Source organism: Chlamydotis macqueenii, chromosome 14, assembly GCF_036417535.1.
Source record: "Chlamydotis macqueenii isolate bChlMac1 chromosome 14, bChlMac1.mat, whole genome shotgun sequence".
NCBI lineage: Eukaryota > Metazoa > Chordata > Aves > Otidiformes > Otididae > Chlamydotis > Chlamydotis macqueenii.
In genome coordinates this window covers 8,430,316-8,552,825 of record NC_141569.1, presented here as the reverse complement: position 1 = coordinate 8,552,825, position 122,510 = coordinate 8,430,316, and the positions used below count along the sequence as shown (strand labels likewise).

Sequence of the window (122,510 nt, the reverse complement as noted above, 5' to 3'; positions counted from 1 at the left end):
ATGAAGAGATTATGGAGCCCAGGATTCAGCACTTAATTCTCGCTGCCTCTCTTGCAATACAGTTTTGAAACTGTTCAAATGGGAGGGGTGTGGCATAAATCAATGTATCCAAGTTTTTCAAGCCTTTCCCCCTCGCTTAAAAAAGCCAAATGAAAGTACTGAAAGCTGTAGCATACTGCTCAGCTGTGCCATCCAGTTAAGTTCTCGGTTAAAAAAAACCAAACCAAAACAAAACAAAAAAACAACCTAAAACACACCCCCCAGAAAAACCCCAGCTGGTGTTGAGATTTGTAGTTCTCATATGAGGAGGGGGAAAAAAGCCCCTCTGAGCTGGAATCTTCCCATACCATTTAATCACACTCTTATAAAGATATTCAGGGTAATATCCATTTCTTATATAATTCCACTGACTTTTTAATCCAGTTGCACTGAGGATGAATTTGTCCCTCATAGTGTCTGCAAGCACACACACAAGAAAACACTAACAACAGTTGGAGAGGTCATGGCCCATTTGTGTATGCTAATGTCTGTGCCTGATCTGCACATTTAATCTCTTTATTAGATCCTCTGTCCTCTGACTAAAATTAGAATTAAAACTTGCAGTTAAAAATTTTCAGTGCCAGACTTCTTTTTCCTGGAATTTTTTTTTTTAACATTTTGCTAGAGGATTGGTTCTCATTCCTCCTTTGTCTATCTGTTTCTCTTTTCTTTCTGTATTGACACAGAGTTCCCTTTTATCCACCCTCTTACTTCCTCAGGCTTCATCTGACGTGCATGGTTTACCAAGTCAAGAAATGCTATCATCTCAGACAAGTATTTTCAGCTCTTTTGCTCTTGAAAATGTACCTCAGATGGTATGGACAGTATGTGTCCCTGTCTACTCTGTGTATTTTTGCATTCTTGATAAAACTAACGAATGGTCCCTAGTGTTTAATAAAAATGGCAAGTTTAGTATTAATTTTAAAATATCTCAGGTATTGAGGAGGAATATATCAGGAAATAAGCTACAGAGATTGCTCTTGGTTGGCTTTTTGGGGAAGAAGGGGGAAGGGAAGAGTTGTTGTGTCCCTGTGTCCCCACTTTCTTTGGAAGACAATACAAATGTTCAGCTTTTCAAATTATGGTCCTTCTCCCCATTTCACCTTCTGCCCCAGAATGACTATCTGAGAATGTTGTTACCTTGTCAGTAGCCATGGGGCGTGCATGTAGCATTCAGCAGCTGAAGCTGAGTGCTGTCATCTCACCTAACCTTTAACAGTTAAATTAATCTTGCAAAGTCTCTTCATTTCTCTGCCATATGCTGAACAGTTTTTCATTTGGATCAAGAAATGTGTGGTACTTGGCGTTTCAGCTGGGAAATACCTTACTTCACCTAGAAAAGGATAGCTGTGCTGTAACACTTTATTGTCACACACGTTAATTCCATCAGCAATTTTGTATCTGTGCCACTGTCTAATGAGGCTTGCTTAGCCTAAAGTTGTAGAGACCTTTCTTTGCTAAAACCGTATGAGTATTAAGTATGCAAGGGAGAAAAGCTGTACTGCTTTCAGGATACAAACATTCCTCTGCGCATTGACAGCAAAATATGCTTGGCATGTGGTGACTTTCAGTGTTCTCTGAAATAAGAGCACTTAAAAGACACAGTCTGGCCACAAGACTGCAGAGTTCAATCATTAACACAGTGAAAAGACAATGTGAATGTTAGGTCCTGATTACTAAGATAACTGCACTTCTGACCACTCTAATTCTTTCTAGATCTTAAACCATTTTGCTTTTTTCAATAGATCATGTTGTGCTCTCTTATAGATCTTTATTCTTTTCAGTGTCTCGTTCTGTTTTCTTGTGGACTTCAAGTTGTAGAACCTGTTGTGCTAACTGTATTTCAAAACAAGGAAAAGTGTATCACCTGTATTTTCTGCGTATCTGATATACGTGTTTTTTTTACCGTTACCTAATCAAATTCCAAATAGGATCGATCTATGGAGTATTCAGGCTCAGCCCGTCTTCCTATCAGAGCCCATCAGCAATACCCAGCATGGTCTTTGGTAATTCACTTCCTTTGATAAAGTCAACTCACATTTTAATTGCTCTTACCAGGTTATCTTGTAACTTCTAACTCTGAGAAAACACTATTTGCAGTTGGTTTGCACATCAAGAGTAAGAATCCTTCAAGCTAAGAGCTTACTCTGTTATCTTTCAAGAGTGTGCTTGATTGTCCATGGTTGGGAAATTGTGTTGCCCTCATTCAGAGACTCCCTTTAACTCAAGCCTTATAGCCATAGAAAAAACATTCCATCATTCCCAAAACAAAATAAGCTGTGATTCTGATACTGTAACCAATAAACCACTGTGGTTTGTTATGTCAGAGTAAGTGCTTGGCAGCTGGTCCACAAAACCATCTCAGAGACAATTAATATAACAGGTGTGATTACCCTGTCAATGATAAGGACACATGATGATCAGTGGAAAAATTTGCAAGATTATAAATGTTGCTTGTCCAAAAGTTTTGGGAAAGTAGAGTTGGAGTGAGGCAGTGAAAATGGAAACTCTAAGAAATCCTTTTCCTTGGTCTTGTCACAGACAAGTCCATAAAATTACAAATGCCAAGGTATAATAACAACTCTGTCATTATGCCATTCAGCCTGTGTTGAGCCGTGACTTCTGCATATCTATCTGTTGGCAACTCTAAGGGCAGAAAATGAATGTAATTAGAACTAATCCTGATAATTTGCAAAACATTGTTTGTTCCTTTTAACTGCACTTAGTAAGATAAGAGTGGCTGGATCTTGTGTTTGAGCTCCTGCATTTGTTGTTTGTCATGATTATTTCTTATGTTCTACTTGACAGTTGGAGTCAATGGAAGTTTTGCCAAAGCATAATGTGCAGAACTGGATTCTTGTTTATATTCAGAGAGGGTTGTTTTGTTAGCAGGAATCCGTGAAATTTTGACAGACTATTTTGGGACATTGAGCAGGGTTTCAGAGCATTTCAATGAAATTTGAACTGTTACATTGTAGGGGTGGGCATTACAAAGACCTAAGCAGGAAGGCTGTGTTGTCTCACAGAATCTTTTTACCCACGTCATGCAGTTGCCCAGAGCTGTGCACAGTCCATGGAGTCTGGCAGCAAGGCTGAATTCAGGACTTTGTGAACGTGCCTCTGTCAGAAAGCTGGAATGTGGTTGTTCAGATTTTTGCAATTTTTCCATTGGTCAAGTGACTTCTAAAGCTGCAAAAGCCCAATTTTTATATTCTTGAGGTTAGCAGGAATGCTTGCATTTTTGTCATGTACCAAAGTCCTGTCTTTTTCTGTCTGATTAATATCAACTCTGTGTGGAATCTACTGAGAGTGTATAGTATTTTCTACAAAGCATCTTGCAGTATCTGTAGGCCAGGAGTTTCAATGCTGTAATTAAAGCACATAACATTGTATTTTCTAGGTAAATGCTCAATGTCACCACACTCTTTTGTTTGTTTTTGTTACTGACTAACTTAAATACTAGAGAGTAAGTTGTGAAGGGAAGGGAAGGAAACTTGAATAGTGGTGCTCAGTAGGTACTGCAGATTCTTAAATGGCAGTAGAATGCATGAAAATAGTACAGAATGTTTAAATACACTGTGTTATTTCACTGCAGTGATAGCAGTAATGTCTGATCTTGAATTACGTATGAAGGATGATCCAGTATTCATATTTTCTATAACACAAATTCTTTTATTTATAGTTTTCCAACTGAAACTCTCTCCTCCCACCTCCCAGCAAATAATGAAAAATGCAAGCCTTAAACAACTGTTTCATCATCTTTGTGAGGAAATATGTTGGTGAAACTATGCTATGTTTCTCTACGGTTGTAATTCCCCATGTGGAGACAGATCATAGAATAAGGGCCAAGTCTGCGGTACCATGGATTTGCTGATGTAGCTGTATAGCACAGTTCATTTTAACAGATGGAGTTCTTTCGGTCACTGCAGCCAAGGCTGCCCTTCAGCTCCACATTCCCCACCAGCTCCTCCTTGTTGGTGAGAACAAGGTCTGGCACAGCACCTCTCCTTGGCTCCTCTATCACTTGTGGCAGGAAGTTACCATCCACATATTCCAGGAGCCTCCTGGATTGCTTATGCCTTGCTGTGTTGTCCCTCTAACAGGTATCAGGGTGGCTGGAGTTCCCCCATGATGACTGGGGCTTGTGACCATGAGGCTGCTCCTATCTGTCTATAGAGGGCCTCATCAACTTGGTCTTCCTGGTCGAGTGGCCTCTAGCAGACCCCCACTGTAATGTCACCTGTCCCTCCCCTCCCTTTAATCCTGACCCATGTAGTGTGGATTTTTTTTTTTTTTTTTTTTTACACCAGAAAGAAATAGGTTCGAGCTGTGGCTTGTACTTGAACATTCTTTTGAAGGGAAAACTAGGATAATTAACTGCATGGAAATAGGCAGTAGACTTAAAACTGAAGGCAGGTGATGAGGCTATGACACGTCTTACAGAGTGGGAACACAATTCCTTGCATTCATTAGCATTTTTGTTGCCAACTGTATTGGCCTGAGTACACATACTGCAATTAATAATTGTGCTTTCTCAGTAGTTCTGGGAAAATCTGTGCTACTGTCAAATACCACAGGGAATAGTTACTGTTTGCACAAACTGCTGGTAGCTGTGGGAAGGCTTCTCATGCAGAGACCTAGAAAACAGAACAACTTGATATAACACAGCAACACATCAAAAGTCATGTTTAAATATTCTTTATTTTTTGGTAGTAGTATTTCCTGTTCATGATCATAGGCAAAATACAGTGTGTGTGCTGAGTCAAGAATCAAGAAGAGTTTCTGTAACAGAGAGTTGACTCCATGGGTGTGGTTACAAAATTTGGTGAAAATTCCTTGTATAAATGCAGGACCTCAGTGATAATTTTAATTTACAGTCAGATATGTACCAAGACAAAATCCTTTTCTTTTAGTTCTTTTCTCCTCATTTGTAGCCTATTGCTGTTTTCTCATTACTACACTGTTCTTTGCTAGTGCAGTAAATCTGAGGACCTAATGGTGCACAAGCCCCTTTGAGGACAGCACTGACTTTTAAAATATTCATTTCTATGCGGATCAGGGATATCCCAGTCTGGCTGTAATCAGAGGAAGAAGGAAGGAGACAAATAATCACTGAACATGACTGTTTAGGGAGCAATTTCTGTCAAAAAAAACAATCAGCAGCAAAGGTGGCTATGAGCTGGCCTTGCACCCCCAAGCACAAGTAAGAGTGATGTGGGCTTGTTTGATAGCCACAATAGTATAATTGCTTCTTTCTGTTCCCTCGTCCTCTAGCCAGCTGCTTCTCCTTTACTGTGCTGAAATGCCTGTTGTTTCTCTTTGCTAACTGCTGAGTAATGTAGGGCTGGTGAAAGGTGCCAGACCGACAGCAGTGGGATCTGTGGTTCTTTGTTTATACCCAGAGTGCAGGTATATCAGAGCCCTGACAGTGCCCCTTGCGATACGGGTAAGATACAGCCCTGACCTGCAGCAACAAGTCACAAAGCAAAGGATCCTGCAGGGTGGTTCAGTTCTTGGTTATTTTGTTTGTCAAAATGGTGCCAGCTGTGGGAGCGAATTGTGTGTTCTGGAACAACAGTACATCTCTGCTTCTAGCCAGTGATCCAGACAGAGATCAGTTCATAGCCTGAGTTATTCCAAATGGGATGTAACTTTGTGTTATACAATCGATTTGCAGCAAGTCTCCAGCCACTGCGAGCTGAACTGACTACCAAATTTATCTCACCCAGGCTTAATGAACAGTCATCCTACCAATCTTGATTTAAATGTAAGTTATAGCAAGGGTTGGATTCCATATCCCTAGAGTAATTTCTTGTGCCACCCAATCCTCAAAAAAATGTCTTGGTCAAAATGATTTAAACGAACATGTACAGCATGTTAGCAAGCAGCTAAGGGAACTCAGGTATCAGTTACTGTGGCTCAGTCATAACATGTTAACTCACAGTACCTTAATCATGTGCCTCGGTCTTGTGTTTCGTTCGGACAGAGGCATAACTCTAGGCTTTTCTTTTTTTTTTTTTTTTTTTTTTTGATTGTTTAATATCAGGATAACAACACTAGCAAGAGTGTGTCCATCAATGCCACCTTCAGTGGGTAAACTCTAGATCTTTTTTTTTTTTTAAGAGAGGTATTTAAACATTCATTATGTTATGAAAACAACCAAATGTATATAAATTCATATCTCACCCTGTCTGAAAAAAAAATAATACAGAGGCCACAGCAACTCCAGAGCTGGCTCAGCCAAGCAGTGTCACATAAAGCTCTCTTTAATTTTTTATTTGGATCATGTCTGTATGTAGGTCACAGTGACTTAAAAGAGAAGGCACTGACCAGACAAAAACAAACCTTTCAAAAAAGTACCATTATTCTAAGAGAAGGATTCTTTCTTAGACAGAAGACTGAAAATTCATACTGAAAGGATTTCACTGTTCACTGCTATTTCAGTTAGTTGTGATTCCAGTTACCAGTGACTGAGCAGAGGGGGGGACCTGCAGTGGTTGTGTTCTCAGCTTGCCTGTCTCTTGTAAGCTTCTCCAGTGCACAGCAGCAAGATGCTGTGAAGCTGGTTCAAGCCATTTCTCTTCCTGATTTTTTGTGCTGTGATGACCCCATAGAAATTAATTCTAGCTTGATCATCCTTTCTCAGGAATAAAGAAGAGATGTGAAACCTCTCACTGCAGCTCCCCATACTGGTTTATGTTTCTGTTTTCCTTCACTCCCTAATTACAGGGTTTGGACAAAAACCTCTCCTGCTGCTTCCACCCTTGTGAACATCACTCGGTGGCCAATAGCCACCCTAGTGATTCTGTGCTTCTCTGCAAGATTTACTCTTGTTATGAAGGAACCTGCATAGTCCATACATCTTTTCTGAACAAACTAGTTTTCAGCTTTAAGGAGCCTGAAGAAGGGAGGGAAAGCAGATCTTCTGTCTACCCTTCTGGTCAGCCTTTGTGCAAGCACAAGAATAGCAGCATGTAACAATAATCTAATAAGCGTTTATTCTAGGAGAGGAAGCTGGAGGCAGCGATGCAGCTGTGAAGAGTTAGGGCACAGAAGGTCTAAATGCCTCTGGCCAAAGGGCTCCAAGTGACACATGGGTTACAAATAGTAATGCTGTGTGGCAACAGGGCAGATAAAAAACCCCACAAAACCAGAGTGTAAACTGGGCCTAAAAGTATAGATCACTTGGAGAAAAGCTATGCAGAAGTGCAGGCTGATGTTTTTGAAATCAACAGTGGAAACCAATAGATTCTCCTTGGCTTTAAAAGACATATTATAGGCCTAGATTTTGTATCGCAGACTGTGCATGTGTGATTAGCAATTTTTTTTTTCCCTATGCCAGTCCCTGGAGATAGCAATAACTTTAAGGCTTTGTGCAGCCATGAAGGTACATTTTTATAGTGAATCATATTTTCACAAAGATTAGGACTTTTAGACAAATATGCTCTCAGAGGAGTCGCAACCTCTCAGGGCTTCTTGTTCGAGTACTTCACCAGCCTCATGGTTTAAAGAGCTAATAGACTTTCTTATATTCCCAGTTGTGTCTGTACTTCCTCCTCCTACCACCGTGCCTCTGAGAAGTGTCTGACTCCTCCTTTTTCCTCCAGTGAGGTAGTTGTAGAATGTAAGGTCTCCTTTGACTTCATTTCTCCAAGCTGAAGAGACCCAGTTCTTTCAGCCCCTCCTCATACGTTGTACCTTTCTACACTTGGCAAGAGGAAAGCCAGGCATAAAAATGTAGGCAATCCAGAGATTTAATCCTTTATGTATAGATTTAGGTGCTGTTAATTATGAAGTGTTTTATTGCCTGTTCCAGTATTGCTCAGTGGGAGACGTGCTCCCGTTTTGTATTAGCTCTGGTTTTTACAAATGTTAGCTGCCTTTCCCATCTTTTCTTCTCTGTTTCAGTGGTTTTGTTCCTCCCCTATCCTGTCCACTAAAAGGAAAGTAATGAAATACTTAATATTGATATGTAAAGCATCACAGACTTGCATGAGCCTAACATTGAAAGGGGATGAATAGAGCAGGATAAATGATACTTATTTCTCTTCAAGCATTGATCTCAACCTGCCTGTTTTACAGGCTCCAGAATACAACAGGGTAGTGGTTTATATCTAGCATACTGTTGACGACTATCCCATAAGCACAACATATCACAACAGAAACTCAGCAATCATAAGAGAAGATGAGAGCTAATTTTCAGGTGTGGTAAGCAGTAGTGGACCCACAGACATCTCTCTTGAACCTTGAGAAAAGTACTAGCTCAATTCCTCTGGCCTTTGCAACATACTATTTGTAAAGGATATTGATAACTTCAAGAGAAAAGTGTAGTGGAACTGTAAAGAACTAGTAATTAATAATCTTCAGCTCTTCACTGAAGAAATTTATGTTTTAGTCCTCTGAGACAGACCTTGCAGTTCAAATCAATATCAGGATGTCTTAATCACATTCTCTCTTGCTTTAGCAAGTTGACAGGGATTTTTATGGTAAAGCCTGATCTTGCCATCATCCTGTCTTTGCATGCAGGAATCATTATCATGGCTTATTCTCCATGAAGAATTATGCATTCTACCAAGAAGCAAAATGAAAAAAAAAAATAAGCGCAGTGAAAGCAAAGGGCAGCCCACCTTGAACCAAGGCAACGCTGTGTTGCAAGGCAGTCCTTAGCAACCTAAAGCCAGAGCCCCTTTTTGTTAACAGAGAGTAATCTCAAGCCAAGATGATAGTGGCTTGTTTACAGAATCTCATCAGGTGCTTCTGGCAAAAAAAAAAAGAGCTTTGAAGGTGGGTGGAAGACTTGCTGTTAAACAAACACAGGGTGGCATTTTCAATCAATATATTTAATAATCTGTCTATATCTCCAATTTTGTAAATACAGCAAAAATTCCAGTATCATGCAGGAGAAGCTTAAAGTATTTTGGTTTCTTTAAATCTCCTGTCTTTTAAGACACAAGTTGCAACTAGCCTGGTAAGCCACAGATTTTGGCACAGAAGTCAGTCTGTGGCATATTTGAACGTTTGTTCAGCTAAGAAGTAGAACTAAAGCTTGATCACTAGATGGCAGCACGGCTTATGACACTGATGTCTACCTGATTTTCAGAGGCTGCTCTGGAATGCCATGCCTGCTCTGGAGAAACAGTCACAGAAATTCAGACTCGTTTTAGAGCCGCCTCTGCATGCTCACCAATGGAGTCAGAAGCATAATCCTGGGCACTAGAATCCTGCAGTTAATGGTGGGTGCAACTGGGTTTTACACTGTGCAGATTTTGTCAAAGCATTTTCCGTCTGAGGAACTAGAATATTGGGAAGTTGGCACCCTATCCAGTCACTGAACTAAACATCCAAATTTTTCAGCATCCTGAGAATGATAAGTGATCTGTATATGTTACCAAACTGAGCCATTCAAAAATGCAAGTTTAGATTAAGAATGAAGTTTTAAAAAAATAAACAAATGTCACTGTTTAGTTTTTTTGTTCCCTACTGCTTATTCATAATTTAGGAGAAAAACAGCTGTTGTTTGGTACTATGAAGTGAAGAAACTTCCAAGTGGAAGTTCAGATTTTGAAGTGTTTTCCAGATTTTCCTTCTGATTCCAGAAGGAAACTTTAAGAAAAGTATGGCTTATTCCAGAGTTTGAGATAAAATCACAGCTGTTAACCGCCTAGTCTTGTTTTCTCAGTTTTACATCAGTATTGTTTGATTATTAACAAAAAAATTTATTGCTGAGCAACTCAAGAATAAATAAAACCATTGGAAGAGGGACACTACAGGCTAAAGGTAATCAAAGCAGTTAATAGAACAAGCAGATGCAAAGATCTGCTTGTTTTGGAGATGGTGCAGAAATGGCATGTGAGATGTATTTTTTCTGCTACGAAAGTAGATTTATTTTTTTCTGTTAAATGTATCTAGGGAAATATAAACAATTTCAGATTGTTGTAAAATATAGAGTGAAATGTGACTGTATCATACACATCAAAGCATAGCTGAAGACCAAAAAAGTACTTGTATGCAAAGAAAACTGGCTTTTCTGGTATTTCAAGAAAAGAAATGCATCCTTCTCTGCATCAAATATTTTCAAACTCTTTCTATTCTTGCACAATTAACCTGCATCAGTATTTTCAGTGTGCCACATTATAAACACTGCACTAGCATGAGAAAAATTCACTCAAATACTGATTTCTCACATTTACCTTTGAGAGTCTTTGAGACAAAATCCGTGTTTGCTTGGATTACTGAGGCAGCAAATACCTTATCCCCATCACCACATAGCTGCCTGTTCCATCTGACTCTTCTCTTCCAGTGAGCTGTAGAGGAGAATAAAGGAAAAGCTTGAGAGAGTGAAGGAGATGGGAGGGAACTAATAAACATAATTTTAAAATATAAGAAAAAGTCAACTGCAAAACAGATGTGTCTTAAAAAAAAGAAGTATCTGAATTTAATGTTCCCCTTAACAGAGATTCAGGAACTGCAGTGGAAGGAATCCTTTAGAATAGCAGAATTTAGCTGTGCATGGGGTTTATGTGCACAAATAAAGCAGCAGGCTTTACAAGTGCAATAGACAGAGGTTAATACACTTCAGTAAAATCAGTGGAGATACAGGGCAATGTGCTGGTGAAACTGTTACATCTAAAAGATGGAGAGGTGTCGATTGTTTTAACAGACAGCAGTGAATGGGGATTCCTGGCTATTAACCCCATCTCATATGACCTGGGGCACACTACATAATCTGTATTTAAAATCCAGTGCTATTGCTGTAATGATGGAGGACAGGGAGCAGCAGGCTGGAAAGCAGGATGCATAATAAAGTGTGCTGTGTTTATTCCATGCATACTGAACTCTGAGTAACCCTTGCAGTGGAAGGAGTTCCCCTGGCAGGCCAATTGGAGAATTTGGCCTTTCTTTAGCTCTGCAGCTTTGTGTATTTGCTTCAGTAACCATTGTTGATCCAGATACAGAGATGTTGACGTTACAGAAGTTAAGATGCATGAAAATAAGGAAGTGGTGAAATTGCAGTATCTTAAGGGAGGGGGAAGGAAAAAAAATTTTTTTTTTAATGTCTTCCATGCTGGAAATAAGAAAACGTGTTGGCATTTTCAGTAGAAACAGTCTGTTTCAAAATCAAAAGATGTATTTCAACGTGTTGGAATGACCTAGAAAGTTTTCTTTTGTGACAAACAAAACACATATCTGTATTTCTGAATGGGGAATTGTCTTATTGAAGCTGAAAGTTAACCCCTTTGCTTAGCACCCATTGCTAGCCTGCATTTTTGGTCGTATGTATCATGGAGTAACTCTGCAATACATTAAAGAAAATGCTCTGAATATCCCAAACTGGAGGGAAAAGGTGAAGGGAGTAGGACTGCTATCCAGGTACAGTTCTTAAAAGGCACCTGTGTGTAATGCTTTAATGATTTGAAAACAAACATTTCAGATGTTTTTAAAATGTGTTTGTTTTATAGCAAATTAAAAATAAATATTTGTGGTTTTTTCCACTATTAACTGTGATTTAAAAAAAAAATTCCATAAGCTGCATGGTATGTAAAAAATTATTACAACAGAAAAATAGAAACTTTTTAATATGTAAACTATGTATAAGCCTGCATATTGAACAGGGGTAGTGCAATTCAGCATCTACACTGCCAGTTAGTAGTGTTTTCTAAGGAGGCAGCTTTAGTTACACATTTGATAAATCCAGGTTGGCTGTGGATATTTGAGCAATTTAGACTAGATATAGTGCTGGGGTTATTTGAGACCTTTACCTGTCTCTCTGGACTGCTGTCACTCTCTTGCAGCACATAAATTCTTTAAAATAAAGGAAAAACAAGGAGAATACAGAAGCTCTTAATGTCTTTGTTCTTCCTTGAAACAATACTTAAAACTAAAGAGTTTGTCTTTAAACAGTATAAGGCAGGAACAGAGAAAAGTGGGGAAAATCATATGTCCCTGTACTTCAAAATGTGGTCATTTTTTTTAAACTACTCCTTACCAATGGGAAGAAATTTTTTGTGTTAAAAACCAGAACAACAAATATGACAAAAAGTTCTGCAAAATCCTGACCATCTCTGATTCCTGTTAGAGTCTCAGTTAATGTGACAAAATACATTGTCTCACAAGACTAAATAGTAATCTTTTACTAAGTAGATAATGTCTGTTGTTAAAAGTCCATAATTTCCTTCTCTATTATCTATAGGCTACACACCAGTAGCCTGTGCTTAATAAGCTAATAGTGTGAGTAAAACTGGGAAGACAAATAATTTGTGTATGATTTCCTTTTTTTAAAAGAATTTTCCATTTACAATGTTCCTTATGTTATATCTCTGTAGATTTTGAAAACCTCTTTCTACTGTATAGCAGATAGCACTTAAAAATTGATTTATTGTTTTATAGCATGATTTGTTTAGGAGCAGCTCTTTGCAGAATTCCTACAGAAACAACAAGTTAAAACATGATGTTACGTGTTGCTCTTTATTGGCTTCAGTAAACTTAGTTAAAGGCAGCATTTCTCCAAGAAAGCCTAAATCAACATCATGTACACAAAACACAGTTGCTTAGTTTGTCTGGTGGAACAAAGCATTCTGTGATTATTACAGCGGAGTGAATGCTGCCTGCTAGAGTGCAATCGTAGGGCACTGCAGAAGAGATATGTGAGAAGCAGGCACAATGCTGTAAAATAAGCAAGTCAGTTCAGTGCAGACGAACATGCAAGCTCTAGGACTGGTTTCAGCAAGTTGTCCAGCTATCATGAGAGGCCTGCTGCCACCAGAGTCCGTGCAGAACTCCAGTTTGTACTGTAGAAGCAGGGTAAGTTCCTGAAACACTCAAGTCCTGCTTTCATCCCATGTTCATCCTGCTGCCTTCTAAGCCTAATTTGAATAAATTACTGTGCAAATTTTGTAGGGAACTGTAGCTGTAGAGAGGAGGTTTCCAGAGCACGATGCCTTCCAAGTACATTGTGGCTAAGAAATAGTTTGATTTTTTTTTTTTTTTTTCTTGGTGGTGGTGCTGGTGTGTAGTGGTGGCAGCATATTACATTCAGTTACTGTCCCTGCTGTAAGTTCCCACTAATTTTAAATGCAAATGCAATGCACATTTGTTTTATATTAGTATGTAGCTTTTTTATCGACTTTTGGTGGTGATTAAGGGTTGCTTAGAAGACCACAACCGTGTGACAGATGTCTCCAAATTAGACTAGATTACTTTGAAGAATAGCTCCCATTTGGAGCTGTGTTGTCCTGATGTGTCAGCAAGTACAATCATATAGATACAATCAAGTAATAAAATCTTTACAACACATCACATGAACTATCTAGATAAATGGGGGATGACTATTGGATTTTGGTCAGAAAAGTCTGAAAAGTAGTTGTAATGATTCCTATCTTTAGGGATGTCAGTAACTAACTTTATTAGAGCTCTCTTTACTTTCTGTTAGAAACTTCTAGTATAATTATATGGAACAAAGAAATATATAGAGGTGGCCTTGACTCAGTTGGGTTTTACCAGAAGACTCTGCAGATAAGGTTGAATTATATCTTTCATTTTAGCAACTTTAAAAAAATTGTATTAGAATAAAACCATTGGGATTCTAAATGTTCCATAGTGGTTCTTAATCCAAAGATGATATTTCAAATAAATCTTAACAGTTTTGTGTAAGCCAAATTGATAGTAGGCAAAATTAGTTTTACTGTGCATTTTCAGATTACGTGATTCAAAACTGGCATAACAAAAATCTTCAAGCCTCTTGTTATAGTCGTTACTAAAACTTAAAAATCAAGATAGCTTCCTATTTCTGCTGTCAGTCCCCGTTATCATGGAATGGGATGCAATTGATAACATTTAGTATAAGATAACTAATTAAAAGGAAGAATCCTGAGGAAAGAAAAGAACAGTTAGATTCACAGGAAGTTGCTGGTGTCAATCTTACTGCAAAACCAAAACATTTTAGTATATCTGTTAATTATCTTGGTTTAAAAGGTGGGGAGTGTACCAATGAAACTTCTTGTTGAGCTGGAAAATGTTACAGGTCCCAGTCACTTCTGTTCCAAAAAGGTTATCTGAAGTTGGAATAAGCAAAGAGGAATACTTGGATTATAAGAGGAAGAAAAAGTCTGTAATTTCAGAAGTGTCTAGCAGAGTTTGAGTTTGGCATAGCTTAGCTCAATTTATTTACCCTAGCAAAAAAAGAGGATGTAACTGCTCTCTAAAAGCACTTTGGGGTAAACTCAGAGAAAGAAGTTCTGCTTAAGAGAAGGAGCAATGCTGGCACTAGTACAGGGTTAGAATAACCATGCATTAATTTAAACTAGAAATTAAAAGAAGATTTTTACATACCAGCGAGTAAACTGGCTGCTGGAGTAACAAAGACAAGAAATTTTATAGAGTACTATCAATTCTAGAAGAGACTGAAATGATAACAGAGATTTGCCTCCCAGTTCTTTGTTTTGGTGCTTCAGAGTCCAGGAGTGCTGATTTGTTTTACTTGGCTGTTGGAGTCTGAAGAGACAATAGGAAATAATGAGTTCAGAGAATTTGTACTGAGCCTTCAGCTTGCAGAAAGTTTGTTCAGTGAACCTAAACTAGGCACACATCACTAGCTCAATTAGCATGAGCATATTTCTGCTTTTCCCCCTCCGGAACCTTGTTTACAATTATCAGTTTGGACTTCTTTATTCTTTTGATATAGATCATAAAGTATAACTCAGATCATGATTGCAGTGAGCGTTTTTCAGTGGCATAGCCACCTTGTGCTGATATTCCACCAGCTGCTTGTTCCCTTCTCCATGCCAATACTTGGTGTTATGCCAGCGCAGCTCTGTATCATAAAGCAAAGAACTGGATGAGAGCACTGATCCAGCTGAAGAATACCTTTTTGTTTTATCTTTGGTATTTTTAATTGAAATCAGACCCTTGCTCTGGTAGCTATGCTACTGCATAGGTGGTTGTGCCAGCACAGAGCAGGAGATGGCTCAAGAACAGCTAGGAATCACTTGAGCAATTTAAGCAGCACTGTCGTATGCTCAGGCTGCTCTCAGTTGCTGTGTGGTTTGCAGTCACTGCTAGGCTAATGGAAGGGCTGCATGTTATTGATGATGATGGTGCTGTTCATCTTCTGTCTTGTACGTTCAGGGCCTGACCATGCAATTGAGACAGTTTGGAGAACCAAATCAGCTGAAAACTGGTGAAACCACCTGAAAACGAAGCACTTTTTTTCTTTTTTTCTTTTCTTTTTTTTTTTCCTTAGGTTTACTTTTCTGTCTTTTTACTTGCTGAAACCAGACCTCAGCAGTCCCATTGAGGTAGCACTCAGAGATCAGGAACACCAGTCAGGGGCAGCAGAACCAAATACTTCTTACAGAAGCTATGCCAGTTTGTACAGCAGGAATGAACCAATTTGTCATCTTGCTCTCTGGAAACTACCTTTCTGGAGATCCAAGCAAACTAAACGTTTTCCTGATATAATGTTTTAACAGAAAATAATCAAATTTCCTTTTAGGAAGTCCCCAGAGTACTGGACTTCTTGAAGATCTATGCCTTCTTCCTCTGCAAATGTTTCTTTCTCTCAGATCCCTCTCAAAGGATCTCTGGTAGGATCCTTTCTTTCCTGTTTTTGTTAGGCGGTTCCTACCCATCAGAATGTCACATCTGGGGCAAGGACAGGGTCTGTACTGTGTCACCTGTAGAATTCCTGTAGAGCTGACTGGTGCATTTCTGTTAAGTATTTGGACTCTGTACAAGCATTAGCTTTCCAATAATTCAGCTACATCTTGTTGGTAATTACTTTTCTACTGCTTATGAGTGTAGAATAGTAACACCTAGTACTATACTAAATGGATACTTAATAAGGCAACATTATAATAGGACTCCCAAGGAATTACACATTACATTAACACCAAATGAGTTCATTCTGAATTCATTATGAATGATTAGTCTGAATACCAAAGGAATTAATAATCATTAGCCATTTACTATGGAGGGTTGCTGAATAATTGCCAGATAAAGCTGTATTAAGAATTTACAAGCTTTCCAGATGAAGTTTCATTCTGTAAGAATCATTAAGTGTAACTGTCTTTTCACTGGAGAGTTCCTACTTTTATTCTGAATCTGTACTCCTTGTTCAATTGCATTCCAGCTCTAAAAGCACTTCAAAGATAGTCACTCAGCCTAGTTCATTCACTAATGGAATTGCTTTCCTTATCTCCATTTTGTCTTTGAGTGTATCTCTGTTGGCTTTATACCACACATCTGAAAGGTTAATAAACTTTAAAGCATGCTAGGAGACATTCAAGGGCAGGGTGACTCCGACATGACAAAAAGAATGCAAAAGCGTTATATTTATTACTTTGTGGCAAGTAAATTCTGAAAGTAAAGATATCCAAGGCCTTTGATTTGGCTCCTGAAAGCTCCCTCTTTTCCTACTAGCATTTGAAGACTCAGCTGTTTTGCATATCAGAGGTAGCTGACTTGGGAGACAGAGGGAATTAACTGCTTGCTTTAGATGAACTTTTCCTTTGGGCATAAGCTTCCACAAAAGTTTTACTACTTTGACAGCTTACTCAAGCTAACTGTCAACAACAGCCACACAGTTGCAACTCACATCATCCTGATAAATTCAAACACAGTGTTGAGCCTTTCTGCGTAACTTCTCATTGTTACTAGGAGTTTGATTCCTGCCCATAGTCCTGACAATATACATTCAAATATTAGATTTACTATGTGCTGATGTTAGACCAGTGACTCCGGTTTCAAAGTTAGGTAAGAACAACTGTGAATGCATGGTTTTGGGTTGTTTTGATTTTTTTTTTTTTTTCCCCCCACTCAGTGAGACAAATACAGTCAAAAACCCTGTGCACCTTAGACCTTGCAGAATAAGGTTGTGCCATTTCCTTGCATTCTGTCTGCAAACAGTGCTGCTCCCTCTAAGCATGCCCACCCTTACTTGTGTTTCTCTGTGACAGCTGAATCTGCTCAGTGGGTTTCACAAATGCCAGTCTGCCACAAACAGCATTTACACATAAAGTTAGAGTCGTTACATTGTGTTGAAGTGTTAATTCTACTGTAGATGATTCTCACTGAATTCAGGAGAGCTAGTGTTTGGCCTCTGATCTATAATGTTTAATTAAATCTGTATGAAGCAGTCCTGTGTCTTGTTCATTGCCAAGACAGCGATACAAAAGTGTTAGTGTTTAAGCAAAGGCTACTACTGTGTGATATTTCAGTGATGCCATAAACCAGTGCTTAGGAAATCATCTTTGTTTAGAACTATGTCCCAAAATGAAACATGAAGATAATTGCTTATATAAATACTGATATACGATTAGATATTATACAAACGATACATTTAACACGACTCTTAGTGAGCTCATTATAACCGGCTCCGGGAGGAATTATTATTTTTTTACAGTTAGAGAATGAAGGGATCGGCGGTTCGTCCTGGAGATTCAGCTGTGGCTCGGGGCTAGTTGCATGCCCAAACTGAAGTCAGGGGCTTACATGGGTGAGGTGGCCACTCAGTGTGGCACACGCTGCCTGGCATGCGGGCCCTGACAGTTGGCCACCAGATGGCAGACACAGTCGCCTATAGAATGACGATGTTTTCTTTGACCTACATAGAGAACAGCTGTCTTTCTCCATTAAAAGTGATAGATGGTGCCAAGTACACTGAAGATAATGACCACTTTCTGAAAGCTATTTTCAGCTTTTACACCTGAAGCTGTTTATTTTTTGCCTGTCTCTGTTACGATTCTAACCTTGTGCCAGGGAAATATCTTCCATTTTTTTGCTGGTCTCAGTTATAGCTGTTAATTCAGTTGGATTTGAACTGAGTTCTGTTAAGTAGAAGTGTAACATAACCAGAGCTGTTTGCGGCAGTGTGCAGGTTCTACATTGTAGTAGCTGGAATGGATCAAATACATGTAATGTATTTAAAATACATATATACATAGACATAGGTAATTTTGGTTTAATGTATTCTTTTTTTTTGCACTGGATAATTCTGGAGTTCTCTGCACCATTTAGTTCAGTGCCCAGCCCGCGAAGGATGAAGCACTGCTTTAGAGGTTTGCAAAAGCAACATCACACATTCATAGCTCTGAAGAGGCAGGAGAATCACGAATACTGTAAATGCAAAGTGTAAAGGCATTGAGTGGATACTGGTTTAAGCTGAAACTGAAAAGACAGGGACTTGGATGACTAACAACAGTTGTGCAAGTGACCGTAACGTCAGTAAAGTCAGATGGTCTCTATTCCTTTGTTCTTGGAATAAACATTTTTCTGACTCAATATTTGGAAGTCTACTTAATGAAATTCTTAATTCTCCAATGCACTGTCAAGTTTCATTACATTTTATAACAAAAAAGGCAGGAATGAAAATAAGGATTTATTTCAGAATAAGTGAACGGAAACATGGGTGCAAATTCAGAACGCACATTAAAAGCCCCTCTGCACACACAAGTACAGTTGATGCCACATTTGCTCAAAACTTCCTCTAAACTCACTCTGATCCTAAGCAGCCAGGCATAGCAAACATATTTATTAACACTGTGTAGCCTTACCTTTATTGTTTGGATGGATGTTCGTAACCTGCTCTGGAACTCTCATGTACAGTGTAGTGTACAACTTCTTTGAGGTGAATAAACTCATACTTAGTGTGTGGCAAGAGTGATCCACCCAGTCAAATAGTTACTCATTGGTACTTTACTGTACTACATGCTGGCTTTATGCCCACCACATTCCCACTGCAGGTGAGCTCCAAGTATTGTATAGTTGTGTAGATGTCAGCACTTCTATATCGCATCACAAGAAAGCTAGCAATATAATTTGATCTTTAGAGAGAGTGAGAGAACATAAAACTCAAGTACTGTTCGTATAATCTGATAATGTTTTTCCTGTTTCACAGAACTGTGACATTTTTCTTATCTAGTTTGATCTGTCTTCCAAGGTCCATGTGGTGTTACTACACCAGTGGCATTGTCCCCCAATAAGTTTTGTGTAAACAGAAGAGTTTATGGCTTGAGTTCATTTACCTTCTTCACAGGGTTGTGCATCTCTCTGGAACACTGAGAGCCTCGTGGTAGACAGAGGCCTTCAGTGCTCAGCTAATCCAAGGACAGTCTCACCCACTCCCCAAAAGCACAACTGGGACTGGGCACTCGTTGTTTTTCAGTATACACAGAGCTACATGGAGATGGCAAGAATCTTAACTAGGGACTTGCTCAGCCAGTTGTGCAAAGCAGCTGTAAAGATTCTCCCAGTCCATCAGTGGAGCAAGAATAAAACTCCCTGGGTGTATATTTGAAAGTTATTGGTCACTCAGAGCTCTCGTTTACTGCTTAGGGCTTGTTTATTATAAGAATTCTTAAATTAACGTGCCATCCTGTGGACACTGGGTTAATGCCTGGACTTCAAATTTCTTACTGGCTGTGCCATTTATTCACTATATCATAAGTTCTGATACGTCACTTTTTCTCAGTGTTTCAGCTTTCTCATGTGTGAAGTAGGCTTGATGATACTTTCCTCTAAATGGTATTTTCATATCTCTATGTGACTGAAATTACCAGAGTTTTTGCCTCTACAATGGCATAGAGTTTACACTGTTGTAGCTTAACTGGCATTTACTTAGCTTTACCGTAGCAATAAGTACTGAGGCTTCTATGTATGTGCAACCACTTCATTGTTTTCTATGCTGATGCCTTTTTTCTTTATATAGATAGGGCCTAAGCATCTGAGTCCAGCTGATAAAGTTTGTTTTTCAGTTGTCTGCTCCTGCACAATTGGTCATTGAGTTCAGCAATCTTGGGATTCAGCTGAAGGAGATTTAATTAAAAAACTAAGTGTCAAATATGGTTTCAGAACAGTCAAAATAATTTTAGAGATGCTTATAAATCAAAAGTGCAGAGGAAACACTGACAATGAAACAAATGTCTCTGTCCGTTCCCTGAATCTTATGTATTTGTAATTAATACAGAAACCCCCAGATTCATATTTTTCTCTTGCACTCCTCTGTTTTGAATGCTATTCACAGGACACAGAGATTGTTCACAGAGGGAAGGTATATGACTGTCTTCTGTTTCAAGTATGGAGACATCCTTTTAATTGCATGCAGACAGCAGATGGTATGGCTTTTGTGGCGTCATGAACTCCAGCACAATATAGTCAGCCTCTGCACAGCATGGTACGATTTAAAGCTGAGTAAATATGGGAAGAGTGAAGGGTTAGAGGTAGAAAAGCAGTAATTTCTAGGACATTTGTTCCATTTTTATTTTGCAAATTGACCATGATTTTGTTATGCTTTGCTCTTGTTCACTTTCTGCGTCTGTTCTAGAAACTGCTTCCCTGCCAGGAACATGCACCCAAACAAATAGTTTTAAAGGGATTGTTATCAGCTTCAAAAACCAGATCTCCATTTGAAAGTTTTATGTTGTCTTTCATAAGAAGATGTAAGATTTTGAAGTTACTTTCTCTCAGACTTCAGAAGAGGAAGTAGCTAAAAATTAAAAAAAACCCTAGAAATAATATAAATTCTCAACTAATAAACATGAGGTAAGATCTTTTCTAGTCCACAGGTATAATCTCTCACAAAACTGACGTGGAATTTTCTGAAGCTTTTTCTGGTCAGAAGATTATTTTCCATTAGCAGTCCCCTTCTTGCCTGATTCAGACTCTTCACTCATCAGTCAGTGTGTTATTCTGGAATCCCTTTCATTTTTCCCCTGTAAGGAAAAGTTATGAAACTGCAAAAATTTTCCTAAAACAGGCAATGTTTTCCTGTTCAAACCTCATATGCTCTGTGTATTCTGTAATCAGGTTAAAGGCTGTGTAATTTATGGACAGCAGAGACTTCGTATAAAAGAAAGCAGCTTAATAAGTAAAATAAAAAATTAATACAAATTAGGATTATTTTTTTTATTGAATTGCAACATACCCTGGCAAGTAATATGTCATTAAATCTATATGTATATATAGCAAATGTATTTGTTTAATAAAACATTAAGCCTCTCCTGACAGATACTAATTTAAGGAGTTATTGTGCACACTGCTATGCTGTGACAAAACAGTTAGGTACAGACTGTCTTATGTCTCGCTCCTCCTGAATTTAACGTGGGTGCGACATAATCTACATCCAGTTCAGAATCTGTGAGGCTCAGTCGAGACACAGCCAGTGTGTGACTGTACAGGAGAAGGCCCATAGGAGGCAGGGTTCAGCAAGAGGCCCCATTCTGTCTCCACTCAGTAGAGCAGCTTGCACACCACACTGCACCTCCAACATGCAGAATTTGGAGCACAGGCTGAGGGAGTGCACAGCTGACTGTGAACTCAAAGACAATGTTATTGGTAATAAAGCTGTTAGATGTAGCAATGCTTCTAATTTGTATAGTTTTACAGCAGTGATATACCGTGATTTATAATATATAACATTTTACTGAAGTTTCATCTCATTATTGAAGTTTGTCTCATTCTTTGACAGAGCGGAGTACGGATGAGTCTCTTTATTAGAAATACAGAAACAGTCACATAGAATACATTAATTTGAAAGTATACTAAGAAAAGCAGTGATGAAGCTTAGTGGACCTTTGTTTTCCATGTTTTTAGTAATCCAGCCTATGTTCCTGTTCTTCTGATCAGTTTCTTGACTCTAAATATCATGTTCTTGCATTAGCATGTGGGACTAAATTAGTTGCATTTAAGAAATGGAACCCACGTTGCAGACAGCAAAACTTGCTAAACACTGTTGGAATTTTCTCCAGACTTTTATAAAACTGGGGGAAAGTAGATCTTCTGTTCCTTCCCAAATTTATTATTTTAATAAAATAAAATAAAATTCTAATCTATGACACCATTTTCACGTAAATCCTAAGAATGATTTGGTTCAGATTAAAAATTGTTAATCTGTGTCCTCAGCCAGTGGAGCTATGCCAATACACAGCGGCTGGGAATTTCCTACCCTGCTATTTGTGTGTGGCAGTGGATTCATTAGGCACAGGACGTCTCCTGTATGCATTCTAAATTACCCAGCAGACTCCCTGACTTTTAACATATGGCTATCTTACATAAATCAGAGTATATTTTTTGTACTTGGTGCAAACATTTGCTAAGCAATACAAAGTCCTATTTGTCTCTTGATGTTAAATAAGCTATGGGAACATGGTGCCATGGACTAGTGTACTTTACATCCCAGTAGTGTAAAATATCTCAGAATTCTTTTTCTGTGAGGAGATAAGGTAAGACATGTGCAGGTGTAGTAATTTACCCAGAATCTTGTCATTGCCTGTATCCTACCAGAATTACTCAGGAATCTGTGCAATCTGTTTCATATTTTCATATTTTAACTAATATAGGATATGCTTCCAAATAGAGCAAGGCTGTGATTTCAGGACGTTATTCAAGGCATTTTCTCCCTATTTCATTATAACATATTTTACCATCATTCCATCCTGAAAGCAAAATCAGTGGAATCTTGAAAGCAGAAATACATAACTTTGTTTAAATATGCACTAAAATGAAAACCGAATTTTTGTCCTTGATTTCTGCTGATCTCCAGATTATTATCCAGGATGTATAATTGAATTATAACCTTGATTTATATGCAGGTCAATGGCATCCATGCTAGTGACTCACATAGGTCATAAAAGTATATTTCCAAGGGGTGTGGGTATAGGTGGGCTGAACAGCTTGGGCTGGTTTATAAAAACGAGGGCCTCGAGCCATCTGCACTTATCCATTCTTCTTTGTTCCAGCTGCTGTTCTGCTCTACCAGCCACATCACCAGGGCAACATGGCATTTGCAGGCAAATATGAATTCGAAGGCGATGAGAACTATGATGACTTTGTGAAGAAGATTGGTAAGTATGTCTTGGGGGTGTAAATCTTAAAGGTTATAAATTAGTTTAAATCCTTTTTTTTTTTTTAAAAAAAAAAGTGGTTCTTTACTGAGATGTGCTGAGATCAATGGGGGCTAAGACTAGGAGTGCTCTGCACTGCTGCAAGGAGATTCAGTTGTCATTCTTATAGGCAGCACTGGCAGCTGCAGGAAACAGTCCTGTTCTACAGAAGTACTATTCCTTTTCAGTGACAGCAGAATGAAAAGCCAAGATGTTTGCAGTATAATGATCATGAAGGTCACTTTTTCTGTCCTTAGTGTTCATTGGTGGGAGTGTAAATTTAGTGTGAAAATGCTTGTCAGAATCTTACACAGGAACAGGTTTCTCTGAACGCTATCAGAAGACTATGCAAACCTGTTTCAGAGATTACTCTGTAAAATCTCTTAGGGACACTATGATCTGTGCATGTAAGTACAGTGCTTGTATTCATTTATTTAAAAAGCAATAGAAAAAAGTAAATAAGTATGCACATCTATATAGCAAAGGCACAAGTTCATACACGTTAAATTCCACGCATCTACATGTGTAGATTAAGTAGAAGGGAATGTTTATATATACTTTGTATCTATGCATTTATTCTGTGTATTGTTTCTCAGGGAAAAGAATGCAAGACCAAAACATATTATATTAGCAAACACATTCATATACCAGTAATTTAAACTCAGAGCTTGATACTGCTGTAAAAAAAATGTAAAAAAGACAAACCCAGATCAGATGCTTAGATATCAGGGTCTGAGAACAAACATACCATTAGCATGCTGGTAGGCTATTAGATTTTATAAACTGTATGTTTCTGTTGATTAAGGTCTCTCCAGTGACAAGATTGAAATGGGAAGGAATTGCAAAATAGTCACTGAGGTGGTGCAGAATGGAAATGACTTCACCTGGACGCAGCATTTCCCAGGAGGCCGCACCACGACCAACACATTCACAATTGACAAGGAAGCAGACATGGAGACAATGGGTGGTAAAAAGTTCAAGGTAAATTAGCTCTTAAGTTCTATGCTGTATGAATTGTTTTTTAATTGGGTGAAAATCAAATCTGTCTCAGAAACATCTTCCTTAAATTGTTTTTTTTAAATCTGTCATAGCTTAGAAACAGATAAGTTTTCCCCCCACTTATTGATGCCCGTAGCAGAATATATAAATCTGATCTTAAAGACAGCTAGAGCTTCAGAATTGTACATACTAATAAAGAATGAGGGTGGAGTGTCAAGCATCTACTTGTGTCACAGCTCAAGCAAACATAACACTCATTAGAACTCTGAAGAGCTGGTTGGCAGCTGTGTCGTCCAGCACCACACAGCAACTGCAGAATGCTCTGAGGGGAGCGCTCTGCCCATGCCTGTCACCTTTTGAACTCACCTGTGCCTGAGCCTTAAACAAAAGACTGTGTAAAGTGAAGGGAAAAAAAACACTCTGTATCCTCCTTCCTCTTGAAATACAAAGCAACTTGCAACCGAAGTAGCCTCTGGTGAGAAGGAAGATTGCACAGTATTCCATCTGCACCTGTCACAGACAAAATCTTGATACAAACCTGCTGTAAAATGATTGCTTTACTTACTTGCCTTATTCATTTCTTGTCTGTTTAAGGGGTTAAGACAGTTTGGGACAGCTAAAGTCTGCATTTGTGAGGTGTGCAGAACCCTGCAATAGATTACTGGGTAAATGCTTTATAGACAGGAAAACCAGCAATTGCATCAGGGAGCTGTGACAAACGGAGAACAGCAACAGCATTGCATTATTTCCAGAATGCTTTTTTAGTCACACCTTTCTGATTATGAGAGGGGAAAAAAAACCCCATACCTTTGGCTTTGAGAAATCTTTGTGAAACCTAACAGATAAAATAAAACACAATTGGTCTATTTATTGCAAAATGAACAATTTTGAAATATTACAAATTCCGTACTCTTCAGCCCTGGGCACTTCAGCAGTCCAAAGACTACTAAGTAGCCAAAGATGGAGGCAGAGTAAATGACTCTCAGCAGAGAAGCCTTTTACATAGTGTCACTAAATAATACATAAACTAGTAAGATGGTTTCCTTGTATCTGGTAAAAAACATCTACTCATCTCTTCACTTTGCAAATTACTTTTTCCTCCTCTAAATATGACTGGCTCATCTGTCTTTATTACTAAATGCATAGGCAAGACTGACTAGTTGTACAGACAAGACTGATTTTGTGATGGAACTACATATCTAGTTTTGACGGTGAGCTGCGCTGCTGTAGTATTTGTGATCTTCATAGTAGCATCCTGGCATACTTCTTCCACACAGAAGCAACTCTTACAGTACTAGCACATATTAAAGGTGTGACTGCAGACTGTGGAGTCGTGTTTACCTATACTTAAGTGAGCAAGATGCATTCTAGTGTAGTTAAAAGTATGAAACTCAGGCTCCAGTGTAAAGATTCACGGCACTTGTCCACGGTGAATTTTGTGCTGCTTGCGGGCAGGTTATTAGTATCTGAGAATGTTACTTCAAAATTAACTCATACAGTCATGCCTTTTACTTCACTGTCAAAACAAGAGAACAACATAAAACATTAAGGAGTGAACGAGAAGCATAGTCTCTAGTCAGATCATCTTTAGAGCTAGGAATGAATATAGCATAGACATGGAAATTGCATGTATTTATATGAACATTTTTCTATTTAAATTGTGAATGTTTAAGAACCAGAGCACAAGGATTTTAGTCTTGTTTGTGAAGCTGCATGTATAATACACAACTTCTACTTTTTTAGAAGTAAAAACTTTAAGCATCAGGTGCACAGATGTTTACAGTGTATGATAATGTAAATGCTAGTAACCTCAGGGAACGTTTAACCTTTCTGTATTACAGGCAACTGTTAAAATGGAAAATGGCAAAATAGTAGCTGAGTTTCCCAACTATCGCCATACTGCAGAGATTTGTGGAGGAAAGCTAGTAGAGGTGAGTTCTCAAATATCCAGGTTAGTTTATTAAAAAACAAACAAAACCTCTAGAGCAGCAGGCTTAACATTTTGAGTTTAGAAAAAATCTTTAGATAAACAAAGCAAAACTATTAAATGACTTTCTCCTTCATTTCTCTCTTCACAAGAGATATCTTCTACAATTTTGTGCAAGGTTAATCCAAAAATTGAATTAACAAACTTCTCATCACATATTTTTTTGTAAACTTGAAATGTAGATCTTGCATTTTAGGCACAGGCACACAGTTTTATAGCTGTAAGACTGAAACGTTCAGACTGAAATATTCCCAGACTGACATGTCTTTAACTGTATTCACTGTGCCTGTGCCTCAAGAACAGAAAATAATATATCTAACACTTTTCACCTACTACTTACATGTTTCTATAAAGTTATTAACTTTGTTTAAATCTTAAAAAACTATCTAGCTGCAACTCCTCACAGGATTTCTGTAGAACCCTATTTCCTTAGTCTTACTGAAGGAAAAAAAAAAAAAACAAAAAGAAAACACAAAAGAGGTTGGATTTCAAGTAGTATGCCATTTTATCAACAACATGGCAACATAGCTTTGGAAGATTACTGAAACTACAACACTTACACTAAAACTTGTAAAACAGATAAGATGATTGTCAAACATGATGATTTCTGATTCTCAAAAATGTTCCTAAATTGACTTATGTCTGTGCCAGTTATGTATGTTTGAGCGCTTCTTCAACAGAGACTAACCAGAAGTTAGTTAGTCTGTGAGTCAAGAAAGGACACTCATCCTCCCTGAAACTAATAGTGCCAATCACTTACTGCTTTTGGAGAACAGTTATCTCACTTGTCTGAAACACTGATGACTTGCAGTTGATGGAGTCACGCCTAACACAGGATACATTTAAGTTATCCCTAAACCCCTCTTCAGAAGTTGTGCTTTTTGTGTAAGAGTGTTTTCACACTGTATTTCAGACTTGACAAGGACATTCAGCTTATTTTCTAGATGTGTCTTCTACCAAATGGTAAATATTCCTTCAGTAAAGGACAGGTTCTGTGAGCCAGTCAGCAGGTCTTTTCACTTGTGACGCTGAAGCTCTAATTACACTGTTCAACTGAATTTTTGGTTTGTTATTTATTCCAGATTTCTACTGCTTCTGGTGTTGTCTACAAAAGGACCAGCAAAAAGATTGCTTAAGGCAGTAAAGCCAGTCTCTTCCAGTGCACTGAAAAACAAACAATACAAATAAATAAAATAGAGTGCTGATTGTCTTTCCCTTTCTCTTTCTTTATATTACAAAAATGAAGAGTTGTTTTTCAGGGTAATGTTATCCTCAACATTAATGCTTAAGACATTCCTAAAGATCTGACAAATACACAGAAAATCAACACAAAAGATGCAACAAAACATTTAATGATGCTGCTCCAGTCTAAGTATTTCAGGATATGATACATGACATATTCAAATGTTGTCTATCACCAGCGTACATCAAAATGCAAGACCTGATGAAAGCTTTTTGCCTTATTGCTGGTTGGAGGGCAGAAATCTAGGAGCTTGAAAACAAGAGAATGAGTTTTTAATGAGTTTGTCACTCATTAAAAGATATGCTTTCATACTACTGCAATGGTTTTCTCGTTGTCATTGATATCTCCTCGGAACCCAAAGTCTTAGAGGACATCTGAGTTTTTACAGACAGACTCCTGTGGGAAAACATGGAGTGTTATTTTCTCAATGCAATCCTGCATGTGAAAACCCGTTTTCTTGAACACAGTAGGAATTACATACAACACAGTTTTTAGTTTCACTGTTCCAAATCACTTCTGGCCAGTACCCAGTCCACAAAGCTTTTCCCTTTTCAGACTCCTTTTTCCAGCTGTCTGGCCTTCTGGGTCCACCTAGCTACTTGCTCTCACAAGCTAATCCGTAACTAGCTAGGACACGTGTCTTGTGTACGCAAAAGTTCATTTTCTGATGGGCCTATGTAAATGACTGATAATTCCAGTCATTTCAGGTATCTTTCATTCAAAAAAGGCTTTTAATTACTTTTTATATTTTTCCTCAATATGGATTACTAAGCTTTTCATCTGCAGCAAGGCTTTATCCAGCCTTTATCCAGGCTCCATCGGTTTACCTGAAAAGGGCTGCACATGTCTTATGACCAGGTGTTGCTCAATATATTACTTACTCTGTTTCCAAGGCAAAGCATAATGCTGAACTCTAATTAAACATGAGTCAAATCTAAAACCTGTTCAATCTTGAGACATTCTTTTGGTACTTGCAACAAACAGCTCTACCGATTTAATAAAATTTTGTTGAAATTCAGCCTCTTCAGTTATATGAGGTCATATTGAGAAGTAATGAGGGATCTCACCAGGCTTACTCAGTTCACTTCAAGTCAGCTAGTACATTCCTCTGCAAATAATCCAGCAGCTCAATGTCCTTGTACTGAGGGGCCCAAAACTGCACACAGTACGTGAGGTGCAGCCTCACCAGTGCCGCATACAGAGGCACAATCACAAAGCAGTATTAGGCCAACTCAAATTCTCATAAATCTTTTGCTTTTCAGAGTCTGCTGTCTGCCCCAACTCCACTCATGATAGAATGCCACAAACAGAACCTAGAACTCAATGGACCATTCCTGCTTAGAAGATACAGTCACCAGAAGAAAGATTGAATGTACAACGGCATTCTCCTATCTAACCTTTCAATCTTCTCAGGTAGGATAGCACCCCAAGACACACCGGCCACAGGAGATGCAATACTCCATGCTTATATTCTGTCCCTACATTTTCTGCCTGTTTCTTCAGCCATCTCCTCATCCCACTTTCTTATACACACCAACACTTTATTGAAATAGCACCTTATTTATTTTGCAATGACCAAATTCCTGACTTGCCTAATCCTTTAAAATTTATTATTTGGCAAGTCCTTTCCATCACATTTGTGCTTCCACTCTTCTGTTCTGTAAAACTGTGAGTGCTTAGGATCAAGTAATTTGAAGGTATAGACATAGATTCTTTATTAGCTCTTAAAAGCTAAGGAGAAACCACTGGAAAAAAAAAAAAAAAGGAACATACTTCAGCTTGTTTATTGGAAATCTTCATCAAGAACTTAGCAAGTATTTTCGCAATTAACCATGATGGCAGTCCAAAGTATGACACTGCACATGATGCAAATTATAAGGGTCTAAAAAAACTAAAGAAAAACCATGCAACAGTACTGCCACATATATGATGTTCATTACATGTCAAACGATAAGAAATACACTAAAGTCTTCTGAAAATAAAGTTTAGTATAAATACAAAGCCAACAGAATAAAAGATGAACGAAGTTCTCTAAACTTCTAGACTGATTTCTGAAGAGTACGGCCTCTTCATTTACAGTTTGCATTTCTTTTTTTTTTTTTAAATAAAACAAGAAGATTCCTCTATCCTGCTGAATGGAAGAAATTATTAACTTGATACCAAAAGTTGCATTCTCAGAAGACAGTTACACAAACATGCATTAGAATGCAGGCTAATTTTCCCCCTCCACTCTAAAAAACAATTATCTAAAAATATAATTTAAAACAGCACTCTGACGCATGACTTGAAAAACTTGCCCCAAGTCAGTAAGAGCATATTGCACATTACTTGTATTGCTGTCCTGAGAACCTTCAGAGAAAAGACAAACCAAGAATACTGCCTTCAAATAAATTTACAATCATGGTTGCATATATCAAAACTGAAGTTTCACATTTGCAGAAGTCTGTTTCTTGTAAACGTCTACATTAACATAAAAAAAAGCCTATACAACTTTTAAACAATCATCCCTAGTTTCAGCTGAGAAAGAAACCTTTGGATATGTGACAGTAGGCGTGTCTTATTGCAAAGGAGCAACAGGATCTTGAATTTGCCAGCTACATTTTCCAAGACAATGCTAAGATGGTGTTTAAAAAACTAAGTCAGCATTGTCCAGCACTGCAATCAAACTCCAATTTCACAGTAAAGTTAACCAGTTCCTTATCTTTGCCCCCATTAATGCCAGTTCTTCTGTCCTGAGCTTGAACTACTGCCACAAGTCATTGAGCCCAAAAGATTAAAAAAAACTGACAGCAGTGAACCTTTCAGAAGTTTTTCCAAGATGATTTTTTCAAGTAACATCAAATCCCTGATAAAGCAATTTTACTAACAATAATCTCCAGTTTCAAAAGCAGCAACATGCTGAAGATCTAAGAAATTATTTAAAGTTTTGGTTTTGTTTCTAAAATACTTGAAGGCAGAGCAATGTTCAGTTCAGCAGCACCACGTTTAGATTTAAAGAGAACTTCAAGTCAAAAATTATTTGATAGTCTTCTGGCCCATTTTTCTTCCTTTTTTTTTTTTTCTCTCCTTTTATTCAAAAGTCTTACTCCTGAACTATCACTCCTGCTCAAAGAAGGTGGATTGTGTTCTACCCATAGATTTCTGCATAAATGAAGTTCGCGTTTAACCAATACCAATTTCATTACATTTTAGTAGAAGCTTCCAGTAGTATAAGCTGCCACTGTTCAAGTGACACATCACTAAGACATAAGGAGAGCTCTCCATGTCTTCCATCATCATCCTGAAGATACATTGCTACTTGGCCAGAAATTCAACAAATGTTCCAGCCTGAAATAACTCTCCAATACAAGCTTTCAGCCAACTCTGACGAGTCACTAACTGAAGACTGGAAGGAAGTAATCTCCATGGGGTTTTGAAGCAGATGCCTCTCACAGTGACACTGAGTGGGGTATATGAAAGAATTTCTATTTCTCTCACTCATTAAGAGCCAAAAGGTACAGCCCTTGGCAGAAAGGCACCCAGGTTCCAGTGATCGGTGGATCCAGGTTAATGTTCTCTGAATGAGCGAGTCATAAGGATTTTGTTCCTTCGTGGTTTTCATTCAGATATAGATCTTGTATCACACACAAGGTCTCTACTTCAGCTTCTATTCATATCACCTTTTTCTCCCATCAGTATTTATCCATCAAAACACCCAGCTGCATATGAGTGATGACCACTGAAGTAACTACTGCCGTAAGCCACGGAAACGCAGTATCTGGGCTCTGTTCCCAGGGCCACCTGCACAGCAATGGGCGTTTGGATGGGCAGAGTCTGGGCAGATGGCCGATGGCTGGCCTGAAGAGCGGTGTAGGGGTGCAGTGAGCTGTCAGCACTCCCAGCAAGGAGACCGCTGGGCCTCTGTGCCTGTAAGGAGTCACGGTAAGCAGAGCACAAATCTTGCACTGGTGACTGGAACTCAGAAAGTGTAGCTGAATGCTGGGCTAAAGGGTGAGAACTAGATTGCTGGAAGAGAACTTGAGTAGTAGCTTGATGGCTCAGATTTCCCACTGCTTCCTGTTCTTGATGTTGAATTTTTGCTTGCTTTTTTATGTTACTGGCTTCTTTGATGTCATTCTTATAATATCTGAAAAAAAGTAAGAAAGATTTATCAAAGAGAAAAGTTCTCAGAGCTTGCATATATCCCAAAGTTTTTACCAGTCAGGCTGGTACGTCACCAGCTTTTTGGCCCTAGCTGTATAATGGTAATCCTCAGTTGCTGTCACAATTAATTTCTTATTATCCTGGTGCGATCTTCACACACTAACAACAGGTTTATGGATCATTTTGCATCACAAGTATGTTTTTACTGATGGACTGGTTATCTTGGAACCTTAAGTCCATAACACAAAGACATTTTAAAACAGTCTGTGTTGGCCCTGCTTTAAGTAGAAATTCAGAAGTTATGTCCAAGGTCCACCATCACTCCCTCTCTAAATCATTCTATTAAACTTCTTTTATTTTCTATTAAGACGGTATGTGTACACATACCAGATGAGTATGGCTGCATCACAGTCATGTCCTTTACTGGAGAAAAAACAATGAATAGTTTGAAGTGTCTCCTTACTGTATTCTTGGTGTTAGAGAGACACTGGTGTCTCTCTGCAGGAAGTACATTGCAGGTACAATGAGAAAACATCTGTAAAAGCTTCTATCCAGTCACACAGACAACCAGTACAAGAAAGCCTAATGAACACTAAATTGTGCACTCCATTCCACATTGCAAATGTTGTTAAAATGCAGTATTTAGTGAAGTGACTTTATTTTTCCCTTTTATTCCTCTCCCCAAACTGAAGAAGGAGATTATAAATGTAACACTGTACTACCTTAATGATAGCTAAACAATTACGTAAAGGAAAAAAAAAAAAGTAAAAAAGAGTATTAACATTTTCCTAAGAGCACAAGCAGGTTGCATTTTTTCTGATCTTACATGAGCATTATTTCAATGCATTGGGCAAGATGTTCCCAGGAATAACATGTTAGCAATTCAAGCTGCGTTGTCCAGGCAGGAGAAATCTGCATACAGATACGTGACGCACACACACAAGCTGCAGCAATCAGAGATGGACGAAAATGGAGGAAAGTGTGATCTACAAAAAAAAAAAAGTGAGGATTATGCTCACTGCATTGAACCTGTTATGTGGATATATGGCAAAACAAGGCAAAATTAAGTCCTCAGCTTTGTTCCACACATCTCTGAGTATTAACTCATGACCAGAAAGTGGACACTGAAAATTTTCATACAGAAACTGGATGAGGCTTTCCTAAAGATCTCTGTATTACTTGTTGGCAACTACTGTCAAGGCTTCATTATAGTTTCTTTCATTTCAGAAAAAGCCACTAAATAGACTATGCTGAAATTTGTAGGCTGGTCCAAACCGAACCAAAGTTAGGTATTGACAATCACACACAGATTTACATCAGCGTTGAACCCAGCTTATGAGGATGCTGCAGGTTCTTTGCCTCTCACATGGGCAGGCATTGGAAGAGATACTGCAAACCAAATTACTAAACGTTTCATCATTCTGAATATGTCATGTCTTGCAGCACAGGACTCTAAAAAAATAGAATTTAAAAAGATTCATACATTGAACTGCATAATGCCATGCCTGCAGCTGACAGGACTTCATACACTGTGGCAGATCAAAAATTAGACTTCATTTCTGACAGTCTCTCCAATTAGTGTTCTAAGCTGAAGAAAAAAAAAATTTATCTCGTCTAGAGATTTCTGAAAAGAGACAAGAGGCTTATGCAGAAGGAAAGGACACCATGCCATTTCCTGTCTGAAATAACTACGAAGAGAAATGATTCTGCACAGATAGTTTTGTGCAATCCATATTGTGACAAGTTTTGAAGTCCTCATCTCTTTCAGATTTTTGCCTTTTGCCAAATGGAAGATCATTCTATCATAAAACTAAGCCTCTTACCTTGCAGTGAGAAATCAAGGAAATAATATGTATATTTCTCCAGAAAAGCTTTAATTTTGGTCAGTGAGGTGATCGGCCAGCCATTGTGAAGGTCGTTCTCACCAATGGACGCGTAGAGGTAGTAGTCAATGTAGTGTGCTGGTGTTGGTAGACAGAGGTTCCAGTTGAAATTTTCCAAAAGTAGCATTTCCATTCTAAGCAAATCTTTCTTGTTCAACACCACGTTCACATTGCACATGTATGCCAGGTTATTTAAGTGCTCCAATTTTGGAACTTTATCTTCTTTTTCTTCAAATTTACCTGTCAGAAGAGACGATTTTCAGGCAAGATTTATCGTTATGATTTGGTGTCCAAAATCCAACAAAGAACACTCCCAAAACCAGAAAGTCGAATGATAAAAGGTGCTTTTTAAAGAAGGACAGAAAAGTACAGTGACACAAGTGGGAAAGAAGCCAGACTGGTCAACATATTTCTATATTCTTTTTATAGCTTTGCTTGTTTGTTTTTAATTGTTTGTATAGTATTGATGCCAAAACCAAGATTATAAACTCATTAGGATTACAGATAGTTTTTCTGACAATAACTGGAAGTGGTTTGCTGAAGGGCATTCAATCAAGTGTGAAGAAAGCAAGCTATATAAAGAAAATATGGTAAGGGAAGATCTAATATTGAGGAAAAAAATGCTCCTTTGGGTATGGAAGCTAAATGCACATGCTACAAAAAGACATTAAAAACCCTCGGGCAACACCACCTTTGCCCTTGCTGCTTCAAAATTTCTTTGTTCCTTCCTGTCTTGGAGTGCCTCATTAGCTAAGGTCACTGAAAGGCTAGGAGAAGTACACCGTAACCAGGTGATTAACATAAATAATTCCTATGGGGTTAGGAGAGAGCATATATTTTGAGAGTCAAGATAGCTGAGCAAAACCACACCTTTTTCCAAATCATATTTACCCGCCTACTGAAACAGCAGGCATCTCTAGAATGACTCCATTTTCACCAGTAGCTACAAAGTGCTGTCATTTTGTATGGAAAAACAGGATCTCGCTCTATTCACCTCTTCCTTCATAAAAAGCATCCAATATAAGGATTTGATTCCCAGGATTAGATCTATTAATAATGAAGCAATAGTGTTACTTTGCTCCAACCTAAGAAAGCAATTAAATCTTCTTAAATTCACACTGTTGGTTTACCAAGGCAAAAATGACCTCTCTACCAGCCTTGTTCAAAAGCTAGCAACAAGCAATCACCAATAATAATAATAATTTTCCAGTACAGCTTAAAGAACATCCATGCTGAAAAATCCAAACCCGTAGCTACTTAAAAGTATTCTGTAGTTCCTTTTTGCTCTCGAGGGCATATATTCCACAACTGATTCTTTCTTCAGTCATCCTTCCATTGCATCTATAAGAGTCCTCCTTTGCCAGCACAGACCAATTGACAAGATACTAGCATGTCGTATGGCTTCAGAGTATTCTTGTCAAATCTAAAACCAATTAAAACGAGTATTGCACTAGAGAATTATTTTAAAAGGAAGTAAGATCTTGCTATCCATTTAGGACAGCAGTTCCATCCAAAGTGTATTAAAAAGCTGACAATTTTCTGTACTATTACCAGCTGAAGTGTCTTTTAAAAACATTTTAAAATGGATTTTCAATCTTTGAGCCTGTTCAGGTGTCATGGATATGAAATGCATTAAAAGTGTAATATAGCAGCCACCCCACCTTAAAAGAGCGTAACAATAACAATGAAAACCAAAATTAATCCATCATATGAAGTAGAAAAGGACAGGCTTATGGCACGTTGTCAGTGAAAAGGCTCAAAGTTCAGGAGCCTATATACACACATTCATGAATCTCCTTGTCACCTGATTTAGGACTGTTTAAGAAAAATGAAGTTTGAGAGAAAATTTAACGCTTTTTTTTTTCTCCACAAGGTGATGTCACAGCCTGTACTGCAATTTAAGGAATATGCTAGTGGAAATAGGAGAAACCACTGCATGCCCAGGAAACTAAGGACAAGATCTGTCATTCTGGCTTCCGTAAGTTCCAGTTCCTTCCTTCTTCCCACTCAACCGTGGAAGTTTCAAAGGTCAGACTGTAGTCTGGAGAGCAAACTGCCATCAGCCACCGCAACAGATTGGAGACACTGATTATATATGTAGCTGGGTAAATTGAAGAAAGACTCCAAAGGCAAGTTGGGAATGGGGGGAGAGAAACGAGCTCAGAAGTTTCACTTCAAATAAACTGTGAAACTTGAACACAAGCTACTTTCCAAAGCAACATACAAGCAACTTGATCACAGTTTCTTTCCCAAATTCCACCTTGGCCTAAACACTTTGCTTCCAAGTTTACCAACCACTTCACACCTATTTTAAAATTTAAATCAGGAGAAGACAGCAAAAGGTAGTTTATTCCATCAGACCAAAGAGATCAGAGGCAAGCTGGGAAAGAATAAGTTTAAGATGTTTTTAAAATGCAGTGTGTCCTTTTCCAGTTCTCCAATTTCCCTAATTTAAAGATGTCAGAATACACTTCCTATTCTTGTTCCTTCAGTTACCCCAGAAACTGATTCTATGCACAGCATATTTATGCTGAGAGAACCAGGATCTCCAGCACAATTGCTGCAAGAATATTAAAGGCTCAGACACGACAGTTGCAAGTCTAGTATTGACCAAACAAATAACACTGACTGGTTTAATCAGCATCATGCTTTTGGAAGAAAAATAAACCTGTTTCAGCTACATTGTCACTGGGAGTCTGCAGTTTGAAGTTCATGAGAATTGTGTATCGAAGTCATTTGCATGCTTTTGAAATGCCACTGTAGACACCTAAAATTAAAATTTTGCTGTTGTATTCTGAGCTCCAGTTACTGATAAAATCATTTAGTTGTCACTGTTGCCCTCAAAAATAGTTTTATATTCAGGTAACAGAGTCATAAGCCTTTAAAGGAATTCTTAATTTAAGTAGTACCTGGATGCTGCAAATTTTTATATAAGGAGGCCTGCTGAGGTCAACAGGATGAATAAAATAAGATGAACATGTAATGTAGGTTTACATTTCTGACCAACTTTTTGTAAAATCTAAATAGATGTGGACAGCATGGGACATTTTTAAGAGCATGTAGTATTACTGTAATTAATGATGCAAAGACTTTACGTTTCAGTCGTACATTTGTCACTTTATCAAAACAGCCTATCAACGTACGCTAGCTTTTCACTAGGAAAAACTAAAGGTCTCAGAGGAACATCGCTGCTGTCAAAGGTACTCTGAAGAACTGATTCATCCACCCGAGGAGGCAACAGTCACTGTGTACACCTGGCTACGCAGTATGCGGCTCAGACTGGTTACTGGTGGCTGGGTGGATGATCTTCCTGGGGTTTTGCATGGGTAGCAAAACAAAAGCAGGACATGCAGGCAATTTGTTTTATTGTATTTCAAGAGTCCTTGAGAAGACCAAGGAACAAAAAGGACTGCCGATTTAAATGGTTATTAAAGTGTAAGTACTTTTTGTCCCATAAACCATTAAAATCAGTCCAAGAGAAGGATAAACCAGTCAAGCCCATCTAGCCCAGCATAAAGAAAAGATAACTGCTTACACAGCTGAAGGACTATTTTTCTTTATTCCTACATTGTTCCAGACAGCGGTACAACAAACTTCTGAGACTCTCCCGGTGCCACCCCCAGATACAAACACAGCTTCTAACTGGCCTCTAAGCAAGGCAAGAAAAAGACAGGGTATTTTAGAGATAGCCTGTTTAATTCCTTTTTCTGCAATGTCTTGCAAAGTAAGCAGTCAGGGATTTTTCATCCATCTGTACAATACCTAGCACATGTGCAAACCACTTCGCTCAAGTCACCGATTTTTTAATGTCTTACTATGGTAAAGTTTAATTACTAAAGAAAATATTCTGTATGTGTTACAGCAACAGAGAAATATTAAAAAATTAAGACTACAGACTAAGTTTTACACTAATCTGTATCCTGGACTGACACTCCCTGTTATCTTTTACTGGAATTAAGTAGCTCAGCTGTCTTTGTCAGAACAGTTACGTGAAAGTGGGACAATAAACAGAGAACGGATCACAAAGCAGAGTCCAACAGAGAAACTGTCTGATGTCTCACAACAGCTCCACATAGTCAATGGGGAATTAGGTGATAAAGGATTATCCATGCCCTAAACTTGGCCCATTTAGCACAGACATCTTTTCTTGCTCTAATTTCTTTTATGGTCCTGAGTTAACTCAGCTGCTGAGAATCCACTGGCAGATTAAGGAGCTGGGCAAAATAAAGCAGGGAAAACCACAAGAGGTACCCAAGTACTCTGTGAAGCAATGTAGCACTGGATGTGCTGAACAGTGAGCTAACCTTGCTTAAAAAAATACTCAAATTTAAAACCTGTTATGTCTCCATAGCAGCAGAACCCTCTTGAGAAAGAGGGGCCGTAAGAATTAGAATTGCTGGAACATTCAATGCCACTGAATGGCTGAGGCGGAGAGATGTTGCTTTTATCAGGTACTGACGCACTTGCTGCTGAAGAGGGTTGGCTCTTCAGGGAAGAAAGGAGCAGCTTTTAAGACCCAGTTAGGATTTTACAGCAACAAGCAAAAGCTGCCCTGCTTTAACTATAGTGATACACCATAACAGTTAAGCCCTGTATACTGCAGTTACAAAACTCATAGAAGAAACAGTCGCAACATTTAAAGCTTACTGCCCAGGCCCTCGCTCTCTCCCCAGAGTTTACAGCTCCTGTGGCTGGACCACCTGAGCGGATTGTGTCAGTGCATCTCCTCTGCTTTCGCAGCTGGTTTGCACACCTTTTAACAGGCAATCTGAGCCAAGTAACACTAAAGCAGATGGGATATCTTTACTCAATCCCTTTTTCTAATAGAGCACTTAGGGCTAGAGCACCTTAAAAGTATCACAATCATTCCCTAATACATTGCTCAATGAAGATGCAGTTTAGATCATTACAACTTGCTGCGGCTCAACAGTGCTCCTCTGCAAGGGGCTGCCTTCTCAGCTGCCAGGTGGGGTGAACTGAAAGTTCCTCAATTCCCTTCAGGCAAAGTGTTAGTTAAACTAGATCAATCCACTTACTGAAACCTTCAGCCAGCTGATTTTGTCTGGAGAAAAATCAGAGCTTGCTCAAAGCACTGGGGTGCTTTGGAGGAACAGGATGTAGTAGTAACATTTTCAGTTGCTTATCTGTTTGCAAAGTGAGCATCCATCCATAGTCTGGTGCAGAGACAGCAATCCTGGCTTCTGTGCAGGCACACTGGTAACTATCCTGCTCTAGATCCAGCTGGCTTGCCTGAAGACCACCAGTCCCAGCTGCCCAGTATTACTTCTCACCAAAAGCCATCTCCCTGACTTAAGCAATCACTAGTCTGCTTCAAGCAAGGGACAGATGGATTGTCTTCAGCAATTAAAAGCACTGGACTTCACTAATGATCTTGAAGTAACCTCTTGTATTAACACAGGACCTCAAAAGGAGGAGGTCCTCTGTCATCTAATCACATACCTAGCCAAAATATCTGCATGGACCAGGTCTTTCTGTATTGCAAAAACATGTTTAGTTTATGATTCTGATTTAGATCATAAAATTTCTGGTAATGCCAGTGAAAGAGACTATTCTAAATACATTCCTAAAGTAACTGTGACATCAATTTTCCCAGCAAATTTTCCATCCCTCCCCCCAATAGCTTTCAGTTCACCTCTAGATTACTGTGAGCAATTTTTACCATTCCTTTTCAGAACTGATTCAGAGGAAATAACAACCATTGATGACATTAGTGAACTTCAAAGCTTTTACAGATGTTCTGAGGAGCTAAACTATCTGTCAGGAGTTTCCAGAAGCCTTCTCCAGTTACCATGCTGCACATACATTGCAAAAGAAACACACATCTTCCCACTGGGGAACGACTGAAGGATTCAAGGAACACACACCCACCTTCCTCTCGACTGCAGCAAGTCTAGGCTGAACCTTACCTTGGCTGCTACTGCAATTTGTTTGGAACAGTATTATCTTCTCACTCCTTCATCTCTTTCACAGTTACTATGATAGTGCTTCCCACTTTGGTAATACAGTTTCCCTGTCTGGGGAAACTGATGAGCCAGTCAAAATGTATTTCTAGAGTACAGCAAGAGAAATTAGGTCCAGCTAACTAAAAGGCATCTAGAGAAATGCTATGTTCTCCATCATGAGAGCACTACTGTTGTATGCTATCAAAATTAGGTGATGCCAATGTTCGTAGGTAAAGGGAAAAAAAAAAATATATATAAAAAAGAAGATACCCAAGTTTTTGAGATCCTTTAGATTCAAGATAGAAGCAACAAACTTGAAAGCTAAACACAAGCTTATAACAATTTCTCTTAGTTTAAAAATTGTTCTCAACTTGCATTTAGCTTAGAAGTTTCTTGCTTCCATTTCAAGAGTTGTATGTCTAAGAAATTCTCTATCGTGTCCCCCCCACCTCAAAAAAAACCCCACACAGTCATTAGTAGGAATAAGTAATCTTGCCTGAAACTACACCTCATCTTGCTGTTGTCTGCACACTGCCCTTAATCTCTTGCTCTTTTCTAATGAAGCAATCAGGAAGACCACCTAGAGTTTCTCCAAATGTGTTTATAACAATTACTGAAAGACAGTCTGCATTAAATGTTCATCTTGATATGATGTAAACACCACAACTATTTTAAAAAAGTATTTGGTTTTTGCCCTGTACAGTAAAAGTATATTATTTTCCAGAAGTACAAGTGTCTTGCAACAAGCCTGAAGAGCACTTTTGCTGCAATCCTCTGCTGAAAAACTATGCAACTTCCTACAGTAATGCTTTGCAGGAAGTTCCAATTACTGCATTTGCAGTAACAGGCAAGGGACTAGTTTTCATCTTCCTTGCTACAATGAGAACTTTCAAGGTGACTTCAGGTTGGTACTTCTGACTCAGAATATTTTACTACAAAACATAAAAAATCATATTACAAATTTTCTTCCATTTCATATAATTTTGAAAGTAAGCTAAACACAAGAATTTGGACTTACTGTAAATTGGCTTTTCCTGACTTCACTTGCATCACTTTGAACTACAAATACCAAAAAATATCCTTATTGCATACTGAGATGGCCCAGACAGTAAACAACAGAGTTTACTGTGCTCCCAAGTCTCCAAACTGAGTCCTAGCATTTTAAACCTTATTTATACAAGTTAATTAAGCATTAATTTTGTGCAAAGCTGCTTTGGTTCAACTTTCAATGTTTTGTTTCTACACACTGGTAGGAAAGCTGGCTTTATGGTAATAGATATTTTCCCCTTCCTGTAAGGGAGGATTTAATTCCAGATCAGAAGGTATATATGCCACCACACTGCTCTAATCTTAACTTTAGAAATATTCTCATACGCATTAGCTCACTAGATTTAGGCTTGCTCTTTTAAGCAAATTGCCCTTTTTAAAACAAAACGAAAAAAAACCCCAAACCAAACAAAAAACAACCAAAACAGGCAGAAGTTGCAAAATATTTCCCTCTAGTGTGATTATAGGGCAGTTTGTGAACTTCCTTTTGCCTCACAGTTGCATAGAGGTGGTCTAAAGCTGCATTTTACTTGTCATTTACCTAAGGAAAATCTTGAAAGCTTTTTTACTTCTTTATAAATCCTAGAAGCTACAGAAGTCAGAAGTCAAGTTCTCCCAATCTCATTTAGTGAACCTCTACCCAAGATCTTACCAGTATACCAACTCTGACAATTCATACAAAGTTTGAGGATACCATTTTCATCCTATCCGTGTAGCAGTGGAAACATTAACTATAGCTATAAATTCCTCCTCTAAATCCAGATGTAAAGTTATTAGAAGAACTGTTGAAGCATCAGTTTTATGCCAAGGAAAAACAAGGGAGTATACTTGAAAGTGTCAGATCTACCTAAAGAAAATCCTCGTCTCTTTTCCTGGAGGTAATATTCATACATGCACTTGGGAAAATTAAAAATAATTTTAAAAACCAAACCCAAAAAACTGGCAGTGCTGCAAAGCATCTTGTAGTTATGAGGTTATAAAAAAAGAGAGAGAGAGAGATGTTCTGAAAGCTGTAGAAGTACACCTCCAAGCAGGCATCAAGTTTCCAGGCTACCTGAACCTGGTATTTCATTCAGTCTGATGTGTTTGAAATCAAGGGTACAGTTTCATAACAATTTACAAATCAGCACTAGCCCCCCTCCCCTTCGTTGCACCAGCCTGAAGCTTGTCCAACCCTTCAAAAAAATACCGCCCTGGTAAATAAAGAGAACACTTCCTCAGCTGGGGTGGTTTTCTGCCAATCTGCTGCTCTGAAGGAGCTCACCAAAGGTTCAGGTCAGCAGAACTGCAATATCTGAGAGTCACTTAGGCTGCCCTAAGACTGCACCTACAGCAACCATTTACATTCTTCTTTGTTCTGATTTTAGTATTGGATGTTTTTGCAACTTGAACCAGTAACTGCTCCACATAATTCACCATTTTCTCTGGAGTAAAACAGGCAGCAATGCTTAAATACACTAAGTGTATGGGGTTTTTTATTATTTTAACATTATCTCTGCAGACTAAGCTCTTCAGAACACAACCAGCAAGGAAAACCACCAGCAATATCATGTCCTGAGGGGTAAACATATAGTATCACCTTCTTTCCTCAATAGCTTCTGGCTCTCCATAGTGTTTTTTACCTATATGACTACTTGCATGTTTCAGCCATTAACGCTAGAGTTTGCATAACTTTTGTTGTCCACAACAGTGAATTGCTCTGCATAGCTCCCACATGGCAGGCTAATTTCTCTGTAACCTAGAAACAGAGTCCATAATTCTGCAAGGGCAGACTGCAATTCCCAGAGGCATCTTGCTTTCCTCCACTTGCACAGCCCTGGCTGCAGAAAAGATTTCAGGAAAGCACTAACAACAAATCTTCAAGATCAGTTGTTAAATGGATGCCAATACTCAAACTTCAGTATTACACAGCAATGCCTATTTGATACGAGCCCAGAACAGGCAATATGCATTCCAGCACCATCAACACATCCACTAAGTGTCTCGAGAAGCAAATTTTCCTTTGACCCCTGTATAAGAAACCTCTGATTTGCAAGGAACTGATTATGCCCAGTGATCACAACAGAGGCACAGATTGTCCAAGGACAGGTCTCCAGGAGAGGCTGCGTATTACACAGATATCATTCCCTACTACCAACTCTTCCTTGGAACTCCTTCCTCTCCCAGTCTTGCACCCCATCACCCCCTGATCTTCATTGTCCCCTTCCACTGACCCAGCTTCAAGCTGCCAAAACTTCCTCTGCATGTTGACACCACCATGTATATGTGCAGCGCAAGCTAGGCAGTTGAGCAGAGTTTATTAACAGACTGCTTTATGCCTTTGCTTGGACTTCACTGGGCCTTACCTTCAGAAGATGGAAACCATTAACACAGAGAAAATAGCACATGATATATAAGGAAAACAACCATCTGCTCAGAAAAAGCAGCCTTAATAGACAGCAGCCAACTTACTCGCTAGGAGAAGACAGGCAAATGAAGTGATGTGCAGTTGCTTGACAGTGATATCATAGCGATCCATGAAGAGGTCCAATAAATAGACAGCGAGATGCCGGGCCGTAGGGCAGAGACCGAAGCGGTTGCTGAGGACAGTCAAGAGATCAATGAAGTATCGGCGCATCCCAATCTGTGGTGAATGAGCCTTATAGACAGGCAACTTAAGTTCCTAAGGGAGGGAAGAAAAAAAAAAAAAAAAAAAAAAAAAAGAGGAAAGAGGTACTGAAACAAATACCATTTTCAGTGTCTGGAATCCCACACCAACACCCACCACCTGCCACAGCAAATGCTTTGCAGCTACAGCACTATGGTTGACACAGAATCAGGGCTGAAGTTCTGCGCGTTTTGACAGTCAGTTAACTTCTAATCCTTTGGTCATCCCCGTACTTTCCTCACAAGCATTAAACGCGTGGTCAAACACTAAGTTACAGTTTAACCCAGGAACAACTTGTGTTCCTTTCTACAGAACACCAAACTTCCCGATCATGAAAATTGTTCCTGAAGGACTCCTGTTTAATTTTGTTCACCCAAATTGGACTGTTAAGGTTTTCACAGAGTTTCACAGGCAAGAAGGGCAAAATACATTTCTCTGATATTGGTCCTTCCTCAGTTGCCCAAGTTACTACATCCTGTGCCAAAAAAGCCCGTGTAGATCTGTAGAATAAAGAACATCTAATATTAAAAAAAAATAAATCACATAGTGCATGGCTGCAGCAAGGAACAAAAGTAGACATTAACAAGAAAAACAACATTGGAGAATTATTAAACTTTTCTAATTATAGCTAATTCCAGTATTTCCTGTAGTTCCTTATTTCCACATTATAAAAGTTAACTATTGAACTGACAGACTGTATTTCACATGTAATATATATAATTCTGCCTTTAAAATGAAAAATTTTAAGTTTTTGGTCTACCTATGCTAGATCTACACCTGTGAGGGTTTTACACAAGTTTGTAGTCACTATGCAAAGAGCAGGTTAAGGGAAGGAGTGAAGTTCCTCAGGAATACTCACCAACTAATGCCACTTAAAAGCTGACACTTTATAATTTTAGACATGGTCATAGACTAATGCAGTTAGCATGGTCAGACTCAAATCAAAATGGGCTGAATACATTTGATAGGCATGGATTTAAAAAACAAACAAACAAAAGAAACAAAAAAAAAAAACCCCAAACATTTCAGCAAGGCATATCTCAGTAATTCAGATTCTGCTTATAAGTCATTTTTGTATTACGTATATTTGAAAAAAAATTAAAGTAGTACAGTGCTGCAAGATAGATGTGTTTTATAGCAGAATACAAAGTGGTACATAGAGCAGTTAATTCTACTAAATAAATCAGGACTTTAAAAAAAGTGTTCGGAGGAAGCATCTGCACTGGCTCCCCTGTTTACAGAAGCAAGAGGCACAACTTTGCACAGCCGACGCGGTGGCTGCCCACGCTCCTTTCATCCCCTGGAAGGAGATATCCCACGAGGAGGTCCAACTTATCCGGAAAAAATAGCTGCACAATCAGGGTCAGAGGGGAGTACAGGACTGGAAACCAGGGAGGCTCCAGAGCAAGAAGCGGCTTACAACAACAGCAAGATGAGCGCGGTTCCAGATGATTGCTTCCCAGGCCTTTTTAAAGAAAGTCAGTGAAAAAAAACACATTCCGACTGAACAGACACACGCTGTGGACAGGCAAACAGCCCTTTGAAACCTGGGACAGCCTTCACTGGGGGATTATAAAGAAATCACCCACCAGTAACAATTCATAAAGCAGGGAGACAATGGAACACGTTCCCCCCCATTGTTTTATACCCAGAAAACCCCCCAAAATTTGATTTTTCGATTGCCTTATGTACAGAGGTTTCAATCCATCACTACAACTGACATACCCAGGTTCAGAGCAGGAGTTCCTAGTACACCCATAGCATGAAATGTTCTGTCAGAAATGGTTTTAAGTTCAGTGCTTACATCAGTTAAAATAATTGCATTTTTTTTAAATATGTCTATACAAAGCCCAAGCTAGCCAAAGATCAGATGGCAATTCTACCTCTGAAATATTTTATTCTTCTAGGTAACTGTTAGGAGCTTCAAGTTTTATTTCTTGAAATGTCCTTCCTGTTTCAACAGCTGTGTCTCCTAGCAAAATTATACTCTCTATACACTTTGAGGTCAGCATACGTACTGAATGTGAAATTTGCTTTTTAGGCCATAAGAAATGCAAGAAATAAACAGTAACTCCAGTTACACACCTAGTCAAAAAATCCGACGTGTCCCAGTGTTACGGTTCAGTGGGTGCGCGTTAGAGGCTCAGAAGGAAAGCAGAGATCCAGATTTGTGGCTGCCCCTCAGATGCTCAGAGGCCAGAACTACCCCTACTCAGCCCACTGTGCCAGAAAATTCACAGCGCAGTCAAAGCACTGAATTTGAGCCAACAGGATGGTTCTGCTACTGGTTTAACACAGACATTTACTCCCTGTAAGATATCTGCTTTTAATTTTTTTAATTATTGTTATTTTTTGAAAATAATTTAGTACCAAAGGGTGTAAGTGGAAGGCATTCTCATTCTGTGCACCAAAAATCCCCGCATGGGCTTCTGTGTAACGAGAGTTAACAGCACAGACACGGTTCAGCTTCAGGATTAATGTCGGGGGAAGAGAGCCACGTGCTGTGCTTTCTTACACGATCCCAGGTATTAATTGATGCAGGGTAATTACCTGTGTACAGGCGGGAGCAGTGCCCTGCACCACATGGCATGAAGCAGCTAGCAAGCAGTTCAGCAGCAGTGCTTTTACGCTGGCACATCAGTCTGAAATGCTGAGATTTTCTCTTAAAGGAAAGGGAGGGATGCACAGTTTAACAATGCAAGAGCTGAGTAGCAGGCTTACAGCTCTCACCACGGCCCTGGGGATGCAAGCCTTTCCATCAACCCCCCCCCAAGGTTCTTTAGCATAAGTTAATCAAGAAAAAAAAAAAATTACTCCTTTGAATTAAAAATGTGCATTTGCTGCTTTGGGAACACTGACGCGAGATCAGCAAAAACAACTCCATGGAAAACACCGAACTTTTGAGAAGCAAGAATAAAATAAATCATTTCAATTGCTTGATTTTCTCCTCCATCTCCAGTAAAGCAACAGAGAAGAAACTGCTGGAATTGCCCTTTCATATGCTGCTTCTGCTTGTCTGTGACCTGCTCATTTCTATCGACTCCAACAACTTCGCTTTGGGCTACTGAACAACGGCCCCATCGAAATGCTAAAGGCGGCGCGGGAGAGGCTCACAGGTGTCCTGGACATTACTGAATAAGTTTTGCTCAACATTGTTCGGTGTCTCTCCACAAGCAGGCTCCAGAAAGGCTGAGCACAGCGTTTAAAAGGATCACAATCTCAAAACCTGGAAAATAAGGTTTGGACAGAGTCAGTCATAAGGGTGAAGGCAATTTTTAGGCTGCCGCCTCATACCAGCTTCAAGACCTGACCTTCTAAAAGAAAGGTATGAGCACAAACATTTTTAAGTGGTGTTAAAGGAGACAAATCTTCCTCAGCAACCACATCTGAAAGACAGGCAGGCTCCAGACATTAGCCATTCATTCACTGCAGAGACACAGCTCACCACCAATAACCTGACTGCTTCAACTGGCACCATTTGTTACCTGAGCTCTGGAGACAAGATCTCATCTTGTCGGATGTGGTTCTTATGTTTTTGTAACTGGGCTGGGCAAACGCACTTCAGAATCCATCCCTAAAGGAGACACTAGGCAAACAAGACTTAAACGAAAGCTTTTGAGCAACCACATGAAGGGGATTTCTCAAAATCAGCCAAACAAGGATTGAAATGGAGAGAGAGGAAGAAAACAGGAAGAAAACACTTCCTCCGGCTCCCTTGGAGCAGCAGCTAGTGCAGACCAGTCTGCCCAGCATTTATCTTCATGAGACTACCACATCCGATGGTTTGGTGTTCAACATGGCAAGAAATGCCACGCATGGATTTTTTCTTTTCTGTCTCATTTCTTCTCCCTATAACTGTTCTCCCATGATATAAAGCCAGTAACGAACTGACAAGCAGTCAGGAGAAAAAAAAAGTTAGCAGCAGCAAAGTTAGCAAGTGATGTGACATGGTAATTAAAGTCACACTAATAATGATCAGTTCTCAGAACAAAAGTGGAATTCATCAAGGTATTTTAGAACCACTCACAAGCTTTTTGACAAGGAAAATGGAGCGCTGTAAAAAGTATGCCTCGGCTTCTGAAATTCAGGGAGATGTTACCTGAAGCTGGCTTTCTGGCATGTGAGAGCACTTGGACTTCAGTCGGGCTCTGTTCTGTCCCACAGATCAAACGTGCAGCATCTCCTGTCTCCCTGCAACAGCTCCTGTGTTTCCTACTGCCCTCCTCCCTCTCAGCACCAGCCATCTCTGCTGCAGGATACCCAGCTGCTGCACACCAGCATCTCCAGAGCGCTGCATCCTCTGGGGAGAGCCAGGTAAATTCCCTGCTCACTGCTGGAGCAAAATGAAGCACCTAAACCAGAACTACTCAGTAACAGTAAATCCCACTCATTTAGAAACAGCTGTTACAATACTCCCCTACACAGACACAGGCTCCATTTACTACTATGAACTTCATACTTATCTCTTTTTTTTTTTTTTTGTTCTTATTATCTGCTTTTGCTTCCAGATATATAAACAGAATCCAGTGCACGGCCTCTGCTATTACAGCTCACAGATCTTAACCACCAATCCTAACCCAAAATCTGAAAAAAAAAAAAAAAAAAAAGCTTCCACATGATGAACAAATATACCTAGTGAAGGTATGTGACTAAAGTTTCCACAAGATCTCCATTATTCTTCTTAAACCAGGGGAAAAGTATATAAACTCAAAACAGTTGTGTGTTGTTGATGTAAGGTACTTCGATTAAAAAAAAAAAAAAAGAAAGAGAGAGAGAAAGAAAAGGAAAAAGACTACTAAGTATTTATTTCAGAAAACTAGTAAAAACCAGGGTAACTTTGTCAATCATTTAGCTTGCAGTATGTTGCATGTTCTGGGAAAAACAGCATGTACGTGACCTGCACCAGATTCTTTAGAATTCCTGTTGTAAGAATAACAGATACTGTAAAGTTGTTGCCATTAGAACAGGAAAAAGAAATGCCTGTAGATGGAAAATAAAGCGAAAGCTTATCTATAGCAGCCTATTAACAGTTGTTTGAAGGAGACAAACTCCTTCCTGTTTTGTGTTCTAACCAAACAGTTCCAGCTGTGGAAGAAAGGTGCCAAACGGATCTCTTAGATACAGCTACTGCACTCCACATGAGAAACCACTAAAAGCTAACTCCTCTGTAACACATTTATGCAAGCAAGAAGATTTTATACAAAGAGAAATTTAGACTGTATTATTTTTTTATAGGAGCTTGAAAATTCAGAGCATACTGCATGCTTCTTTGCAGTAGATAGGTAGCATGCTGCCAATTTAATTCTGCTGCTAATGTCATGCCATTCTCTCTGCCCCACAGAAACAACCCACCTGCCCCTGCACAGGCTGCAGCACTATGCCCTCCAGTAACAAAATCACTCATATGAAACTTGCTGGTAAGTGTTTCTATGCTTAGGCAGCAGTCTGCAGTCTAATTAATAGGACAGAAAGGTTGAGAGTTAAGTGTGTTGGTGAGCAGTCTGTAGAGTACAGCTGATGCACGTGGCTTTTACTAATCTTCAAACTGACCACGGAAACTCAAAGAAAGGGCAAAAGCTAACTTGACAGGTCAGTGCTCTTAGGGTATGGCCAGCAGCACGTGTTACGTTGCAAAGCAGAAATGCATGGTGAAAGTCTCTAAAGTAGCCACACTGGCTTCCTCCGTGCAAGCAGAAGCCACGCTGTGTTGTAACACAGAGATGATGATTGTAACTGTTAGAAGATACAGCGCTAGCGGGTAGAGACGGTCTAGGATTCACTGCGTGATCCATTATTCCTCTTTTCAGCCTTGCTGCAACCATACCTCTGAGTCCTGACACTTACAGTGTTTCCCATTATTTAAGCAACTTTCAGTTCTTTCAGACAAGTCTTAATCAGGCCCTTGGAGATGCACCAGTCTTGCACAGTGTCTGGATTCGGTATGTTATAGACAAACCTGCCAGAAACATATTTCAAAAAGAACGTCAGACAGTTCCTCTCATTATTTCCAGAAAAAAATTAAGATCCAGATACTTTCTAATAAGGAAGGGTATATGGGCAGTATATCCTTTATTTTTCCCCTCATTCAACAGTGACAATCAGATGGACAGAGCAACAGCTTAATCACACTCAGTGCGCTGCCTAGATGAGTGCTGCCAGCAGCCACCCTTACTGATTTATGATACATTTCACTGATGCGTGGATGAAACACGACAAATTAAGATTTTCTTCTGGGTTACCACTGTTCCTGCACACTCAAAAGGAGCAGCAAATTCACTCCCATAAAGGACCAGAACTCCAGCCATGTAAAACAGAATCTGAAGTCCCAACCTACTGGGAGACTTTAGCTGACACCGGGTTGTTTCACTTACTCTTTCAAAGAACAGTAGCATCTTCAATAGTTTTCCTCCCTTTACCTAGATAAAAGGCCATCTCAGACTACATCCTGTGCTCTTCATGCATCTCCCCTACCACCCACCTCTGTCTTTCAAAGTATCTACAGATAAGCACAGACTCCATCCCTTGAGATCCGAGCTTAGCGCAGACACTTAAATTAAGCTTCAGGCATACTACTGAGATGTCACTCAAAAAACCTGTGGCAGACCAAGACAGTATTTCAACTGTATGTAAAAGCTTTTGGTGCTTGAATCCACTCTGCCCTTCAGCATCCTCACAACAGTCCCAGGCATTCCGAATTTTCAGGAAAGTTGAACTAGTGTTGTGCTTGAAAATCCGTTACTTCACATGTTCCGCTGTGGTATTTATCAAGCATTTCATTAAACCTTTCTTACACACTTCAAAGTATTCAGCAGTTCAGCAGCTAATCTGAGAAGGATCAGAGAAACAAGCATGAAAATTTAAATTCCAACTTTAAGGAGAAAGGAAGAGAGATCATGAATAACCGTGTACTTTATTAGGACACCTGTTCCTTTCAGCTCCATGCACGTGCTGCCATCTATAACATCAGCAAATTGCAGCTAGCAACCAGTAATGCTATTGTTCACAGTTTTCAAAAGCTAGAGGGTTTTGTGTGTGTGGTTTTTTTTTTTGCTAAGTGAACAGATTATGCTTTCGTTGCTGGGCCTCCAGTCTTGGATTAAAAAAACCCCTGATATTAATACACCTCAATGCCTGCTACACCTACTTTCTTTTACAGCTGATTCAAAATTGAAAGGTGCATTAGAATCAAATATTAATATTTTATCCTTTCCATTAAATGAAATAGAAAACAGCCCAAAACCTTATGCATGTCTGCAGATATCTGGAACCCCTGCCATTCTTATCTCGATTTTGTTCTGAGAATAAACACCAGAAGTACCGCCTACGCAATGCCCCAACGCCTGCCCGCTGTTCAGAGCGTGTGTAACTGTCTAGTCTGCACCAACTGAATTTCAGCTGTGCCAGGCAGATCTCAACATAGCGAACTCACCATTTACTTAATTAAGCATTGCAGGGATGACCAGTTTTTAAAAACAACAAGGACAAGAGTGGATTTACAGGCTAAAAGATAAAACAGTACCTGTTACATCAAGACCTCCACGTCACCAGCAGGTTAACTAACCAGATGCTTTGGCCGAGTTACAGAAAATACAGGGACGTATGCTGTGTGCAGGGAAAAGAGGAAGAGGTTGTGTTTTTACTGAACAAAATTAATAACAGGATCCTGCACTTATTCTAACAGGATGATTTAAAACTGCAAGAAATGCATTTATAGTGACGGTAGTTACAGACCAGTGAAGAAAAGGGCCCTTCACAACAAACCCTGCATGGACTATACTCCTTCAGAGGCTGCAGGCCAAGCTGACACCATGGACAAAGCCACGGGAGATGCTGCACGTCAAAGTAGAATGAAACACATCATGATGGTAAACAGCATTTCCTCATTAAGATCTTTAAACCAGGAGGAGGTGGGAGACAGGTATGGAGGAGCTTTCACCTTGAGGAAATCACTCAGACATTTTTACTACTTCAACAGCAAAGGACTGTTTGCCTTCAGTAGAAAGAGGATCAGCTCTCCTCACCTGGCTGAAAGTAACTGCAGACAGTAATTTGGAGTGCCTTTAAAAAGATCAAGTTACAATTATTTACCTTTTAAATTCACAAACAACAAGTCCTGTAAAATTTGGCCCTGCTCTGAGAAGCTAGGCAAGAGATAAATAAAAAGGGAAATGCAGGCAGATCTAGTAATCCTCATTAATTACAGGAAACAGCTCAACATAAGCACAAAAATGGGGAAGGAATAGCAAGCAGACATCATTTATGTCTGGGACACTCAGACTGCCTTCTAGAGCAAATTATTTCCTTAACTTTAAAAAAACAAAAACAAAACGAAAAAAACCCCCAACACTGACTTGTTACTTAGCTTTCCACACTTGTGAAGCATTCATGACTACTGAAGCAGAGAGAGCAATTTTTTGCACAGATGTTGCAGTAATTCCACTTCCATTGAAAGAGGTTGCTGATTTTTAACATGAAAGTCACTGCCTGACACAACCTTTCCATTATCAGTAACACAGGGCCATTGTAGAAGTAGCTGAAGCACCAGAAAACATCAGCACATACACACAGCACCTTTCTTGGCTTGGTGTGTGTTAGGCCCTCCTAGTACAAACAAACACAGTATGCCCCAATTTTTATTTTCATTCCTATCTCAGTCTTGCAACTGAGCCTGGTTTAATGTTCTGGCCTAATCCAGGGGAATACTTTAACCTCTCATTTAAAGTCTAAGAATGCGTGTAGCACTTTTGGCATTTAAGCGTTCTGCTCGCTAGATCAGCACACTCAATAGCTAACACAATACAGTCCTGCTAAGCTGAACACTGCGTCCCAATAATCACGGCACAGATATTTTACTAGTCAGACAATTCAGGGGCTACTCATTTCCTCCGCATTGAGCGAGAGCCTTTGGGAAGTCACAAAGCCCCACAGCATCTTTCAGCCCTCTCTGAATGAGAAGCCAGGTATACCACACGCATTCAGTATCTGCTCTCATGCAAAACATAACCATCAGATATGGCACATAACATCTGTCGCAAAAGACACCAACTTTCAATGAGATTAAGAACAACTCCCAAATCCAACTGGGCAGATGGGAGGGATGGTATAACATTTTTTGCAGTTGTTAACATAAAACCTGAGTTGTTTCATAGTAGGCATACATCTCCTATACTTGTGTGTCTAAATTATTCTGAAAAAAAAGAAGTGTTTTTAATGATCTTTCAGCAAAAGAGTTATGTTATTTAAAAGGGACATTTTATTCCTCACCTTAAACCCAGACTTTAAGTATGTTCTTCAAAAAAAGTGTGATAGCCTGCAATATGCATTTCAGCCTCTTTGACAAGGATCTTGAAGTAACTTTCCTGTCAGATTCACACACTAAAACTAAGACTTGTTTATTCTCACCCAAGACCAGAGACACACACTGTTCCAGACTAGGACTCCTCAGCAAGTATCTTAAACCAGAGAGGTTATTTAGGCTTGAGGGTACCATTTGAATTTTCTGTATTCCAGTATTAACATGCTAATACACTAATAATGCACTAACACACTAACACTCCAGTGGAGATGCCACTATTTAAGCTTATTTTGTTCTATGTCATTGCCACAGGCATACCTAAAACTGGTCCAGGCTCACAAAACTGATTTCAGTACCTCAAAACTAATCTTTCCAAACTTTGCTGAAGGATTCTTTTGAGAAGTTCCATGAGGCTCTACACTAAATTTTGACAGTTTAAACATAAAAAAAAATAAAAAAAAAATAAAAAAAAAAGCAAGCCTTGGCAATATACTTGAGTTGTTTCTGCAGAGGAAAAAAAAAAGATAATCACAGAAAGTGAACAAAAAAGTTACTGGGGCTGTGATTATTTTTGCTTGATATACTTGCACTCTGGATTCTCATGTAGTGCTTCTTTCAAAATGAAAAGCCAGCCTAACAAGGTGGGCAGGATTAAGATTAAAATTTTTCAAGCAGGAGGAGTTGCAGACCTTCCTCAGAGCAGTCCAGAGACCCTTCTCCCTCTTTGCAGGTTCTTTAAATTCAACTAATTCCTGCCAGCTGGCCTAGCTTAGTCTTCATACACAAAGGGGTTTTAGCCATCTAGAGTAGTCAGATGCATCAAAAAAGCAGGCTGAAGAATAAAATAATTGATTAAAAACCAAGGCTTCCCCCCACCTTTTAATGTGTTGTCAGTTGGCTTCGCCCAGTTATTCCCCGCCTCGCTGCAGGGCCAGGAAGACCTGCCTCAGCTGGAGGCCAGGGCACAGAGACCTGATGACAATTAACTCACCTGACATCAGTTATCGCTAAACGCCTGTAAAAAAAAAGACAAAGGCAGCGGAACGTCCAAAGCGCTAATTTTGCTAGCCCACAACTCCGGTAGCGTAAAAGCTGTGTGAAGGGCAGGGGGTCGCTGTTCCCGAGGGCTCTCTCGTGTTACCCCACGAACCGCTCTTGGGGCTGCTGCGCAGCTGGGAGTCTGTTACAGACACGTGAAAAATAAAGAAGCTGCCTTAGCTGTACCTGCTCTCCCTACAAGTCCAGCAGTTCGTCAAACAGCGACCGGGCTATTTTGCTTATTGCAGGACATTTTACTGGTTTTCTAATCCACTTGTAAACGATACGTTAACTTCTAGAAAAGCCATGTCTGTGCATCTCTCAGCTCCTCTGCAGTCTGCCAGGGATCAGAATCCCACCTTTTACTCAAATCTTGGCATTCATCTGTTGGAAAAGAAGCAAGCCTATTTCTCCAGATCCCACAGCAGGCTGATTTTTTTTTTTTTTCGGTCAGCATCAGCATCCTCTTCGCATTTAATGTGATGAGTCCTCAACAGCCCGGCTAAGCTAAAGCTACTGAAAAGTTACAGGCAGAAAGTTTTGGGTAGCAGCTTTCACAGGTTTGGTTTATGAACCAAAAGAGCCCGGGCACTTCTGCCGGGGAGGAAAGGGCACAGGGAGAGCGAGGAGGGGGGGGGGAAAGGAACAAAGCACGGCCCAACCTTCGTCCTCAAGGTCTGGTGGATGTCTGCCGCCAGCTCCCCCTTCCACCACTGCTCCTCCATCCTTTTTCTTCCCATCCAGACTCAGGTCTGGGAAAGAGACAGGGCCGCTCTGCTGGCAGGGAGAACAAACCGGACAAGTCGCCCGAAGCCCCGCGGCTGTTTCCGCCCCCTCCACCCCCCATTACCGCTGATAATCATTGCATGGAGTGACTGATTGATCGATCACCTCTAAGGCGCTGCCGAACGCCCCCGCCCCGGGCGGTGCCTCAGCGCCCCGTGCCGGCGGAAGCGCTGCCCGCGCCGCGCAACCTCCGCGGGGCGGCCTCGGCCGTGGCTGGCGCTGCCCCACAGCCGGCTGCTTCGGTAGGGCTGGTTCCGTCTCCCGCCCCCCGGGTGGGATGAGATGGGATTTGGGGAGCCCCGGGGCAAACCAGCAGCGCCCGGCTCCGCGGCAGGCAGCTGTCTTCCCAGCGGGGCTGGAAAGGGGACTGCAAGCAAAATCGGCGGAGAAAATGAAATATAAAGCTTTCCCCCGTAACAAAGGCTCTGAATGCTCAATAGGTATCCTCAGTATTAACAGCAGAGATTGATTTTTCTCCTTGTTTTATGATTCCCAGTACGAGATGCCTTCTCTTCAGCTGCCACAAACCTGTAGATGGAAGCGCTTGCTTTTGCCTGAGGTGGGGCCTGGCAGGAGCTCAGCTCCCTCCGGGGCCACAGGCCAGGTTTCCCTCTCTCAGTGCCAGAAGCACGGCTGTGCTGTGCGGAGAGCGGGCTGGGGCTCACCAGAGATGTGCTCCCCCTTCTCTGTACTTCGGACATCACATCTTTGGGACGGGCTCCATCCTTGCAGCACACACCAGCAGCAGGACCCCGGTGCGCTGCCACAGCACTTGGAGATGGGCAATTTGCCACCAAAGCCCAGCTCGCCTAAAGCTCCAAGCCTGGGTGGCAGTCACGGCTTTGCCCAGGGACCCCATCCTTTCCAAGTTTTATACCTAAAGAGCCCAAGGAACTGTCAGGCAAATAGTTTTATTCCCAGGATAAAGCCCAGTGGATATTTCAGCAGACAACTAAAATCTTTCAACAAGTCTTTCTTAGCACTCCGCTCCAGCAATTCCAGGAGCCAAAAAATCACCACACAACCTGTTGATACTCAAATCTCACTCTTAATCCAGTAAGGATGAAGAATTTTCATGAGAAAGAGAGGCCTAGCAACAGCTTTCCCATTTAAAGAATTAAGTTTCATTTTTAGAATTAGACCCTTTTTTAAAAAAAAAAAATTGTCAGTCATTCTGCATTCGAATTTGCAAAAGAGCCTCACAAAATATTTGTTATTTGGTTGGTTTCCTAAAGGAAAGGAACAACAAAAATCTGCCTGCTTCAATGAAAATAAATATTTGTGTTGATTTTAGTGTCCCTGGGAAAATATTTTTTGTTATCAAAGTTGTTGACCAAATCTTCTGGGGAAAACATACTCCAGTTGTTTATAGTCTGTGTTTGCTGGCTGTCCCCTGCTGTAAAAGAGAAGAAGTGAAGTTAAGTGGCAACAGCTATTAAGCCTACAGATAAAAGCTGCCACCAAGTGTCCATCAGAAATAATTTTCCTCTCTTTTCTTTTAAGTACATCCCAGTATCCTTTAAACAAAGTACTCGGGTCCCTTAAATCAAGGTAAAGAAAAAACTATCTTGTCGTTTTGCTTAAAACTGAGCATGAGCTTAACTGTTTTGTTGGATAACAGCCAGGTATATTATATCAATATAGTTCTAATTTTTTTTTTTTTACAATGTAAATCCAAACAGTACCATTGTTTGAAAGAAAGGGTGTCAGCTCTTTGAAATAAAGTTTCAAGAATATGAACATGGTAAGGATTTTCAGAAACTCATGTCCATAGCATATATTGATTTAAAACTCTTGTATTTTTGATATCTGAATTATTTAAAAATATCTTGAGATTCCATGTGAAATAGAAAAAAGTTCCATATAATGTTGGCTTTAATTCTGCAGCCAAAACATTTTATTTTCCTAGAATATGGTCCATGTGTTTCAGTTGTTCCATTTGAAAATCAATTAAGTATGATGTACCAAAAGTTTCCTTCAGTAACTGCATTGATATTAAAAATGGAAACAAGTAATGAATAAGCTTCTCCTTTCTGTAGCCTGGCTGTTAGCAGGGCTCAAATAGACTGCCCTGTTGATTTGAAAAAAACCCAACCAACAGGGTCTTTGACATCATAAATTATTCACAGGAACAAATTAGACAAAGCAGTAGTTCTGGACTCGATAAGAGCTCAGACATAGCCTTGAACCTTGGAATCGCTCTGTTTTGAAGGGAGGAGTGCCAGCAAGGCCCTGCACATAAACCAGGGGATCCAGTACTGTTCTGTGTGATAGTCAAATGAACAACACACAGACTCTATCATGAACTCATTGATGTCGTAAAAATTGACTGCAGCTACAGTATGTTGTTTTCCATCCAGATGAGATCATTCAAATCCTCATCAGGTTCTGATATAACAGGCAGAGTTTGGGTCAGTGTACAGGTTTAGACACATCAGAACCTGGCTGATTTGTTTTTCAAGTGTGTTTAAAAACAGAGAGAGAGATAAAAGTAAAATCCCATGGAGATTCCCAGGGTAGGTTTGCATAGACTTTATATTAACTTTGAGAAGTTTTATGTTACTCTTTCATCATTAGTCAGTCGTAGTTGGGTAAAGCACAGGCGCAGAGTCAGTAGAACTTCACTGACACAAGCTGAGTTTGTAGGTCAAGGAAATAACATTGAGGGTTTTTCCCCTTAAAAATCAGTTTAACTATGCCAGTTAACATCTTCAGCACTAGTGCTATGGCAATAAAGGCAACAAAGCTGTCTGAAAATAACTGAGGACACCAACTGCAAGGTGACCAAAAAGCATCTCAGGCAACCCATACCTTACCTGCCAGCACAAGAGGCTCAGAAGAGGCAGGGGCTCAGCTAGGGAAGCAGTGCAGTGGAAATACTGAGGTACAGGGACAGCACCAAGAGCAGAAGCTGTGCCTGTGTCAGCAAGGAGCTGGGCTACTCTTGATTGAGCCTAGGTGGGGAAAAAAAAAAAAAAAAAAGAAAAAAAAAAAGTTTTTTTTCAGTCAAATTTCAGCTGTAACACAGGCAGCACCAGCATCTGCTCATACTTGTGCTCCTCACAGGGAGGCTGTATGTCAGGAAGACACTGAGATGCCAAGAAGCCGCTTGTTCATCCCTCTACCCCACCTGCTACTGGAGGTGAAGAGAAGCTTCCCTCACACCCAGTGATGGGGGCCAGTGACAACCTTATACCTGCACATGGCCCAGCATCCCCCAGAGCTCCTCCTTCCCCAGGTGAGCAGCCCAGCTTGTTACTACCCAGGTGCCTCCTATTTCAGCAGGATCCCAAAGCTAGATTGGCTCAGCAACAGCTTAAGCCCTAATTTAAGCCAATTTGTGTGCTTTTACACAGTGGGATGGTTTCCTGTTGATGAGCAGGAAGAGCTTTATTGTCTCTGGTTCTCCATGTTCATTTGTACTTTCTGCTGCCATGCTTGTGGTGTTCTTCTGTTACTCCTCCTGCACTTCTGTTATCTGATCTACCTTACTAAATCTAGTTTTTCTATTTTTCTACAACTTTAGAGTGATACTGGTTCACAGAGAGATCTGAAGCCAGCACAGACCAAGGGGGCACAGCCTTGAGCAGTTAAGAGGTAAGCAGGGCCTCTTCCTTCAGCAGTGTTAAACTGGGATGATGTGGTTTATTGGTTTGTGTCCAAACCTGGCTTGTTCTCTTCCCTATAACAGCCAGCACTGGTGGGGCTGGGTAGTGAGGGCCTGATCCAGCCAAAAATGCACAGAGGAAGATCCTGTGAGCTGTGTGGAGCTGTGCCCTTGCTTTAGTGACTTAACTGGACTGGGTTTGACACAGAGCCATTGGCAAATTGACTAGAGGAAGAGGAACTCTGTGCCCTGACAGACGGCAGAGAGGAGGGCAGGGGGAAAGCAGGGCTGCCCTGTTCCATGTGGGGTTCATGGGTTCAGTGAGCTGCAACCTGTTTTCATTTGCTGGTGGTAGAAGCAAGCTCTGTGTGATTTGTTTTTTTTGTTTTAAAGACAATATTACAGGATTAGGACTGTCCTGAGGAGCTGTAATTATTAAGCCTGGCTGGTATGAAGGGCTGTAACCCCAGTGAGCTGCTGTTGGTTGTGTATCCATACCAGACTGAGCCTCTGATAGTGTAAGGAAAGAATTATATTACAGACAGTATTTTAGAGTTTAAGGAAAATACTGCTGTGTTTTTATGTAGCTTGAAGAGCCTGTTTTATTCAAAAGCTTTAGAATGGCTGCAGTTCTAGCTTTCTGCTGGTGCTGAGTGTGTTGAGTGAGGATGCTTGTGCCTTGCTTTGGGGTACTGAGAGCCCCTGGGGAGGCTGGTGGGCCCATTGCTGCCCAGCAGCCTGAAATATCTGAGCTTTGTGCCTAAGAAATGGCACAATGTACAAGTTGGCCTCCCCTGAATCTCTCCTTCAAGCACACCATCCCCTTGTCCCTGCTCCCTCCTGGTCTGAACACCAATTTCCTTGTTCCTCCTCTCAGCCAGTGGTTGATGTGGAAATTAGAAGCTCTGTGAACATACCCTTCCTTCTAGACGTCTCTCACTTTTTGGCCTGTCAGACAGCCAGGTGACATGGCCTGTCCTGCGCATAGTCACTGCAAAATGCAGGGAGGAACGGCAGGGCTGTTATGGGGTTTATAGCAGCGCTGGAGCGGGGCATGGGGAGCTGTGGGTCATGGGCTTCTGCTGTCCTGTTGTAGCTCTGCAGTTTCTGCTGTTGGGCCTGGCGTGTTTCAAGTGCAGAAACGTCCCTTGGCAGTGGGAAGGGGCTGGGAGTGGGGCCGTGGCTGCGGAGAGGCAGGGCAGTGGGGACAGTGCGGAGAGCTGCCAGCAGCTGTGCGGCCCCTAGGCTGTGCAATGTTATTGTGGGCCTACCGTAACGTGGGCTTCAGGGACACGGTGCTACGTAGCGAGGCAGCGTTGGCAAAACCTGGAAGAACAGAAAAAGAAACTTTTTTTTTTTCAGCAGTGGGGTGCTGACTCACGTGTTAACTGGTGTAACTAAGAGTGGGCTCACCTGGGGAGAGGGCAAACCAGGGTGACTGGGAAATGAGCCTGTATCCTCCTCGGTCCCCCAGAAGGAAGATGTGATAAAGGCTTGAAGGCATTGGTCTGCCTGGGTGAGTGCTGGAGCTCAGCAGTGCTGTGTGCTCAGGGCAGCGTGTTGGGCATGTGGCTGGGGCTGCACAGGGGATGTGCTGTCTTGCTCGGTGCCTTCCCTTAATTTTCTGCTGTGACATTGCATCATTACTTCCCAGGCACTCAATGTACTGTGAGTCCATGGTTAATGTTAATTTTCCACAAAGAAAATATTTTATAGTGTTTATTTTTTCTTTGCATTGTTAGACTTGAAATGTATGGTTTAAACAAAAATTACAAAAATAAGCCTTAAGGTCCTTTTGTGTAGATCAGCCCTGAAGGGAGGGAAAGGGCTTTGCGAGGCTGGGTTAGGGGGACAGAACCTGCACCAGGCAGGAGGAGTTGGCCTGTGACTTGGGCTTATCCAGGGCTGAGTGCTTCCCACTCTGCTGGTGTTTGTGCAGAGTGGTCAGACTGAAATCACAGCTTCACCTGGGCTCGAAGTGCACTGCTGCATGGCACAGGGGATGTGCATGGGTGAGAGAGCAGAGGTCGGCTCCTGTGGCGGAGAAACCTGAGAAACTCCTCTGCCTTGTAGGGACCCTGGGCAGGCACGTGTTCACAGCCAGGTCCATGCTGGTCTCTAATGAACCCCAAGCTGAACCAGCTAAGCCTTTTCTCTGTTGCTAACGGAACACTTAAGGTGGGTGCTCCTGCCTTTCCTTGCCTCCCTGCCCTGGCACGCTGGATGTGCTAGAGGGACTGGCTTGTGCCAAAATGGGATGCAGAAGGCAGCAAAGGGCAGCTCTAACACCTGTGGGGAAGGATGCTGCTGTGTAACAGGCCTTGTGCAAGAGTAGCAGATGTGGACAGCATCTCGCTCAGCCAGGATGTTCCTCCTTCCTTCCTGATGGCATCTGCCCATGTGCTTGCCCAGCTCCCACCATTCCCAGCTCTTCTCCCACCATGGCAGTGGTGCAGGCAGCTGCCTGGGCTGGGGTGAGCAGCCCATATGGGAGTGGTGCTCTCTTGAGACAGCTTGGCTGGTGGTTTTCCAGAAACTTTGTGTTTCTGGAATAAAGAGACTTTATGTAAGTCTCAGTTTTAGTTTAAAAACAAAGTAAATCATTGCTTGGCTGGACGACAATGGCAGCACAAACCAAAATGCAGCCTGAAGGTGCAGGAGCAAGACAGAATGTTATTTCTAAAATCCTCTGAAGTCTGAGCCAGTCACTTTGAGTTGTGTGGTGGGACTTTTCTCCCCTTTTAATATTTCAGTGATCGGCTGTGTGGTGACCCAGACACACACTACCTTGCCAGCTGCCCTGCCCTCCCTCCTCTCCTGGGGGAGGCAGGAGGAGGGGAGCCCACAGCTCCTTGAGATGATTCCTCTTGCAGCGCTGGGCTGAGTGGTGACATTGTGTTCAGTGTGCAAGTTGCTCATAAGGCATTATAAGAAGAAATTAATCTTTTTCAGGGGAACTCAAACGTATCACTTCAAACACTCATGCCTTTTTCACAGAAGTATGATACGTGGTATCTGTCAATGACTTCAGCCCAACGGGAGGTTAAACAACCTGGAGAAGCTGTTCCTCCTCCTCTTGCCTGCTGTGTTTATTAGTTTGGGGTTTCCCCTGCTCTGAGTCCTTGATGGCAGCCGATGCCTGGGGCTGGGCTCTGAGTGGTGCAGCGGGGAGGGCAGCACCGTGACCTGGGGGGCAGCTGGGGCAGTTCCTGAGAGTGGAGGGGGGCAGGCTGGAGGCAGCAACCCTGTGCCACTCCTGCAGGCAGGCCCTCGTAGCCCCAAACTGCCAGCAAGTGCTATCACACTGAGCATGCAGTGGGGGGTCAGTGGTTTTCTTTATAATTTGCATTTTGATATTGCAGACATAAAAGACATGGTTTTCCTTTTTGCTGGAATAAAAAGGATGCTCTGCCAGACAGCTAATAGCTTCCCTTGCCTCTCATCAGGGGAAACCAGCTTGTGTTCCCCTCAGAGGGCTGACACCAGGAGGAAAAGCTCCCTGCTGGGGCCTTCTCTGGAGATCACAAGAGAAGGCTGAGCTGCTGAGCTCATCTCATTGCTCACCGCTGCTTCCTCTCCGCCCTCCTCCTCTCAGGCTTATTTCCTGTGGTGCTCTCCCATCCCATCCCAGCGCTGGTACCTGCCTTCTGCCAAGTGGGTTCAGCTTGTAAAATCAGTGGATGACTAACCTGACTACAAATAAAAAACAATGACAAAACCCCTCAAAGATACCCATTTTGGGGGGATAGGTAATGCATTGAACTGAGGGAAAAGAACCGAGAAGGGAAGCAAGATCTGTCTTTTGGCAGCAGTGGGCTGTGAGCCCTATGGGATTAATTAAAGCTGTGCTATGTAATTTCCCTTTTGGGTGCAACACAGCTGGGTGGTGGTGTGGAGAGGTGACATCCTCCCTTGAGCTGCCGCTAACACGCACAGTTGCTGGGGGACCTGTGTCGGGGTAGTGGCCTGTGTGGAACTCGGCCCAGCCCAAAAGCCGTTGTTTTCCCCTGCTGGGCCCCTGGTCTGTCGGGATGGGAGTGCAGGGCTGGGCACTGAGGAAGAAACACAGTTCTGGAACTGCTGCTGCTTTTGGGAAGCTGCCTGCAAATGCACCCCAGGACACCCTAAATTAGGGAGCTTTGGAAAGAGAAATATGTGAGCAAGCACTGTCAGGGGAAGGACACCTGTCATCTGGGTGAGCAGTGTTGGGGTAACAGACAGACCCCATTCTTCCATCTTGCGGATTTTCTTGCACAGAGAGGAGAAAACTCTGTGTGCTCCCCAGCCTGATGGGCTTGGAAGGGGGAAATACTCCTGTTGCACCCACTCCTACAAAATCCACTGCTAAACCCAACAGTGCCTGTGGAATTCAAAACACAGTTTTGGAATACCTTCTGGGAAACCACTTCTATAAATATCAAGACTGGTCCAGCAGTACTTTTGTTCAGCTTTATTTTATAAAATGTATTTTAAATGATTTTTGTAAGATATAACACAATTACTGTAGTTCACAAAAATCATGCAAATATTTCGACTTTTAAAAGTAAGATTAAAAAAAAAAATCTTTGTTCCTATGGGATATCCCTTCAATGTCTAAATATGAGGATTAGGGGAGCTGGATGTTCATGAGAGTTTTCACCAACTGATAAAGGAGATGAGAATAAGACTGGAAACCAAGAAGATGCATCTGATAGCAAGGAAGAGATTCCTTCCATCTGGTTACTGAGACGGAGACCTCTGCGTTACAGGAGTGTTGGACACCCTGGGGCAAGGCAACAGAACTCTTTGCTCTCATGACAGCAAACCATTTTGGAGCATGTCCCTGTATTAGCTGGTATGGGGGGGGGAGGGATCGCTAAGCTTAGCAAAAGCAAAAATCTCAGCTAAGCAAAAGTTCAGCTTTTGACTTTTCTGGGTTTTCCCCCCCATACAGTTTAGAACCAGAACATTGATTTCTGGAGCATCTGCAATATTTGACATACAACATCAAAAAGCAAAGCATCAGTAATGTAGACCCATCTGTAGCATTAAGACCTTGAGGAGGATCTCAGCAGCACCACAAGTATCTCCTTCCAGCAAAAGCTGTCAAGTATGAAGGGAGGGAGTTATTAATGAATCTGTTTCTGGAGCGAAGGTTTATGCTGTCTTTGGCAGTTGAATCTTATCTGAAAAGCTCACCCCGTTGCTGTGGATTGGAGGCCCACGGGTATTTGTCTTGCACAGTCCAGTTTAGGCTCTGGTCACAGCTTACCAACACTTGTCTGAAACCTGATGCAGGGATCCAGCACTGGTATATCGAGACAAGTCTGAGAAACGCCACGCCGGTGGTGCTCAGTGCAACCGCTTGTTTCTTTACAAGGAGTCTTACCTTAACCTTACAGATGAGATCTCTCTTTTGTGCCATTTCCTATTTAGATCGGATGCCTCTGCTTATTAGTATGGCTTTGATGATGCTGAGAGATACTCTTACTTTTATAAGTTTGGCTGACAACTTGCTGACTTTTCAGTAGCTGGTAAGCTGTAGCTGTGTATTGGCAAGGATTATCACTGTTATGGGGTGCAGAGGGAGGAGGTGCAGTGGTACAATCTCCAGCATCAATAGCACTTCTGAGCTCAGCTTTCAGGAAATGGTTGTTTGTCTCTGTGCTTTATAATAATAATAATATAATAATCAAAGCATTGTGCACCAGTTATTGAGTTACTTGTCCATGGTGTGTTGTAATCATCATAGAAAACATAATGGATGGCTTCGAGACTGAGATTCACGAGGCTACTGAAAGGTGATTCCTACTGGTCCTGGTACCCTGGGGACTAGTTGATGACATAAAGTAAATATCTAAATAGCCTGTACAGACTGTTAGCGCCAAAAATGTGGAATCATTTTGTAATCTCACGCATGTCCATGTCAGGCTACACTTTGTCAGACTGAGGTCTCATGCATTCCCTATTTTTTTTTTTTTTCCCCTGCAGGCTAGTTTCACATCCTATATTTCATTGAGATAATCTTGATCAGGATATATCAGGAAGCCAGTAAATAAGCTATCTGTCCAGTAGGGATCATAAAAGAGCCCATTCTGTTCTGAGTAAAAGATCTGCAGCCATACCTCATCCTCCTGTTTCAGAGAAAGGATGGTTGATCCAGAGGCAACATCGTGGTTCCCAGTGTTGGCATCAAAAGTCTTGATCCGGTACTGCCCGTTGTGAACGAGGCCAATGGCCAAATGTTTGTTGGCCAAAGTGATATCATAAGTGAAGTAGTAAATGCCTGGGATGCTGCATATAAATTTCCCACTGGAAGCATTGTAATGTCCTCCTTCGTTCATTAGGATCCTGTCAAATTTGATGGGCAGCCTTTCCCTTGGGTAGCTCTTTGAGACTGCCACAGAGAAGGCAGATTTGGCTTTGTTGGCACTACAGGTGCAGGGTCCTGGCATCCCGGTCTCGCCCTTGTTCCCTTTGGGCCCTTTCTTTCCCGGTGCTCCATTTTTTCCAGGATTACCCTTTAAACCCTTGGGCCCTCGTGGGCCTGCCTTGCCAACAGCTCCTGCTTTCCCCTTTGGTCCTGGCTTGCCGGGGTTTCCTGTTCTGCCTTGTGGACCTAGAAGATAAATAACCTTGTACATTTTTCAGTGAAAGAGATGATATGGCAAGTGGAAAGACGTTGTATTGTTGCAGCAGTATGTATATTTAGGAGGAAAACCTTGCTGGTGAGAATCGCAATGAAATGTCACCTGGGGCTGGACAGCTGGCAGAACTGATTAACCATGTTAGGTAGGAAGTTGGCATGGTAGCAATGGGACTCAGGAGCAGGACAGTCTCTCCCTTTTAAGGACCAAAAGGCTGGTTCAATTATCTGGCTCACTTTAGAAAAAAAGACTAATTAATTATAAAGCTAGCAAAGACCAAGCTTTAAATGCTTTGGTTTTTCAAGAGTGGGACAGGTTTGTAAAGCTTTTGGAACCTAGTTTTGAGCAGGTGGAGTACTTTTAATCTGTCTTTTTTTTTTTTTTTTTTTTTTTTTACATTTAACATGAAACTGCTGTTTAAAAAAAAAAAAAAAAAAATCTAGGTGTAGTAAAAAGCCCAGCCTGGCTGGGGGATGAACCAGAAGAGACCCGGTGAAGGGGCTGCCTTGTGATAGGAAGCAAGCTGGGCTGTCACAGTGATGCTGGAACTGCTGATTAGTGCTGCCTGTGGTAGTGTCTGGTATCAGACAAATTCGTGGGGATTTATACCCTGTCTCTTGACCTGCTGTAGCAAGGCTAGATTTAAATGCAGCTGTGGGTGGAAACCTGTTCTCCAGATGCCCTGTTTTGGGGATGGGAGAAGAGAATAAGACGCAGCTTTGGCACGCTGGTGTTATGCTGAATCAGGAGCACACTCTAGTGCGGCAACGGGAAATCGCTGTTTTCCCACCATGGCTGGTCCTGATGCTTACTGATGTAAGGCTGGATCCAAAGGAGAGCCCCACCTCAAGATTAAAGGGTGGCTGTTTGCTTTGATTTGCACTGAGCATGGTCAGAGCGGTGCCTGTCACCCAGCTAGAGCGCTCTGGGGAGTGAGTACTTAATTTTTAAACCTGGCTTTGTTCTGGTTGAGAGCAGGAGTCAGAGACTGCCACTTTGTCTTGCCTAGAGAGCATATATCAGAACAGGGAAAATCGCACTTCACAACAAAATGAGGCCAATAGGAATTGCATGCAGCGTTAAGATGCTGTTGGCAAATGATGTGAGCCTGAACCCCCTGGCAGGAGTGGGCGGGTGTGAGATGTTGGAGTGGGGAGAGTGGATTCTAGAAGAGTTTCCTATGAGATATTATCTGTCTTGAACCTCAGATTTGGGATGACAGGTTGCTGTTAACTGGACTGTTGCACCGTTGCTTTTACATTTTACCCTCGTGGTGTTATGAAGCACTTTTCTCTTACCTTCATCGCCGTGCTCGCCTTTATCCCCATCCTTGCCATCCTTGCCATCTTTGCCCGGGAAGCCCATCCTACCAACTGTCCCCGGAGCCCCGGGCGCGCCGGGGGGGCCAGGTGGCCCGGGGGGTCCCGGCAGGCTGCACGCCAGCTGGGGACCCTCCTGCAGCGCTCCCTTGGCAAAGCCCCCGAGGATGTGGTTTGCCACACAGGGCACAGTCCAGAGGAGGAGGATGACGGAGATCATGGCGCAGCCTGTAAAAAGGAGATGGGACATGGCTGTCGCGTGGTAGCCAGCATGTGTGGACATGGCGGTGTCCCCTCCACCGGGAGGGTTTGTTCTAGAGACTCGCATGAACATGGGAGACAACTGGGGTTTTTTGGCAGGGTGGAGGAGCTGTTTGCTCTAGTGTGGCATGAATTCAAGGATTTGGCTCATGGAGTTTTCTAGATCTAACTAATATTTTTTCAAACTTGCTCTTCTCCAAGTCCATATCTGTGGCCATCCCTCATTTTGTTTTGTTCCCTGGGCTTCTTTTCCCCTGAAACATAAATAGTGATGGGAGAGGGATGCAGAAAGCAGCTGCTCTGGACCAGTGGAGTGAAGAAAGGAGAAGGGGTTTGGTGTAAACTTCCCCACTAAGACCTGCCCAAGCACAAAACCCATCGTGTGATGCAGGGCTGAATTTAGAAGATAGGCTTGTGTAGGCTTTGTGTCAAGGCAATCCTTGCTGTGTTTTGCCTGGATGTACAAGTTGAGCCTCTTAGCCAGCTGGGAACATCCTGTTCCTCCTGGCAGCTCAGCTGCACAACCTGCCACTGAATCGCCTGCCAAGTCTCTGGCTCCGCGCTGGGGTGCAGCCACCCCTGCAGCCGTGACCGGCCCTGCTGCAGCCTCCGCCGCCGGCTTTCTGACCTCTGCCTCTCCGCAGGGCAGTAGCTTAGTCTTTGTTTGTTACTAACATTCACCCTGGCTGTTGTTTTTCTCCTGGCTCTGTAAAGTGAGCTGGGAGTATAGTGAACGCCAAGGGCGTTTTTTATTTTTTTATTATTATTATTATTATTTTTTTTTTTTTAGTGCATCCCAGCTCTGCCTTCATTCACAGCGGGAGGCTGAGCCTTCTGGGCTTGTCTCACTCCAGTCCTGGATGGATGTAGCGATAGAAAATAATTTCTGGAATAATGCTGTTTCCATGAACCTGCTAATGATACACAGCAGTTATTATGCAGTAAAGTATCCCTCTGGATGTCTGTGCACGGAGCTGCTTGCAAACGGCTATGCTGCACATGCAACTCCTGAGTAACTCCACCTTTTTTTTTTTTTTTTTTTTTTTTAAGGAATTAGCCATGTACCATTCTGATACAACTCCTAGCCTGGGGCTCAGAGGTGCATACTCTTATTTGATAGAAAAAAAAAAAGACTCCTATGAAATTTAGTCTTTCCCTTATTACAGCTAACTCTGACAACAGGGGTTTAAAGACTTTACAAGAATCATCCATCTGCGTGGGCTTTCTTATCACATCCTGAAGTCCTGCTAACAAAATACTGAATATAAGCAAGGATTGAAAAACAGGCAAAGTGCCTTTCACTTATTTCTTCAAGCTTTAGTGCTGAAGCAAATTTGTAGTTAAACACAGATGCAATAAGAGATGAGCTGGGATATCCCAGACCTCTTAATCTGTCAGTAGCCTTTTGGTCAGGCAAGGTCCTGCTTGGCACTAAGTCAACTACCAGGAGGCTTTAGTGTCTCCCCAGCAGTGTTACGTTTAACTTCTGCGCTGGAAATAAGATGCTTAAAGTATTGTATAAATTCTGTGTTGGCCTTAGCGCTCCCATCCTGGTATCGGCTCCTGAAGGGGGTGGAAACGTGTATTACATGCTCCAAATCCAGCGAGCAATGTGCTACGTATTACTGCTGAGCGAGATCCCCCCAGTTCTGCGAGACGTATAATTAAGAACATGCAGAGGACTGGGAAATGCAAACCAGATCTCCAGGCTGGATTTGGTTGCTAAGCCATTTTGTTCTTCAGCGCTCTCCTGCTTTTTTTTATACCTAAGTTTATTTGCTGCTGGTGAAAGCTGTTGGTTTAATGGCCTTGTGAGATGGAAATCACCAACCAGTATTAATGTGGGCTGTTGAATAAAGGGTTCTTGGTTCACAGAAAGGGAAACAAAATGTTAAAATGCCTGCAGAGCAGGGAGATCCCAAGGAAAGCTACATCCCTGCTTCCCAGTAACCACCACAAATGGGGCAGAAGAGAAGTGAGAGGCGTCTGGAGGTGGATGACGCTAACAAGATGTGGCAAGGAAAAATGTCATTGTGGAGCATAGCCTGGAAAAAAGCTGGGATTGCTTCATGTAGGGAAGAAATGGGCAAAAGGGAGCATAGGGCAGGAGGGCAGCTCCTTCTCTTAAAGTTTCTTACCGTAAGTACTTCTGTTACCTTCAGACAGCCCAGCTAGTTGACTTGATGGGATAAAAAGTGCCAAACACAAAATACCCCAAGGCTGGGAGGTTGGTAGTGCCAGGACCTGGATAGACAGGGAATATTTGACTACCTGGAGCCGTGCTCTGGTGCAGGTCCTGAGTCGGTGTTAGCAGCTCCACAAGAACATATCATCCCACATCACAGCAGCGCGTGTGGGATGCAAAGCACAGTCACATTCACAAGAGGATCTATAAATAACTCCTTAAAGAAATCTCTTTGAAAGGAAACAAACCTCGTGCTGTTCCACCTTAAAAGGAAAATTGCTTCTCGATGTAGCATGAATGATGAGCTCCAAAAAGCAAATTGGAAACAGATCAGCATCTTTCCTCTCCACAGTATGAGCGGCAAGCCTGGTGCTGGAAACCCTCCAGCACAGTTTCAGCTGAGGTCTCACTTTTCTAACGACATTTTAATTAATGTCTGAGTTAATAGGGTTTTGGAGACTTTTTGGCAATGACTGATGCCAGTTGTATGGGAGGGTGCACCATTGGTGAGAGCGTGTTGGTGATGGGCAAGATCTCATGCACACAGAAATGCTTTTCTTCCCAATACTTAAAAATATTATATTCATCCATTGAGTTGCTCTGAAATGATGTCTTCTGAAATATTAGCAGAAATGGTGCTTTCTAGGTTACTCAGTTGAAGAAGACCAAGCCCTTGGGCTCAGGAGATGGTGCAAATTATGGTCAGCACATGATGGACAAGGGCGGCACGGAGTTGCTCTGAAGTAGAGGGTTTTGGAGGAAAGATCATGTGGCTCTTAGATGCTGGGTAGGCTCTGAGACCTTGTGTTCTCATCATAGCTGGGTCAAACCTTCACCCAGAGAGAGGAGGGAGGCTCCAAAATGTGCTGCAAATGCCTGAGCCCTGAGGCTCAGACAGGTGGAGTGACAGGTGTCCATCAGCTGGGTTTTGGAAACAATGATTCCCTGTGCAACTGTCCTATGGATCCCCACTGGGTAATTTTGGGGAATACTTGTCAGGAATCAAACCAGGAAGGGGACAATTTTGGAAAGCATTAACGCCTGAACCGTAGAGCTGGAGCACACCTTTACAGAAAACACCTCGGGGAAATACAGCAATGAGGACAGAGCTTCTCTGATTTGCAGGTGTGGTACAGGCAGAGCTGAGTGTTTACTGGCTTCCCTCTTCCTAAGGAGCTGCATGTTTAGGGGCCTTTGCTATAATTACACACAAAATGTAATGAATGACTCAAAGCAGGCGTGTGTCTGAAACAGGATGTTCTGACCCTGTCCCACGGCCTTTATGTGACACCCGCTTTCTGGTTTAGGACATTTTGTTGTCATTGCTTGTTGCTTTGGTGGCTCCTTCTCTTCCCGCTGGAGCTCGGGCCCTTGGCAGAGGCTGCCCTGTGCCCTGGCTCTCCCTGCCTCCGGTGCCTGGGAGGGGAGGTTGGGCTGCAGCTTTCCTCAGGATCAGGAAATGCCAGGAGCAGGTGGGCTGCCTGCCTCCCCAGCTGCCCCAGCCAGCCCCTTTGGAGCAGACACTTGTATGTACAGCAGGATTTGAACCCGACCCCTCCGCGCTGAAACCTGAGCATCTCATGAGCTTCTGTAGCGTGTGGAGCATCTGTGCAGGGGGACTGCAAACCCATGCTCTCTAATAGCTTTTCTGTGCAAACTCCTTGTTGCCAGAGCTACAGCGCATCCCTCTGTCACCCCAGAGCCTCCAGCCCTAGGAGCTGTGTCCCTATGGGGCTCCTTGCAGCCCCCAGTCCCCATCTGCAGCTCTTGTTTCTGCTGGCCGCTGCAGCGTGGGGTGGGCTGGAGGGGCCTCACAGGCAGCGACCTGGGGAGACGCATCTCTTGCCACATCCTCCCTGTAGCTTCAGCTGCCATGGCATCCCTGCTCCACGCGGCTCCTGCGAGCCGCTCTGCGACCTCCCTTCTCCCAGCCCTGCTGCAGGTGAGCTTCCCCAGCCGCTTCACAGTGAAGAAGCCAGACCGATTCTATAGCTCTATATGCATTAAAAAGGTGCTTCTGTAAGAAAAGGTTTTGCCTACAAGAGCGAGCCCCAGGCTCAAAGGAGCAGTTGTATTTTCTAGTGCTCACAGGGCAGCTGGGCTGAAATCCTGTCAGAGGGAAAATCCCTGAGGGTTTGCTGGACATGGGGTAGTTTGGTGGCACCTGCAGTGGCCTGATGGTGATTTTTGGCCAGGGCAGCCACCCTGAGCCATGCAGTGGTGGTGTGTGCCTGCTCGGAGGGAGGAAGCAGCAACATATAGCGAGAGGGGACCCGGCAGTGAACAAATGACCATGACTTTCTACTCTGTTGCCTTTAAATACTTCAGGCTTTGTTAAACAAAACAACCATCTTCCTGCTTCACGATTTCCCAGGGTACCTCAAGGTGTCTTAATTAGTCTTCAAAATAATCATTATCCCCGTGAGCCTAATTCTCAGCTCTGGTGGTTGCCCTGCGGCGTTCCTGGAGCGGAAGCATCCGGAGCCCTTGGGCGCGCAGGGCTGATTTAGATAAAATGAGGTGTGCCGCTGGTGACAGCGGCTGACGTGGAGATGTTTAACCTCTGATATCAGCCAGTGCAGTAGTTACACCAGATTTGAGTTGGATCCGTTATCTGCTATTGCACAAAGCAATGCCAAAGGAGAGAAAGAAGAGTGAGGCATCTTCTGTGCCTGAACCTGCATCGCTGTCTCAGCCTCAGGCAGCCAGGGGTGCCAGTGGCAAACCTTCCCTAACGCCCCGTTGCAGAAGCTGCGATCGGTACCCGAGTGAAGGGAGAGGCTATGGTTTTGGCTGTATGAGATGGGTGCTCCCAGCAAAAGTCTGAGGAACGTTTCCTTCCTGGAGTATTTCTTTTAACTGGCGACGGTTGCCTTTATGGATTCCTATGAGGGCGTTGGAAACCTGAATGCTCAATGATTTAGACCTTATTTGGTAAGTTTTCAAAGTTAAGGTTAAGAGGAGGGAGGGAAAAAAAAAGGAAAAGTGAATGTACTCACCACGAGTAATCTCTCCAGTGAGATCTTGACAGGCGCTGGAAGCCCACAGGATTTTAAGCAGATGTTTTGCTGCAGATCGTTGTCACGCGCAGAGCCCAAGACCCGTCCCGCCACAGCACCGTCCTTCTGAGGGATGTGCAATATTGACTTCTCCGGTCTTTCTTTTTTATTAACGTTTTATTCCTTTTTGCGTGGATTGCTAGCTTCCTGCAGCAGCTCCAGGTTTTGGCTCAACATTGCCAAAGGCATATTTTTATTATTGTGTAATGGATCTGCGCCTCTTCCTCTGTCACGTGGCACGGGAAGAAATCTTTACGCACATATGGCTGGAAAGCTCTTGATGCTTGGACAGCATTTCCCTTTCTCTCTCCCTTGCAGTCTCGTATGAAAGGCTCAGGAGTTGCCTGGATCATTTCTGCCAGATTCTGCCCCTCTCTGCTGTAGCCGCTGCCTGCGCAAGCGGAATTTGTAAGGGGATGGGTAACATGGATTGAACGAGGGAACAACATTGACACTTGATCCTGGAGCACTAGCAAGGGAAGCAGATCTTGTCCTAAGGGTGGAAACTCGCTTCTCAAACAATTTAGACAAACAGGTAATGGCATATCTCTGCAGGCTTGAAGTAAAGGACATTGTCATGAAGCAGCAGCTTTACAAATACGGATTTTGAGAGGAACCTGCACATCCCTCTCAGCACTGTTTCAGGTGGATGCGCAAGACAAAATGTGGAGACTTGGCCATTGGCATGACAGAGTGGGAATACTTCTGTCTTTGGAAAGGGTTGGGATTTTGTTTTAAGCTTGCAAAGTAATTACAAAGCCCCAGCAATTGCTTAAGGTAAGGCAGTAACATTGGAAGCGGTGGCTGAACCTGCAGTTCAGCGATCGCAGGGTGAACAGTTAGCTGTGCCAATACAGAGGGGCTGAGTCCCAGTAAATCCCTGTCCCTTCTCCTAGCAGTGACCCTGAGGCCATCATCACCCATGCCCTGTGGGTGTGGATGCTCCTGGCCGCAGCCTGCGAGTCCCAGTTGTGGGTGTGTGGTTCCCGCTCTGCCCCAGCCGGGATCCTGCACAAGGCTTGGGAGAGGCGTGTGCTTGGTGGCAGGGCTCCAGACCCTGCCTGCTGCTCTCCAGCCAGTAAATATTTTCTGCTCAGTGCAGATTTTCAGCTCACTGGGAGTACGCTGGAAGTATCGTTCCTTACTGTGCCAGAATTCATCCTTATCGGAGCTGTTTGGGTTTTGTTTTGTTTTTTTAAGCTTTCCCCTGCACTTGCTGTGGGAACATGGTGGGAATGGATGTAATGTAAAAATAAAGTATGTACACAGTCTGCTTTGTGAGCTGTAATCAGTTTGGCTGCTCCTGGGAGGGGTGGGAATGTTTGGCCCAGGAAGCACTGGGCTGTTTTTGTGCTGTGCTGATGGTCCCGCAGGGCTCCTTCAGAGCCAGCGTCCCGGCCCCCAGCTCCCCGACGGCTCGGCGATGTTCCCAGCCATTGAACAGCCTCCAGGAGAACACCCCTCTCCCCAGACCCACGCAATCATCACCTTAAATTTCACTAGGGCAAGGGCTGTTTTCGGAAAGCTGCCGTACAGCTGCAGAGCTCTGGTGTGCCTGTGGGGAGCTGACCCCCCGCAGCCACGCTGCTCCCCCAGCACTGGGGTGAGCACAAGTGCGGATGCTCCCAGAACTGCTCTTCTCTGGGGCTGCTCTGGTGATCGGTCAAACATGAATTCTCACTTTTTGCCTGTTTCCATAAAGTTTGTAGGAGCCCAGTTCTCCTGGAGAGCCCCTCTGGCCCGGGTGTGGGGCTGGAGTCAGCCAGAAGGCTCAAGGCGTAGCAGGTGCCCCTGTCCTGCCCCAGGTTTCCTACAAAACCGGATGAAAACTTCCTGTGGCCTTTGCCAGGGTGCCAGTCAGATCAGCCTGGGAAGTCACAGTGGTTTCCTCAGACGCTAACAGTGTTGGGAAGAAAAAGACCTTAAGCTTATTCCAAACCTGCCCCACGGCAGCTGTGCTGGGGCTCCAGGGTTTTGGGATGGGTGCAATAGAGGCCAGGGACGAAAGGATGCTTGGAAATACAGCGGTCCTGCTGGGCAATTCAAGGTGTGACTGGGGAAGTAGCAGTTACTGGTGATTTTGTGCCCGGATCCGTGGCGTGTTGGAGGCAGCGAGAGCCTGACCTAGTTCGGCAGCATGGGGAGAGGCAGCGCAGGGAAGCTCCTGCCAGGCAGATGGAAAATATGTCTGCTGCAAGGCCGAGCCGAGCTCACCCGGGGTCCCAGACAGCTCTGCTGGAGAACATGTTTGGCAGCACGCTTTCTTAAATCAATAAACTGCCTGTTCACAGTGGAACACAGCAGCCCTGAGACTCAGCTCTCAGTTCTTTTTTTTTTTTTTTTTTTTTTTTCCAGCTAGATATTGCAGGGAAGCGTTACAAGAGAGCGTGTCCTGTCTGTGCTGCGTTTTAGCACAAGCCTCCTGCCGTGACTGACGCGCTTTTCACCATCGATCACGGGGAAGGTGGCTCGGGCTGCTGCCCGCCTCGCAGATCCCCGCTGGGATCTGGGGGTGCGAGTCCCCACGGTCGATGGGCTGCTGGGGCCTGCTGTGGCGCTGCCTTCTCGGCAGAGACGCCGTCCTGCCCGCGCCAGCCCGGGGGGTGCTGCCTCACCGGGGCTGGGCACTGCTCCTGGCTGGCGTGGTCCTGTCCCCCTGCAGTCCCCAGCACAAAGCACTGGGGCTTTACATCCTTGTTGGGGAACACGTGGCGAGGGAAACGTGCATCATCCAGCACCTAAGGGTAAAAACTGTCACTGGAGTGCCGCCATCTCCAGCGCAGGGGCCAGTGCCTGAAGGTGAGCGATGGCCGGCCCCTGCCCTGGGACAGCGTCCCAGCCAGGAAGGATTTTCCCGTGTTTGCTTTGTGAGCGCTAGTGCCTTTTACCGTTACAGGCACCGACCTTGCAGCAATGACTTTGTAACTAAATAAAATGACTCAGCAAACGCCAAAATAGCTGCAGTTCACCCAGAGGCTGGCGGCAGCCTAAAATAACAGCCTTACTGCGCTGGGCAATGGCAATGAAAGTGCACCTCTCTTCAAAGATAAGCGTAGGTGCTTTGGGGGTTTTTTGCGAGACAGTAATGGGAGGAAAAAGACGTTTTTCTACCTAACAGGCCTCCTGGCTTAGCATGGACTGGTGACTTGAGTAATTTTTATTGCTTTGCCTAAAAGGAATTTGGAAGTCTATGAGCCGTCTTCAGAGAGTGATTGTCCCTCTCCAAAAGCCCCCATAAAAATGAGTCAAATCTCTGTTTAAACTTAAAAGATGCCCTTGAGACAATTAGCTCTGTTTAGGAACTGCAGTCCTGACCCATTAAGATAAAAATAAATAGAGCTTATTTTAGGAAGAGGGAAGTGGGAACTGGCCCAAGCACCGGCGAGCCACAGCAAGCACAGTGCAGATGTGTTAGGCTGGGTTTTTTTTTGTCTCATGCACCTTCCAATTCAAAGTGAAATTCAGCAGTCTTTGACAATTGGCTCCTGCCTAGGTATCTAATAACATAGTTAGACAAGAAAAGACTCTTCTGAAAATGCCTTGTATTTCCCAAAATAGAAAAATCTCCAGCCCCACTTCTGGAGTCTGTAGCAGCAGCAGCAATCCCAGTACCTGGGGACACGGGCAGCATTTGCCCAAGCCAGGAAAGCCAAATGTGACAAATGTCACTTACCCGTGTCACGGAACAGTGCCTCTGTCCTCCAGGGCAAAGCAGCAGGCCCAGAGATGAGTGAAAAATTACTTGTGTGCATGTGAGCAGTCAGTGATGGTCTGTGCAGACAGTAATAGCTACAGGTAAAAGCCCCTCTCCTGCTGCTGCTTTACAAGTGGAGCATTTTGCACTAGAGCTGGCTTTTCTGTTCTCAGAGAATTGATAATGTGCTAAAAATGGTCTTTCAGCTATTTCTAAAATAGTGAGAAAATGTCAGTATATCAGCAGAATTTACTGTGGGGCTGTGCTGCCTCTCTGGTGTTAAAACCTGCAGCCCAGCGCTTTTGCTTCTGCGTGTGCCCAGCGTGAGGCTTGTAAAAGCAGGAAGGGAGAGCTGAGCAAATCCAGAAGCCAGCTGAAGGCACCATTTTCCTCCCCCAGCTGTCTCATGCAGGCATAACCCCGTCCCAACCAGGGTGTGCGGAACCAGGAGCAATGCCAGTGTGAGGAAACTCCTTCCCCCCTGCTGCCCTAACAGCCGCCTTGCTAACAGGACACTACAGCGGGGCCACTTCAACCCCAGGCCTTGCGCTCCAGCACCCGCTTCCCCCGTGCACCGTTAGTGTACGGCATCGCAGCTTGTCAGTAGAGAGGAGCAATGGGTTAAACCTGTGCTGTGAGGAGGTGTTGGAGCCAAATTTGTGGTTCTTAGCTTTATATCAAAAATCAAGAACAAATGCATGTGCAGATGTGCTAAGGAAGTAAATGCATCTGAAAAACTGTCCCACTCTTCGGAGATGCGGTAGATTATAGAGCAACGGGCCAAGGACTGTGCGCGGATCCAGATGCAGTGCCAATGAGTGGCTGGGTGGAGGCTGTTTCTAAAATGCTTTGGAATTAGTGGACTTGCTTTTAAGACTTTGTAGCTTAGGAATTTTGGGTTTGCTAATCTATCCACTGAGCAAGGTTTTTTTTAGGCAAAATGAATTTTTTCTCTGTTCCACTGAGGTCTGAAATGCATTTTGCAGGAGCAAAAATCATCACTATCTACCATCCCAGTGGGTTTCTCTAAGAGACGTGAGCAAATTTGTTTCATGTAAAATAACTAGTTTAAGTTAGAGTGGTATTTCTGTCTCTTCCCTTGTTGCATAAAGGGAAGACAACAAAACAATTAGGAGTTGCCTGCACATTGTTCAGGCCACAGTGTTTTGGCCTGACTGGAGTAATTAAAGTTATACCCCAAAGCGGCATGGAAAACAGCAGTTATTGGGTTGCACTAGGCACTAGTGGGCACAGAGAATTCTGTCCTCTGTTTTTCTTTTTCCTAAAAGTTGAACTCCATCCATTTCATCCTTTACTAGCTAGCTGGCGTTCTTGCTTTTTTTTCTGATCCCCCAAACAAACAATTACGCCTGTGTAGAACAGTGCATCCCTTTCAGTAACCCACTCAGGAAAGCCATAAAGATCCAATTACAAAGAAATGTGAAGACAGTAAAAACTGCCTTGTGGCATGCCTTGACAGATAACACAGAATACTAAACTTTTCAACAAAAAATAAATGAGAATGTTTTAATCTACATGTTTTAAAAATGCAAATGTCTTCAAATCAGCTGGCTAGTGCAGAGTTTGCAGACCGAGTACGGCTCAGCTAACCAGTGCTTAACAGGATAAAAAAACTTTGAGGCAATTGAAACAATTGTTGAAAAGAGAGTTAAGAAAATTATTTTTGAGCTTTGTCAAGGGCAAGATCCAGCTACTCTGACTGTGCTGGGAGTGTCTGTCATGTATTATGATTTGAGAATTTGAACAGTCAGTGTTACCAGGCTAAGGAATTTCCTCTCGCCTCCTCTTCTTTGTGCATGCAAGAAATAGGAGTTCTCAACTTCAACTGCCTCTGCTAGAGTAGGCTCACTTTCATTCTGTGTTCATTTGTTGTCCAAGCTAGCCTACAAACTTGTTTCAAGCACATTTTAGAAAGGGAAAATTCTTCTTGTGCAGTACGAAGCAGTCTTTGGATATGCAGTCATATTGCATGCCAAATCCAAGAGGAAGCAGATGGAGGAAAATTAATCCTCATGATCAGATCCACAATGTTCTCTAACATTTAACCTTTATGGTATAAATAGGACAGCACTTTTTAAGCTTTATTTGTTCTTTAACGGTTGAGAGTGATCCAGAGGAAATCTACTCTGCGTCATTCACAAGCTCAAGGAACAGTATTTTGAATAAAACACTACTAATTCCTTTTTCCCCTGGAGGTGCCTTTCTGCTTCAGCAGAGGACACCGGCCTGTCTCCTCCCAGGCTCTCTCTCAGCAGAGCAAGACAGGGCATGCTGGAAAGTAACGTACAGTCATTGAAAAGAAAATCCATCCACATGAGCATGCTTAAAGTGGAATACAGTATGTTTGTTTATAATAAACTTATCTCTCTGTAGCACTGAACATGTTACAGTGGCCTCTAAAATACATGCACCTTGAATTCTCTCCCCATTTTTTCTCTCTTGAATGTAAGAAAAATACTCACTAAAAAGAGTTTAAATCTGAACTTTACAGGCTGCCTAGACTGGTGAATTATTTGGTATTCATTCTAAATCGCTCTTTTCACTTTATTTCTGAATTGCCTCCTTTACTCTATCAAGAATCCAGTCTCTGGCTACTTTCAGAAAGGTGTCTAAATAGCTCCAGGGAAATGATAACGTGGACCCTTCTGACATCTCTTCCCTCAAACTGAACTTGGCACTGACTGAGACAACAGCGGTTGGTATCTCTGCAGCTGGAGGTATGCTGGCCAAAACCTCAGATGTTATAGCCCTGAGAAGAGTAATAGTTTACAGCTAAGCTAATTCAGAACAGCCATCCAAGGAGAGGTCATACCACAGGATCTCTGGAACACAGTAAATACCAAACCTAAAATTTTGGTAATCAATGAGAATATCACAGATTGCACTACATTGCAGTATTTCCGTTATTAGCATTTCTGTATGGTAAATTAAAACGCTCAATCCTCAAAGCAGCCGTGGAATCATACACATGACACTTCAGTGCCTGTTTGTTGTACGTAATTACTTGTGGAAAAGAGCGGTTTTCCCTTGAAATTATCCGTAACCTAGAAAGGTCAAGGCATGAGCTGATGTGGAAGCTTAGAGAACGTGAGTCACTAATACAGTGGAAGGAAAACTATATCCCTAATATTTTTCCACCTCTCACTGTCTAAATCCACATTGTTTGTGAAAAAATAAAAGTAATTTCTGCAAAAGCTGGTTTCTACTGTTTAAAGTCTTTCCTTCCTGCTATTTGGTTATATTAACAACTCCACCTCCAGATCTCTGATCTCAGTAGTTGGCTGTATTTTTTTGGAAGTGCTAGGAAGATTTTAAAATTGTTTTATAAAATAGAAGTCCACAGTCAGCTGTGTAAGCTTTATAAAATAAAGTCTGTATTTAGAATTAGCATTTCTGTAACAAAAATAAAGGGGAAGCACACTTGGAGAAAACCCAATAAAAACCAGAAACCAGCTTTACAAGTGGAAATTACAGGCATAACATACTGTTTGATTTTCTTCCAGTAACTCAACTTCCTTCATTGTTTATAGAGTGGAAATCGCAATCAGTTTCTTAATTTTAAGAAAAGCCAGGATTACAGAGTCTTCCTCATCATACCATTAATATAACCCCATTAAATATGGCTATAAAAGCCATGTTTAATAAGACAGTTTAAGCCGTAACAGAAATAATTCTCAAGCTTGCCAACTCTAAAGTCATGCTGTGAGGTTTTTCACCCATTCCTTCAACTTTTAATAGTTAAAGGGGAAAATTCCCAGTTTAAGGACTAATATTGCCAAACACAAAGCAGATGCTGCTTCACATTACCACAAGATATTAGAGCCTGACACTTGGTGCTACACCACGTAACAGGATTCTGGAAGTTGTAAGGGCAAAATGAATAGTGTTATCAAACAGAAAAGCAAAGAACTCAGATTTTTGCAACTGAAATTTATATCTTAACATCTGCAGAAACACAATTAGAATTTAAAAGCTCTACAGTCAGCTTCTCCTAGCCTCTTCATTCAAAAGGCTGGACAGCATTAAATACATTTACATTAATTTAACCAAAATTATACAAAGCAATGATGTTCCAAAATACTTACTAAAAAGTGACCAAAAAAGAAACTATTTCTCCTTTTAAAACGTGATAGGCAACTCCCTTTACAAATAAGGTTTCCGTAGCTGTATCCAATTTTTTTCAACAACTTTTTTTCCAAGCGACACTTGCTGACCATTTGTTTTGAGCAGTCAGTTCTACGGAACGTATCATGACTTTATGCATACATCAGTTGGCCAAAACTAGAATTCCAGCCAGTATCAGATCTTTTATCTTCCAATAAAGAATTTATAGAGTAGGTGTATGTATTTTACATATACATATAATATTATATATATGTATGTGTATATATATTTGTGACTGTATATGTACACATACACACACACAGAATTGCTGTAAGTATTGGACTTTTCACATCTGTTGAAAGAAGTTTTCACCAACTTCTTTGGTGCAAAGAAAGGTCTCTGCTATTTCTGGCACCTATTTGACACGTGGAAGGCAAGCAAGTGCCTACAGCTTTGTAAGCAAATATGAAAAAAGTCTCGTGTATTGGAATGATTTTCACCGTGCCTACTGTCCAAGAAAAGAGGCCATGGGATCATCAGGTCTCTGACGTTTCATTCTGTAGGCTTCCATTTCCTCTTCTGTTGGCTCCCTGGTTTCATGTAGGCTGTTGTACGGTCTTTTCCTCTCATCTAACTGCATGATTTCTTTAACATGGAGAAGACGAGCTTCTTCTGCATTTAGTGCCTGAAGTGCAAGCAAAGAGGGGGGAAAAAACCCCACAATGAAAGTTAAGCAAAAAAAGCAATGTAAGTTTGTATTAGATTCTGGTACAACGAACAAGTAGCAGGCAAAACGGGGGGATACACAATGAACATCTGTCTGCCCCACCTTCAGCACATTTTATGCTCATTTTTTTTAGTGTTTAACATCAAATGATGGTAAAATGGTATTCAGCAAGCAAGCTACTCTAATCTCTTTCCAACTGCCAAAATCAAGAAAGAAACTCACTGGCTTTACCTAAAATGTAAGCATGTGATCTTAGGGATTTGGGTTTGGTTGTTGGTTTGGTTTTTTCCTCCAGTCAGGGTGTATTTTTTTTTTTTCCAATGTTTTTTGAAATAGGTGTTATCCCATTCCTCAAAGTACTACCGTTGCTCCTTCTTGCTACTGAAAAGAAGTTCCATTTGTACAATGCTTTCATCAACCATAGCTGAACATTAGTTTCACACTGAATACCCAGAGGCAGGCTGCTGTGCCTGTGGAAGGGCTCTTCAGCAGCAGCCAGTAGATAGCTTGGCGGACAGATTTACTGCATCAATTGTGAGACAGGGCCCAAGTCCAGGATAAAAAGTGCTAAGTTAAGCTTTCACAGTGCCTCTGATCTCTCATCTTTCTTCAACACCCAAATCATTGTGTTCTGCAATATCTTTTGTAGATCTACAGCTGTAATAGGTGCCTAGAAAGGAAGTGTTCTAAATCTTCTAAACTAAGTCTTCCAAAAATAAATATTTATTGCATATTTGCCTGAGAAACAGGGAATGTACTTTAGAACATCTAACAGAATTTTAAATTTAATTCAAAATTAGCATCAAAAAACATCCCACAGGATGGCACAAGAACTGCATTTACAGGCTTCATATAACTGACATTGTTGTAAAACATATTTCAAGTTCTTTTTGCCACAAAGCCACTGAAGAATATAGTGCACCTTTTTAAGTTTTTCTTGCTTCTTTTTCTCTTCACCCTCACTATCCGAATTTGAGCTCTTCTTATGCTTCTTCTTTTTCTTCTCTTTCTGTTTCTCTTGGTGGATCTGTAAGGTGGAAAACCAGTTATAGTTAAGATTCAACTTGCAAACATTAGTAATGTTCAAGCCGTTAAATTCCATGCATCTATTAATGCTATTTGAGAGCTTAGTTTTCAATAGAGATGTTAATGGTCTAATAATGCAGTCTAATAATTTTCAGACTCATTATGACTTACCTAATTTTGTACTTACACATATCTTTCCATCTCTTAAAATGCTGAGGAAAAATATCTGCCTTCCTGAGAAAGGGAAACAACTTACCTCCATCAGTGTTTTGGGTTTTGTCATGCTTTCTTCCTCCCTGGGTTGCTCTTCCAGTAAGCTTGCTTCAGCGTTCTGTGCAATGGAGAAGAGGAAGGATACCTATTTACTAAGCACATTTGAAAGGGGAAGGGCAAACCCCCCCCCCCCCCCCCCCCCCAACCAAAACCCTCCAAAAAATCAAAGCAGTCTAAAACTTAGATAGGAAGAGGAATGCTTTTTAGCTCTTTCCAAATGACTAAATAAGACAATACTTACAGCAATTTCTTTCCCAGCTTCTCCTGTACAGTATGAGTACTTGACAAATGAGTGGCAGCATTTGTAACCCCACTTGCCTTCTTTCCAATATGAGCCCCAAATGCACTGCAAGAGAACGCACCGTAACAGTTATGTCCACAATGATAACTCCTGTAAGAGGCAGGCTGCAATTTATTCTTGAGGTCACATCCTGATTAGTAAAGTTATAAGAAATTCTTTTTCAATTTCACATTAACCTTACAGGTAGTTTCAAAAAAGAGAAAAGCAACAGGATGTGGTCAACTCATATTCAAAGTTGAAGGGAAATACAGTAACTTCCCCTCCAGTTTAAGATTGCCATCGCAACTCCTCAAACTCACATTGCAACCATGACAACTTGAAATTCATCCTTAGAAAAGGGAGAGTGTCACATTTGAGTCAGGAGAAATTTATTTACTGTATTAATTATGTTGTACTGTATCTTATCATACCTCATTCCCTTCCAATAGGAAGGAATCTCATTTTTAAATAATTTTTACACAGGCTAGGGCTTACTGTATGGTTGTTGATCTTTACATCCTCTTCATATTTAGAGCAAGCAACAGCTTTCTCTTGTCCTTTGATGACTGTTCCATGTCTAGAGTACTCCACATAGTCTTCTGTTTGAGCTAAGAGCAGTTCAGCTGGTGGGGCATCTAGATGTTCTTGTCCTCCATACTAAAATGTATATAGAAACGACATGTAAGAGTTTGCAAAAACCCCCACCTTTTATGTCATTAGTATCTCAAAATTTTCACCTTCAGTACCTTCTGAAGAAAACACAAAAGAAGTGGATGGGAGACAGTTTAATCGCTAGTGAATAGTTAAGAGACAAATACATCTCCTCCTATGGCCACTGTGGTGTTTTTGGGGTTTTATTTATTTGTTGTTTGTTTTGGTTTTTTGGGGGTTTCTTTTTTTTTTTTAATGCCTGGAGGGTTACAACAGTGATATTCCTCACTCAAAGCAGGAAAACTTTTCAGACCAAAAGAAAAGGCTCTGGTATAACCAGAGCAGTACCTCCTGTCCCATTCCAAACTTCAATGTTGACAAGGTTAAAATCTAAGCGGATTATTTAGTTCTTTATCAGTTGTTTAAGAAACTAGTAGCAAAATATAAAATAAGCATTTATCTAGAAGACTGCACCCAAAACTTGAGTCTGAAAACTCTGCTTTTCACATTTAAGAGAAAATAAAAATTTAAAAATAATTCTGGGAGACAGTTACTTGGGTATTTTACAAAAGATACCACTTCTAAACAGCAAAAGAATTTTTTCAAGCACTTGTATTATTAAAAAAAAAAAAAAAAAAAAATCTAAATTCCCACTCCTCCTACATAATGCCGTCAGATTTTTCACTGGAGAAATTCTGACAGTTAAGGGAAGAGCTCCCAGTAATATAAAGACATACCAGCAGATCTTCAAAAGGTTCCTATATTAAATAACATAATCCAATTGATGAGATAGTGTGTACAGATATTAAAATATTTTTATAAATCTAAGCTGCTGAGAACAGCTGGTGCATTTTTACATAGCATTAGTAATCTTACTTGTTCCCCAAGACGCAGACTTCAAACTCAACAGAATTCTTATTAAATAAAACCAAATTCTATTACCTTCTCTAGGATGCTTTCTTTCTGCTGTGCCTTGAAATCTTCTTTTTTCACTTTGAAGGATTTATAAAGTAGCTCTAATTTTGTAGGGTCTGCTTGAAGATGAACTTCAGAGCCTTTGTCGTAAGCCTCCCAAGCAAACACTGTGTATAGAAGAGGTTTCACTCAGTATTTATTCTAAAACTGACACATGCGTTCAAATTATGATCTTTAATTCTGTAGTAATTTGAAAGAAAGCCTCAATCTAAAAAGATTTATTTCTCTTTTGCCAGAAAGAAGTATTGTTTAAGTCCATTTCCTTAAAAAAAAAACCAAACCCACTTACACTGAGTCTGTGCCATTGAAATGGTGTCTCCAGTGTAGCGAACAAAATTGTCACCTGCATAACCAACTCTGCAAGGAAAGAACAATATGATTCTTAGCATTCAAGTAACGTGATTTCCCTTAAAATGCAATCATAGAACACCAGCAGCAAAGCTAAAATTCTCCTTTGTGCCCTGAGAGTTAAGAGTAGAGGGAGAGGAAGGAGCATTCAACTCAATACATGAAATGGAAGCCTAGGCTCCCCATAGAGTCATGACAGTATTAGATGGCAACTCAGAACACTGGCTGCCTATGTTTATACAGAAACTTCTTACGCCACAGACCTGGAGCTTTGTCTGGGACACCAAGCACCATGAGACAAGCTTGGATCTAACGGCACAATAAGTGATTCTCATCTTTTGGATTTGTGAATCTCTCCTCTCGCCCAGATCCAGTGTATTTCACTGGGTTAAAGCCTGGTAATAGCTTTACTGCTCTCAGTTACCTTTTGCACACCCTTGAAGAGATTCACAATGAGTATATGAAACAAGTTGGAAATAAAAAAAAATGTTAACAGTTCAATTTTCCACTCTTTTCATCTCTCTCTCTAAAAAATTTAATCTGTAAAATTATGGCAGAAACACAGATTCAACAAAGGTCAAATTATGACTCTGGAGAGAACTGAAAGCATCTGGATCTTAAAAAAAAGCCCAACAAACTGACAGGCATTATTCTACCTGGGGGCAAGGAGAGGTGGAAAGATCATTATTTGCTAGCATTTAGCCACTGCCATTGTATTTCAGGCAGTGAGCTAATCCAATTACTGTACTCTAAATAAATGTTTCTACTCACAGCCTGTCTGTATGTCCACAGCACTACACAGGTCACGGCAGGGGCACAGCTGAAGTGCTTGACTCAGGTTTTAAGTGAGACAGCCTTACGTGCAAAAAGCCAGCCTATGGTATTCTTTAATTAAAGCTGTCTATCTAGACAAAGCCAAAGCTTTTTTTTTTCATAGTCTTTTCTATGCAGACTCCATTAATATGAGGAGCTTTGGCTCCTAATTCAGGCATTTAGTTAGGTACCACAGATACTCCCTGCTAGTCTCCAGTGCTGAATGCCTACCAACAAACAAGGGATTAAGTTTAAGATTTGGTTACTAAAACACTTTAAATAAACATCATCACTGTTTACAAGCATCACCTCTAGATACAGCAGAGTGTTTTAATCCTTGTATAGATCATTAAACAAAATGGTAGTGCACATATCCCTGAAGGTTAAGGGCCAGTATTACTAAAATATCACTTTTATATACTAGAACTAAGTGTTGCTAAATAAAACAATTTTTCTGTGTTTACTACTAGTTCTATCCATAACTGACTAAAGATTAATTAGTAAAATGACATACAGATCAAAGAAAATACAAAACTATTAATCTCATTTTTAGCAGAGTTTTGTTGGCTACACAAGCATGACCCTCTTAACTTACTCATCTGGATTCTTCCCTGTGTTGGCATAAGGGTTCTCCCTCATCGCTCTTGTTTTGGGATCATAATAAGCAGAGTTTGGATCTAGATTCCTCAAGTACTAGTGAAAGAAAAGAGCATACAAGATATTAGATATTTATGATTTTTAAAAAAGTTACTATAGTATCCCCCCATTTTAAAAAGGTGTATCTGTGTAAAATGACGACCTTGACAAAGTCATAACACAAGTGGCAATAGAACTGAGAACAGACTTTAACCCTCAAACTCCAACACCCACGCACAAACTCATTAATAACTGAGCATACAATTTTTTGAAATTAACTCTCGTCAATACAAAAGAACACCTGTAAAGAATTCTCTACTCACTTTTGCAATATCTTCCCGAATACGTAAATTTCGAACGGTGATACGTCTTTTAGAGTCAAAGTTCTGCCCAGGCATATCAATGTCATCTGCGTATTTATCTTCATCTTCATCTTCACTGTTGTGATCTCTTTCCTGAGAAGAAATGAAAAATTTCTAAATAAAAGAGGATAGTCACTCTAGAGACAACTATAAGAAACTGATTTTAGTGGTTTCACTAAAAACTCTGCAATCCCTGTAGCTAAAAGTTAGCATCATTTACTTGGGCTTAAGAGTGCTGTCATGCTAATCTAACATTCATCAGTTTTCAGCAATACTCTTGTTAAAGGATTTCCACTTCCTCATATGGGAACAGTTACAAAAACATAACTGTGATAACATTATGAAAACAGTTATCTTGGGCAGAGTATACCGTGTATTAAAAACTAGTTATTTGCTTGCATCTCTAAGGTTTGACAACACACAGGAGTTAAAACAAAATCAAAACCCCCTCTATGAAATCCAACAACCTCTGCTCAAAAGAACAGGCAGCCAGTGGCATGAACCCAACATTGCTGAAACCCTTTTGCTACCCTTGCTTCACTGTTCCACTAACTACAGGTGCTTTCTTCAGCCCATGTTGCGATGCAGTACGTAATCATCTTACTGTCTGTGAATTTGGTTCCTCTTCTCCCCACTGGTGTCTTGGGGAGTTCTGCAGCAAACAAAGAGCACATCAGCAGAGAAGACAAGATAGTAGAGAGAGGAAAGACGGCAGGGAGATAAAGAGCAATCAAGGCAGAACTTTGATGCTGAATGCAAAACACAAATTTACCTGTGACACAAAATGCACAAAGACTGCTGTATTTTGAGTATTCTAGGAAAGAGCTTGTAAGTGCCTCTATACAAATGCATGTTGGAGACCTTTTCACTGTATTTCCAACTAAATTTCCAAGCCTTTGCAAGAACAGCCAATTCTAGAACTGTCATTGTTATTTAGAGCTTGCTATACCTTTGAACACCAGTGGTTTAAACTAAAATATTTCATATCATGCAAATATAACCAAGATTCAACTCTGAAAGCTCAAAAAAAAAAATTAAGAAAAGATGCATACGCAAGTATTTAGTTAGGATTGACAGGAATACTGAGCATGAATCAGAAGCCATAATTTAATCTGGAGAAACATAGCCAGAACTTATTTTTTAACTTGCTTAGCCTCTAACTTGAGAATACTTGCAGCTGTAAAGATGAAAACAACTGCGAGTTCTGGAAGACTGGCCAGCAAATTGGCCAGCACTGACTATGCAAATTGACATCACTCTTGGTCCCCTCCATCAGAGACAGTTTTTATGTTTCAAACAGACTTTCCTTCTTTCAGCTCCATTTTGTAAGGACCAAGTCTCTGAAGCTAATAATGTTGACCTGTGATGAAAACGGCCATCGAAAAGAGAAGGAATCTTTTCCTACTGGGAAGGCCAGAACGCTGCAGTTTGTGCTGGGTTGGAGATTAAGTTCACGCTGCCATCTAGTGACAAAATGCAGCGAGACTGCCTCTGGAAAATGGAGGCCCAATCGTATGCAGCCTTTTGCTTGGCGTTTTCTTTCTTACCATATTGATTAAAAAAACCTACTTCTGACCAGTAGCAGACTCTACATTTTCCTCATTTTATAAACTTAGAATACCATCAGAAATGTCTTTTAAAATTAGAATTTTATAAGAAGAGCTTGTAGAAGTTAGTGACAGATGCAAACTCTGCAGTTACAAGCCAGAGGGAAATACACACGCTCAGCCTTCAAATAACCAGAGACACTGCAAACAGTCATAGCACTGAAGAACAAACAAGTTTGCTTCTAAAAGACAGAAAATACCTTCCTATTCCAACTTATACTAAGCATTACTAAAACAATCCACAGTCACATCATAGTGTTTGACCTCAACATCTGTCAGATGTAACAATCTTTAAATACAACAAAACGTTTCAGTACATAAAGAAAGCTACTACATGGCATACAAGTTTTTCTGACCAAAAATTTCACGTCGCTAATTTTAGCAAGAATAATAATCACACAGAATTTTTGCCCACAATGGAAAAACAAAGTAACTCTCGTCCGAAAGAAAATGCTTCAAATTTTTGAATGTGACACAGAACATGCTGGTGCTAGCAAAGTCTATATATTACTAAAGAGTATAAAAACCCATAGCAGACCTTGTATAGAGAATAAAAACAGAGAGTAGAAGTAATTATTGCATTTTATTCAGCCTAAACAAAAATAAATTAGAGTTTATTTTGCTTACCACTTGCTCCAGCTTTCCTGATGCTAACTCTTCCTGAAGCTTCTGGGCTTTCAATGTACGTTTGGCCTGCGTATCATGAAAATGCATTTGTTTTAATATTTATTTTTAATAGCAAATATGTAGTAATACTTATCATAAGCATATCTGGTGGCTGCTGTCATTTAAAACGTATTCCTTATTACAAAAAAAAAAAAAAAAAGATGTTTTAATTCTCTAGACGCTTGTAAAAAATCAGCAGCCTAGAGCGTCTCTCCTCTGCTCCTATGCTTTCCCATACTGTTTTTTAAGCTTCAAGGAAAGGAAGCTATATGTACACTAACCATTTTACTACTTTATATTACACTGTTAAATAAAACAGGTTACTAGAGCTTATGAAGCTACACAATTACTACAAGCATCCTAATTTAAGAAACAGCTTATTTTAACAGTGATTAAGAACAAGTATGTTTTATTATTGCGCCCTCATAATCTAGTCAGGAACTTCAGTGCTTAAGGTACTTCATGACTGATGCTGCAAGCATTTGTGGTTCATCCAGGAAGCACCAAAGTCTAGCATCTCAAGTGAGATTCTAAAGCAGCATGTAGTGAATTTTTGTATGTGTTGGACATCACAGAACCACAGAACAGTTGATGTTGGAGGTACCTCTGGAGACCATCAAGGACAATCCCGCTGATCAAAGCAGGCTTGCCTGCAACAGGTTGCCCAGGACCATGTCTGGGCAGGTTTTCATTACTCCAGGAACGGAGACTTCCCAGCCTTACTGGGCAAGCTGTTCAACTGTTTGATCACCCTTACAGTAGAACATTTTTTTTTCTTAGGTTCAAACAGAATTTCTTGTATTTCAATTTGTGCCCACTGCTTCTGGTCCTTTCACTGGATACTACTGAGAAGAATCATAGAATCATAGAATAGTTAGAGTTGGAAGGGACCTTCAACGGTCATCTAGTCCAACCCCCCTGCAAGAAGCAGGGACATCTCTGACTAGATCAGGTTGCTCAGAGCCCCATCCAGCCTGGCCTTGAACGATTCCAGGGATGGGGCCTCCACCACCTCTCTGGGCAACCTGTTCCAGTGCTCTACAACTCTCATTGTAAAAAATTTTTTTCTAATATCTAATCTAAACCTACCTCCTTCTAATTTAAACCCATTACCCCTTGTTCTATCGCAACAGGCCCTACTGAACAGCTTCTCCCCATCTTTCCTGTAGGCCCCTTGAGGTATTGGAAGACCGCTATCAGGTCTCCCCGGAGCCTCCTCTTCTCCAGGCTGAACAGCCCCAACCACCTGATTAGATCACAGTTAGCGTTAGCTTTGCTCTGCATTATAGGAAAATACTGAGGACCAGGCACTGAAGGGAGTCAGTTAGGCAGCTAATTACTTTTTGGAACTGGCCTAACATCCAGCCAAGGCAGTGACCTACTTTTTTTTTTTCCTTCTAAAAAGTTAATAGTGTCCACGTGGATTTGGTGCACACAGACAGAAAGTTACCGGCAACAGCAAGGTGCCTATCTGCACAGAGACATGTACAAATAGTTCATTGTTCCACCATGGTAACAAAAAGGATTTGTAAGTAAAATGACACGAATGAGGTCACAAACCATATATAGATTTATCAGCTCTAATACAGCTAGATAATACATTTCTTTCTTGCCTGCAATTCAGTTTGCATCTTGGGTAATAAATTGTAAGGCTTGTCTATTAAAAACTAAGCCACCTGGAGAGACACTTCATTTACTGTGCAGACCCATACTCAGTTGCCAGTTCTGATCTGAATTTTCAGTTTAAGCAAAGTTTGCTATCAAACACAGAATCCACCTCACTTTTTCACTGAGTACAGTACAAGGTCTAATACTAACAGTGCACAAGCCAAGCCACAGGCTGAAATTTTCCCCAGTAAACCACAGCACCTACATACCAAATCAACCTTGGAATATTCCTCTACAATCTTCATGTGCTCTTCTGGGTTATACCCGTTCCAACGATCTCGCTTTCCATCATAATCAAACATCAGCTGAGGCTGCACGTGTTCATCTGGTGCAATATTCATGCCTGTGTATTTTGCTCCAACTTTCCTGGGTCTCTGAAAGGACAAAATGGTTGGATCAGTCCATTAGATTAAAATATGTTACTCACTCAGATGTCCCTTTTAAACCACTATCAATCGAGCTCCTCTAAAGCCAGTTAAATTCCGTACTACAAGCCTGTGAATTGTACAAAAATGCAAGCAGTTCATTTCTGTCTTTTAAAGTCGTGCAACTTACTCCAAACTCCATCAATTTCTAACTCTATTTTCCACATTTAAGGAAGCAATTAAAACAGAGTTTCTGGGGATGGCTTCTAGCTGACATGAAACAGAAAGACAGGCACAGCAGCACTTGAGTTAAAGCAAATCAACCTGAAGAGCTAAATATTTTCACCTATTATTGCAGCACTTAATCACAAACAGAATTGATGAGCAAAACCCTGAATAGGAGAATTTTTCTCTTAATTTTTCCTACATAACAATTTCTTTAGAAATTTTCAAGCCACCTTTCAATTCTTGTAACCTTTTTTTAAAGCAGCTTTTTGAAAAATAGTAATTTTTATCTATAGCTAGCTATTTTTCACTAAGATTAGAATTCACATTGTTTTCAAAACAATTAAAACATCAACAAAAGTAAAGTTTACCTCCATGCAGTCCTTCTTTTTGTGTGTCAGTGCACCACAGTTCTCACAAGCTCCTTTACGATATCTAGTTGCTACAGCATGCTAAGCAACAAAAAAAAGAGAGTGTTGTACAAACTTGTGGCAAGACTCACACACGTGTCCCCAGTAACTAATTCACTTTTGCAATACAACTAATGTGTGCGTGGTCTACCCAAACCCAGAATAAATATTTTTATTATTATCAAATACTGCAACTTGCTTGCTGAATAAGAATTTCCAGCTCCTGTCTCCCTCAAAAACATGTAACCAGAAATTATTTCCTTATAGAATCAACCAAATCTTTACTTTATAACAAAAACATTTTGCATACCTCTTGAACTCCTCGTTTGTACCAATCTCCTGAGGAGCTATACTGTTTCTGCTTCTCTGGCTGCGGTCTCTGATGCTTCAGTGTAGGTCTTTTAGAAGGGTCTATGTACCACGGTACTGAGGATATGTACTGAGGAATATGAGGATTGATATCTCTGTAAAAGATGTTGCGTAATAAATACACGGCATAGGAAAAAAAACCCACAACAACTTAGCCTAACAAATAACTCTCACATTAAATTTCAGCACTTGTGGAGTGATAATAAAATAATGGTTACAATACACTGCAAGATAACCTCTAGTTTAACTGGATACACTCAGACTTTCATTGAGATGTTGTTGCCATCTAAATCACCTAAACTCCTGACTCCAAAACAAATACCTTGTTCTCTGCAGTGTTACCAAGCACAAAAATTGTAACACTTCTCTCCTCAGAAGCAATGAGCCTTACAGAAGCAAGGGAGAGGGAACAGATAAGGTACACAGCAGAGTTCCCCACTGTTATATTTTGGTCATTTTAAAAATACCACTGGTAAGCAGCCACACGGATAGCACTTTTTAGCAGCACCATCGGTAGACCTCAGGAGATAAACACCGAACCTATACTTTTTTTTGAAAACATGTTTTCTGAAGATGACTGGAATCTTAAAAGGAAATTCACCAAGTTCAACTATTTACTTCTACAACGACGCACGTATCACCCTCATGATTATTCTGTAATCACCACAGGAAAACAGACATTTTTAAACAACAGCTTTAGAGTTACCATAGCTTTAATAAAACTTACTTTCCTTCTTCATCCACCTCAGCTGGTGCATTTCCCAGCTTTCTTTGTTCTTCTAATTCCTTCTTTTTCCTCCAGTCTTCCCTTGTCATCTTCTTCGGTTCCTCCAGGCTCACGTCATTTGATCCTCCTGAGGGAGTGGCATTTGTTACCGTCCCTGATGCCATTTTGCTTTTTCCTCTGCAACAGAAAAAAAAAAAAACAACAGTTTTAGAGATCAATACCATTTGACACATGGTTCTTCAACATGGCTTTGTATTATTCAGTTAAACCAGTAACGCTGTATTATGCATCCTTAACGTACATCTTTCCACAAAAAAAAAAAAAAAAGCACCAGTGCTGAAAAAAACCCCGATCTTATTAATGTTCCTCTTCGCTAATCAATGTGACACACGATGGGGACGAGCGGCAGCTCTGCACACAGCGCCAGAACAACGCTATCGGGCCTTCCCCGCCCCCGTGGAGGGGGACGCGGACTCACCCACTGCCGCCCCGGGCGGACAGGGCCCGCGGAGACGCCGGGGCTGCCGGAAGGCCCCGCCGCGGCCCCGCGCAACCCTGGGCCTACGTCTACCCCGAAGGCGACGCAAGAGAGCGACTGCGAGGGAGCAGCGCCCTACCGGGCCCAGGCCCGGCCCGCAGACACTTCCTCGGAGCCCAAAGCGTGTGCTCGGCGACCACCCCCCGCCCGGGGAGCCGATCCCCGCCACCCCCCCCGGACACCCCGTACCTCTGCCGCCCCTGTTTACCGGCCAGGCCGCACCGCCGCCCCACAATGCACCGCGGCCAACCCTCCAGCTACGCCCCGCCCGGGATTTCCGCCGCCAGGGGCGGGCCCCACGCCGTCACCATAGCAACGCGGCGGCGGGGCCTGCGGGGCGGTCCCAGGCTGACCCCGGAACGCAGGGGCCGGAGCCGCGGGGGGAGCCGGTGAGGCGGCGCGCAGGCGACGCTGCTGAGCCAATCGGCTGCTGAGCGTTAGTCGAAGCAGCCAATGGGCGGCGCGGAGGCGGTTTAAAGCGTTTCGGCGGTGTGACCCGGGGCGAGTCTGGGTCGCGGCCTTGTCGGTGCCGCTGTCGTGCCTTAGCGCTCGGGGCTGCCGGCGGCCCTCGGGGTGAGCCCTCGGCTGGGTGAGTGTGGGGAGGCGGCTGGCGTTACCCGCTCAGAGGCGGGATCTGCCCCGGGTGCAGGAGGGGGCTCCTGGGGCTGTGGCCGGAAGACGGCTTAATTAAGGGGAGTGCTGGCACCTGTGCCTGTGAGTCTGGCTTTGACTTTTGTGCGTGAGCTTTTGACTTCAAACTATACGATTTAAAAGCAGCTTTTTCTGCAGGCTCCTCTGGAGTGAGGAATTGCTTGCCCACCACTTGCTTAATGGCAGTGCTGAGTTCCGGGTGGGAGCTGCCTGGGTGCTCCTAACAGTGTGAGGGAGTGCTCTGGCCTGTTGTCTCAGATGGGCCTTCACAGTAGTGAAGTGATCTATCTGTATAGTGTCCTCGAATGGCTTCTTTTTCTAGTGAAAAAATGTCCCTGTTAGTAAAATAACTGGCATTGCTCTTGGCTGCTCAAGTGCTACAAGCTGAACTAAGGGCTGGATTGCTAGGCTTAGGTGATGTCCTCTTTTCTTGTACTGAGGAAACAGTAAAACGCTACGAAGAAGTGACAGCAAACCAAAGGCGCTACATTTCTCTGTGTAGGATTGCTAGTGAGATCTTGCTACTTCCCCAAACTCACACAAGCTCCTTTGGGACCACGAGCCTACTGTGTGCACTAATAATGCTTTCAAACATAAGGGTCCATAGCGAAGCTACTATGAAATGGTGTGAAGTGTATGTTTGTTCCCCTCCTCTAGGGACTAGCATGTGGCAGCTAGGTTGTCTTTAATGTAGTTTGTTTAGAAAGTGTGCTGTAGTGGAAGAAATGACAAGAATTGTTTCTTCTTTTTCTTGTATAGACTTCCCAGAGTGGTCTCATCAACCTGAAGATGGCAACGTTAATCTTCATTGATAAGGAGAATGGTGAAGTTGATGCTACTAAGAGTCAGCTAAGACTGCCTTCAGGATCTTGTGCGTATCTGCTGTCCTAAGCCAGTAGAGGATCAAGTGAAGTGCATAAGTCATGCTTTGATGTTCACTGTTTCGAACAGTAATAGATTTCTATTCTTATCTAATAAATTCTGCTAGCCTGTCAATTACTATAAGAATGAAAATAACTCTGGGCTTTTGTTGTTGATGGGGCTTATGCTCCTCACTTACAAATGGTGAGTAATGATGTTTTGAATGATGCCTAGTTTTCCAGCATGTGCACTTACTGAAGCAAGCTTTAGGGTTGATATGGTACTAAAGTTTGCTTTTTTTCTTCCCACTGCCCCTTTCCAGCAAAAATCTTATCTGAAAGAACCCAAGTTAACACTCCACTTCCTAAAAAAACACTCAGTACATCTCCAGTCACACCTCGCTCTGTCAGAAAGGCTCTTGGAAATGTGAATAGAACTGCAGGAGTCATGAGCAAGACAGAGAAGATGAGACAGAAAAGTCAGCCTTGCATTGCAAACAAAGTAGGTACAACACCATCCTTGGTGGCGGGGAGGGGAAGGGAATGCATAGTTTACCTCCGGTTGTGGCTTAACCCTGGCGGCAGTTAAGCACCACACAGCTGCTTGCTCACTCCTGCCTCAGTGGAATGGGGGAGAGAATCAGAAGGGTAAAAGTGAGAACTCATGGGTTGACATTAAGACAATTTAGTAATTAAAAAAATCTCAAAGAAAACCAGAACCAATGTCTCACCACCAGCTGGCTGATGAGTTGCCAGTACCCGAGTGATGGCAACCCTGGCAAGCTTCCCCACCAGTTTTCATTGCCTAACATGCTATATGGTATGGAATATCCCTTTGGTCAGCTGTCCTGGCTGTGTCCCCTCCCAACTTCTTGTGCACCCCCAGGCTACTCACTGGTGGGACGGTGAGAAACAGAAAAGGCCTTGATGCTGTGTAAGCAGTGTTTGGCAATAGCTAAACCAGCCGTGTGTTATCAACACTGTTTTCATCATGAATCCAAAACATGGCATTGTATGAGCTACGAGGAAGAAAAATAACTCTGTCCTAGCCAAAACCAGTACACCTTCATAGGCACAAGGAGTACAACAGCTTAGGGGGTACCTAATGGCAAAGAAGTGACTCTAGAGAAAACAGCCTGAGTTACTGTCTTGTTCACCTGTTAAGTATCGGGAGTTTAATATTGTGAGTCTAAATGTTCTAGTGCAGTGATTTGTTGCCACTGTGTATAGTACTGCACTGCATAAACTCAGCTGAAGCATTTGTCAATTTCCAGTTTATTTATGTTAAAGGTATTAGAATTTGGGTACAACTGAGGACTGTAAGGCATTCTTGGCTGTAGACTTGTATAGCACAGGAAAGCCACTGCAAAGGTACTACAATGGGAAACTACAGTAGCTCAAATAATGTGATTTTCTCTTTTTAAGACTAATGAAAAGACTGCTGGAGTAGAAACCTGTGATTCAGTGGCTGAAGAAGACTGGCCAGAAATAGAAAATATGTTTCCTTTTGACCCTCGAGGTAAGAACTATTGATGTAATTATTAAAGTAAACAATCAGGCTTTCATGAGTGTTGACATTCTTGTAAGATTTTGGCCAAGCTGTTGTGGCAAACAAACTAGCATTGCATCTCTCAGGAGTCCTTTCTTAAACATGTGGGTACTTGCTACTTCTGAAACACCATCTCATTCTTGTTTAAATATTTCTAACTGCAACAGCTGTGCTCCAGATACGTAGCAGTCTGAGTCCATTATTATGGTAGCAGGAAACTAGTTCCAAATAACCATGCTATAGCCCCTTAATTCACTAAATGGCAGCTAGTAGACCAGTATTCAAAGCAATACTTAAGCAGTTCTGAAGAACAGACTTCTCTTAAGAGTGTATGCCAAGATGGCAATTTGTAAGAGATTCCTACTGCTGTAGGCTGTAATAGTTGAAGGTGAAACTTCTAAAGCTGTTCTTAGAATATCTGCAATGGGCTGTGCTATCTCAGTCCTTCAAAGTGTGTCCTTAAACCATCCAGTTCATGTGGAAGTGAGTGTGCAAAAACTACTGTACCAAAGAATGCTTCAGTGCCGCTGAAACGTGTGTGCTGTGCTTGATGAAGTTGACTTAGTATAGTGATTGGAAAGAAATTACTAAAAGCTCCTGCTTGACATTAGCTGTTATGTTATGCAGCCCAGTCTTTTGGTAAGTGTTAGTATATAGGATTTTATGGACAACTAAAGTGTAACTGCACATAAATACCCCATAAGAGGTGACTGAATCGTGTTATTTTGGAACTGCTCCTGCTTCATTTAATCTAGAAGAATTTGTAGTTCCCAGGCTACCGTAACATTCTTACTAAACTAAAGTGTATCTTTCTCAAACAGACTTTGAGAGTTTTGATCTTCCTGAAGAGCTCAAAATAAGCAATATCGACTTGCATGGTGTTCCCCTCATGATATTTGAAAGGACATATGACAGATGTGTGAACATGGTTCCTTCACCTGTGAAGGTCGAAGAGACTTCATGGGACTCCAGTAAGTGGAAGCTTTGCACGAGTGTCAGTATGTACAGTGCTCATTAGTGGTCTGAGAGGGAAGATAGTTGACTGCATTAGTGAACTGCCATTGCTGTCCTAACTACCAGAATAGTGCACTAGTATTAAACAGCTTTTGGTGAATAGTCAAGTTGCATCTAACTGGTCAACCCTGCTAGTACAGGTAGTGGTCTTCAAGTGGTGTTGCTGAGCGATCTCTTGCAGTGCATTGCATTTCTAACTGATCAGGTAGGTGGAATTGGTTTATGCAATCAAAGAATATTTCCCTTAGTCATTCAGGATGCTTATGCTAATCCACTGGGAGTTTGCCTGTGTTAGAGAGCATAAATTCTGAGTTTCATGAGAAACTGATTTGCTCTATTTCTAACTTTCAGAGCTGCTACAATCAACAGCTGACTTCCTTGCTACCCTGGATGAGATCATTGTTGACATGCCACCTCCTAATTATGACCTTTAATGCATATTCTGAAGCTTCTATTGAGTTCAAAGTTCTAGCTCTGTATTTTAATAAAGGCTAATCTAACCTGTATAATACTGGACTTGTCTATTTTCAGTAGACCCAAGATGTAGGTAGTGAAGTAGTGCTTTGAAAAGGAGACTATCTGACAAGCAATTAAATCAAGCCTGGATAAGCTTCTAAGCAAGACTAAATTCACTGTTGTGAACTATATCTAGGAGTTAGTACCTGCTGATTTGATCATGGTGGGTTAAGAGGCCATTCTGACCTCAATGCTTACATAACTTTATCCTTTACCCATTAAACATGCAAAGGTTTAAAATTAATCTGTACATCTAGTGTAAATTAAGTACTAGAGCGAGTACTCTCCTGGCATTTTTCCTGTCTTGAACTTGTTTGCTCTTCACAGATCTTGTCTAAGATGGTATATGTTGGAGTCTTATGCAACTGTAGACTACTTTTAATTGTCAAAACTTTGTGGCTCTCGCTGCTGGGTACTGTCTGTGTTCTGTGAGGAAAGGCTGGTGGAATCCCATCCTTCAAATCATAAGTTTGCAGGTTCAGTGATCTTTTCTCTTGCATTGTGATGGCCTCAACCCCAGTTCTTTATCACATAAGAAGGCAGTTGTAGAGGTGGTCAGCCTTCACTTTAAACTGCTTTTATAGTTCCTGGGCAGTACTTTGATCTAGTCAGAACACAGCAGCCTTTCTGTTCGATGACAGGCACCACATTGCGACTCATGTCAAGGATGAGCTAAAAGCTGAAGGCAGCTCAGGCTGGGGCAATACCAGCTTTTCAGCTCACATTTAACAGTAGTGTCTGAAGTAACAAGAAATATGCTGTAATGATTGCAAGTTGACTAAAAGATGAAAACACTCTAGCTAAGTAACGGAGTTAATTTGGTGTGGGTCACTGCTGTATCCCACAGTTCTGCTTCTTGGAGATATGCCATGACTGCGACCTGACTGGATGTGAAGATAAGATATGAACATGTAACCATACTTGTTTTGTGCCACTATTTCTAGGAAAACTGAAAATGCGGGCAACAAAGGATCCCTTGTGTTTTCCAGTAGGTTGTCTGGTTTGCAGGTATTGAAAGGAATGCATTTCTCCTCCTGTGCTGACATAAATAATGAACGCTTATTTTAGCCTTGAAATGGGGAACAGGCAGAGCAGCGAATACCTATTTTTCACTGTTTTGTAGTTTTGGACGTTTCCTCAACACGTTTCCCATCCTTAATGGTTTTTTACTCATCAGGAGGTAGATGGGCCTTTTGGGAATTGTCCTTTTGCAAATTTTGACCTTCAGTCTGTTAGGACTAGAAATTTGCTGTTTCTGAATTATCAGACATCTGATGAAGTGAAAACAGACATTCATTGTTTCTTCCTCAAACTTGCCAGGGTATCAGCCAAGGTGTTAAATTGTAAGGAATTATACAATAACTGGTCTTTACTTTATCTCCGGTTTCTTGTTTGAAATTTTGGTTTGAAATTTTAAAAACTTCAGAGGAAACTAAATAGAAAAAATGAGTAAGGAAATTCTAAATAGAGATTTCAGAGTTTGGCAGATCCTCAATTGCATTTTAATAGTTTGTGATTCTGAGGTAACTTGGCTATCTCAGCTGAGGTGGAAGTCTGATGGGTATAGTCTACCAGCCATAGGAGTTAAGCCATACTAACTATAAAAGAAAGTGACAAAATGCATGTTTCTTTGACTTCGTGTATTTACCAGTTTAAACGAGCTGGGAGGAAACAGTCCAACCCCAATTTTACAGAAAAAGGCCTGTAATGAAGGCATTGAAACTGGTTACACAGTGCCATCATGTGGCCACTTGTTATGCAGCCACAGAGGTAAAAATAGTCATTGGTATGCAAAACACCGGGTAATGTGAGATGGGATACCATAGAGATATGACACTAAAGCAACATAAACGTAGGCTGTAACTTTTTGTATCTGCAAACAGACATCTCACTTGGAGAGAGACACCAGTGCTTTGCATGTTATGGGAGTTTATAATCATAGAAATAATTCTTTATGGTTGATTTAAAATATCCACTGTGATCAAGCACCTAGATCTATTATTTGAAGCTCCAGAGATAAGTTTTTGCGCTATGTCCCCATGTTTGTATATATGTGCACATATGTCCAAACACTTAAAACATGCTTGCTAGTTGCATGATTTCATACCACAGTGCATGAGTATTTGTATAGCATTTGTAAAAATGATTCAGATAGGCCTCTTGCTATTGATGCACTCTGATCTTGAAGCCCAAAAATTTCATTCTTGTGGGGACAGTGGAACGGGTGTGCAGAAAGCACAGTGTGAGTGACCTTTGCTGGTCTGTGTGCATGACAGTAAGTGCTGCTGCAGGGTAGAACATAAGGTAATAATGCTGGAATAAACTAAATGGGCTCACACTAGTGTTAATCTTGTTTTGCTTAAATTGTTAAATTCTTTCAAAGTCTAGGGAAAAAGAAGAGTTTGTGTCCTTGGGTTTTGTGACCTCTCCTTCACCCACCCTCAAGTTTTTCTTCTGTAAAATTATGAAAGGGTGTTTTGGGTGCAGAGGAACGTTTTCTGTAGGATCCTTTTTTGGGTGTTTCATCTGATTTTCCACTAATGCTGTCTCTTAGAGCCGATGACAAGCAAGACAAGCCAGTCAAAGTTAGGTCTGAGTAAGAAGCAAGCAAGGTTTTAAAGAATTATCTGTAAATAGATGAGATCAAAAGGGTATGTTTCATCATGTAGCCCATCTCTGAGCCAAAACAGGAGTGTTGCTAGGAATCTTGTGTATGGGGTACAGACTTGATTTCAGCAACAATGCAAAAATCAGCTTTCTTTATGCTGCCACTAAAACCAATTAATATTTAGTGTTTAAAGATTTATTAGCTTTTTAAAATGTTGGCCGTGATCCTTTTGCTTTAAAAATAAATTAATGTTAATGTCCACTTTCAAATGCATTCATGACAAACCCAGAGTTAAAAAGTCTCTATAGCAGATGAATTACTAAATTAACTTCAATTTTGGTTAAATGTTAATTCCAAGCACCAAATTTTAGGTGACTGAGAATATTTTTGTTTCCTACAGTGGTGTACTTCATCTGGGGCTTTTTGGTCTCATGAGGATTTCTGGTTAGTGCAGGTCCAAGTTTATTTTACGAAGCTTTATTTTGTAAACATTCATCAGAAAGATCCATTTGCTTCAGCTGGCTTTTATTTTCCCCATTTCCTGTACTTTTACACTCAGCTGGCTGGTGTTGAAGGGAAAATGCATATTCTTGTGACTTGCATGAGAACAAAGCTGTGATGAGACTCATTCTGTGGACTGAGCTTCCTGCCCGCCATGACTCGAGGAGATCATGGTCACGAAAGCATGATCTCCTATTTTGAAAATGTAAACTCTTAGCCTCAGAGCTGCAAAACTTACCAATGTCAGCCTGTGAAGTGCTGGCTTCCTGAGACGCAAGGAGCCTGGTCGCTGGGAATTTTGCACTGCTTCATGCCATTTCAGTTAGGTGTTAACACTGACTTCTAGTGGTGACTGAAAAATTAATTTTCTTAACTGTTTTAACATTGGTATAGCACATGTAGCTTTTAAACTTATAAAGTTTAATTTTCTGTTGGGATATTGTCAGGAATAGATGCAACCTGAGTTTGAAATGCTGTCTGAGCACTACCCTACACAACAGAATTGTATTTAAATCTGCTTGTAGTGTTTTGGTTTACTTGCTTGATCGGTTCACGCTTCCTGCAAAGATCTGAGATATTTGGGATTTTAAATGCGTGACTGTGATGAAAACGAATGCTTGCTTGGTGGCTTGTTCTCAGTTTGAAAGGAGGTGTAATAGGCCAGCGTAACTGATTGGGAAATCTGGATTGTAACCGAGCATACAGAGCAGGTGCCTTTTTAGTTGGTTATCACTCTGCAAGGCATCATCTTTGACAGTGTTCTGGCTGTGAGAATCGCTTTAAATCCTTACTTGAATTTCTGTAAGGAGAACTTGGAGATTCATATGAAAATAATCTCTTAGCAGACTGAGTAAAATTACTTCAGTGCACATCAGATAATTCATCCTATTTGTAATGTTCTAGTAGCGGGTGGCACCATGGTAACAGCATGTATTACGGCTTCTCCCTCCCGCACCCTGACAGCTGTGGTGTGATGATGCTTGCCTTTGGTGCATCATGCTCAGTGCAGGCATCTGTAATGAGTTTCATTGCTTCATTAATGTGAAATGGAGGATAAGAGTCAGCACGAAGGAATCCAGTGTGCCTTTACCCTGTGACTACAGGGAGTAGTATATCAGCCAAGGGCATTTTTATCTTTCGTTGTTTAAAAAGAACAGAAATTAGAAGCCTGGAGGCAATTGGTCTCCAGGGTTAGCAAAGCCATGAATCTTGTAACTTTTAGTTTCACTGTAGTTTTACTGGTGTTAGCGAAGTACTGCACAGAAATACAATAATGTCCCTCTAACTAGCCCCAAAGTGGTACTCGCTGTGCTCCAAGAGACACAGGTACTATCAAACCAACACGTCTATAATGAGGTTTATATACAATATATATTTAACAACTGGTTGGTTGGGATCTGACTGCACAAGCACGTGTTTTTGCATATAACTTTGCAAAGCATGTTAAAAAAGCTTAATTGATAAATTTACTTCTAACTGCAGTTTGGAAGAAGTTAAAAGCATGGTGGGGCCATTGTGCTTGAATGGTCTACAAAATTAGAGAGAAAAGTTATTAAATGGCCCTAATGTGTATTTTCTTGCAGTGAGAAGAATTAAGAAGAATGCCAGGACAAAAAAAGGAGTGTGCAAACTACTTAGTGGGGTGGGCGTTTCGTGCTTTTTGAACAGATGAGGTAATCTCTCCCAGTTAATGAAGATGGAGGGAGGTTCATGGAGCTAAAGGCATACTTCTAGCTGTAGATACTGTGTTTTTTTTTTTTTGTGCTAGCCAAATGATTTCTGTAAGCTGTATGGAAGGTGGAGCCTTTGGAGGCCTTCAGACGTTGGTCCTCACTGGCTCAGGTTGGGCTTCCTTTGAGCACTTCTGCTAAAATACGTAGCCAATGGGTAACAGCATCTTGTAAGTCCCTCTGTATCCCATAGCCAGTTTAAGTGAATTGCTACAGGCTCCAATAGAACTGATTCCCCTTTCTATTAGTCAAGAGACAAAATTGAGATTATTATGCATAGAGAACTTGTAAAGACTGTAAGAGAGGAGAGCTTGGAGTCTATAATATATATATATTTGCTTTGAAAACTGTTCTGAGTCAGTATTTTTCCTGCAGATCTGAATTCTTTGCTTAAGGATATATATCAGGTAGGTCCTTCATGTGTTTTATATCACTGTCTAAAGTGACCCAAACAAATCCAAGACACTAACTTTGGAGAAGTTTAAAGTGGGAACAAGATCAGACTTTGATCTTGTTAGGACAAGTAATGATATTTACCTAGCACTGAAAAAGATCTAAGATCCAATCTCTGCAAGGATATCACTAACTGAGATGCTAAACTTGTCTTAGGAGTGGCTGAGGACCTTTAATATCAAGTAAGATGGAGATTATTTTTCTCATATTTTTCAGTTACTTAAAGTGGAGTTAGAGATTCTTCCTCTGAGATGGTATAATGATTGGTGTAGCTACACACAAAGGGATGTGAAAGAGGGGAAGGAAAGCTTTTCTGCGTGGGACGCTGAAGATTCAAAGAACAGCCAGTAGGGTGATGGATGAGATGTGTGTGGAGCCATAACCTTCTTGGTGAGGACATTTCACTCACTGTATCTTAAATTAAGGCCATGCTCCAGCACAGCTTTACCCATGACTGCAGTCCCTCCAGGGGTGTATCTGCTCTGTTGTGGGCTTACCCACGGCCACATGCTTTGAAGTGCTCTAGCATGACCTCATGCACATCCACTGATGGTTCGAGGTGTACCTTTTCCAGCATGGACTTATCCTTGGGCCAAAATCCCTTCAGAGGTTTACCTGGTGTGGCACAGATATAACCATGGCCACAGATGCTTCAAGATGTACCTGCTCTGGTGTGGACTTATTAATGGCCACAGATGCTTCGGGGTGTCCTGCTTCTGTGTGGATTCACCTATGTGTCACAATCCCTTCGACTTGAGCTCCCACTGGAGTTCCAGCCTGTCAGTACAGCAGCACAGAAACAGCAGCAATGCTGTTGGTATCTGCCAGCCCAGTCGCATCGCCATTGCTGTTATCAAAATGTTCCCAGGCACAGCAGAGTAAGATGATAAGCAGCAGAGCACTATAGGAAGCAGCAAAAGCAAAAACCAGCCGCTGATGAGCACTGGACTCTAACATACAGTAAGGCAAGCAAGCCCCGTGGCAAGCACAGGAGCCTGCCTATTGATTCATAGCTAAACAGCAATAACAGCTATAAACTTGATCGAGCAGATTTCAATCAGATCTGTCATTATCTTGAATCCTTTGAGCCCTGCATTGGGTGTCAAAAAGGAGTGTTGTGGCTTAACTCCAGTGGGCAACTATGCACCACACAGCTGCTCACTCACTTCCCTCCAGCACTGGGGTGGTGAAAGAGGCAGAAAAGACCTTAACTCTGTGTAAGCACTGCTCAGCAATAATGAAAACATCCTTGTATCATCAATGCTGTTTTCAGCACAAATCTAAAACATAGCCCCTTACTAGCTACAGTGCAGAAAATTAACCCTGCCAAATCCAGCGCGGTAAGCTTCATAGGATCTTAAAAGAGCCAACAGAATGTCCTGGAAAACACTGATTTCTGACCTGAGAAAAACCTTTTTTTTTTTTTTTTTTTTTTTTTTACATTGCCATACCATTGAGGCATGCTCTGGCAGCAGTGCCCAGTTTAGTGCTCACGTTTTGCCTCACAACCGTGATATTTTGGGGTTGAATATTTTCCTCAAGAAGCTAACTCCTGGAGAAAATCCCTGACAAACAGCTGGTTTTGGAGCTATTTAAATATCTAGAAAAGAACCTTTTGCATTCAGGCATTTGATTTGGCTCCAGGTATGTATGCATTCGATTTCGTTTTCACAACTAACCCTGACGTTGCCATGTTAACAGAGAGGGGCTGTGTCAGTGTGGCAGCCCCTCACCATACCTGGGAAGTGGCTGAACTGGGGAGGTGGAACTGGGAGAACTGGGGTGTCCTCACAACAGCCACGAGGTGGGAGCTCCTGATTCTGGCAGGAAAGATGGACCTCAGCCCTTCTGCATGGGTGGCCTTTTGCTGTGGTGGGACGAAGGACAAGGCTGCTTTTCTGGAGGAAAGACCCCTCCTGCCAGCCCGCTGCCTGTGGAGAAAGCCGGGCCCTTTCTGTTGCAGTGATGACCGTGAGCTCAGCGCTGTGCAAGTCCAGCCTCCAGCTGTGAATATAGAAGACAATCTGAATTTAAATATGGACACGTTTGTATGTACTTACTGCAAAGATAATTGTTCGTAGTTCCTGTAATGTCATGAATATGGGCATCGACACAGGAGTCACAAGGCAGGGCGTTTGCTGCCTGGCGAGGGGGTGAACTTGCTGCGTTGCCTTCAAACAGGTCTCCAGCGGACGGCAGAGCCAGACGCTGAGCAAAAATGGAAAAGTCAGGGTGGAAGCTTGAAGGATGAGGACAAAAGGCTGATGACACGGTTTGGGTTACTTGAGGATAACTGATTTCACAGGTGAGAGCGGGCCTGTCACTGTGACCGATCATGCAGGACGACTGCGGAAGGGTCCAGAGACCTCGGGGAATGGCACCCGAGGGGCTTCAGCGCGGTGCAGTGAACAGACGAGAGGAGAGGGGTGAGGACGTGACTGGCAGCTCTTGCTGTGAGGAGGGGTGAAGGGGCTAAAGGAGCCGGGGACAGGTAGCGACACCCCTGTGCCGAGCCCGCGGGTGAGCAGGTGGCAGGAGGGGTCACGGGGGAGGGGGAGGCTTTTGGCAGCAAGGGTTTGCCTGGCCCTCGGCCAACCGTTCCCGGCAAGCTGTGCCACGAGAGGGAGCCCCTGTGCCCGACCGCGGGAACAGGAGGCCAGAACCGCGCTTCTCCTAAATCCCGGTTCTCGCGTCCCCGGAGCCTCAGCCCGGGCCTCGCTGCCGGGGCAAGGCCTCTGCCTGCCGCTCCTTGTGCTCTGCCCGGCACGCAGCCATGGCTTTCGGCGCGGCTTCCCGGCGTTTCCCGTTGCCGTTTCCCTCTATGGCCGCAACAGCCCGTGCGTGTGACAGGGATCCCACTAAGGAGCATTCTCCTTGATCCTGAATTATAGACATCTCTTCCCAGAGGGCAGAGGTTGACACTTTCTTCAAACACCAAACAAACATTTTCTTATGAACTGTGGCAGTGTGATTGCTGTGCAACAGTGGAGAGTGCTTTTAATATTTCTCCGTCACTTCTCTCTCCGCTGCTGCTGCTGAAATTTCTTCTGACGTCCAAGCAAGATGCTGCTGTTAATCTTCGATAAATAGCCAGCTGGGATACCAGATATTAGTGGGGATTAAGCAAAAAATCCCTGGACACGCTCGCATTCCCTGCGCAGTCTTTTCCCAGCCGCGGAGTGCGCGTGCCCCTCGGAAGGTGGGAGATGAGCTGTGCCTCAGCGGGAGCGCAGGGGCGAGCGAGCAGAGCTCCTGGGGGCGTGAAGCACCAGTCATCGTGTTCTCCCCTCTTCGGTAAACTCCCAGCTATCCACAGAGACACCAGACCAATGTGGGCCTGTCCTTGCAGTGAGGAATGTCCCTGGGACTGTTGCAGGGAAATCCCAACCGCAGGGCCCTGCAGGCCCTTACGGCTCTCCAGAGCAATACGCGGTTCTCCAGCCTGTGGGGTGAATAACGTGGTCAGCCTTCCCTCTGAAGCAGCTTGGGCAGCTGGGAGAAGTCCGTATGGTGAACAGGTCCCTGCTGGGGTCTGAAGAGCAGCACCAAATACCGAGCAGGGCAGCGATGAAATGGCTGCTCCACGTGCTGGTGAATCACTTGGCTCGAGAGGGATGGGCTGTGGCACGTGGCACATCACGGCAGGCACAAACACCCTCTGTGCTGGGATGTCCCCATCAGGGGATATCAGCCTTCAGCGGAACTGTTTCCTCAGCAGGAATATTTTTTTTGGCTGTTGTTCCAGTTTAGGTTCTGCAAAGTCTGTATGACTCAGTTTTGGAACAAGAAAAAAACTCACCAAAACCAAGCTTGATTCTGTTATTGTTTGGCTTCAGTTTACTGTTAGCCAGGTGAGCAAAACAATTCCAGCTTCAGGAATCAATAAACTAACATCATGTTTAGCTAACCTATCATCTTGTTCCTCAATCAAATACAAAGTGATGCTAGAATTTATTAGTTCAGAGAGTTTTGCATTTCATTCAGCACGGTAGCAACCTCCTTTTAAAAATCTGATTAGCTGGAATTGGGGTTCTCTCTACTCACTGTTTGTGGAAGCTCTAGGCAGGACAAAAGTTGTGATTCCCTCTGATGGATTCTGTTTATTTTCAGGGAATGTACCAAATTCTGTTTGTCAAAACATATCCAGCAGCAAACAGTGAGTGACAGTTTCTTTGCTCACTACCTCTTTTCAGCTTGAAAGCTTTGTCCATACAGTTTTCTTCCTAAGGCTGTTTAGGTATTGTCTAGTCCTTGCCCTTCTTAAAAAATACACAACCCCTGCATGATTACCAGCTGCATGATCCTTTTCTTGGAGTAGAGCTTATTCTGTTTCATTTCCTGAATTTTGTGAAGAAGCTTATAAATTCTTTTTAGATATTTTAAATTGTCAGTTAAAATGTCCTATTCGTATGAAATCAAGACTTCTATTCCAAAGCTGACTTACAAAATCTTACTCTGTAAAACTTAGGAATGAAACTTTATTTTGTAAATGCAATGTTCCCTGGTTCCAGAAGCATGCTGACCTATCAAAGCATATGTGAGAGAAAAAAATCAAAATCAAAACGAAAATGCACACATTCCTGTGGGAAATCGATTCCAACAGCACAGCACTTTTCTAAGAATAATTATTCCACTGGAAGATGTTCAAAACTTGCAAGTTGCAACCAGATACCGGATTTTGCTTTTTACCTTCTACCCAGTCTTGCCCCAGCCTTTTTTTTTTTTTTTTTTTTCAGATAAGTTCTCAACAGCTTCTTTCAGTGTTAGTAAACCTTCCTCTGAAGTGTTTTGTTCTTCCGTGCCCATCTTCCCACGCCTTTTTCTGAGTTTCTTCTGAAACTAGGAAGGATCTGGAAATGCTTTGCACTGAAATCTAAGTGCCTTGAGGAAGCTCATATTGTACTTCAGTTGTGTTGTGGTCCCCAACCTGGTGTTTGTGACTGTGCTATGACACTTAAGTCTTTTGCTACAGTGGCTTGCTGCTTTTTAGATTATTCTTGGAAGAAGCAGAGGGGCAAGGACTTTTCCTAGTCCTGGAACTCAGCCAGTTTTGTCTGTCTTCCAGATTTTTTCAGTTGGAGCTAGCATTCTTTTTTTTTTTCTGATTAATACAGAGAGCAAAACATGATTTGTCCTCTTAATAGCTTCAACAGTATGCTTGAAACAGAGGCCAACACATTAGGAACCTGATGCAATACCTGTGGAAGAGCTAATTCTTTAACTATTTTCACCTATTTAGGAGCCTGCAAAAGTTAGTGGATATTTGTTACCAATTTAGGGTTTGGTGCTTGTGTGACTGTCCAGGCGTAAGGACTGAGTCTTATTTCCCGGTACAGCAACCGGGAATGGAATGCAACATTTTTGTGTGATAGGCAATACTATCAAATATCTACAGTCTAATTTTCAAAACTGTCTGTATGACTTCAGAATCCAGGTTCTATTTTTAGATGCAACTTGTGTGCCTGGGTGTACACCTACAAAAGATCTGTGCCTCTTTTGTACCTATCTCCAAAATGCAGATCCTCAGAACTCCTAAAATAATGCTGCTGAGCTGCAGTAGCACTGATGGCGTATGGCTCTTCTGTTTACTCCAGATGGATTCTCTGATAAGCATACGTTTCTAGGCAAGCAGCTGGAGTCTAGCTAACACCCTGCTAAGGTGTTCCTTGGCCTCCTTGTTCTGTGGAGGCTGATGTGACAGTTTTCAGAGCTATTTCTTCTCGTGTGGAACGCAAGCAGAGTAGGATAGCAACTGAGGAGGAGGTGTTGGTGTTTCTATTTCCAACAGCACAGTACTCATCTGAGTGTGTGAGAGACCCTGTTCAAATTTCAAGATGCTCCAGGGGACCTGAAATCTCAATCTCAGCTTAGTTACTCTGGAGGATTCTTCTCGGATGCTCATTGTGAGCAGAACTGCGCAGGAGGCTTTGGTGTGCCTGGGCAGGGAGGGGACGAGCTGGTGGTTTGTCTCCCTCTACAAGGAGAAGGAAAGCTGGTTAGAAAACAGTCTTTTGCATGGAGAAAAATCTTCCCTCCTTTGGGCTGTGGTTGGTGAAGCAGGGGCCCTGTTCCTCTCTGTTCCTGCCCTGCTGGCACCCTCAGCTCTTGGGTTCATCCACTCCGGTTCTGGATGTCCAGGTCTGTGTCCCTTGGCTGGGTATCTGCAGTAGAAGGAGTTGCTCTTTGCTGTCCCTCCTGCTCAGGGCTGACTCACTTCCTGTCTTCATAACTTCAAACCTTCCTGTTTTCTTTAACTTCTGACTGCAAAGCATCTAGTGAAGCCATCTATGAAGCTTGTTACAGAAATTGTACTGTGCTGCCTGATACTACTTTGCATCATTTCTTTTCACTCAAGTGGGCTGATAGGGCACCAGTAATTTTTTTTTTTTTCCCCCATTAAAATGCTGCAGTCATCTTATGAGCTATTTGCCACAAGCACAGGGTGCACGCAAGCCCAGGGCTTATCACAGGCAGCAGCGAGGCAGCAGAGGTGCTGCAGGCCAGGACTGAGGTGCGGCGGCAGGTCTGTGGGTGCACGGTAGCTTGTGCGTGGGTCTGACTGCGTTGGGCTGGCTCTCAGTTTTGCTTTCACAGCTGTTAAAGGCAGTCACAGCAAAATAGTTAAGCGAACGATAAACCTGAGTAGAGTAGCTCTGGCAGGGTTTCAGGCGCTAGGACGGGCAATCTGGCTGTTGTGGGGAACCCTGAGCAAAGCTGCGGGGGTTGTGGGCTGTTGTGGTAACATCCAAGCCCTCTACGCAACTACAGAGCGAAATTCTTCCTTTAGGATAAGAAGTATCTGCATGTACATGCACTCATCTACACAAACAGACTCTGGGGGGAAGGTTAATGCCTCTGTATGAATCTCTGCAGGCATTTCCTGCTGGGAACAATTCCCAGTCTAGAAAAACATGTCATGGAGGGTAGCTGCAGCTCTCCTGTCTTGGCATGTTCCTCCCTCTTTGAGCCTGGCCATGAGCAGAGCTCCTTGGCTTCTGGAGCCTGCACATCAGGACTACGCAGAAGGGCTGTTTCTACTGTCCCTTCTCCTCTCTGCTCCCCAGGCGAGCCTGATGTAGCTCTTCACTGCTTGCGTAAAATGTGGGAGCACTGTGTCCCGATTTATATGCCCATCACTGTGCGAAATAAGAATTAGCTAATCAAATCCTGCCTGGCTTGTGATATGACTGTAGCCTTTGTAAATGTGCAAAGTGGGCTATGAAAGGTGCATGATTTGTAGAGTATTTCCTAGGTTTCTCTGCCAGCCCAAATCTCTTTTGAATTGGATAGTTGCATTGGGTATTAAAGCAATGAGACAGAAATCGGTAGGAGAGGTTATAAAATTTTTCAGTCAACTCAGCTTAAAGAAACCTGACAACTAGATGCAAAAAAGTAAAAAATAATATGTTTATTTATACAGGGCTCTGTGTTCTAGAAAAAGACCCACAGAACTCATCTCTCAAGGGAAACCAAGTGAAAGTTTGCTTTTAACAGTATTGAGGGAGCAATTCCAGTTTCTTCAAGAACAATGTGTATTTTGCCATAGTTTTCAACGGGACCAAGCTCCAGCTCCTCTTGGAATTCATAACTCATGGTGTTATCTCACTATCTGTCACAAAGAAATACTTTAAGCGGGGATGGAAGATTTATGAAATCATGCAAGAAGTGACTGTATGTCTACTGTGCTTTCCTGAAGGCTATATTTTTGTGAAAGGTATTTTATATATAGGACTTGATTTATCTCTGATGCCTGCATGTTTTATACTGCTGTAAAGCTTTTAACTAGCTTGGGAGAGATCCTCCCTTCTGGGAGGACCTTCCTCCCCAGTGACAGAAGAAAGTCAGCTCTTTATATTCATACAGAATACAGCGAACAGCAATAAATACATCAGAGAAGCTGGAACTACCTGGTGGTGATGATACTGGCACCTGGGCTGTGATTTAATGCCTTTAGAAAGCACTGCGTGACCATGCCTTGTGTTTCTGGTAGTGCTGCAGCGTTATCTTGTTTGGCCTAACATAATATTGCTGCAAGAAATTCCAGCCACTGAATAAGAGTAAGATCTAGGCTTCCTGTCAAAAACCAAATTCTGTTAGTCAAAACTTTCCAGATGAGATGCTGAGGTGATGATAACCATCCTGACTGGTGTCAGCTGTCCAGAGCAGTGCACCACGTATTGTCTGTCTCTTCCCTTCTCATTCACTGTGTACAAGCTTGATTTTTGGTTTTTTCCTCCGTTTAGTCTTTGCTTTTGTTTCACAAAGCACAGTGGAGAACCTGCCCTGTCATCTTTCCCTTCTAAAGCCCTGTGTAAATATTTAGGCTTTACTGGTCATTTTTCTGCTTTTGCATGGAAGATGTGCCGGGGACTGAGGAACACGGTCCTCTCGCCGTGGGGCTTGGGTTGTGTTTAGCTACTTTCTGCTTTAGGTTATTGAGCTGTAACACATGCCTGTAATGAAACCTGCCTCTTGGGACCCAGGAAACCTGAATAATCTCTGCTTAAAGAACCAGCAAGAATCTATTGGTCGTCAGGGAACAGATGAATTTAGTTCAGTGTCTTTTACAAAGAGGATTTTAAACCTGGGGCTGGAGCAAGGATGCATTTTGAAAGCTGTACCAGTGAGCACTTCAAATACAGTTGAATCCTAGCCTGAGATGTGCCTGTTCCTCTCTTCCTCTGCAACGAGTCATGCAAATTCATTTAAGCATCCTTATTGATAATTCCTACTAGGGCCTTTGCTCCTCTGTGCCCAAACTTGACCCAGAGCAGCATCTGAGAGTTCAGACACGGTATTTTATTAGCCAACACCAGGTCGCAGGCTGCTGAAAAGCAAAATCCCACTTCCAGATGCTTTTGAAACTTTGGGATTATTTCCCATCTGGATCTGGACTCAGTGTCAATGGATCTGCCTTCCAGGGTTAATGACTGTTATTATATTTTAACATGAGTATTAAAATGATGTGTGGTTTTGTGTCTGAGACCTCTGCTCTTGTGAAATGTATCTTGTGTATTAGCCTAGTTGGAGATTGTAAACCAGACCTTGGGATGAAACACAAGGTGGTACATACTTTTGCCCTGAGTATGAACAGCCTGAGCCTCTGTACCGACTCGGAGGAATGTGGTTATTAACAACAAATATCTTTGCAATTTTTCTTTTCTCCAAGGTAGCTGGTCCATACATGAGCTTGTTTTTGTGGTAACCCTTAGGGTGAGTGCAGCAGAAAACATCAGAGCTCTCATGAAAAGCATTTGATATGTTTTATGCTCTCAGAGTGGGAAGCAGATTAAGCCCTGACTGCTTGCAGACTTGCAATACCTGGGAAAATGTTCCTAGTTTCTTCCAGAATTGTAGATGGAGTGGGTTTCTCCAAGATCTTTGGAAGTTGCATGTGTAGAACTACCACCTGGAATGTATCCTACAAAAGCTTCTTGGCCTGACTGAGATGGAAAACAGTGGAGTGGGAGTGATTTCCTGTGGGTGAACCCCGACTCAGTACCCGTCTGAATTGGAAGATGCTGGGGGTTCAGACTGTGGTGGTGGTGATTTACTCTTCCAGGGCTAAATCCACAGATCAAAGAGTAGAGCCTGCTGCTAGCCTACGATGAGTGGCCGTGAAATGGGTTTGGTAACATCTGTCTAATGCCTGGTAAACAAGTGTAAAAACCGAACGAAACAAGGATTGCCACGCTTGCCGGCTGTGTCAGAGAAGCCTGTGGGATGAGTGGGCACCAGAGTTTCAAGCAGTCCCCCTCTCAGAAACAATCTGCCTCAAGTCACTGGTGAACAGCGTCGGGATGGAGTAAGCAACCCGTGCTGCTGCTTCTGCTGCGTTATTTGTTTGTGGGTAAATAAAGGCATTTAATTAACTAGACATAAATTCCACTCCTTTTTAATAACCTTGAATTACACACACTGAGCATCTTGATGCAGGCGTGGAAAAGTAGATTTGTTTATGCCAGTTTCAAACACCAGTCAAATTATTTTGGATACCAGTGATGTTAGACTAGAAATCTAATCTCTTCTCCATTAGGGTCTCACTTTTTATTTAGATTTTAAAACTGTATTCAAATGAGGTTTTGACCGAAACTGAATCACTATGTACTTGAAAGCTGAAGAGCTTATCAGGCATCTGATAATGTTTTCAGGATTTCCCCAGATTAGACCGCGGAGTGTACAGACAGGAAGCTGAAGTATTGAGCGCCTGACCAGAGCTTCCTCCTGTGCGAGAGTGGGGGTTTCTCTGCCTTGAATCTTTAGCTCTACACGCGTGGTCTGAGCCTTGAAATCTGAAGGATAAAAAGCACCCAAATCTCCCAGTTGGGTCCTCCGAGCAAGGTGAATGGAGCGCTTCATTTAAGCCCCACTTGCAAGGTCAGCAAAACAGTTCTCACCTCTTCCCTGCTGTTGCATTACCTTCCTGGCTCTTTATCACCCAGGGAATCAGAAAGGGACTTTCCAGAGCTATAAACATGTGAGCTGAATAGATGGAATGAACCCGCATGCAAATGAGTTTTGATTCCCTTCCCTTTATAAAGTTAAAATGTTTTTGAGAGAGAAACAGATCCTCCAGAATGTGGGTGTCCGAGATTGTTACCTTGGACCGGCTGTACCTCTCTCCCTGATGTCTGCCTGTCTGTCTGCCTTTCTTTCTGCCCGTCTGTCTTTCCATTGTAGAGAACAAAGCGGAGTGATGTAAAATAGAGAATGAGAAATGCAAACCTGTGGTGATTGAAGAGGAGGAAAGAAAATGAAAGAGAAAAAGCTGAAGAGTGGGAAAAAGATAAAATAAAATGGATTTTGGGGATTCCACTGTGAGTAAGAGCTGAAAAAAATGTAAGCTGATTTATTACATGCTTATCCTCTGCCTGAGAGCCAGTGCGCTTTGTATACGTGGAAGGTAAATTGCACATTAAAGATTGAATCAAAACTCCAGATTCTTCCTCAATTCCTCCAGCTTTAAACCAGAGAAATTCTGTCAGCTTTGATGGATTTACGTTTTGTAAACAGCAGCAGAGTCAAGATCAAGTGTTTTAAGTCATTTTGAGTTGTATTTATGCTAAAGCAATGAGAACTTTAGAATGACTTTTCAATACTGTTGTGTCAGAATCTGCATATTTTCTAATGCTTCTCTTCACTGGGCAGGAATATTTTGCTGTTGTCCTTCCAGCGCTGCTGTGACATTATTCTGAATCCAGTGGCAATTCAGAAACAAGGGTGAGGGTAGCGTTGTGTGCATTAATATTTTCCTTGCATTATGATTTATGTATATACATTTATTCTTTTAAATCTGTATCTTAACCTACTTAAATAACAACTTTTTAAACAACGGAGAGAGGATGTGAGTTAGTTGATGTATGTGTTTTTTTCTCTCTCTCCATCAAATGCCACTGATTTTGTTAGTACAGTGTTTGATTGCAGACGAGGGGTTTGGCTGGCTATATGTGGTTTTCTTTCGCATTGATCCTTTACTTTTCTGAAGATGGTTTCTTTATTTTTTTTCCCCTGCGTGCTCTGACCTTATCTAGGTATCCAAAAGTTTGTTTTACAGTATGGAAAAAAGGGATGGAGGAAACACCACTGTTTTCCATGATGGAATTTCCAACAAATTCCCCATTGTGTTAAAAAGGTGCAGAGATGGGCTTCTGGAGTCTGCAGATAAGGCAGCTCCCATTCTTCCATCTATTAGCCTGATTAGAGACAGGCAGTTACTCTTTTCTTTTTCTGAATAATTTGCTTGCTGAAAAATGCTATTTGAATGAACTGAAATGATTTACAAAGCTCAACTGAGTGCAGCAAATAGTATTGGGTAAATAATCAAAAAGTGAATTTTCTTAACATTTTCAGAATTAAACCTTACTTTTTTCTTTAAAAATACTGGTTTCATTTTCTGAATTGCCCTCATGCAATAATAATAATAGCAAAAAAGAAACAAATTTTTTAGTTTATGCCAAAAAAATACCTTGTAATGTACCTAAAATGAATGTGTTTTGTCTTCAGAAAAAAAAAAATTCCCAGTGCAGCCAAGTTACATTTTTCTTTTGCCTTATTTTTCTTCTTTTTGGCTAGTGGATGAAAAAATTGCTAGTTGCCATAGCTTTGATGCAGACTGTTATGGGGACCAGCTATATTTCAGAGTCATCTGTGAGAATGTTGAGATTTTATTTTCTGTGGGAAATGGTGATGAAAATGTGAATTATTTTGATGATAAGAATGTATGCTTTTGTGTCTTTTTATTGATCATATTAAACATATTATCCATATTTTCCCATAATTTAAAAAAGAAAGGAGAAAACTCAAATCTCGTTATTGAGTTTGTGTATGATTTTTGAACCAATTCCCTAATGTTGTGAGCAAGGCTTCAGCTACTCTCCCTTCTGCAGCTTTTCAGGTATTGTTACTCCATCTCAATTATTTGCTTCAGGAACAGGGCTTCGCAGGTGCTTAAAATAGTTTTTTTTTTTTTTTTTTTTGTTGGATAAGCAGGGCCTGGATCTTCTGAGGAAAGCAGGAGTTTGAGGATTGCTGTGATGGCAGGACAAGGGTCTGAGGTTGCAATGGGAGCTTTTTTGCAAGGAAACGGTATCAAATATGTCAGTGAATACCTGTGACCTTCTTGGGGGGATTTATTAAGGAGAAGTCTGAAAAAAATGATTCAAAGCTGCATTTAATCCTTTAGTGAATACTGGATATCCAGGTCCTGACTGGCAGCTCTAGTGCTCTTATGTTAAAAGTCGGTGCATGCATCAAAGAATGCCTTTACTTTTCACTGTAATCATTAGTTGTAGTCAACATACTGGACTAGATATTCTAGATGTCATTATGTTGAGTCTAAATAGAATTAAAAATATATTATGTATTTTATATATAATGTATATTCTATATCTATTACAAAAATCTAAATTTTCTTTAAAATCAGATCTGGTGAGCTCAAGGGGAACAAGATTTAAAATCCTGACTAGGAGGTGAGCATATCCCAGAGGAAGGCAGCGTCAGGTCCCCGCAGGCTTGCTGTGCCAGCATTTCTCAGCCTTTTCTAATGGAGCCCCTTTGAAACAAAAATCCTGGACCGTTTCACGCACCCGAAAAGGAGCCGTCTGCACCTGCAGGCAGTCCCTGGCAGCAGCCAGAAGCTGGCTCCCAGCTCTGTCTGCCGGCACTCGTGCATCGCTGCCAGCAGCATGGGCATAGATGTGCATTTTTTTATCTTCTAAATGAGATTGTTCATGGACCAGTTTCTGGTGTCTGACGGCAGTGGTCCGCAGCCCACAGGTTGAGTAATGCTGTCTAAATATCTTGTAGTGGTTAGGGTGTCTTGACAGAGTCACAATTCATTGCTCTCAGACTACTTTATTAACCGTCATGTACCTTTGTCTGTTAACTATGGCCAGTTTCTGCAGTCCTTGAGCTGTTTCCTTATTTTAGTATTACACTGGTTTATTTCAGTGAATTAATATTGAAACAGGGGCATGCATGTATTGAAAGTTTGTTTGCTGTTCATAGACTATTTTCAATAACTACAGTATAGTTACAATATGAAATACAAATACAGAAGTCTTTTATATTTCAAATATTTATATATTGAACCTGTTTGAAGAAATAAAATTTCTGGCTTCTAATGGATGACTAACATTACAGTTATTTATTACAATGTGCTTTTCCAGATCAAGTCCTTGCTGGATGATCGTCACATTCTTTTTTTTTTAAATAATGGGAGGGTTACAAAAAGGTGATTAATTAATGTTTGCCTGTTTGTTTTTTAACTGCTTATACAGACCCTAACCATTCTGAGTTAGTAATATATAGTATAGTAGTTACGCAGTGACCAATACTGTAAATATCTGTGTGCTTTCAGCAGTTGAAACAGGGCCAGTTCTTTTGAGTTATTAAAAATATGGAAATTGGAAGGGACCAAGAAATGGCCATCTGCTCTCTCCTGTTTACTTTTTCCCTCTTCCTATATTTTTGGGTGTTTAGATCACATCTGAGACGTCTGGATAGACCAGTCATTTTGAGCTCACTCCGTTCCACTACATTTATCAGGAATTGGTTCAGATGAATGGTTCATCTCACCACCCTGCCTTCCTTTTCACGGGCTGAGAGACAGCATGTGTGTCACCCCAGCGTCTGCCGTGGGTACAGGGATCAGATATCCTCACCAAGGGAGGAAGCACTGCTGGCGTTGGAGACAGCTCCATGTTCAAAGAGGTAGGCCTTGTCCTCCATCCTCATTATTACTCAGCTGCTGTGAAACTTCTTGTTTGTTTAGAGTAAAAAATGTATTGCTGAAATTATAAAGAGTAGATAGAGATGGAGTTTCACAGAGTTGCAAGGACTCTTAACTTCTCAGTTCTCATTACCCTTATTAGCACGCTGAAAACTGGCTTTCCAGCCATCCCTCTTGTTTCTTACAACATCTGGGCACTGTTCGTACAGCTGTTACTGCAGTTCTGTCAACGTGCAAAATACGTGTTTCAGACTGTTTACATTCCTCTACACTCTGTTTCATCCTGTCATCTGAGAATATATGAAAAAAAAATTATGGAGCCCATAAATGTATGTATTTTTCAATACAAAAAACTTGCTGAAATTATCTCCAGGGCTGTGACCTATTATGGCTTACTGTGAGTATAACTGAAACTAGACTATATTGTAACTATCCTGTAAGTAAATGCTATAGAGATTACTAAAAATAATACTTAGTATTAGAAATATTTATTATTATTTAAAAAATATGAAGTAACAGTTTCATTATGCAATTCTCCATCTTACTGTTTTAACCAGCTGCTACCTATATAGATGGCTGACTAGATGTAAATATTTTTTTTTTTTCCTAGTGATTTATGCTTGATATGTAGTTTACCATGTATTTTTTCTTTAAATTAGTAAAAAAATGCAAAAACTATCAGTAAGTTTTAGGTCAAAAAATGGAATGGAATATGCAATCATTTTTATGTTTCGTGAAGGAAAATGGTCTGTTGCACAAAGTACTCTGTTGTTGGAAAATGTGATTAAAATGGAGACAACAGAATTGAACCTCCAGATAAGCAGAGTGGAATAATTCTACAGGAGAGGAAATTGAATGTTTGGTTTTTGTGACATAGACATTGGCAGTAGAAATATAACTACTGCTTGAAATTAAAAATGCATCCAGGAAATAAACTGGGAGTTTCAGAAAGCGTATTGGGAACAAATGCAGTTGCTTCTGCCAAGCCAAAGAGATGTGCTTGGGCTAATTCCAATTCATGATGAGATGTGAATTTATTTTTTCAAATACAAATTAACCATTCCAGATTTTTAAAAAACTTTTTTAAAATTTATTTTTGGTGGGGAGACAATGAAAGTGTCTGTGTAGTTGCTAGGCTGAAGGCATTACGGACCAATGCATTTGACATCTTGAAGGGGTTGGGAGAAGGAACACCTACAGGCGGTTCCTCGTCTGACATTGCTGATCGTCTTCACTGACATGGTGAGGGCCAGAGCTGTAATCTTGGCGCAGGGTGTGCTTAGCACCAACGTATCTGTCTGATGCGAACTGTTGGATACTGGCGGAGTTTAGCTCCAGAGCAAAGCTTGCATGTGTTTTTTCTTTAAGCTTGCCCTGCAACTTTGGTCTTGGATTTTTCAGTGGTGAACATGATTTTTATAGAGCACTTCTCGGCATGTGAGCACTCTTTGCCTGTAAACACATTTAAGGTGTGTTAAGACATTGGCAGCGTTTGCCTTGTACCTAAGCAATGGTGTCAAGACTTCTTTGTTGCTCCTTAGTTCATGAGCAGAGCCGCTCCGCTGTCGGTAGGCACGATGGAAGAAGACCTGGTCAGCGTAGAAAGGGCTTAACTGTTTTCGGTGTGGTGTCACCCTGAGCAGGGACAAGGCAGGCTCCCCAGGGCCCAGCGCATCACGCAGCAGGAAGGCTTTTAAAGGTTTATGGTCTGGGTTTTAAATGTTGAGGTCTGGGTTCATCACGCTGAGCAGGAATTTCTCACTACCAGCAAAGGCACAGGCAGGTGCGAGGCCGGTCTGCAGCTGCACCCGGCAGTGCTGGCACGGGGATGAATGAGATCTGCCCAGCCAGCAAAACACCCCGCTGCTCTGCAGGGCACGCAGCCCACGGCCCGGCCTCCGAAACCCTCGGCTCTCACGCCCTGCGGCACAGCAGGCCGCTTTTAACCTGAAGGCTTCTGCTGAGTTCGAGTGTACGTCTGCCTCTGGTGCGACTGTGGGCCTTTCTGGCTGAGAGTTTTCCTTCTTTTTTTAAATCCAAAGATCTCTACAATTACTTCATCTTCCATTTTGCCCTCTTGTTTCAACTAACCAGATGTCAGTGTAGCTGTGAGATATGTATTTTTCCACTGGCTGTGGGGAAAATGTGTTTAACTAAATAAGGGTGAAGAAGATACATTATGCTCCTAATGAAATGTGACCATATTCATATTTTATTTCAAGTTCCCCATCGGTGCTAATTAATTACCACCCATGATGAGCTCATTTGAGTAGTATCTGGATTTCATGTGAAGCTGCAGTAGATCATTGACTGGTTAAGAAGCATTAAAATCTCACTTTTCAGTTGTATGTTCAGACAAATGTAGATGCTGTATTATAAAGAAAGGTAGTAATGGCAACACAGAGAAAAAAAAGTAGAGGGGGATAAGGAAAATGCAGAGAATTTACACATTCCATTAACTTGATGGCTTTAGGATCTTTATGTTCTTTTCCTGTTAAAACATATTTAATTCAAAAGGATACTTATGGAAGAATAGTCTTCAGGCACTTAACATTACTTAATCACTCTAAAAAGATTTGCCTTTTGGTGTAGCAGTAAAACTTTATATGATGATTGCCTATTAAATAGCTGTCCTGTAGGAACAGTTAATTCTAGTGTAATAAGATCTTCAAGTTATGAGGTACTAAGTGACCTTGCTGGAATAAGAAAAGATAATGTTTTTTCAAAAAGTAGATTTATGGCCGGTTGAGAAGGCTCACCTCCTCGCTGCTCTTGCAAAGGCAGAACAATATAATTTTATGAGCTGTCTTCTTGTTTGCAAATGCATGAATTTAATCCTTGAGTAAATGAGTTCCTAAAGGGAGGGTGCCACTCCAGGAAGGACACTGAGATGATAGGGGATGGCACACGTGAATTTGAAAAAGGGTCAAAGCAGAACATGGCTGAAAGTGGCATCATGTTTTTTTTTAGGATCAGAGAGAACTAATGCACTGTGGCGATACTAAACTCAGCGGGCAAATCGAGAGAGAGTTTGACCTTTTTTCCTACTTAGTTAAAAAACCTCTAAAGCCAGTTTACCTTGAAAATGACTGTGGAATTAGGAGGGTGCAGCAGTCCATACCCGCCCTTTAGGGATTTCACTTGAACACCGGCAGTGCTGGTACAGAGCTTGGCTGGGCTGTTCTCCCCAGGGAGACCTCTGGGACAGCTCCATCCTATTTACTGCGTTTCGTTGTGGGGGATTTAATATTTTTCCTTGTCGTTAGTCCCCAGCTGCACGTTCTGACCATGCGGTGCCCAGGTAGTGCCAGCGCCTTCTAGGAGCCCTGCAGAAACGCTGAGCACTCACACAGGCGGAAGGACTGTCCCAAGGGATGGACACTTCCATCCTTTATTCCTCTTGATTCTTTCTCTCTTTTACTGTATCATGTTTTCATTGATGATAGTTTGATTTTTTTATTTCCAGCTTGAGATTGGAACATAATCACCACAGAAGGGCCAGACTGCTGGCAAATGTCTTGCTTAATGACGGCACTGATCCCCTTAGCAAGCAGCACCCCAGTGACCAATAAGAAAAATCAGACAAGCAAAATTTATTGCTGTGGTATCCTATTTCAAAGTTGCAGATAAAGTTGTGTCTTATTTGAGTGCCTTAAAAATATATTACTTTTGCTAATTTGTTTTTTCTTTCCTGTAATAGGAGTCTCACAGAGCCAACTGGCAGATCGGTGAGACTGAACTGGGCTGTGGGTACCACCAGGCAGTTACTTTGCAAAAATGTTTGTTCGGAGGTTTCCCTCCCAGCAAGAGAAATAGTTAAAGAAGAATGTTTTTAATTTCTGTTGTTTGGTTGAGTGGATCAACAGCCTAAGAAAACAATTAGAGCTGTAAAGACACGGGCACGCTGTTGGATACCGCAGCAGCGGAGCTGTTGGATGTCCTGCCAAACGACGTGCTCTGTGCGGAGCCTCTGCTGATTTGGCTGCGTCTGTTGCTAATTTAGCTGAAAAAGTGGCACTGGGTGTTATCAAGAATGGTTCATTGCAATTTTCTCAGACATTTGTTGTTCATTTGAGATGTTTTAGAGATAAATTTAAGAGCTGTTCCTAGTTAAATTAAATTATTTAGAAAACCAGGACAGGCTGTAAAAAGAAGAAGGTTTTCATAGCCACGCAGTGCTGGCTGCACGGTCCCCAGTACCCCTCTCTTCAGCTTGACCAGTGAGCTTTACTGGGGAAGCCTTGAATTCCTGCCAGGGCTGGGCAATTCTTGGTTCGAATAAGTTGGGCTTTTTCTAGTTGAAATATTGGAAATAGTTTGCAGCTTTGAATCAAATTACTTTCTGAGGGAAAAGCTGGAAACTCCTTGATGCTTTTTAATTTTCATTCAACATTTTCATTTGAAAATTTTATACTTTTTTATAATTTAAGAAAAGCAACAATAAACCAAAACAATTAATTATCTTTTAACCTTTCTGTTAAGTAGGTTTACTTAAATTTAGTTTTTAAGGCTAAAAGGTTTTTCATCTGAAATCCCCTTGACCTCCAAATACTGTATCACAGATCAACTACTTCTTTTCATTGAATCTGAAGGAATTTTTTTTGTGATACCTCTTCTCACTGGAACGTAAAGAAATATGTTTAAAATGTTCCAAATAAATCTGAAATTATTTTCTTTGCAACTAAAATGACAGTGTTTATACATGGTGCTATGCAGCCATAACATCTAGTTTACAGATGAATGCATCATCCAACACGTTATCCAATCTATTTTTCCTCAAAAATTCCAAGTTCAGGGTACGAAGTTTAATGAAACATATGACTTCTCTTAGGTTTGTAAGAAGTGACGAGGTGTTTCCTGTCTGAGATGTCAGCTTTGATCTTCAGTGCGTCTGAACAGTATTTATCTGGAGTCCAATCCTCCTGCCTTTGGGTGAGAGTGTCACCCTGGGATGAGGTTGTCACATCAGACAGTTGTGTCAGGGCACAACTGTGCAGCTGTAACGCTGCTTGCCTTTGTGCCACCCAGACTCTGGTTGCTCCGAGGGACTGCACCAGTGCCAGATTTCCTTCTTTTGAGCTTCTGGATGGATGATTCTATTAACAAAGATTGCTGTGGCACTCGGGAAGATTTTACCTCTCTGTCTGTGTTGTCATATTAAAAAAAAAAGGGAAGGAAATTTATAGCTTACCTCTTTGAAATTCTCAAAGGCTTTCAGAGCAGTGCAAAATGTTATACTGTTATACTCCCTGGCTATAAATTTCATTTTTTATTACTAACAATTCTGCTATGTGTTAGGGCACATTCTGTCTATGTATGTGGCCACTTCTGGTGTGAAAAGAAAGTATAAAATAGCCTAGTTTTCTATATATGTGTCCATGAGCCAGTATTCTGTGTCTGACCTACAGTCCGTGTAGAGCTGCTTTGGCTGCAGTGAAGGTTTCACTCTTCTGTTTTACAGCACCTGGAAGAAGGCCAGGCACTGGAGAGAGCAAGTCTGAGATACCACTGTGCATCAGGACAGCCTTGAAATGAATGTCATGTATTCTCAGCTTTGAGAACTGAATTCCATGGGTTGTAATTGAATCCACTGTCAGACCCATGAGACTCAGTTCTTCAGCTTGGATATTTCTGTCTTCACCACACAGGAGATCAAAGAAGCACTTGGTCATTCACTGACTCTTCTGGATGGTGATAGCAGCAAGTAAAAGAGAAAGAATAACTGACGGGAATAATTTTAACAGGGAGGTTTCATTGCAAAGACCAGGCTCTCTCATGTTAAATAGCTATGTAGTGATTGAATCTTTTCTTAGCTGATAGGCTCTGTCTTGCTGCTTACTGTTTAATTCACTCTGTTCTTTCCTCTTGGTTTTATCAATGTTAAATATAAATCCTGGAGATATTGTTGATTGAATGACAGTCCCCAAATATTGAAAGTGGTGCAGAGCTCCTAATGACAGCTATGGTGAGCTGCACTAGACCAGCGAAACCCTGGACCTCCCCAGTCCGAATGCCAAGTTGGCCAACTGATAATCTGCTGCAGCTTCCTCTGCCCGATACCACTGCTGTACAGTTATTGTTTCTTTTGCCTTTATCGTATGCCAAATACCTACTTTCAGCAAAAAAAAATCTCAATTGTGACTGTAAAGAATATTCATTTGCACCAGCTACCAACACCCTTACACAAACACAGATTGACTCTCCTGAAGATGGTAATGTGCTCCCAAAGTGTTGGGATTAGGGAGCTTCGAGTGTAATCGGTGATGGCAATGTGTGTGCTGTTTGAAGGCTTGGCAGCACGAGCATCCCTTTAGAGGGGCATTCATTCAAGTCACAGGCTGATGTGTTTTTCTTGGAGGATCTATATTGAAATTTTTCATTCAGGCGTCAGGAAAATAATATTTGTGGTCTTTAAGCATATAAAGAGTTATCATTACCAATAAGCTTTCCACCTCTTTCCTGCAATAATAACACCTTCATAAATTACATTTTTCCAAATCGGTAAAGTGGATCATGCACTGATCTTATCTCTGTGGTGCAATGCTCTTCAAAGCATAGAAATATTAAAATCCCACAGGTGCAGGAGCAGCACATCCAGCTAAGTAGCTTAAAACTGTCATATGCCTTTTATTCTGAAAATGTATTTACACTAAAAATAATCAGATATAATCACTGTTGCCTGTGGATACAGATGTATACTGATGTACTTTTCATATAAATTTTTATTCTAGAGGTTGAAGAGTTTCTTTGTTGCTGTCTGAAATGTATTGTGCTCACCAGTCTATAGTTCTTGGAAGAGCTCACCAGTTCCACCAGCTCCTACTGCGGGAATATCCATTAAATAAGAGGGAGAAATGCACAAGGCAAAGGACAATATTGAATTTTCTTTTTTTTTCATTTCCTCTATAATCT

General features: G+C 41.7%; 5 protein-coding genes across 12 annotated transcripts; 2 read left to right on the top strand and 3 right to left on the bottom strand.

Moving 5' to 3' along the window:
• Window positions 1–11,324: 11,324 nt before the first annotated feature.
• FABP6 (fatty acid binding protein 6) lies at window positions 11,325–27,096 on the top strand. The gene is made up of 5 exons (XM_010127595.2): window positions 11,325–11,409; window positions 22,770–22,874; window positions 23,719–23,894; window positions 25,754–25,843; window positions 26,982–27,096. Exons 2-5 carry the CDS (start codon window positions 22,808–22,810, stop codon window positions 27,033–27,035), a joined length of 387 nt encoding a protein of 128 aa, XP_010125897.1. The 5' UTR covers window positions 11,325–11,409; window positions 22,770–22,807; the 3' UTR covers window positions 27,036–27,096.
• A 1,811-nt stretch (window positions 27,097–28,907) lies between these two features.
• Window positions 28,908–53,898, bottom strand: CCNJL (cyclin J like). Of its 2 annotated transcripts, none has more exons than XM_010127596.2 (5): window positions 53,821–53,898; window positions 42,630–42,840; window positions 33,109–33,408; window positions 32,112–32,271; window positions 28,908–31,268 (listed from the first exon to the last, which is right to left on the bottom strand). In XM_010127596.2, the coding sequence occupies exons 1-5, from the start codon at window positions 53,896–53,898 to the stop codon at window positions 30,821–30,823; spliced, it is 1,197 nt and encodes a 398-aa protein (XP_010125898.2). In that variant the 3' UTR covers window positions 28,908–30,820. The 2 variants fall into 2 exon arrangements, with proteins under 2 accessions (XP_010125898.2, XP_086615289.1); XM_086759163.1 differs by lacking the exon at window positions 53,821–53,898 and adding an exon at window positions 53,518–53,605.
• Window positions 53,899–61,994: 8,096 nt separating this feature from the next.
• C1QTNF2 (C1q and TNF related 2) lies at window positions 61,995–71,364 on the bottom strand. The gene is made up of 3 exons (XM_086759165.1): window positions 70,942–71,364; window positions 65,476–65,724; window positions 61,995–64,149 (listed from the first exon to the last, which is right to left on the bottom strand). The coding sequence occupies exons 2-3, from the start codon at window positions 65,714–65,716 to the stop codon at window positions 63,536–63,538; spliced, it is 855 nt and encodes a 284-aa protein (XP_086615291.1). The 5' UTR covers window positions 65,717–65,724; window positions 70,942–71,364; the 3' UTR covers window positions 61,995–63,535.
• Window positions 71,365–71,516: 152 nt separating this feature from the next.
• On the top strand, window positions 71,517–96,069 carry PTTG1 (PTTG1 regulator of sister chromatid separation, securin). Of its 5 annotated transcripts, none has more exons than XM_086759032.1 (6): window positions 71,517–71,536; window positions 92,897–93,008; window positions 93,321–93,499; window positions 94,423–94,516; window positions 95,368–95,517; window positions 95,912–96,069. In XM_086759032.1, exons 2-6 carry the CDS (start codon window positions 92,927–92,929, stop codon window positions 95,992–95,994), a joined length of 588 nt encoding a protein of 195 aa, XP_086615158.1. In that variant the 5' UTR covers window positions 71,517–71,536; window positions 92,897–92,926; the 3' UTR covers window positions 95,995–96,069. The 5 variants fall into 5 exon arrangements, with proteins under 5 accessions (XP_086615158.1, XP_086615157.1, XP_086615155.1 ...); XM_086759031.1 differs by lacking the exon at window positions 71,517–71,536 and adding an exon at window positions 71,758–71,778; XM_086759029.1 differs by lacking the exon at window positions 71,517–71,536 and adding an exon at window positions 91,870–92,059.
• On the bottom strand, window positions 78,069–91,732 carry SLU7 (spliceosome associated SLU7). Of its 3 annotated transcripts, none has more exons than XM_086758912.1 (16): window positions 91,695–91,732; window positions 90,949–91,125; window positions 90,163–90,316; window positions 89,814–89,894; window positions 89,062–89,226; window positions 87,146–87,211; window positions 85,516–85,563; window positions 84,873–85,004; window positions 84,509–84,606; window positions 83,042–83,109; window positions 82,720–82,859; window positions 81,622–81,783; window positions 81,088–81,192; window positions 80,830–80,904; window positions 80,470–80,574; window positions 78,069–79,505 (listed from the first exon to the last, which is right to left on the bottom strand). In XM_086758912.1, exons 2-16 carry the CDS (start codon window positions 91,110–91,112, stop codon window positions 79,326–79,328), a joined length of 1,743 nt encoding a protein of 580 aa, XP_086615038.1. In that variant the 5' UTR covers window positions 91,113–91,125; window positions 91,695–91,732; the 3' UTR covers window positions 78,069–79,325. The 3 variants fall into 3 exon arrangements, with proteins under 3 accessions (XP_086615038.1, XP_086615039.1, XP_086615040.1); XM_086758913.1 differs by having other exon boundaries at window positions 91,676–91,695; XM_086758914.1 differs by lacking the exon at window positions 85,516–85,563.
• Window positions 96,070–122,510: the final 26,441 nt, after the last annotated feature.

Coding starts and splice junctions, on each gene's coding strand:
- FABP6 (XM_010127595.2), top strand. CDS start 22,808: ATGGCATTTGCAGGCAAATATGAATTCGAAGGCGATGAGAACTATGAT. Junction 22,875..23,718: donor TGACTTTGTGAAGAAGATTG/GTAAGTATGTCT, acceptor CTGTTGATTAAG/GTCTCTCCAGTGACAAGATT. Junction 25,844..26,981: donor GTGGAGGAAAGCTAGTAGAG/GTGAGTTCTCAA, acceptor TATTTATTCCAG/ATTTCTACTGCTTCTGGTGT.
- CCNJL (XM_010127596.2), bottom strand. CDS start 53,898: ATGGGAAGAAAAAGGATGGAGGAGCAGTGGTGGAAGGGGGAGCTGGCG. Junction 42,841..53,820: donor ACCAGACCTTGAGGACGAAG/GTTGGGCCGTGC, acceptor TCCCTCCCTTAG/GAACTTAAGTTGCCTGTCTA. Junction 32,272..33,108: donor CCTTGATTTCTCACTGCAAG/GTAAGAGGCTTA, acceptor TTTTTTTTGTAG/ATCACACTTTCCTCCATTTT.
- C1QTNF2 (XM_086759165.1), bottom strand. CDS start 65,716: ATGATCTCCGTCATCCTCCTCCTCTGGACTGTGCCCTGTGTGGCAAAC. Junction 64,150..65,475: donor AGGCGAGCACGGCGATGAAG/GTAAGAGAAAAG, acceptor TTTATCTTCTAG/GTCCACAAGGCAGAACAGGA.
- SLU7 (XM_086758912.1), bottom strand. CDS start 91,112: ATGGCATCAGGGACGGTAACAAATGCCACTCCCTCAGGAGGATCAAAT. Junction 90,317..90,948: donor GAGGTGGATGAAGAAGGAAA/GTAAGTTTTATT, acceptor CATCTTTTACAG/AGATATCAATCCTCATATTC. Junction 80,575..80,829: donor AACCCAAAACACTGATGGAG/GTAAGTTGTTTC, acceptor TCCACCTTACAG/ATCCACCAAGAGAAACAGAA.
- PTTG1 (XM_086759032.1), top strand. CDS start 92,927: ATGGCAACGTTAATCTTCATTGATAAGGAGAATGGTGAAGTTGATGCT. Junction 93,500..94,422: donor AGCCTTGCATTGCAAACAAA/GTAGGTACAACA, acceptor TCTCTTTTTAAG/ACTAATGAAAAGACTGCTGG. Junction 94,517..95,367: donor GTTTCCTTTTGACCCTCGAG/GTAAGAACTATT, acceptor TTTCTCAAACAG/ACTTTGAGAGTTTTGATCTT.